The sequence below is a fragment of the Manihot esculenta genome, chromosome 13 (assembly GCF_001659605.2).
Source record: "Manihot esculenta cultivar AM560-2 chromosome 13, M.esculenta_v8, whole genome shotgun sequence".
In the NCBI taxonomy this organism is placed as follows: domain Eukaryota; kingdom Viridiplantae; phylum Streptophyta; class Magnoliopsida; order Malpighiales; family Euphorbiaceae; genus Manihot; species Manihot esculenta.
Window position 1 is genome coordinate 4968628 of NC_035173.2, and position 128196 is coordinate 5096823.

The 128196-nt window shown below is 32.0% G+C and overlaps 14 protein-coding genes across 31 annotated transcripts; 8 read left to right on the top strand and 6 right to left on the bottom strand.

Annotated features, from left to right (window-relative positions):
* The first annotated feature begins 6763 nt into the window (after positions 1-6763).
* On the top strand, positions 6764-8959 carry LOC110629615 (probable indole-3-pyruvate monooxygenase YUCCA8). Its single transcript, XM_021776665.2, has 3 exons — positions 6764-7702; positions 7819-8190; positions 8449-8959. The coding sequence occupies exons 1-3, from the start codon at positions 7031-7033 to the stop codon at positions 8674-8676; spliced, it is 1272 nt and encodes a 423-aa protein (XP_021632357.1). The 5' UTR covers positions 6764-7030; the 3' UTR covers positions 8677-8959.
* A 9932-nt stretch (positions 8960-18891) lies between these two features.
* LOC110630294 (monothiol glutaredoxin-S10) lies at positions 18892-22683 on the top strand. Of its 3 annotated transcripts, none has more exons than XR_006348299.1 (6): positions 18892-19217; positions 19324-19397; positions 19800-19874; positions 21540-21566; positions 21810-22081; positions 22333-22683. XR_006348299.1 is itself a non-coding variant. In XM_021777715.2 (5 exons), exons 1-5 carry the CDS (start codon positions 18952-18954, stop codon positions 22407-22409), a joined length of 519 nt encoding a protein of 172 aa, XP_021633407.1. In that variant the 5' UTR covers positions 18892-18951; the 3' UTR covers positions 22410-22683. The 3 variants fall into 3 exon arrangements, 1 of the variants encoding a protein (XP_021633407.1); XR_006348300.1 differs by having other exon boundaries at positions 21810-21997; XM_021777715.2 differs by lacking the exon at positions 21810-22081.
* A 157-nt stretch (positions 22684-22840) lies between these two features.
* Positions 22841-24187, bottom strand: LOC110630293 (probable glutathione S-transferase). The gene is made up of 2 exons (XM_021777714.2): positions 23807-24187; positions 22841-23314 (listed from the first exon to the last, which is right to left on the bottom strand). The coding sequence occupies exons 1-2, from the start codon at positions 24113-24115 to the stop codon at positions 22946-22948; spliced, it is 678 nt and encodes a 225-aa protein (XP_021633406.1). The 5' UTR covers positions 24116-24187; the 3' UTR covers positions 22841-22945.
* Positions 24188-24986: 799 nt separating this feature from the next.
* On the top strand, positions 24987-33127 carry LOC110629934 (protein LOW PSII ACCUMULATION 1, chloroplastic). Of its 5 annotated transcripts, none has more exons than XM_021777151.2 (5): positions 24987-25344; positions 26432-27004; positions 27084-27134; positions 27343-27519; positions 32909-33127. In XM_021777151.2, exons 1-4 carry the CDS (start codon positions 25112-25114, stop codon positions 27482-27484), a joined length of 999 nt encoding a protein of 332 aa, XP_021632843.1. In that variant the 5' UTR covers positions 24987-25111; the 3' UTR covers positions 27485-27519; positions 32909-33127. The 5 variants fall into 5 exon arrangements, with proteins under 5 accessions (XP_021632843.1, XP_043805639.1, XP_043805637.1 ...); XM_043949704.1 differs by lacking the exon at positions 32909-33127 and adding an exon at positions 28234-28700; XM_043949702.1 differs by lacking the exon at positions 32909-33127 and adding an exon at positions 28240-28699.
* Positions 32001-33365, bottom strand: LOC110629935 (photosystem I reaction center subunit IV A, chloroplastic). Its single transcript, XM_021777152.2, has 3 exons — positions 32975-33365; positions 32296-32361; positions 32001-32216 (listed from the first exon to the last, which is right to left on the bottom strand). Exons 1-3 carry the CDS (start codon positions 33239-33241, stop codon positions 32112-32114), a joined length of 438 nt encoding a protein of 145 aa, XP_021632844.1. The 5' UTR covers positions 33242-33365; the 3' UTR covers positions 32001-32111.
* Positions 33366-34695: 1330 nt separating this feature from the next.
* Positions 34696-39323, top strand: LOC110629647. Of its 3 annotated transcripts, XR_006348197.1 has the most exons (9): positions 34699-35202; positions 35498-35596; positions 35742-35879; positions 36150-36272; positions 36897-36968; positions 37316-37418; positions 37497-37554; positions 37631-38889; positions 38992-39323. XR_006348197.1 is itself a non-coding variant. In XM_043949400.1 (8 exons), exons 1-8 carry the CDS (start codon positions 35073-35075, stop codon positions 38816-38818), a joined length of 1884 nt encoding a protein of 627 aa, XP_043805335.1. In that variant the 5' UTR covers positions 34696-35072; the 3' UTR covers positions 38819-39323. The 3 variants fall into 3 exon arrangements, 2 of the variants coding, with proteins under 2 accessions (XP_043805335.1, XP_043805334.1); XM_043949400.1 differs by having other exon boundaries at positions 34696-35202; positions 37524-37554; positions 37631-39323; XM_043949399.1 differs by having other exon boundaries at positions 37631-39323.
* A 2481-nt stretch (positions 39324-41804) lies between these two features.
* Positions 41805-48590, top strand: LOC110629793. 6 transcript variants are annotated; one of them, XM_043949593.1, is made up of 7 exons: positions 43106-43698; positions 43779-43822; positions 44100-44243; positions 44836-44915; positions 45070-46932; positions 47400-47550; positions 47666-48590. In XM_043949593.1, exons 1-7 carry the CDS (start codon positions 43502-43504, stop codon positions 48376-48378), a joined length of 3192 nt encoding a protein of 1063 aa, XP_043805528.1. In that variant the 5' UTR covers positions 43106-43501; the 3' UTR covers positions 48379-48590. The 6 variants fall into 6 exon arrangements, with proteins under 6 accessions (XP_021632601.1, XP_043805528.1, XP_043805529.1 ...); XM_043949594.1 differs by having other exon boundaries at positions 44103-44243; XM_043949595.1 differs by having other exon boundaries at positions 43593-43698; positions 43779-43875.
* Positions 48591-52145: 3555 nt separating this feature from the next.
* On the bottom strand, positions 52146-56195 carry LOC110630295 (tetraspanin-18). The gene is made up of 6 exons (XM_021777718.2): positions 55648-56195; positions 54882-54981; positions 54151-54231; positions 53955-54059; positions 53129-53314; positions 52146-52519 (listed from the first exon to the last, which is right to left on the bottom strand). Exons 1-6 carry the CDS (start codon positions 55947-55949, stop codon positions 52463-52465), a joined length of 831 nt encoding a protein of 276 aa, XP_021633410.1. The 5' UTR covers positions 55950-56195; the 3' UTR covers positions 52146-52462.
* A 7618-nt stretch (positions 56196-63813) lies between these two features.
* LOC110629117 (CLIP-associated protein) lies at positions 63814-80338 on the top strand. Of its 2 annotated transcripts, XM_021776026.2 has the most exons (21): positions 63818-64505; positions 66532-66687; positions 66795-66857; positions 66965-67033; positions 67266-67431; positions 67913-68074; positions 69947-70044; positions 71678-71752; positions 71849-71917; positions 71990-72075; positions 72171-72288; positions 75027-75125; positions 75235-75589; positions 75756-77557; positions 77693-77788; positions 78713-78817; positions 79225-79299; positions 79380-79448; positions 79555-79623; positions 79791-79892; positions 80021-80338. In XM_021776026.2, exons 1-21 carry the CDS (start codon positions 64173-64175, stop codon positions 80180-80182), a joined length of 4329 nt encoding a protein of 1442 aa, XP_021631718.1. In that variant the 5' UTR covers positions 63818-64172; the 3' UTR covers positions 80183-80338. The 2 variants fall into 2 exon arrangements, 1 of the variants encoding a protein (XP_021631718.1); XR_006348313.1 differs by lacking the exons at positions 79225-79299; positions 79380-79448; positions 79555-79623; positions 79791-79892; positions 80021-80338 and having other exon boundaries at positions 63814-64505; positions 77675-77788.
* Positions 80339-85798: 5460 nt separating this feature from the next.
* LOC110629414 (two-component response regulator 24) lies at positions 85799-87187 on the top strand. Its single transcript, XM_021776378.2, has 2 exons — positions 85799-86250; positions 86330-87187. Exons 1-2 carry the CDS (start codon positions 86026-86028, stop codon positions 86501-86503), a joined length of 399 nt encoding a protein of 132 aa, XP_021632070.1. The 5' UTR covers positions 85799-86025; the 3' UTR covers positions 86504-87187.
* Positions 87188-92664: 5477 nt separating this feature from the next.
* On the top strand, positions 92665-101827 carry LOC110630249 (transcription factor PIF1). 4 transcript variants are annotated; one of them, XM_043949959.1, is made up of 8 exons: positions 92665-93124; positions 93206-94052; positions 97278-97376; positions 97475-97545; positions 97645-97711; positions 99788-100180; positions 100621-100684; positions 101333-101827. In XM_043949959.1, exons 1-8 carry the CDS (start codon positions 93036-93038, stop codon positions 101374-101376), a joined length of 1674 nt encoding a protein of 557 aa, XP_043805894.1. In that variant the 5' UTR covers positions 92665-93035; the 3' UTR covers positions 101377-101827. The 4 variants fall into 4 exon arrangements, with proteins under 4 accessions (XP_043805894.1, XP_043805895.1, XP_043805896.1 ...); XM_043949960.1 differs by having other exon boundaries at positions 92666-93124; positions 101469-101827; XM_043949961.1 differs by having other exon boundaries at positions 92666-93124; positions 101484-101827.
* A 3657-nt stretch (positions 101828-105484) lies between these two features.
* On the bottom strand, positions 105485-110151 carry LOC110630205 (26S proteasome regulatory subunit 4 homolog A). Its single transcript, XM_021777572.2, has 6 exons — positions 109588-110151; positions 107787-108032; positions 107022-107191; positions 106679-106895; positions 106380-106520; positions 105485-105681 (listed from the first exon to the last, which is right to left on the bottom strand). Exons 1-6 carry the CDS (start codon positions 110062-110064, stop codon positions 105598-105600), a joined length of 1335 nt encoding a protein of 444 aa, XP_021633264.1. The 5' UTR covers positions 110065-110151; the 3' UTR covers positions 105485-105597.
* A 10068-nt stretch (positions 110152-120219) lies between these two features.
* On the bottom strand, positions 120220-120781 carry LOC110630105 (glycine-rich protein 5). The gene has a single exon (XM_021777423.2). It carries the CDS (start codon positions 120677-120679, stop codon positions 120398-120400), a length of 282 nt encoding a protein of 93 aa, XP_021633115.2. The 5' UTR covers positions 120680-120781; the 3' UTR covers positions 120220-120397.
* Positions 120782-120934: 153 nt separating this feature from the next.
* Positions 120935-121519, bottom strand: LOC122721548 (glycine-rich protein 5-like). The gene has a single exon (XM_043949468.1). It carries the CDS (start codon positions 121476-121478, stop codon positions 121131-121133), a length of 348 nt encoding a protein of 115 aa, XP_043805403.1. The 5' UTR covers positions 121479-121519; the 3' UTR covers positions 120935-121130.
* Between the last annotated feature and the right edge of the window lie 6677 nt (positions 121520-128196).

The window sequence follows — 128196 nt, forward strand, 5'->3', positions numbered from 1 at the left end:
TTTCCATACAGTTATTATAGTTACAAAGTTAGTTAGACTCAAATATTTATTATTTATACATTGAATTTTTAAAATTTTAAAATTAATTAATAAATTTTTCGATATTATAAAAATTAAATAATAATATTTGTAACAATTATTTAACTCATTTGCAATTTATAGTATTAAAAGTACCTTGATTAATTTAGCAGTAACAACACTAATTAATGCAAAGGAAAAATCTTAATCCCAATGTTGCCACATGGAAGGCTGTGATTCTGCCAAGTAGAAAGATATGATGATGAGATGACTTGCAACTTGAAAAATCAAACCGTCTCACCGACCGAATCAACCCCAATAATTATAGCCGTTGGGAAATGTAAATGTGGTGAAGAAACAAAAGGAAATGAGGTCACCCACATTCTCAACACTCTCAAACCTCAAGGATTTTTTTTTTTTTACCTCTTTGATTAATGGGCTTATTCTCTATTATTGTCCTTCAAGGTCAATAATTATACTTGTGTTTTAATTTCTTAATAAATTTATTATTTTCTTATAGTTCATGTTCTATGCCATGTGATTAACATATAAATATTGCTGGGATCCTTAGTCAATATCAACCTTCTGGGTTTAATCAATATGTTGTATATATTTTCTAAAACATAATGTATGTGTTGGCACAATCATGGCTAAAAGAGTATAGCTCTACACACATATAGATATATTGTCAGAACAAATTTATTTACATTGAATTTATATATTTAAAATATAAATATGATATTTTAATATTTAAAAAATAAATTTACAGTGATTGTGTAAATTTAGATGAAAAAAAAGACGTTATCTCTTTTTATTCGTTTTTCTTTTATCCTCTAGTAACGTCTAACTGTCTTTCTATAAAAACACTACATATCTCTGTCATTAAGATCTGTACGTATAGGCGTGTAAGAGTCTCTCTCTATGCCAGACAGCCATTATACGGATAGGGTTGTGGAGTGACTGGACTAAGTTTTCTCCTTCACATCACATCATCGAGCTGGACAGCCTCTTGTTGGATCTGGATCTTCAATAGACCCGACCTGTCTCATGCGTCTAGACCAAAATTTGAGACGTTGGATCAGTCCGCTTAAAGATGATTTGATGGATTTTGGACCAGTATTTTTCTTTTGGATCTGGTCTCACCCTAGATAGAGAAAATCTGACAGTCATCAAAATATATAAGATTTTATGTGAATTTTATTTTATTTTTTTTCATTTGTTGGGCATGTCAAATGTATATGTGCAATGCAAAGCTTAAAATTCATGGAAAAGAAACTTATTTACCCATCAAAGGAAAATAGAGTAATTAATGCTTAATGGTGGCAGTAACATGCCGTGATTATAGACAAAAACATGTGTAAAATAATGAATCTTATCTTTGACAAGAATCTCATATACATATATAATTGTCATCAATTAATAGTAGGTTTCAATCATGTTGAGTTATTTGGCTAAGATTTTCTGGTCTAATTTCAGAACACACAAATCCAACCATATGCAAAGAAATATTCCAACATTATATTTAATTAACTAATAGTGTTTTAATATTATTTTATTGCATATGAATGAGTCATATTTAGTAGTGATGAGTCACATGAGATAAACAAGAGGAAATTTTTTGAACACAAAGATCTGCTAAATCTTTCTAAGCTTCTAATGTGCCACATATATTCCATCACAAGATTAAAAGAAAAAAAAATCTATGCTTCCATATAGATTTCCCAATATTTTCTCTCTTCTTTCATGTGTTTAGTTAATTATCCTCATAAGTTGGCTTGTTGCCGCGACATGCACCCTTATTCTTTTGTCTTCTTACCGTAGGACTAGCTCCTTAATGTTTGTAATTGACGTTTTCTTCATTTCAAGCCAGACACAAAAATTGAGAATAATCAATAAATTAAGGGAAATTTATATTTTAGTCCCTAAATATTGTCATTATTAATAAGTCAGTCTCTACGTTTTCAGAAATCTATTAAAACGTTCTTAATTTTTCTCTCCGTCAATGAAATAATCATTTTGTCATATTTTCCATTAAAAATAGATAAAGGATGAGAGAGAAAATTTTTAAAATTCGATTTTGTTCTCAAATAAAACCCTTTATTTAGTCCTTGAATATTGCTATTATTAACAAGTCAGTCTCTACATTTTTAAAAATCTATTAAAACGTTCTTATCTTTTCTCATATTTATTAAAACATTCTTATCGTTTCTTTCCGTCAACAAAATAGTCCCTCATTCTCTTCTTAAAAAAGAAGAAAAAGAAGAAGAAAATGATGATGATGAAGGAGAAAAAGAAGAAAAAAAGAAGAATAAAGAGAATAAGAAGATGACGATGATGAAGAAAAAGAAAAATCTCCTCCTACTTAAAAAAGAAGAATAAAAAGAAAAATTGAAAAAGGATCAAAGAAAAAAAAGTAAAAGAAGAACCAAATGAGAAAAAAAAGGAGGAAGAGGAGGAGGAAAATGGGGTAATTTAATTTTTTGCTATATTTTTAACGGCAGAAATAGATGGAATGACTATTTTGTTGACGAATAGAAAAAATAAGTATGTTTTAATAGATTTTTAAAAATACAGGAATCGACTTATTAATAATAATAATACTCAGAGATTAAATTATAATTTTTTCATAAATTAAATAATAGAAGTTGCTCATTTTTCTTTTGGCCATGAAATAGATAAATAGGATAGCTATATGAGGAAACTCTAACTCAAAACTTCATTTATTTCTTAAATTTTTGAAGAATTAAATTTAAATTTTATTGATGCCTTATTATAATTTCTACTATATGTTAATTAATTGATTAGTGAGTAAGTTTATTTCCATCACAATTAATTAATTAATTAATTAGAGTTTAAATTTTAGAACTAAGCTATAAAAGAGCATTTTAAAAGAAAAATATCTGATATAGATATTTGTGTTAAAGTAAATAAAAATAATAATTTTTTTAAAAGTCCTCTTTGGAGAAGTTGCGAGGAAGAAGAGGCGTACGTTGGGTGGCTAGCAAGTGCTTTATTTTGAATAATGAGGGTATTAAATAATAAATTAATATTTAGTGTTGTGGCTGCAATGAGCCATGACTTGGTTTTATATATATATAAATCTAAGACTCTTTGTAATCTGATAAGGCCCTCTCTTAATCATGAACTGAACCCAACCAGACCTGACCTGACCTAACCTAACCCTCATCAATTTTAATTATATTTTCTCATCACCTAAATAAGGGTGTACAATCCCTTCTGGGTTGACCCCAAAAAAATGATGTGGACAGGAGGAGATTCCCAACATCTATGGATTTAGACGCATCAATAATTTACCTGAATTTGTATGATATCTCCTAATAACTAAATTATACTTTTTGTTCATCCTCTAATCTTTCTCATATTACTTTTAGAGGTAAGGTTGGATACCTTCAATAGAGAATCTCACATTCAAAGTATATGAATTTAAAATGGTGAATATAATTCGGAAAAAAAATAAGTGATTCCAATATTAAATCTGCTAGTTATTTTAATATGTAAAATAACTCAATTATTTATATAAATTTATATAAAAATAAATTAAAATATAATATATATTATCAAACACTCTTCAAATTTAACATAATATTAGACTTCGATTCTAATAATAAAATTCAACTACGATTATATTATTAGATATATATTGAGTTAAATAAGTTACTTTCACCGGGCCCGGGATGGGCCCTATCGGATCCACCACTCCCGAGAATTTTTTTCGATGTTGAATCGAGAGGTAAAGGTGGAGAGGGGGCTAACAAGCTTATTTGCAGGCTATACCGATGCCCACGTATAGCCTAGCGCATGCCCAAATCCCGGCCTTGCTGGCCCTCCAGGGGTGACTAACCACACCCCCCTAAAGAGTTTTAAGAACAAATTGAGCTGTGGTAGGAGGAAATATCACAATGTCTGAGGTGACACTCCTTAAAAAATTTAATTTTAGGTATTTTGACTTGAGTGCTAACTTGTGTTTACACTTGAGGATAGGTGGGTGCTGAGAATTTCACAGTGAATGCTGAAAATTTCACATTGGAAATATATGAAAATGAAAGGATAAATATAAATAATTGAATTGTAATATCGTGTAAAGTAATTAATTTAATTATTTATATAAATTTATATATAAATAAACATCTGGTACAATATAATATACATGGTTCTATAAATATATTCTAAAAGTCATTTAGTTATATAAATTATTTTCAAAATTTTTTATTTGTAAGATGAAGATATAAGAGGAAAACGTATATAATTTAAGTAAAATTTTTTAGTAACTTTTTTTTAAAAAAAAAAAAAAAAGGGCAAAGGTGGCACCGCCAATTTATATATTTGAAGACCTAAGAGTTAACTTTCTGCTCCGTACTTGATTAGAGAATGAAGTTGGCAACTGATAGTTTTTCCAGTATATCTAATTAAAAACTAAAAATTTGTGCTAAGTATATATAATAATACATCATTAATAATTAAAGGCTGTGATATGGCAATGATTTCTACCTTTTTCTCCAACTTTTCTTCTACGCGTGACCGATATATATATACACTCAAAACCTTGTGCTATCAAAACTTTCCATTATCAATATCAATAAATAATATTATTAATTAATTAATTAATCAATGGCTCTCCTTCCTAGCAAGTATAGCTAGGCATCGCCGACTCCACACAGAAAGCCGAGAAAAGAAAGGGAAAGCTGTAGGATCTTGCCATAAAAAAAGAGAGAATATATACATAAAATAAAATAAAATTCCATCTCATCATCTAGAAGTAGAAAATAATTACTTGTTTGATCATATTCCTCATCAATTGCTACCAAGCTGGCTGTGGAGCAATGCAAGGCTGGTGGTGATGGTGGAGAAGGTGGCTGCATGCTACAAAATTACACGAAACATATTTATTCTCTGTATCAAATCATGCATGGGAATGGGATCATATCACTAACTCTGCAGATATATCTCTTTTTCATCATATCTCTTTGTTATTTTCCATTTGGTGCTTTTCTTTTTTTTTTCATTTCTGTTTTTCTTTAAAAAAAAGGGTATATAGAAGAATTTCCTGAGCAAAAGTAGAAGAAAGATATAGTACGACTGCTCATTCCAAAGCAAAAAGGGCAAAAAAAAAAAGTAAATATATACATACATAATGCAAAATAGGAGAAACGCCAAACTCATAGCTATGCACCTTTTCATGAAAAGGAGAGAAATTTTTATGGGATTCAAGGTTTCATGCACATGCTGCGATCCCTCGAAATTTTTACTTCACAGTCACAGAGAGCATGCAGCCAGTGGGGTTGGTGGGGGCACTCATCATCCGTCATCATCATCACATCTGATTCTTTTTCGAACTCAATAACTATATAGTATATTCATGCATCGTCACAATTAACGTCTCCAAAGTACACGTAAATGCCCTAAATTTCCCAGTTAAACCTAACTACAATAATTATATATAAAAATATGATTAATCAATTCAATTATTATTAATAATCAACCCACTTGTTTATTTACTGTTCTAAATCTTTCCACTAGGATTCTCTCCCCCTCAGCCTATGTATCACTGCCTTAAAAGAATATATATAATATATACTGGATAAGCTCACACACACTCTCTCTCTATATATATGAATTTAATATTTTACGTTAAATGAAATTAATAAAAAAAAGTATAAATACTTTAACATCATTAAGGTATCAAATTTTCATCAATATAAATAATTACACGATTTATATCTAAGATTTTTTAAAGAAATGTGGGGTATAGAGCCACATGGCAACACTGTGGTGCGAAAGAGTGGTTGGCAGAATGGGCTTTGTAGGTCGAAACAGCCTTTCAGGTCGCAATCCCAATGCTTGGAGCCTTCTGAGGGTCCAAATGTTGACACATGAGGCCCGCATTGTAGCAACTAGGCTGATCCTCTCCACGTGGGCGTATCATGTATATCCTACTCAGTATTTTCCATCTGCCACGTGGATGTCAATTTCTATTAAATTTTTCTAATATATATACTGATATACATTAAGATTAGTCTTTTGGGCACTCAAAACTAGCGCTTCGTGGGTCCGAAAGAATCGAAGATGAGAGAGATGGTCACTTTCATTGCTCCCTAATCTCCCTCTAATTCTCTGCTTGACCTTGTTTAGTAACAGTCACCCCCTGTAACCACAAAACAAAAGCATATCACCTCTTGTCCAAGATTCTCATTGCATTTCTCTCTCGGAGCTCCTAAATTCCATCAAAGCTTCACTTCAATTATGATAAGAATTCAAAAAAGAGAGAGAAACCACTAATTTGTAGAATAACTTAATTTTTATCATTATTATTTACGTAGGAATAATTTGGAATCTTGAGCTTGCATCGAAATCTTTCAGCATATCACATGTTAACATTTGACATCAGAATCATCAGAATTCTATGCCTTGGTCGGTAATGGTAGAGTGCATCTAACATTACTTATTTTTTAGTAAATCAAAAAAGAAAATCAAAAGGTTTTATATTTTAAAAGAGTTTGAAATTTTGGATTAGAGGTGAAATAGACATTCATTTAATAAATATTAATATTATTACAATTTCAAGTCATTTCTCAGCGAATATATATGTAAACGCATTTAAAGCCTCTGGCCCTCTACATCTTATGATAGTGAAAACCAGATAAAAAAAAAAAAGAGACTAAAATCCAATAATATAATACCAAACAATAATAAAATAATAAAATGCAGCTATAGGCTTATGATTTGAGAGGACCCTCACAAACTGTTAAAACTCTCCACTTCCCATCACATAAGTCCCCTCTAGCCTTTCCTATTTAAGGGTACCGCACCTCCCCTCCTCTCCCTCCATACCAAAGCTCAATTCACTTCGCAACAGCAGCAACAACAACAAAACCAGCAATCATTTCTTTCTGCGACTTCTCTTTGATCTTTGAAACCTACTTACTTGTAGAAACTATACTGTTTTCTCTACCAAACCCTTGTGCTAGCTAATCTTCAACACTAGACTTGAATCATGGAGAACTTGTTTCGCCTAGCTGATCATGAAGATTTCTTCTCCCGTCTATGCATTTGGGTTAATGGTCCGGTGATAGTAGGTGCCGGACCATCAGGGCTCGCCACAGCAGCTTGCCTTAGAGAGCAGGGCGTACCCTTCGTTGTCCTCGACAGAGAAGAATGCATAGCCTCTCTGTGGCAAAAACGCACCTATGACAGGCTGAAACTTCACCTACCTAAACAATTCTGCCAGCTCCCTAAACTCCCATTTCCTGAGGACTTCCCTGAGTACCCTACCAAGAAACAGTTCATTGAGTACCTCGAGTCATATGCTAAGCACTTCGAGATCAACCCAAGATTCAATGAGTGCGTACAATCAGCTAGGTACGATGAGACCAGTGGCTTGTGGAGAGTCAAGACCGTTTCCACAAGTGGTTCCACTCGTACTGAGCTTGAGTACATTTGCCGGTGGCTAGTGGTGGCCACCGGCGAGAATGCAGAGTGTGTAATGCCTGATATTGAAGGATTGAACGAGTTCGGAGGTGATGTTATTCATGCTTGTTCTTATAAATCCGGTGAGAAATTTCGTGGCAAGAAAGTGTTAGTTGTGGGATGTGGAAATTCAGGCATGGAAGTTTCTCTTGATCTTTGCAACCACAATGCCTCTCCATCAATGGTGGTTCGAAGCACGGTAGGTTACCAAATTAGTTCTTTTTGCTAATAGTTAAAACAAATGTTAAGGGAAAAAAAATTGGCCTGCAGTGAAGGATTCTAACACGATCTTTTAAAAATGTTTTTGGTTTCCAGGTACATGTTTTGCCTAGAGAAACGTTTGGCAAATCAACCTTTGAATTGGCTATTTTCTTATTGAGATGGCTACCCATTTGGCTGGTTGATAAGCTCTTGTTAATTTTTGCATGGATATTACTTGGGAGCATTGAGAAATACGGGCTGAAGAGACCATCCATGGGTCCGTTGGAGCTGAAGAACACCAGGGGAAAGACCCCTGTATTGGACATTGGTGCATTGGAGAAAATCAGATCCGGAGATATTAAGGTGGTTCCTGGAATCAAGAGGTTTTCACGTGGACATGTTGAACTCGTTAATGGTGAAACCCATGATATTGATTCAGTTGTTTTGGCTACTGGATACCGCAGCAATGTCCCTTATTGGCTTCAGGTGAGAATATGTTCTTATTCCTCTGTTCGTTTTTATTTTCAGAACCTTTTTTTTTTTTTAAAAAAAAGTAAATTTTACATATTTCCCTTCTTTGAAGAAGTTAGATACTCATAATCAGAAAAATGTCAGTCTCTTGTCCTATTTCCCTGACATTTTTTAAGGAGAAAAACAGTTCTAGAAGCTTCTCGTCCATGTTAGTGATTTTCCATTATTATTTGAATAAATAGTCTAATCTTGTTTTGGTTCTATGATGTACAGGAAGGTGAATTCTTCTCCAAGGATGGGTTCCCAAAGGCACCATTCCCTAATGGATGGAAAGGAAATGCTGGGCTCTATGCAGTTGGGTTCACAAGGAGAGGGCTCTCTGGTGCATCCTGTGATGCCATCAGAATTGCACAAGACATTGGCAAGGTCTGGAAGGATGACACTAAGCAGCAAAAGAAGAGGACAACAGCTTGCCATAGACGTTGCATTTCACAGCTCTAATAATCTACCCAAAGAAAAATAAAAAAGGAAAAAAAAAAAAGTTTCTTACCAGACAGGAGTTCACATAGCTGTAAAAAGTAATAAAAATACCAAGTATGATACACAGGAGGAAAAACAAACAGATAGCACAGAGACAGAGCCCTCTCCGAAGGCCCAAGAGTATTGATATTTTTGGGCATTTTGAAAACTGAGGATGACGAGGCTTCTTCCTTTTCTTTTCTTTTTTTTTCTTTTTCCCAATTCCATACAGTTATTGTATTATAGTTTTATAGCAAATTAAATGACACTTTCTTTTGAATCATTTGCTTGGAAAATTTTTAGGCGTACCCGGCTAATCAAAAGTCACCTATACTATTTTATAAATGGACCTACATAATTTTAGCATGTATAATAGTTATGAATTGGCTTCTGGATGTAGGGAAAGAATTACTCCATTTTGCTCTCTTCTTTTCCCCAAAGTCCAAAGCATATACACGGTTCTTTTCCCTAAGGTCCAAAGCATAAACACGGTTTTGTCAGAGATAGGAATTATAATCAGTCAAAATAAAAGCTTAACTCGCCAAGAACAAGATAGCTCTCTCCGCTTCATCCTTTAAGGTGTTTCTTTAAACTTTCTTTCCCTTGCACCTTCCAAGGATCAAATTAAGCCATTGTAATCGGATGGAAAATGGAAATTTCCTATTCTCTTAGTAGTCATGAAGTTTCATATTTTCTCTCTCTAATTACAGGAAACCAGACCTTCCATGTCAATTGAGTCTCCAAATTGAAAAACTGCCTGAAATATAGCTTTTGGAAGGTACATCAAATTTTTACCTACTCTTCCTATAGCAATCACAGTTTTGCTAAGAAAGGCCCATTGATTCAGACGTTCAGATAAGCAAGTTGGCCATGAACTTCTATAATCAAATGAGTAGGGTCCGAGGAGAGCAACCTAGCTCCACCACACCCATCCCCCTGTTTTTACCTCCTTTTGATGATACTGATAGCCAGTTCCAAGACGGCTACACATCACAATTCCGTTTAATATATTATCATTTAGTTTGACCAACTTGCTTAGTAATAATAATATAGCTTTTAAAAATCCCTGATGCCTAGCACATGGGTAGAGCCACAAAGCACTCCTAGAAATATTACAGTTGAGGCCTTTCTGTAAAGCATGATACAAAATCCTGATTACATTTCACTAGAGCAGAAAAACCTAAGCTTATTTATGTGTCAATCAGCTAGTTTAAATGTGTTTAATTTGGTGAAATTATTTTTTTTTTCTTTTGTAAAATGTAACATTTATGAGAAAAAAGAAAATGATAAATGTGACGTGCAAAAGAGAACAGAGAGATAAAACATAATTTGTGAAATGTGAAAATCAGCTCCTTAATTTGTCAAATGTTCGAAAATGTTAGGAAAAATAATGGCGCAGAAGACGGCATTTCCGGACTCGATCCAGAGACATTCAATGTGTTAAGACTGATGTGACAACCAACTTCGACATCTCAACACCTCTTATCTTAATTTTTCTACCAAAATATCTTTTGCTGAAAAAGAGACGTTTAATGTTAATATTTGCAATATAGGATGAACACAACCTGGGCTAGCCCAGTCGCCCCTTGAGCATGATCCAAAAAAGAAAATGCATGCAGCAGCCTCAGGGGGGGGGGGGGGGGGGGAGCATGTTTAGGAATCACTTGCGCATCAGCATGTTCTAATGACCTGGGAGTTTTTTTAATTACAATATTTGGGAATGTTAATGGCTTGATTAGCGCCATATGCCATAACAAAAGCGTCTGCATTAGGAACTGTTAAGGGAGATAGGTGGATCGAGGAGCCAATATTGGACGCAGATTTCATGTTTTAGTTCTAGCCTTCTTGGTGTACCAATAAACCAACCCTGAACTTCTGTTTCATTCAAAGGTAAGTCCAACTTCTCCTCCCGTTAGTCATTCCAGCAATTAGAAAGTTCAATCATAATCATATTTATCTATACAATTTTTTTTTGAAAAATATAAAAAGTAGTTTGTAATTTTATTCATTTTCGGTTCAGATTATATTATGTTAAAATAATTTTTCAAGATATCACATCTTTAATAAATAATGATAAGTTTTAGATAGTTTAGAAATATTAAAAATATATATATATAATTTTAAAAAATATAATATAATTATTAATTAAAAATAAAAAATATAAAAAAGTATTTCGTAATTTCTCTTATTTTCACCTCAGAATTTGTAGTACATGTGAAACAATGATATTTTTAATATCTACGTTAATATTCTTAATAGTGTTTAGAAATTATATTTGTTTGCTAATGATATAATAAAATAAGATACTATTTTGACACAAATTGAACTACAAATTTAAAATAAAAATTAATAAAATTATTGAATATTATTTTGTATTCTCCCCATTTTTATTGGTTTTAGATATATTTTTATGAATCTACTCCATAAGAAAAGTTTCACTTTGTATTCTTTTTCTATATCTTTGTATTGTGATTGTATGCCTATTTTAACGCCCACATCATCTGTAAATACTAGAGTGCTAATTAATTGCATCACGGTGCAATAAAAGGAACGGTCAGGTTGTACTAGCAACTCCAAACAAAAGGCATTACTGAACTAATTCCATAAATGTGTTGTACGAGTGATGACACTTTTCATACTCGAAGAGCCAGCAGATTATCCACCGAAAAAAAAAAAAAAAAAAGCCCTAGCAGGAGCATATGATCCTTGGTGTTTCTAGACTGAAACTAGGAAAGCAACAAAAGACAGAGATCAACATCAAGAGGAGCAAGATCGGGGGTGAATTATTGGTGTTTCTAGACTGAAACTCAAGATCAAAGCATATGGGACTAGGTCCCACTAATTTAGTGAGCAACCAGTCTTCTCTCTCAAATTTCTAGTGAACAAAGTAGCTAGTTTGCAGTTTCCAGTTTTAAGCCACATAGTTAACATCGTATATGATTAATCCCAAAGGATGTGATACTTGCAACAAAGCCTCCAAGAAGTTCCGATTAGCCTCTACCAGGTAGAAACCAGAATTTCAATAGAAGTTCACCAGACACCAATCGTTACCATTATGGTCATATTAGAAAAACAGAACTGCGAAAGATAAGCCCACGGACAGTCCAAAAGTTCGAGCTTGTCAGAGCCTAAAAACAGCGCACATGAGCCCCATGCCAAGATTCAGAAATTACAAAAAGGTTTTTCCACTCAATGGCCCATTCATTCTTTCCACCACCACCCAAATCACCAACTCAGTTTTTTCCAAAACCTGGCTGCCTCCAAAAGCTCCAGTTTCTCCTTGGGAACATGTCCATAACTGCAACTGCTACTTATTTGGACAGTACTGCTAATAAGAGGAAATGTAACACATGGGATGGTCACCATTCTCCCTTACCACAACATCTTCTCCATGGGCCCGTCTCCTTCAGCTTCTATAATAATCGAATTTCTGATTTTACTTAACCTAGGGATAAGTTCCTCCCGACTCCAGGCCCACTTGCCCGAGTCCCTACCAGACACAAACATGTGATCCAACAATCTCGTTATCAGACATTCATGGGTTGATACATTTGTTAATAATTGCAAATGTTGAAGCAGGTATCACATTGACTCAGAAAATACCCATCTAACAATGCACCCATTCATCTCCATCTACATAACAACGAAGAGAACTACATATTTTTATTTATTTATTTTAAAAAAATACTTATCATGTTTCCTGAAGTGCCATTGTACTCAGTACTACTCCGGTACAATATTCTTGTAGTACTTGTAAGCGTAATTGGTTTATCTATTTTAATGATTATGCCATTTGGACACCTTTCCATTACAATATACTCAAAAACCAAACTATAAGTACTGCTTGAAATTTCTTTATTGTCTGTTTTCCAATCACCAATTAATATAAACTTGATTCGTATTATGTCCAGGAGGGGAAGAGTGGAAAGCTTATATGAATCTTCTTGCTAATAAACTATTTATGGACAAAAATTGACCCTAAAATTTAAATGTTTTCAAGCAGTTCTGCCTCGAGAAGAAGGGCGGAAAAAGTCCCATTATCCTTATATAGAATGCCTTCTCTTTCAATTATTAGAAAAATTGATTTCCCATAATTTGACTACAAACTATAAATTAATTGTTGTCTGGCACAGGTATCCACTAACTATAAACTCTAAACTAATTTTCTAAAATTTGCCTTATTAGCAGGATGCCTACTCAAGTATGTACCAAGTACTTAAAGTGTTGTTTTAGGTATTAGGTACAACTCCTCAAAGCAAGAGTTCTCTTCGTGATCTGATTGCATGAACTGTACCACCTTAGTTCTTGACAAATTGTTCTCATTATAAGATTTTTATCTCTTTTTTTTTCCCTTTATATTTAGACTTGGATTTGTTCTTTTGCAATGTTTGTGCCATCACCATTTGAATGAAATAAATAAAAGAAAAATGATGGCATCTCGCCCTATGGTTCTAGTATTTGCGCAATCCTTGTTTTTTCCTTCATGTACATTGTTTTTCACCCCTAGATGCCTTTAGCCATCATGGACAACTTCAGGAGATATTCTAGGTGACTCATCCCTACTCCTAATTCAAGGACCTTGATTTTGTCATCGTGATCTATGATCCTAGTCCTCTGTATCTGAGATGTCATATAATCCAATAGTCTGAAACGCAAATTGCATTGCAAAGTATAAGCAGGCAAAATTGACAAAGTTGAACCCTTAAAACCGGTCCGCCAGAGCCTCTTGACAGGCCAAGTTATTAAAGGCCTCTTCTCGTACAGGTAGGACATAGAAGTTGTATCACACCTGAATCACAAGTTGTGATAAGGTGGACAATATGTACATTTGGAGCATGAAGGTGCTTGCTAAACCCAAACAAGCCAGCTATGAACGAGCAATAAGTCTGACCTCAGAGATTTCTTGTCGTGTCAAATGGGTACATAAGTTCATCATTTCAGGTATCAGATTTAAACTAATAACCAATATAAATTGCAAAGCCATTCAGACATGTCTCAATACTGCATGTACAGGGAAGATAGAAATGAAAGAAAATTTAAATGTATCCCGAAGTAGATACAATAATTTCAGACCATCACATGTCCAAAGAATTCATAGAGCCGGTAGTGAACAGAATCTAGGATGTGACCGTGATACAACAAATATGGAGAAAATAAATAAAAAGGGAAACGTTTACACTAAACTTCACAGGAGGATTTGGGGATGTTCCACTACGACAAGGAAAAAATGTGTGCTGAGCCTGGAGGATAGGGATCATGTGCCTGGCCCATAGTGCACACAGTTAAAGATTCATTCAACCCTGTCCTGTAATCTTTTTAGTTTTTCTCCCCGGTTGAAACAGAACCAATCATTTAGGTTAAAATTTAGAGAAACCACAAAATTTTGAATTAGATGCCAACAAAAACTTTTATGTCAAACTTAAAATTGGACAAAAAAAGAGTTGATAATTTCAGAAATTCCGGTTTATGTAATTGAGCTTAAATTTGCGCTTTTTTTCACGGCATATATCAGCCATACTCGGGGTAGCGCACGAACGAAGCTGACTCCTCAAGAGCTTGAAGTGTTTTGAACTCTCTGTCTGAATGTCGCTTGGGGCGGTAGGGGAAAAACCTAACTAAATTTCCAGAGTTTATTTGTAAAATTTGTCGAAGTTAATAAGTGATGAAATTATATGATAAAAACCAGATTTAAAGATAGCTTGATCTACGAAACCTAATAGATAGAAAAAAAAATTGAATTGAATTGAATTAAATTAAAACCTAATAAGCAATCAAAATATAACAAAATATAATTGAACATGTAATTGAAACCAGATCTAAGAATCGGTTGATCTACAAAACCTGAGAGATCGAAAATAGGACAAACGTAATTAGAGGAAGAAGAATGAGGTGTACCGATGGGTGGATGTACGTCGCCGTAATCTGGTAGCGGAGGCTCTCTCTCTGCGACTGCGAGTGGTGTTGGCGCCAAGACTTGGGCTTCAAACTTTTGCGGGAAACGAAGGTGAGGAATTGGACCGGACTCTTCATTGCCGTTCTTGTTCCGCTTTATCAGCCCAAAATCAGTAGGACTACAAATCTTTCCTTAAAGCCCTACCTATTCCCATAAGCCCAGAATAAATCTTCCACGAGTCAATGAGCTTTTTTCTTTTATTTTCTTTTCTTTTCTTTACAAAAACAAAAAATAATAAAAAAAGTCCTTTATAGTTTATTCAACATAACAACTTGAATTTTTTTTTTCCAATGGATATTATTGAAACTTAATTAACCTCATCGTATAATTTTAAATACGGTTATAATATTATTATGTTAAAACTTTTAGTATTTTTATATTAATAAATAAATATTTTTAATTTTTTATTTAAATATAAAATATTATTATTTTTAACAGTTGATGCTATTCAATGTTTTTTCAATTAATTACAATGTATTTTTATTCGGGTAACATTAATTAACACTTAAATAAATACGATATTCAAATAAAATCATCAATTTTTTTTTTTATTTTAAAAAGTATATTATAAGGCTGCAACAAATAACAAAATTAAGTCAGAAGTAATAAAAAAAATTTTAAAAAATATAAAAAAAATCTCTAATATGGAAAATTTTATTTTGTTATTTTGTTAATTTATATACTATAAATTAATGGATCCATAAATCAAACTGAGAAAAAAAAAGTGTGACAATAAAATTGAAATAGACTAATAAATTGTTACAACAATTTTATTTATAATATATGAGTATAATATTTAGGGTTAAGAAAGACACTGTCGTTTATTTTGTGTCCAATCATTTTGTAACAGCCTGAAAATCGAACTGATACCGGCGTTAGGATCCAGATGGGCTTAAGGCCGCCGGGACCCGTAGCAAGCCTGCTGTGAACTCTGTGTACCTGTGAAATCCCATACATGATCATACATTTTCTGTAAACATTAAAACTTTTCTCTGTTCCAAGGCTTAACCTGTGCATACACTATCTCTGTACTGTAAAACCCCTGCTAGAGCTTTCATCTTTGCTCTAGGCGGGTCCATTCATATACTGTTAAGCCTGGTTTTTCATATACAATAAAATCATTTTCATAACCGACCATGTATATACAAAAGGGATTACAACTCATAAGGTCAAGCATCATCTATACAACATACACTATCTGTACAATTACATGTCCACACTAGCTAGTACATAACTCTTCTATTTATCTGTACCCTGCTGACCTCTCTGGACTCTGTACCTGCAAGACTGGGGTTAAGGGAGAGGGGTGAGCTATACTAGCCCAGTGAGTAGTACATATAAAACATGTTATAAAACATGATCTCATGGAATGCATCACAACACAAGTACATCACATAATCTCAGACGGACTAATTCAAAATTCCCCCACATTGCCCGGCCCGCGAAGGAGCTCCTCAGGTCTTCATTCAGCACCCTATGGTACCATGTGCCCGGCCCTTTCAGGGCTCCTCAGGTCTTCATTTAGGGGGCTAATGAATCCAAGCTACGCCCGATCTGTACATGCACTGATTAATGCAACATCTTCGTGCTCACTAATGCAATACTATAAACATGGCATACATGATGCATGAAACATGTTAAAAATGTTTGAGTTCTCATTAAAAGATTTAGTTCAGTTTCACTCACCTCTGGCTGACTCTGTACTGACTCTGCAGGTTCTGAAGCAGTGCTCACTGCTGAACTCCTTGGTTCCTCTGGTCCGATCCTACACAGGTGGACTGAAATGAGGGACCAAACTAACTCAAGAACATCTCTAAGAAACTCCCCAAAAACCCTCTAAAGCATCCTAGAACAATCACATAAAACATGCAAAAGAAAGCTGGACAGGGCACTTTCGGCGGTAGGTTCGGCGGCTGAAACTCCCCTCCAGAGACGAAACTCATGCATGTTCGGCGGCACCTTCGGCAGCCGAAAGTCTCGTCCAGAGATGAAACTCAACCTTCGGCGGCACTTTCGGCGGCCGAACCTTGCCTCCAGAGACGAAAGTCCACATGTTCGGGGGCAAGCTTTGGCAGCCGAAACTGCCTCCACAAGGGGTTCGGCGACCGAACCTTCCTTCGGCGGCCGAACCTGGTTTTGCCCGTTGGGCAGAAACCTGCTCTGTTTCATGCAAACAGCACCCAAAACCTATCCAACATGCATAGCAACTACTCCCAACTAACATATACCATATAACATGCATAAAGAGGTCTAAACCTCTCCTAACACCTCCAACAAACATCACAAATAACACTTAAGCATGCATATACACCATAGATCATCAAAACCTCACCTAAACCTACTAATGCATACTACCCATACAACTCCCATAAAACCTTCAAAAATAAGAAAGGAAGTTCAGGATCTTCACTTACCTCTTCCAAACAAGAGATTGAACGATCCCTACGTCGAGATATGGAGAAATCCTCTCTCAAACTCTCCAAGCTTCCAAACTTGCTCTTTTGCTCAAAAACTTCAAAACCACATGAAAATCCATCAAAACCATTAAAGATTTGAGAAAACACATGAATCACTCAAGGAAGATCAAGGCTCACCTCAGCTCGTGCAAATGGAAAGAAACTCTTATCCATTTGACCGACCTAGGGTCTTTTATAGTTGGCTGGCCAGACCAACTACGGCGGCCGAATGAGAACCCGAATGCCATGCACGTTCGGCGGCCGAAAGTCACCTTCGGCGGCCGAACCTTGACTTTTCTGCCTTGGTGCTTTTCTTACAAAACCTTACTTCTTTAAACACTTTAAAACATGAAAATGCTTTCAAAATATAGAAAAACATAATCCGTACCCTTCCAGAGGATTCCAACATCAGAAAGTCCACCGGACTACAGGACTTCCGACACCGGACTCTAGCCGGGTATTACACGTTTCTTTTTTAATGTTCTTGACTTTAAACTAATTAAAGTGAATAATTAAATTTTTATTTTAATTGAAAATTTGAATAAATTATTTTCAATAGGTAACAAGTTTATTTATAATGTATAAGTATAATATTTTGAGATAAGAAAGATATTGTTATTTATTTTGCGCCCATCAATTTTTAAATATTTAGGCACTGTCGTTTATTTTATGCTATATTTATTTTTTTTTTGATGTTTTTATCATTAAAATTAATTAAAGTGAATAATTAAAATTTTATTTTAATTGAAAATTTGAATAAATAATTTTTAATGAATAGATGATCGAGAAATAGTATAATTAAAATCACATTATATAAATTTTAACTTATTATCAAGCAAATAATTTTTAAAAATGTGATTACTTTGCCCGCAGGAAAAAAAATTAAAAAAATTAAAAAAATTAACTGTATACATGAATGAATGAAAAATGTAACATCTCATGTTTCGTATTTTGGATATTTTTTATATTTTAAATATCTTTAAAAATATAGCCATCAGTCAGAATTTGACCTGCAATATAGGACAAATGTTTAATTATTGGATCAAATGATTTAATCCTGGATTGATTTTTTCATAATTAATTTTATATATTCACTTTTTCTCTTTAGTTAATTTCTATAATCCATTAATCTTTTAAAAAATTGATATAAAAAAATATAATCTAGCTCAATAAATCTTATTAACCCATGTTTATAATGCGTCTTTACATTTTACTAAATTTTTCTAGGAAAAATGAGTAGGGTTTTCTCTTATGTAATTATATTATTACATTATTTAAAAAAATTATTAATTTACAATGAGATAATTTCGAAATATAAAATTAAAACATTAATAATAAAAAATAGATATACTAAATAACAAATCATGATGATTGTCCAGACGATAAACTATTTTTTCTTTTTTTTTTTACCACAGATAAAAATTATTTAAAGGCCTTAGAAAAAGACTTATGATTCACAGGAACTCAGGGATATCAAGCCCAGATATGCCAAAAAAGAAAAAAAAAATCCACTAATAAATATTTTTAAACCACAACAATAAAATAATAAAAAATTAATAAAAAAAATAATATTTTTTAAAAAATTAAAGAATATTTTAACGTATTTTTTAAAATAAAAAAATAATTAATAATTTTTTCAAGGGATTAAATAATAATTAAAAAAAAAAGAGAATAAAGAAAAAGAAAAGGCAGAGAGGATTCTTCCTGGCCAAAGAATAGTGAGAGAAAATTGGGCCGAAATATTCGCAATGAGTAACTTATAAAGGCAAAAGGCAACCATTAAAAAAACCCAGGCCCAAAAGAAAATAAAAGCTCCAAGAAATCTGTAGAGACGAGACCAAAGCAACTATGGCGCTTGCATCTCATCTCACTTTTCTTGCACCTGCTCCTCTCAAATCTTCTCGCGCACTCCCTCCTCTCTGCAATTTCTCCACTTGCTTATTTCCGGTCGATAATTCCGGTTCAAGAGCGATCCTTTGCATCAATGTCTCAACAAGACGCAGACCTATCTCGGTACGGGCCATGGCTTCTTCCTTCGGGTCCAGGCTCGAAGAGACCATCAAGAAGACTGTGGCTGAGAACCCAGTTGTCGTTTACTCCAAAACATGGTGCTCGTGAGTCGCTAAATTTTTCATATGTTTCCGGTTTTCTATGCAAATTGTAATGATTTGGTATGATCCAAAGGTAATTAAGCTAATGGTTTTGGGGGTTGTGTTCAAGGTATTCCTCTGAGGTGAAAACTTTGTTCAAGAAACTAGGTGCGGAGCCATTGGTTATCGAATTGGACGAACTGGGTACGAGCTGCTACTTATTTTTATATACATAGGTTGCAATTGTTCTTAATTTTTATGTTTTTTTATCATTGGTTTAAGCTAAGTATTGTCTCCCGATCATTGATGTGGATCGAAATCTTTGGCTTTAACCTGAATTTTGTGATCCAATTTATATCAGTGGTTCCTGTTTACAAAACGCAGACTCTATATACTCTTTTTTCCATATTCAATTGCTTGAAAGGTTAAAGTAGAGATAGTCTTTTGCTGTTTAACTAGAAATGAAATTTGATATGATTATCCTTTTTGTTAATTCTGTTACATGTTCTTAATCTCTAAATTGAAAGGCATTGCATAGGCTGAGATTTTATCTCTCTTTTTTTTTAATAATTTTAAAATATTTTTCCTTTCTGATTTCTGTTTCAGGTCCCCAAGGACCTCAGTTACAGAAGGTACTAGAAAGGCTTACTGGCCAGCACACTGTTCCAAATGTGTTCATTGGTAAGTATTGCCTTCAATCTTTGCATCTTGAAGTGTATTTATTTGGAAGTATTCTGTCCATGAAAGGAAGGGAAAAAAGGATATAGGGAAGGTGGTCCTGCAGGAAATTGCTTATGTCTTTTATTTACTTTTATATGTGTGCGCATCAGCATTCTAGCGTGGTTGATTCTCTCTATAATTTTGACTCTTGAATGGGTGAAGTGATTCTGTATTGATGCAATTTGATATGTGTGAAAATAGGAGCATTATCTTTGATAGGAATCAACTTGACAAGCTCTCTAGATGCATCCTGTAATTCATTTATGTTGCAATACAGGGGCTTCATTTCTCATACTTGCATCTTATGGGCTATGGCATAAATGGGTGAGAGGAAGATAAGGACCTGGATTTATGTTTATGGGAATGTTGTGGACCCAGAATTACCTTTTTACCTTTTAAAAATTGTTTCCAAATATCACAATCAGCTCAAGTAACAAGAAGACGCGCTGCTACCCTTAATTGTAGCTCGTTTGTGATTTTCTGCGATTTCAGTTACTTTCATGACACTTTTTTTTTCTTCTGTAAGCATAATGGGTCTAGTGAAAACTTGAGTAGGCATGCAAGAAAGTATCGCATTAGATGTATCAAAAACTATTATCGGGCTTTTACCTACAAGTTTGAGTTTCTAGTGTTAATGGTTTTTTGTGTAATATTAGAGCTTCTTTAACCAAAAGATCTACATTTCAAACTTTAGGCATTTCCCTCTTATTAATTAAATTTCTGCACTGGTTAAGATGCATGATGTGCTTGTCCATGCCCTTTACAACCTTGGGCATTTATACTAAAACTATTCTTGGGATTTACATGCAAGTTTAATTGAGAAGAACTTTAGGTTGAGTGATTTTTAAAGAAATACTCAAGCTCGTTAATTGAGAAGAACTATGGCTAAGTGGCTGAGGTGTTCACAAAAGTTAACAGCTGGGCAGTAATTTTCATCTGTCAGGTTTATATTTTACCAAGAGTATAAAGCGAACAAATGACCACATCTCTGAATCACCTGTGAACTTGACTTGAATGGTTTTGGCTAGGGTAATGCGTTTTTGGTCATTAACGTGCTGAGTTCTCTCTGTTTTTGGGGGTGGTATCAGAGGTTTATTTGCCATTGTGCTGAATGAGCTTGTCATCTGACCTCATGCATTTAGATGATTGTTTCAACTTTCAAGCTTGAAGCACTTGCACTCCATAGTTTAAGCCTTGCAAAAAAAAAAGGTGTTCATTCATTTTGTCAGCAATGAAGTTGATGAGAAAAGAAGTGAATAATGTTCTCTCTATGGAATATAATACATCATATGCAAATTGGCACAACTCTATTTTGCAATGCATGCCGTAATCTGATTATGAGTGTTGGTCTCCAAATTTTTCCTTCCATCTAATAATGGGGCTTTAACCTAAAGAGAGAACTGGCGGCTTCAGGCTTCTTGTTTATATGATACCATCCTTCCAAATAAGAGTAAAGCTTCTATTGTACATAAAGATTAAGATGATCTGTCTTTCATCTCCAAACTCCCCTCCTTGTCTGTCCTTTTTTTAAATGCTTTTAAGATTAATTATTTAATTGTGAAATTTTAATTAGCTTGATTGTATCGCTCTAACAAATAACCTAGTTTCATGACTTTTAATGTTCAGGTGGCCAACATGTTGGAGGTTGCACGGGTATGTTCTTTATAAGTTACCTTTGATCTTATCTTTTGTCTGATCACTGATGTATGATGTAGATATCTGTAATTCTTGGGATAGACTGCATAGTTCCAAAAGCTACATGCACTGATTTCTCTTTTTGTTACTGTGTGCTTATGATTTAAATATCCCTTCTTTTTATCCTGGCATTTTATCTTTCACCAGCTTCTTTTTTTTTTTTTTCATTTTACTTTTTACTTTTTTGCTTGACGTATACAGGTTGAGGGACCACCATACAAATGCTTTTATGATGGGAAATTTAAAGGGTTTTGATTTAAAGAACAAGGGGAGCTAGGATTAAAGAGTTTGAACCAGAGTGTTTCTGAATCTGGAAAAAGTTCCTGAAACATTACTGCAGTAGCATGGGAAAAGAAAAAGAGAAAGAAATGGGAGATAGAGATAGACAAGTAGGCATGAAGCTTTTCAAACCAACTACTTTTATGTTTATATTACTATTATCCAAATCACAAGAAAATTGCCAAGTTACAAAGGTATTTATAGAAGGAATCCCAAGTTACGAAATTCAAACTAATCCTATATAGAAGAAGAAAACTACTTCCTAATCATTCCTAATGGTAATAATTAATAATTAAATAAAAAATATTTTGAAATCTCATTCCCTTAATTGCATTACTCATTACTGAAGCACAAATTGATTCATCATTGATCTTGAACTTACATTAGTTGCGTTTCTTTTTCTTTTTCATAATCTTCTTGATAATTTGCTTATGTTCATATGCAGATACCTTGAAGCTTCACCGGAAAGGAGAACTTGAAACTTTATTGTCAGAAGCTAAGTCTAAGAGCTCACAGGGCTAGAGTCCCTTGTTATTCATTGCTGATATTGAGAAATCCGTTTCTCTTGCAAATTTTGAGCTTGTTAAGAAGATAGACAACATGTCAGCTTTCTTCACACCACCATTTTTAACTTCATAGACGTGGGTTTACGTTCAATTGATCTCTTCTGTTGAATTGTATATTGAACTCATAAGCGTTCGTTGTTACTTAATTGCACTCGAATCTTCTTTAATATTTAAAACTCAACTCTTTATTGTATAAACCTAATAATCTGTATTCCATTTTCTGCCCTCAACACTTCGTTCCCTTTTTTGTTCTGTTAAATTTCTAAGCACTATCTATGTGGTTATCTGTTTCTTGTTTATTTTTTGCATGTAAGTGGTTGTGGATGGGTCGAACTAAACCAAAAAAATAAAAAATGAAAACTAGTTTTCTAAAGGATCGAACCGAACTGATTTGTAAGATCACTTAAATTGAATCAAACCATTAACGGAAGATATGATAAAACATGGGTGTTCCAGTGCAAAAACTCTCCACTTTGTGGTAAAAGAAAGAAATCACAATGTATGTGATGTTGCTGATATGATAAACCACTCTCTTAGACGTTTGAAATAAGCCAGCAGTTCATCATAATCAGGAAGGTTTTCTTTGATGACAGGAACCTCCCTGAAATTCTTGATCCAAGCTTGTAAACGAGGGAATCTGTCAACTTCCAATAGGTCAACGCCAACTGCTTCTTGCATAGCTTCCAGCCAGCCAGCTATCCATCCAAAGACTATATCAGCTAATCCAATTTTGTCACCACCAAAAAATTTCTTATCCCCAAGACCATGCTCTTCTATAATTCCCAGAAGTTCTTTCGCTTCTTTTGTTGCCTTCTCTTGTTGTCTCCCCACAGTTTGAAAGAAAGCAAAGAAAGTTGGGCTCTGCAACACTCCAATTGGTTAAATTTATATCCAATCAGTGCTTCAACTTTTATAAAATTGATTACACAAAATTTAATTAAATCAGAGTTTACATGAATTTATAATATAAATATATAAAATTTCATATGAATGATAAAACAGACTTTTTAAATAAAAAAAATATATATATTATAATTCTAAAAATATGATGAAAAATATAAGGATATGCTATTATTTCTAGAATATGTAAACTAATTTGTATACTCTTACTTTTCTATAAAAGTTAGAAAGTTTTAATTATGTGTCTTTCTCTCTACTTTCTCCCTTCATTTATCCACTCACCCAAAAATAATCTAGCTCTAACTTGAGTGTTGGAAGGCCCCACTGGACCTCCTCGGTGGATCTTTAACCATATCGTGAAGCTACCGCGAAAGGCTTCATCAAGGCTCAAGGATTTTGAGTTTTTGACTATCAGCAGAACTAACAAAAATTTGATATGAATTATATGATTACCTTGTCTTGTTCAAACTTGGCCCAGAATCTAGCCATAGCTCTCTCGTAAGGGTCTGCAGGAAGCAAGGGTTTCTGAGGCCAGGTGTCTTCTATGTATTCAAGAATGACATTGGATTCAGCTATAGGCTTCTCACCATGAACTAACACAGGGATCTTTTTGTGAACTGGGTTATATTGTAGAAGCGACTCACTTTTGTTAGAGAGATTCTCTTCAATGTATTCATAGCTCACTTCCTTGAGTTTCAGAGCCCAGATGACTCTGTAACTAAAGAGACTAGGCCAAGCTCCTAGTAGCTTGACTTGTTTCATTGCTGAAGATGCAGATATGTTTGTTCTTCTGCTCTATCTCTCCCTTTGTCAGGCTCAATTTTTATATTTGATCAATTGGGTATGATTTTGCTTGCGCTCCAAGTTGCTTGCTTTATTAATTAATTTTTTTAAAAAACTTAATTAATTTTACTTTAAAACCTTTTTGCCATATACTAATATTTATTTTAAACAATTTTTTAAAATAAGTATTTTATTTTAATTATAAACATATTATAATTTTTTTTTATAAAAGAGTCATCATTTTCTATTTAGGAAACATTTTTTATTATAAAAAAAAAGTTAAACATATCTGAAATCTGTTTTCCAAATCTTAATTAAATATTGGAAACTGATTTTCTAATTTTTCATTTGAAAAACTAATACTTGTAAATACAAAACTACTCCATTATTCTATAAGTAAACATTTCAGTTTTTAATTTTTTTTCAGTTTAGCTTAATTTTTATTTTTAAAAATTTTTTAATTATTTCAATTTAATTTGATCTTAATAAAAAAATTAATAAAATATTATCGGATTGATTAAAAAGTAATAATATATTAATTTTGATAATATATAAAAATTAACTAATAAATTTTTTTAAAATTATAAAAATTAAATAATAAAATATTTAATGATGAAATTAATAGAAAAATAATTAGTAAAATTTTTAAAATTAATAAATTAATTAATAAATTACTCCATGCAGTAATTTTTCCAGAGTTATCAAGGCTTCACCTCCACATGGAGGGTTGGCAGTCCTGCAACAAAAATGGGCTACTGGCTTGATACCCACCAATTGTTATTTATTCTTTCAGCTCTACGAGATCCAGCCCATGATGGTGTCCTCAAGGCTCTGAGAACAAAAGCCAAGCGTGGCGCTATAACGATCATCCAACAAAGCAAGTCACCAGGCCACCACCTGCATCCTAAATTACATATGCAATTTCACAGATTCTAGCACCACCTTCTTCTGCTTCCAATTTCAAACCTTGCAGCCATGGCGTCTTTCATGGCTCACGTTTCCTACAAGTTTAGCATTAGACCTCCTGATTTCTATCACAACAGCAATTGCAAGTACTTGAGCTTTAGCAGTCAAATCATCAGTCACAAACAAACTTGGTTCACTTGCATGAGTAATAATAGAAATCACACCATGGTCCATACCAAGAAGCAAAACTCTTCCTTCATTACCTGTTCTGCCGCTAATAAGCCTTCCCCTCCTGAAATCAGGTTGGTGGGGTTCCCTTTTTCTCTCTCGTATTCATCTTTGTTTCTTTTATGTTATTCAATCTTGAATGGCAAAGTCAGTCTGTGATATGAAAATAGTGACAGAATTGCAAAAGTCATCAGCTACTGATTAGTTCTTGCTAGGATTATAGAGTTTGTGATGGATGGATGGGGAGAGTTTGTTTCTGTTTTCTGTTTGGTTCTAAACTAAAGTTTGTGATGAGTATTGAGATATTAATAAGCTCGGTGAATGCTAAAATTTATAAAGAAGGAACGTTTGAAATGAAGAAGTTAGAATAATTTAAACCCAGGTGGGACTCTGGGTTGCAAACCCTGGACGCTTTTCTCAGTTACAAAAAGAGATGTTTTGCTAAATAGAGGAAATTGTGCCTCGTGGTTTGGCTCCGGAAAGTAAGTTAGTTGATGAATGATTGCACAACATTTCATTTGAGAGTAATTTTGTGTATTTCAGGTTTTAGAAACACAAGTAATTGGAAATGAAAAGTGAAAAGGAACTCTTAATTTAGCGGATGTGGATCTCGGGCTGTGAAGTTTTAAGTGTCCTTAGAGATTTTACCTTTTTTGTGCCACAGATGGAAAGAACCCTATGAAGCTTTTCTTAACTATATGACCTGAGATGGTGGTCCCTAATCAAATCAGCAATCCTTTCAAGTTTCAAGCACTATATCATTTAAACGTTTGCTGATAACCCATCTTTTGTCTCTGACTGGAGAATTCATGGTTGATGGCCTCAGACGCTCAAATTGATGTGAATAGTTTGTATTAGTAAAGTACGTAGCAATTAATGCTGTATTCTAGATAATGTTGCTATGCAAGAATGATGTGGCAGACTTTATGCTGTTCTCTTTGCTTCTATGTTTATGCACTTAATGCTAGCTCTATATCAAACTTATGCAATTTTTTCATTTTCTTACCTCTTACTCAAATCAGTTAGAAGAAGTAATACAAGATGCAATTTGTGTTTTCTCCAATTTTCTCTTTGACAATGTTTTTTCATTAAATTATTCTGATATCAGGTTCTTTTTTAAAGTGAGGCTTCCTTGTAATCATTCTTTCATTTGTTCTTCAGTTCTGCAGCTAAGATAAGAAGTGAAGTACTCTCTCCATTTCGATCTGTTCGGATGTTTTTTTATCTAGCTTTTATTGCAAGTGGTGCTATGGGCGGACTAATAGCAACCACACAACTGATAGCTGCACTAACAAATCCAGCTAGAGGAGCCCAAGCCTCAGACATATTGAAAGGTCTCGGCATAGACATTGGAGCAGTATCTCTATTTGCATTTCTATATTACAGGGAGAATAATGCCAAGAAAGCACAACTGGCTAGGCTTTCAAGAGAGGAAAGCCTTTCTAACCTTAAGCTCCGAGTGGATGACAAAAGGATTATTTCTGTCAATGCTTTGAGAGGTATTGCACGCCTTGTAATCTGTGCTGGCCCTGGATCCTATATTTTGGAGTCTTTTAGACTTAGTGAACCTTTCACCCAGAGTCTCTTGGATAGAGGGGTGCTTGTGGTGCCATTTGCTACAGATGGGAATTTACCTAGTTTTGAGTTTGATGAGAGTGAGGAAATGAAGGAGGTTACAGCAAAAAGGAAGCGGCTCTGGCAGCTGAATCCAACCTATATTACTGAGTGGTCTAAGTAAGAAATTACATCAGGAACTGTCCTTTTTGTTTGTTCAAATTTCTCTCTCTCAGAAATTATCTATTTGCAATGACAGGTGGTTAGATGAGCAAAAGAAACTGGCTGGTGTCTCCCTTGAATCTCCTGTGTATGTGCCCTTCTACGTTTTTGTCCCTCTAATTATTTTCTTGTAATACACCTATTTCCTGCTGTCACTGTGAATTTATTTAAGGCTATCATCGGAATTGAGTTGCGAGAGTGGAGTTTTATTTAAAACTTTCTTCTTTAATTTATTCTTGGGAAGTATAGGCAACGCTTTTCCCTCCGCAATTTGCTTATCTGTGTATCTTCAATAGGTATTTATCCCTGCGCTTGGATGGTCGTGTCCGTGGCAGTGGTGTTGGTTATCCTCCTTGGAATGCTTTTGTTGCACAGTTGCCACCTGTAAAGGGAATTTGGACAGGTCTTCTAGATGGCATGGATGGAAGAGTTCTTTAGAGAGTTTTATACTGTTTCCAGTTTTTCTTTTTGAGGTTAGTTGCTTCTTTTTGGTTTTAGAGTTACTTTCTTCTTAAAAAGTCATAGTTATCTCCAGTTATTGTATTGTTTATGTTTTTCCAGTAGCATGTGGATTTGAGGGGTCACCTATTCATCCATCATAGTTATCTATATCCACGCTTTTTCCTAATTTCCCACCCCCCTCCTCCCCCAACATATGGAGGATTGCCAATAAGTTCATCCTTATGGCAACATTTAGTCCTTATTCTTTATTTGTTGATTGGACACAAGATATTAGATTGTGTTCTTACTTGGATGATAAACTGGTTATTCATGATAAGCATAATGCTAATGCATATGCATATTTTGTAGTCAACATGATGCAATAATGCCACTTCCAGTCTAATTGAGTTATGTATATTTATCCCATTTCAATGATTTAGAGTTTTGTAGAGCAGTATTCTGATTTTCCTGTGGTCCTTTTTGTGTAGCTTATATGATTTAACCAATTAAAACTGTCATATGAAGATGTTTCTACTGAGAAAACTCTTTATTTCTTAAAAAGTCAAATGTTTTATACAAAAAAAGGTTTTTTGATACTTTGGTGGAAACAAAACAAAGTTTAGGACCTTGTGAAGAATAATAATAGTTCTAGCATCCGAAAGACAGAAACACAATGATTTGTAGCTCTTTTTCCCCTCTCCCAGTTTGGGCTATTGATTAGGTACCACAAACTGATTTTTCTGAAGTAGCAGATATGGACCTGTTGATAGATCGAGCCATGGGTGGTTCAAACTGTGAAACAAACTGAGATCGGCTTGGGTCTATGGTTTCAGTTCATGAACCGGTCCAGAACCAAGGTATGGGGGCTAGTTCCTGTCCCTCCCTCCTTGAACCTTAATTGGAATCGGTCCAATTCAATTCCTTTTCTTTCACAAAAAAGAATATTGACTACCATTATTATTTTAGATTGAAAAAAACTAAATAAATAATGTCTTATAACCTTATATCTTGTAAATTTATATCTTATAATGTAAGAAAATATTAATGTTGTTGTACGGAGTTGTATCGACTTGAAATCATGAAGCCAGCTAAATTAGCGATTCCAACCTAAAATCGGACAGAATTAGCGCGGGTGGGTTTTCATTTTGCATGAGGCATTTGCTTGCATTTTCCGAATAAAGCTAGTGTTGGGTGTGACCTGGTTGAGCAGTAATTTAGGGTTTTTTTTTTTTAAAAAAATCATTCATAATTTTAAAAAAATATTTTCAAATCATGCAAGCTGGAAATTATTTTTCAGATTCAGAGTGTCAAACTTGCTTGCATGTTCGACAGTCATGATGCTGAAAGTGTTGAACAACTAGCTCCCATGCCCCATCATGGGAGCTTACATGGCCGACACACTGGATCCGTCCAGCACCAAAGGTGCCGGACCCGGTACTGGGATGGAAAACTTCCAAGAGAAAATGGAAGGTGCAAGTCTACTAGCAAAATGCGATGAGAGCGTTGTAGAAATAGCTGGGAGAGAATGTCACAGCTCTTACAATCACTCTGGACAACCTTTTGCGAAGAAAGGAGGCCATTAAAGTTAGACGAGGTTTCTGAAGTTGGCGGGGACGAGCTGATGAGCAATTGAGACCTTTAGAAATTGGTAGGTCGACCTGCCAAGACGAGCTGCCGGGTGGGACTAGCTGCTGGGCAGACAAGTGGGATGACCCACTGATAAGCGGTTGTCGAAGCCGTAAAAAATAACCTATTATCAATCAACAAATAAATTTGCAGATAGTGGCAATAGGGTCGAACCACAGGGAATTGACACCAAGTATCTTCCTAATAATGACTAAGGCAAGTAATAACGAATAAGTAAAAGAGGGGGGTTTGTTTTGATGAGTTAAAATCTAAAAGCAAAAGAGAACAATAATTTAATTGAAAAGGTATTTCAATGAGAAAGAGATTCTAGCTGAAGTGTGAGCCTAATTCAGTTTGTTCAGAATTGATCATTGATTATTAAAGACTCCTATTTGATTTCAATAAATCAGTTTTAGTTGTGGAAGACGCTTCTCACAATCCAAATTCCTCCTTAGTTCTAGTTCTATTAGGAAACGTTCGCTAATCAAACACTGATCAACAAGTTGCCAAGGAACGTCCTTGGGGCATTTAGCATCGAACAACCGTTGATCGCATTAAGACTTAGAGAAACCCAATTCTATCCTTGCCAACCGCGTGGTCAAGGCTAGGTTATGCAACTGATTATATTTATGTTCAAACAATTTAAGCAATTACGGACCTAAATCATTCAAACAATTTATCACTTAAGCAATTTAAAAGCAATGGGCCCTTATTGATTCTAAAAGCAAAGTAATAATTATGGAAAAGATCAGATTGCATAAATATTGAAACAAGCAAGAGTTCAACAATGGAGTATTAAACCTCCCAATTCATCACAAATCTGAATATTCTCAACTTCAACTAGAAAACAATGAATTTAGCCACTCATGGTGACTAAAATACAAAAATAAAGAAGAAAAGAAAGAAGGAAAGTTTCTGCTGTGTTGCTGGAGAATTTCCGAGGATGGCAGATGCTGAAAGAGATACCTTTGCTGGTTTGGAGGTTGCTCTTTTATAGTTGGAGAATCTCATCCATCTAGGGTTTTGAAATCCCTTCTTGACTTGGTCTTTGATTCCTCTTTGGATGTGGATTTTAATTGTAAAAGGAATTCCTTGGGTGAGAAATTGTCTCGTGGCTCCTGGAATTATGTTGGTAGTGATTGAGTTAGATTTGGACTTCTGATAATTCGAATTTCTAATTTCTGTACTTTTCCCGCTCTGCTGTCAACTTCTGCCGTCAAGGTGATTTGGGCAGTTTCTGCGAGTGATTTGGGCAAATCACTTGCCCAATTTGCCCCAATCGCTTTCTGGGATTCAGTCCAGTTTCTGTCTCTGTCTCTGCGAGTGATTTGGCCAGTTCCTGCGAGTGATTTGGCCAAATCACTCAGACCCAATCACTTTTTCAGCTTTTTCTTCACTTTTTCTCTAACTTCCCAATTTCTTCCTTTTCTGTAAAAACATAACAAAAACACAAATTAAGCTAGAAAAATGTGTAAATAAACAGTAATAAATATAATAAAAATGTGGCTAAATTATGCTTGATCACCCACAAAGGAGGCGAGTGTTGTGAAGACCACATGCAAAATGCCCAAATGCTCACACTAGAGATGTAGCTCGGACGCTCGTAAGGACTGGAAAACACTCGGAAACCTGCCAGGCACTGGACATGAATTTCGATTGGGCTGATCTGTGGGAAGCGTACGAAGGAAGCACACATAAAATTATCTCTTATTTGTATTTTTTCCAAGATAAAATATTTGCAAGACATGTTCGGCATCTTAGGTGCTGAACATGCCATGTATGCAGCTCCCATGCGCTGATGTGGCACGGGAGCTAGTGAGTGTCTGAGCAACTAGGTGTTCGGCACAATGAGTGTCGAACTTGCTTGTTCGATAATCAAGTTTGACACCCTGAATCTAGAAAATAAGTTCCGGCTCGCATGATTTGAAAATATTTTTTTAAATTATGAATGATTTAAAAAAAAGCTCTGTAATTTAGGATCCAGGTGTATCTCTGCTAGTACAAGAACAAAGGCATTATATTTCTGAATCTGATATTCCAAGCCTAGATAAGGGTTCAAGGCCTTAACAAATATGTATTTGGCTTTTCCCTTCCATTTTCCCAATGAATTTTTAGTTCATCCAGCTGCATTCTGTTCGCTCAGGATAGGCCTTTCTGTTTCTGAATGCTAACAGAAAAATGTTTTGAACTATTCAATCACACAGATTGTTTCGTTTACTTGCATTCTTTCATTTCCTCAGATCCTTAGCCATCCACTGCATGGCCACACTGATTGAGAGAATTAAAGAGCTTCCAGCTGTTGCATTGTTCTTCCTTTACATCCTTCTCCTCAACCAAGTTGATGGAATATTTTGTTTATATCCTCTGTTAGAAGGGTGGCGGGGTTTTATAGAAAAATTTTATTCTAAGCATGCAGGGCTACATAAAGAGAATTTTGGCGAATTATGGCTCTATCATTTCTTGTAAATCCCATCCTAAATGTCATCAGAATTTGGCTATGAGACTTCCTGATAGAAATCTCAAACATTTACTTATAGGGAATCTTTTTGCAGACAACTTGGGCCTTGATTTCTTCAATGAACGTGAGCAAGGCTTCCTTGCAAAACAGAGTTAAGCACAGGTTAAGATATTAACATGGGTTTGGATGCATCAATTTCTGCAGATAAGGACCTTGTACAAAACAAAGTTTGATGTTGGCTGTCTTAAGTTTCGTGATATTCCTACATCCATCCTTTCATCCCAGTTTAAAAGTTGCAAGCACTTTACTCTTCTGAAAGCGTTAAAATGAACTGGTTGCGAGCACATAATCTTGAAATCCTTGTTTAAGTTATAGCCAATTAGGTTCCTACTTGAGCATTTGTTTATCTTATTTGGCAGCAGCAGGAAATGAAATATAATAAGACAGAATCAGTAGGGAGTATGATACACATTCATACAAAGCTTAAGCTAGACAGTGGAGTACTATGAAAATCAAAATTACAATAGGAACATGTCACGCTCATTTAACTTCTTCGATTTCATCCAATGCATAGTTGTTTGTAGATACATTTGCATAATTAACTTTGTCGAATCGAACCACAACTGGGTAGCGGGTTTTGGGGTCCTGTCAAATATAATATCAACAGTAAACAACTACACCAAACTGAATGTAAAACATTTAAAGGAGGGGAAGAGAGATTAACCTGATCAACAGCTACAACAGATCCTATGCCATTGAACCAGTAGGATTCCCTCCTGAGAATCTTCACCTGTATATTGAGAGACATTTAAATATCATATTTTTGTTTGATTGCTAGACTATTTGCTTGTAAGATGCATTCTTTTTGTCCCTTTTCTTATACATTGGTACTCATTCACCAAACAAAACGTTCGAAATGCACTTGAACATGAGTGGACAAGGTCTTCTCCACCTCCTCCTGTTCTTAACAATAAAACTTTACATGAATATTTAGAATGTATGATCTCTATTTAATTTAAAGCTTTATCCCTTACTCTGCTAAGCTAAGATTTCACTTGACTCGTGCCAGGGATTAGGACTTAAAATTCTAACCTCTTTTTACTTGTGATCACTTAGGCAGCTCCCTGGTGCTTAATATATGATTCATGCACTGCTCACTATTTGATCTTATTGCTTCAAGCTTCTCTTTTTCTCTTTTTCTTTTTTTTTCTTTTTTTCTCCATTGATCCAGGAAAATGAAGGCTTTTTGTTCCCTATTATAAGAATTATGTTTGATTTTCTAAATTGAGAAAATCTTTGATTATTGCATGGAATTTACCTATACTTTTAATATGCAGGTATATCACAGTTGGTGGTTAGACTGCATGATTTGCTGTTAACTATTCGTTCAAGGAGGAACATACCTTGGTTCCTCTCTTGGGGCCAATCGGGGGTGGCTTAGGTTTCGGAGCTTCAGCTTGTGCTTCTGCCGTTGCTGTGGTGGTGGCTGGTGTTGCTGCTGCTGCACCCTCCTCAGCTGCCCTCACAACAAGCCTTGAATTGTTGTTATTGTTGCTCTTTGAAGGGAAAAACACCATGTTACTGCTCCTAGAACCTGAATTGGTATTGGCTGCAACATTAGGAGTTAACAAGAACCCAGAAGCAGCAGATGCCATGCTGCAACTAGCCATGTTCTGCCTCGTTTCTCTCTCTTTTCTCTAATGGAAAATAAAAGTGATGAGTTTACTAGAGACAGAGATTGGGAGATTGAGATTTGAGAGGCTTTGAATTAATGAACCCAGAATTTCCCTTTTTCTTTTAGAGAATTATCTGATCTTGGAAAATAATGTCAATCTTTTCCTCCACTAGTCTTCCGACACTTGAGCACCATATCCCTTTTCTTTGGATAATTTGATTCCAAGTCATCCTCTTCTATATCTCTCCCATGATGGGCCCACCGAGTGTCTGTGCACTCGACTCATGGTCCATTCATGAACTTGGACCCTTAATCCAGATTTACCTGTTAATCACCTGTAACTAATTGCCTAGCATATGTGATGTTGGTTGCAATTAAAATAAAAGTTAGTTATTATTTAGGCTGAAGAGAAATATTTTTTATATTTTCTGATATTTATATATTTTTTCTGATATTTAAAAAATTTTAGTTAATAAAAAATATTTTTATAATTAAACAATTTAAAAAAAAAAGACTTTTCCTTTAAAAAAATATATTTTTTTGATTCGAATATCTTATTAAAATTTCTATATAAATTTATTAGTATATTTTGTTGTTTAATTTATGTATTTTTTAATTAAAATTGAATAATAAAAAGTAATTTGTTTTATTGAAAAATATTTTTTTAAATACAAATTGTTTTTTCAAAAATTTTAATTAATTGTGGCGCATCAAGGGTGAGCAGTATTCGGTTCAAATTGAAAAAATTAACCGAATCGAATTGATTTAAAAATTTGGTTTAGTTTTTTATACATTTCGGTTTGGTTCGGTTTTTAATTTCAGAAATTTCAGTTATTTCGGTTCGGTTCGGTTTTGATCAGAAAAAAATCGAAAAAACTGAACCGAATCGATTAGTGATAATAATATGTTTTTTCAATAATATAGAAAGATTAAATCATACTAAAATTAAAATATTTTAATTAAATTTTAAAATATTAAAAATAAAGTGTAAAAAATAAAAAAATTATTAAAAATCGAAATCGATCAAATCGAACCGAATTGAATTGAATCAGACCGGTTCGGTTCGATTCGATTTCTGATCAAAATCAGTTCGATTCGATTTTTATAAATACTAAAAGTTTAGTTTTCGGTTTATTCGGTTCGGTTCGGTTTTGAACTGAACCGACCGAATGCTCACCCCTAGCATCAATAGTTTAAAATAATAATTGGTAAAATTATTATTTGAAAATAAGTTTAATGACCATTAGAATATATACTTTTTATTTAAGTTTATATCTTTGTTATACATATTTTATTTAACTTTACACACGTAAATTTGATTTAATAATTATAAATTTTGATCTTATATAAAATTGAGTTTATCCTAAATAAGTTTTAAAATATTTAATTTTAGATAATGTTGGATTTCTTAATTTTGTTTAACCATTGTGTTTTAAAAAAATCGTACAATTTTTTGGTTTGGATTTTAAAATTTTCAATTTAGAGATTTAATGAAAAATGATTAAAAAAAAATGTGCTAAATTACAAATGGCTTCTGCAGCCTAATGGGCTTGATTGGTGAATTGCACGGGCCCATTTGATTACTCATACGACGTCGGTTAAGCAGTTGGCTAGCTAGCAGTCTGTAGCTGGAAGTGGAAAGTGGCGATGGGGAGTGGCAACAAAAGGAGCGAATCAATCTTTCGCGCCTAAAACAGTTTGATATTTTCTCTTCTCTCCTTGAATCCGATCAACGAAAATCCATCTATGGTCAACTGCACCAGATGCTAGAGGCTAGGGTTTTGAATCAACAGGTCGAGTTTCCAATTCCAAACGCCTAAACTTCGATGAAGAGGAAAAGTTCTCAAATTAACACCGAACATCCATCTCCGATCCGTTCTTCATTTCCAAGAGGTTTCAGTGGTGTTCAGGCTTCTAAAACTCGATTCAAGTCTACAGAATGTCGAAATACCAAAGGCATTTCATTTGCTTCTAATTTCTGCACTTAAACAAGGGATTTTCGCAATTCCATTTCATTCTATACTTATAATTCAATTGAGTTTCTTCTGATTTTACCGCGACTGGTCATTTACGTTTAATGCTTGTTAGTTTCTACGGAAATTTTTTGTCTGGAAAAATAATCTCTGGCATTGTAAGTGAAAATCCTCAAATGGTCAAGTTTATCTGTACCTAAATGTATTGAAAGCTGAAAAATGCCCAGTTATCTATTTGCTTCCGGCTAAATCTCTAAATGTTTTAATTTTTCTTGTAGGGATTGGCTGCAAAGAAAGCGTAAGATTTACAGACCTTGATAATGATGAATTACAGGAATCTACTTCAGTTCCTCTACAAAGAAATTATGCTCCAAGATGTGAGTTTGCATTTCTAAGTACTCATTTTCGACTACAAGTAGTTGTTTAATTCTACCTGTTGAAGTAACATGGGCACGGTTGTATCCGTGCAATTGAGACTAGGAATTGAAGTTTGAGATTCTAATAAATTGATATCAAATGCAGCTGATGATGACCCCAAAACATCAGAATATGCTTTCTTTAAGAAATTAAAGGAAGATGCAAGTCATAGGTTTCACTCCCACGCTCTGCATCAAGATAAAAACCGATCCTCGAATCTCAAACCAAATGACTGTTTTAGAGGTAGGTTAAAGACAGTCAATATGTTAATTATCAGCAAGTATAATCTTTGAAATATATTCATGAGTTAATAGATTCTTCGTTTTGACTTTTGGTTAGTCATTAGTAGACAGCAGTATATGTTAAATAGAACCTTTAGTTGTTGTCTTTATTTCTTCCATTCAGATCGCCACCCCTGTGCAGCATCATTTAACTGCATTCTGAAATAGATCTGTGCTTATATCAATTTGAGACTAGGTAGCCCTATAACTTAGTGTTTTCCATTCTATGCAGAGACAGCTAACATTGTTGAGAACAGCCATAAGGATATCAAGTCCCCAGTGCTCCCTAAAAATGTAACACCTAAGAATTTCGTCTCATTCCTTTCATCACTCAGTAACGCATCAAAGAAGTCAGGTAAGACACCATAAGAAGGACCTCCACACCAATTTCACTTGGTTCTTCCGTTTTCTGTAAAATGAATATTGAGAAAGACAAAAAGAAAGGAAATAAATATACAATAATGGAGCTATTTTTCCAATTAAAATATGATGAAGTTCTCTTCTGGATAAAGCTCATTTCCCTTGGTTTCCAGTGTCTAATGTGTTCATATCAAATCAAATTTGAGTTAATTATTCAAATTCACAACTGTTTTAAGTTTATTCTACCTTGTCCAAATTCAGTGGATGGATGATAGTGTCAAACACTTGATAAAGTAAATAAGTTTTCATGAGTCTGATAATTATTTAAGCACACCTCATTGTTGACTCAGAGAATATGGGCTTAGGGGTATTTCAATATAACTCCAGATAGTGTAGCTCAACTTGATAATAGAATGAACGATTTACTAGCAGCCTGCCACCATTAAAAGTTGACCATAGCTCGTGATTAATGTGCTTCTCTTTGCAATAAATTCAATATGAAGTAACAATCATTATCATCTTCTTCTTCCAATGATAGCTACGCAAATTGTTCAATATGTTGTTTTCCTGTGATTTTAATTTAAAATTACCTGACCATTGCTCGTCTTATCGACGACAGGGCTACACATGATGAAGAGAGATAGGACGACAATGGTGAATATGCGCCTCACACCGGAAAATGAGGAATTTGGTAATATCTTAACACCATGTGTTTATCATGATCTAAAATGTAGTTAATTTTTGTAGCATGTAATTCTTTTAGGTGCTAAACAGATGATCAAACAAAATGTGGAATCTTTGTGTATGGGGTTTCTAGTATGTTTTCCACCGATACTCTCCGTTCCCATCTTCTTGGCTATCATCCACGTTGGAATTGCTGATCTGAATATTATGTTTTATTTTGAAAGTTAAAAATGGTAAAAGCTGGCAGAATTCATTTTCCTTTTTTATTTCAAGATTCTCCCCATGTTGATCTTACTAAACTGAAAAGGTTAAATCACTTGTTTGACTGAATACAATTACTGTTTAAATATTCAGGTGATCAGTGCAAGAATGCTGACATCTTTTCTAGGAAAAGACAGAAACTACGTCAGTTGGTTGCAAATACCTTATTCTCTGAAGTCGATGCACTCTCTAAGGGGTTAGACACATTAGCCTTAGTAAACCCTTTCATTTTCTTTCTTCTGTGATCATGGACTGGATAAGGAATGTTTCACAGGTGTGATTTTGTTTCTGTGCTGCTCAGTAAGCTGTTCCCTGAGAGCAACAAGGATATGGTATGATCTTTTTAGCTTCTGAGAGGACAATTTTTTTGTATGTTAGTAATTAAGCAATTGTACTTTCGGTTTGCAGAGTTTTGAGGATCTAAAGACAGAGAAATTGGAAATTGATTCAAAAACTTGGTCTCTTGCTTCTCCGGAGTCAGATATGCACTTGAAGAAATCTAATTGGATGCCTACGAGGAGTTTTGTGGATCTTGAATGCGAGCCCTCGTTGGTTGGCTTTTCTTCTTGTTGGTCGGAAATGCCAAGCAAGAGGGAGGGCCTAAATTTCCAGTCTCTAAGCTGTCATTCCCGCAGAACATATCTTGACAAGGCAACTATGGAGCTTGACTATGAATTAGGAGAAAGAACTACCCCAATTTTATGCACTGACGGTGATTCAACTATTGACTTTCATATAAGAGAACATGGATCGCTTACATCAAGGCATCTTAAAGGATTGGAGGAATTCCATTGTCCAATTGAACCTTTGCTTGGAAGACAGTGCCGCTCCTTTCTCCTTGGTTATGATTATGATAACATGATAGATAAATGCAAATTATCTATACCTTGTCAAAATACGGAGCTGGCCTTGCATCCCATTCTGTCTAGCTCATATCGTGATCAACAACAGGTGCTAGATAACTGTTTAACTGCAGAAGGTTTAAATTCTCTGTCTTCATATTGTCCTCTGAACCTGCCATCACTTGAGTTCTCCCCTTCAGCTAGCATCAGGAGCCATAAATGTAGAGAATGTCTTCCTGAAGTTAAGGATGATGTAGTTGCAATTATTGACCGATTTTCTTTATCCTTATCACACATGGCAAACCATCTGAATCTAGATGAATGTTCTCCCTGTGACACCACATGCAAAGATAGCATCTTGCTTTCTCCTCAAAATCACCTTTGGTTTCTGGGACAGGTTCTGGATGAGGAGCATCGTTGTCTGGGTACAGAAGCCCTCTTTTCCCCTGGACTTGATTTTTACTTAGTGCCAAAGCACATATCAGTAAGCAGTCCCTCAAGAGAGCATTATTCGCACACTTGGCACACTCCTGAATTTCTCCAAAACAAGGGCATGACTTCGCACTTTCTTATTGGAGATGAGAATGCAAATTGTTTAGATAGTTCAAGTCACAGAAGACTCATGAATCATGAAGATATGATGGATATCCACGACAGAGCTTCCTTTTATTTTCAGGTGTCTGTTGACAAAGAGAAGAAATGTCCCTTACCACTTAGTGGATCTGAATCAGAATTATGTTTTGATGCCCAATAAAGTGGAAGTTTGATGTTTCCCTTGTGTTTTATTGGTCCTTTATTTGATAATGATTTCCTCTGGTGTGACAGGTAGCAAGTTTCTTCCATGGAATTTCAACATTCTTATAAGTTCTAGAGGGACGGCTTAAATGTATACATTCATTGCCAAACCTTCCATCCAATGCCTTGTAGGGATCGTCATGTAACGTTTAGCTACCAATCTAAATCACATTGATTCTTTGGGCGGCAAATTGGAAGGACGAAAGAGGAAGTCTGGAGGCAAGGTCACAACCCTAGAAGCTGAAATGGTTTCTATTCTGCACTAGTATGCACCAAAGCCATAAAGATCAAATCATTCTTGTCGGTTAGTGTGAGCTCGTCTCCATAAAAAAATTTAAGGTAAATTTCAATAGAACTTCTATTTCTTGCGCCTACAAAAGGAAAACTTTGAACTTTGGAGTACCCTCCATAATGTTAACTCCAGTTCCGGTTATTTGAGAAATTTCCAAGGTCCCTGAGCTGCACCCAGTCTTTGTTAACGTTTACACAACTTAACTAAGAAAGTCCGAGGTTATGGTCGCCTAACCATTGACCTCTAAAATGCAAAAACGAAGCCATGATTTGTGCATGCTTAATGCTTTAATACAAAAAAAGGGCCGGTTTGCTTAAGAAAATCATATGATGCCACAATCATGTTCCCAACAATTTCTAACTGTAACTAGAATTATCATCACAAGGACACTAGCCCTACCTCTATGATCTCCTTTTGCCACGTGGACCATATCATAACTTCCACTGTCTGCTGATGTCATTTTGTCTGTTACCTTAACCACTCTTCATTACGTCTCGTTTACTTTTAAAACGGCATACCTCCCTAGGAGTAAAGCGATGTATATGTCGATTATGACTAGGCAATAGTTTTTTTTTTTGGCTATTACTAACTTAGACACCCGTTATATAAATATATGATTTAAATGGACTTATTATTATTATTATTATTATTATTATTATTTTACAATGAAAGATTAATTATATTAAAAGGCCCAACGAATTCAGTACAGCATTAGGAGAAAGAAGCTATAAATAATCCAAAACAAAAAGCTACAAATAGTAAAAAACAAGTCCACATCCCACAAGCACTGAAACCCAATACACCACCAAACGGTCTTCATAGGTAAAAGGTCACCACTTTTAGCTCCAGCATACTGAAACCCTGAAAACGATAACAACATCTAGCAATGCAACAGCCAGACAAACACAATAGAAAAAACCTAGTGTTGCACTGCCTAGCCCATGCAAAGAAAGAAAAAGGAAAGAGATAGCAACGATACAAGAACAATCAATCAAGAAAAAGAATCGCCAAAAGTAGCACTACAAGCTCAAAACACATAAGGACCAAATTCATAAGGAACAAATTCATTATTCACAGTAAATAGTTAGGGCTATTGTCATCCTTCACCAGATAAATGATCAGCTCATAATATTTTCAATTTCAAATAATCATAGAGCAGCCTTAACAAACCTAACCGTACTTTAATATTAAAGAAGTTATCGCCTCATCTAAAACCACTAACAGAAAACACCATCACAACTCTTTAATTATAAATAAAAAATAAAGAAAATAAAGAAACAATATAGACTGAAAAAATAAAAAATAAATAGCTTTACAAACCATAGCCATCGAACTCACTCCATCCGAAAAGCTCAAATAGCCAAAGTTTTAACAGATCTCGCTTTCTCTTTCACTCAAATGTGTTTTGTAGATTAAAAAAAAAATTAATTCCTTTTACTTACTATTTCAAATAAGTTATTAGATATGAAATAACCGTTATATTATATTGTTACACTATGCCGGGAGCTAACCTTCACAATATATATTTTGAGATTATTTATTACTCCTTCGAAAAATGATTTATTATTCAATAAATATAGTTTAAATATTATATACTTTTATATATTATTATCCAGTTATGAAAAAAACTAAAAATGGATAATTATATTTAATAAATTTTAATAAGTTAAAATTTCCCCTGTTAATCCACTAATATTTTGCAACTTTGCAGACATTTGACAGACAATGAAATGCCTTTGAAAATAATATGTAATGAAAATGTATAGCAATTAGTGGAGCAAGTTCCTCCTTTACTGCCAAATGTTGGCTGCATTTGCAATTTCTACAATTTTCTTATGATTAAACAGATACAAGTAATCAAAAGATATTAACTTTACTTCTAATTTCATTCTTAATTTTCCTTGATTAGAAAATTATATATTTTCTATCTCACCAAAAATGTTATTGGTTTAAATCAAAATATACCAAAAAAAAAATGATTATTTTATAAAATTTCACATTCTTTACTGTGAATTCACATGTCAATAGCAATTGAAAGAAACATTTTCTGTGTCCTTTTCACTTGCATGTGCATCCTATCCTATCCTATCCCCCAAGATAATTAATTAGTGGAGTTGTTGAATGGCCCATCCAAGATTTTCTTGCCCACTTAAATTAAAATCTTTTTTAATTTTTTTCTTTTCATAAGGTCAAATTGGTCCATAAATTTATACCAAATAATCTATTAAAGTAATGGAGAGTTTTGAAAAAAAAAATGTTGAAGAGTTAAGTAAACTAAAGGGTGAATTTGATTTTAAAAAAATATTTTAAATTAATGTAATTTGAATTTTTACTAAAATAGATTAATTTGATTTGATTTTCAATCTTAAAAAAATATATTTTTATTCAGATTAGTTCATTTTTATAAGGAAAAATAAATAAATATAATTAAAAAAATATTTTTTTAATATATAAAAAAATAAAATAAATAAAAATTATAAAAAAATAATATTTATAACAATTCAACCCATTTCATTTGAATTGATTTTATCAATTGGTTCACTAACGATAATCTAATCTAATTAGTCATAAAATATAATTTTGTCTCATTAAATTTATGATAATTATTTATAAAATAACAAATCTCCGTCCTCGTCGGTTTAGGGAAATACCAACCCCAAAAGAAATCTCTCCCTCCACAACGCATACCTACACAGACCCGCAGATCTTCAATCGACGCCGGATCACGGCGAATCTCTGTCCACATTCCACCGGAATGTCAGATTCCGGCAACGAGGTCCTTATTTCCCATGCTATTTTTCTGTCTGCACCCTCTCTATTCAATCAGCTGTAACTTCCTTTTCTCTGTTTTCGTTCTGTTCAATATATATTATCCCTTTTTTGGGTCTCAACTTTTTACCTCTTTTCTCCGATGTCGCTCATTGCAAAGCTCGCTCTTTATTTCTTTCTCTCTTTTTTCCCCTTTTCTATTAGTTATTCTTTTTTCCATTTTTAGCTTCCTTGAATTCGCAGTAGAATCTGAATTTTTTTTTCTTTTGTTCTATTTTTTTCTCCTTTTTTCTTTTGCAGAATGGGAAAAGAGCAGCTTGTGTGTTTGCTGTAAATACAATTTTCTTTTGGCTTTTTTATATGTTTTTACTTGTTGATCCTCAACTCTCAATTCAAAGCTTTGATTTTTAGATTTTATGGTTTAAAATATAATTTAACATTTTAATTAAAAAATATTGTAAAATAAAATAATTTTTATGTTAGGAAGAAATATTTTAAATAAATTTTTACGCTAATAACATTAGGTATATTTTTTTTCTTGCTACTTTTCCCTTCAATGTCAAAAAAAGAAATTTAAAATTTTTTCACAGGAAAATTATAAATCATTTTTTTATTATAAAAAATACTATTTTCTTTTATTTTTGTAATATATAAGACAAAACTATAAATATTATCACAAAGTTTTCACTTTTTATTTTCAGTACTTTTCTAAATTTAAAATAATTTTATTATTATTTCTACATCTTTCTTTCTCGTCAATTCAATAATAAAAAAAATATTTTTTACTATTTTTATAAAAAAAATTATTAAATATATTCGATATAATATCTCATTTAAAATCAACCCTAATTACACTATCACAATTTGAAGTTTTTTTTTTAAAATAAAATTATTAATTTATTATAATATTATTAGTTTGGTATATGAGATTATATAAAAAAAATTTTAAAAAAATAAAAAATAAATAAATAAACTTTTTATCTATTTATTTTGAAAAAAAGAGATGACTATCCATTTTATATTCCACTAATTATATTAGGACCATTATTTTTTTAACAGTAAATTGTGTTGCATTACAAATCCTAGAAGGATCTAACAAAATACACCAGAAGGAAATTCTTAGATGATCTGATTTTTTTATAAAAAGTTTTATATTCTATGTATTTTAAATTATATAATTGAGTTTAGATAAAATTTTCCGACTAACAAAGACGAGCTCCGGTGGAGGTTTTGAGTAATTTTAACCTATTTTTAAGGCTTCGGTTAGGATGTTCGTTTTCAGTTATTTTAGGGCTTCTATTTCGCAGATATTGGGGGCATGATGTGGCAATTGGGTAGAATGCGTGCTAGTGCACGGTGAATTTGATCACTGTTTTAAATTTCATTTTTAATAATAAAATCAAAGCAAAAAAATGGATTTTTAAAAAAAAAATTAATTGAGCTAATTAATATTGGGAGGCCTCGGAGCGTCTAAGAGTTGCACATTTGATGTGATTTATCATGAGAGAATATGTTGGAGTCTCACCCTGAATTGCAGCAACAATTCTCTCACATTTATTCTCTTCTATTTCTCTTTAATCAATGCCTTTGTTGCCATCTAATTGGCTTCTTCTACTTTCTCAACAAACCATTTTTTCCCCCAAATATATTCTCTCACTAGATTCCTGTGCCTATTTTTTACCCATTTTTTTCACTCACAAATCAATACCCTTTACCCTCTCAAATTTCTGCATCTTGATTAGGGGGACAAAAGACAAGCAGAAGAAAAGGAGAAAAGGGTACTGGGTCTTATTTGTTTTTCATTAATTGGTTGATTTGAATGTGTTTGAGCTTCAAGTTCTTTTGCTGGATATTGTAGCTCTGGTTTGGATGTCTACAGTGTATTGGGTGATTCAGAGTTAGGTACTTCTCACTCTGATTTCTTCTTCATCCTTCCTTTTGGGGTGTTCTTTGAGGTATCCTTCTGTGAATTTCACTCCTGTTTTAGTCTTCTTGTGAAGCTCCCTTCTGTTTCTCTGCTTTTGTCTCTTGTTGTAATTAGTTTAGCTTTGTTTTTTTTTTTTTTGTAGTTTTTCTGCATTTTTGTTTATGAATATTTCTGTCTTTCAAAGAAAATTTTGCCTTTCCCTTCTGTAATTGAGGTGATAAATTGACTTCAGAATTGTGAATTGTTGGACAGCAGGTGTTAAAATGAATGGGATTCAGGGCAATAAGGCTCAAAATATGGAGAAACAATTTCCAGGATGCTTAGGCAGAATGGTGAATCTTTTAGATTTAAGCAACGGTGCAAGTGGAAACAGGCTGCTTACAGATAAACTACATGGTGATGACGTTTTCTTTGTCTTTCTTAGCTATTTCTTTTCCAGGAAAAGAAATAAACTGTTGGAGCTTTCTGTAGACATGAGAATTGTTGCTTAGCTTTTGTAGTTCCTTTTCAGAATGTAGGCTATTGTCTGCTCTGAAAGACCTTTAACTGTTACTTTGTGATTGGAGAGACTGGATGATGAAATTCGTGATTTGGCATCTGTCAAATTCACTTGTGTGGTTGGTCATTCTTTTCCAATCACCAGGACTATAATATGCCAATTAGGGTTTGTTTAATTCATAGTGAATCTTCAGATTGAATCATATATGCATTTCAAATTTGCTAACGCCCCCCGGGGGCAAGTTCTCTTGGCCTGTAAAATAAAGTCTTCTCCACAAGTAATTACTCTTTCTAGCTAAAATGATGTTCTGAATGATCAGATTTCTCGTATATGGATTCCCTTATAAATTTATCAGAGAAAATAAAAGGAGTATTCATCTTTCTTCCTATTTAGGAATAGTTATGATGATTTTTGTACTGATATTCTTAATTGTGAATTTTTAAAACATTATGGTGGCAGCTTTTTTTTATGTGGATTGGTTGTTGGCAGGTTGTTCACCTTCAAGGAGTCACTCAGATGTGCCAAGGATGCTGAGTTCACCCTTTGTGGATCATATTGAAGATAAAATGGTAAAAAATGATGGAGATTATTTACTGATAATACTAATTATAGAATAGTGGAGAAACACATTGTATGCAGAATTTTGCATGCATTTGACGGTGATACATTTGAATATGCTAAATTATAGTGCCTTAATCTGCATTGAGGTATGTTGGCTTGCAGATTGTGTCCAAGTTAAGGAGAAGCTCCTCAACCAAGGAAGCAAGTGGAACACCCGTGAAGACGCTGATAGCACAAGAAATGTCCAAAGAAGTGGATTCTATACATAATCCACCAAATGTTGTTGCCAAGTTGATGGGGCTTGATACCTTCCCCCATAAGCAGTCTCAATCAGCTTCAGAAAGAAGCCACTCAAAAGGTTATTCAAGACATTCTTTAAGTCACTCAGGGATACTAGTGGGGTGTTGGAAGCAAGATCATGGTTTTCTAGACAAGCGAATGCATCGTGAAGGTCACCAGTGTGAGGAGAAAAATGAGTACAAAGATGTATATGAGATCTGGCAGCAATCCCAAAAGAACAGTGTCGGAGAGAGTTCACCACACAAGGGAAGGAATAATGGAAGTATAAATGAGAAAAGGATGACCCTAGTTCGCCAGAAGTTCATGGAAGCAAAACATTTGGCCCCGGATGAGAAAGGTCGCCAGTCCAAGGAATTCCAAGATGCATTAGAGATTTTAAGCTCCAATAGAGATTTATTCCTCAAGTTTCTGCAAGAACCTAATTCCATGTTCTCTCCTCCTCTGAATGATATGCAGCCTATTTCTCCATCTCCTGTGACAAATCGCATCACTGTCCTTAGACCTTCTAAGGCAATTGATAATGAAAAGTTTGCAGGATCAGGGAAGAAGTTTGATAAGCAGGCAAATAAACCAACCCAGATTAGCCAGGCTACTTGGGACAAAAATAAATCCAAATGTTCTCCTACTTTGCCCAATCAGAGATTTGAAGAATATCCTGCTCAGCCAACACGAATTGTAGTATTGAAGCCTAGCCCTGGGAAGACTCATGACATTAAGGCTATTGTTTCACCACCTACCTCATCACAAACAATATTACAGGGTGAAGAGTTTTATGATGATCCTGAAGAAGATCAGGCACAAGAATCAATAGAGGCCAAGGAGATGGCATTGCAGATGCGTCGTCAAAAGGACGAAACTCTCCTTTCTTCTTCATTTTCCAATGGCTATAATGTTGATGATAGTTCTTTTAAAAAATCAGAAAATGAGTACCCAGTGGGAAATCTCAGCGACTCAGAAAACATGTCACCGAGTTCTAGGCACTCATGGGATTATATTAATAGCTTTGGTAGCCCCTATTCTTATTCCTCTAGCCGTGCATCATGTTCTCCAGAGTCTTTTGTTTGCAGAGAAGCAAAAAAGCGACTTTCTGAAAGATGGGCTATGATGACATCAAATGGGAGTTTTCAGGAAGAAAAAGGTACTTGGAGAAGCTCGAGCACATTGGGTGAGATGCTTGCTCTTTCAGACACAAAGAAATCAGTGAGATCTGGGGAGGAGGCTGCTAAAAAGGAACATGAAGCAAGGGTCTCAATTTCTTGCTTAACTAGTAATTTGAACAAGGAAGAAGGCACAGCTGATTCTCCTAAAAGTCTCCTGAGGTCCAGATCTTTGCCTGTGTCTTCTACGGTAGATGGTGCTGAGCTCAGCATTGAGTTTTCAAATTCACAGGCTGTCAGAACAGAAGTTTCCAAGGAGCTGAGGAAGGCAAAGTGCACAAAATTATCTTTAAAGGAGAAAGTTTCTAGTTTATTTTTCTCAAGGAATAAGAAATCAAACAAAGAAATTTTTGGTGTATCTCAATCTAAAGACGAACATCAATCTCCTATTCTTGCAACACTGGGGTCGCCAATTCTTCTTCCTGGAAAGATTGGTGATGATGATGCATCTACTAATAACATTGTTCTTGAAGGTCGTTTTTATCCTGGTTTACATGGACCATCAGGTAGAACTACTTGTCCAGATTGGACTGAGATGGCAACACAACAAGGTTTTGTTTCCTGTGAGGTACTTATTGCTCATTCTTCTTATTGTTTACCCCACTTTTACCGGCTGTTATTGTTGTTGTTTTATTGGTCTAGATATAGCAATGCTGGTGATTTTTCACTTATGTTCAAATTTTTAGACTTCAGATTAAGGCTTACAAATGTAGTAATCAACACCGTGACCGCCACAATCTGTCCATGATCCATTGTGAAATCCCTCTTCCGTTTTGAGTCCCTTTTGTTTGTAATCCTCTGGAGTGGGTAGAACATGTACTAAGAAAATGGCCTTGTAGGTACCAATGTAATTGAACTGATTCATTTTATCCTGCCCTTTTTTGACCTGGTGTATGAATTCCTGGACCATTTATTGCATCAATTGTATTTTTTGTGGTAACCTTGTTAACATCGGGACTTCTTGAATGTCCCATTTTATCGTGTTAACCAACTGATGAACCTTGAGCCACATGCGACTAAATCAGCTATTTGCAGGCATCTTTATCAGTGGCAAACCCTGCAGTGCCTGGGAATACGAGTGACAATCAGGATCAGCCGAGTCCAATCTCAGTTTTAGAACCCTCATTTGAAGAGGATGACAAGACAGTTCTGGAGCCTTCTGGCATTATCAGGCCTAATCACAAGGGTACATTTCCTTTTTAGAACTCTTAAGAAACTTCTTATGCATTTAATGCATCTGCAGCTAACTTAAACTCATGACTTTTCATTTTATATTTGATTATCATTTATTATAAAAACAGGAGCAGAGGTGCCTCTTAAGTATAATTTGATAGACAAGTCACCACCTATAGAATCAATTGCAAGGACTCTATCGTGGGAAGATTCATGTATTAAGATGGCTAGACCATATTCATTAAAACACTCTTCAATCTATTCCTCTGCTGATGAAGAAGAACAGGACTGGCTTACCTTCATCCAAACTCTGTTATCAGCAGCTGGCCTTGATGGCAACATGCAATTAGATTCATTTTTTGCCGAATGGCATTCAAATGAAAGATCATTAGATCCAGCATCGATAAACAAATATGCCAACATAGATGACAAAGAACTTTTGCACGAGGCAAAGCGAAGGCAAAGGAGATCAAATAGGAAACTTATATTTGACTGTGTCAATGCAGCACTCATGGAAATCACTGGTTGTGGGATGGACCGGAGCACCAAGGGTATGCTGTGTACCGGGGTTCACAACAGGTTTGTACAGGAGACATCACCTATGCTGGTGGAGCACTTGTGGGCCCAAATGAAGGAATGGTTCTATAGTGGAGGGAGGTGTACTTTTGAAGACAGTGGAGACAACTCCAGCCTGATGGTGGAGCGGGTAGTGAAAAAGGAAGTAGTGGGGAAAGTGTGGTCTGATAATGAGAAAGTGGAATTAGATAATTTGGGGAAGGAACTATCAGCTAAATTGTTAACGGAGCTTGTGGAGGATGCTGTGGCTGATTTGACTAGTTGAGTTTGATGGAGCTATCATATCTTTTCTTTTCTTTTTTCCTCTTCTATTTTTTGCAACCCTCATTTGTGCGTTTGATTCTCAAGACTGATGGCCTAGGGCCCACCTCATTTGTTTAATGCTGCAAGTGATCAAACTGATCTGTTTTGTCAATTTGTGTAGTTTTGGAATTCTTATTAATAACTTAATAAAAATCTGCTAACCTGTTTTATTAACTTTTGACTGTCAAGATCTGCTCTCATATATTCTGCAGTGTAATCTGCAAACTTCCTATGCTGAGCCAAAATGCAGAGATGAAGTGCCCTGGTTTTGGTTCCTTTGTCCTTGTGTATTTGGCATTTCTGCAGCGGGGAGATATGACAGTGTCCTCTGCACAGAGGAAGCAACCCACTTGAAGTTAAAGCTCTTTGACCCACAAAGTGTGGGTGAGGCTACTCCTTGTTTTGAATTAAAATGGCAAAGTTCCTCTATTTTCACATTCCCCAAAGCAATTTTAGCTATAATTGAGCAATTTCAATGGTTCCAAAACTGCAGTTCCATAAAAGGTTTAGGTTCCAAAATTTACTATTTAGCATACGGTATATGTAAAATTTCATTAGTTTTAGCATACGTGGTATATGTAAAAATTCATTAATTTGTATGGCATGTAGAAATTTATTATTTATTTTATTAATTTTATATTTTTAAAATTTTAAAAAATTTATTAATTAATTTTACTTGTTAAATATTTTATTATTTAATTTTTATGGTATAAAAAAATTTATTAATTAATAAATTTATTTAATTAGTCTGTGTATTGAGTGCAATTTAGATTTTTTTACTGTACTTAACAGTTAACAGTAATAAAATGATTAATCAATAAATTTTTAAAATTTAAACCTGTTTTAACAGCTAAAAATCAAATAGTAATTTTTTTCATATTTGTTTACGAAGGTCTAAGGGCAGGAGGGAATTTGTAATTTCACCAGGTTTTTGGACGCAATGTTGGTAGAAGAAAAGGAATAATTTTTTTGTAATTAGTCCATAAATTGAAAGCAGTACAGGACAGTTGTTTGATTGTTGCATTAAATATTTTTGTGATGAGATGTTAGTGGCGTATCTAATTTCAGTTGAGCAGAATGACACGTATAAGCTTCTGGGTGGAGGGGCCAATTTCATTTATAAGCTTCAATCACATATACCCAACTCTACATATGATTAGGTAATGGAACCCCCACATCCCCCTCCCCTCTTAGTGATTAAAAAAGGTTATTGTTAATTAAATAGATTCATATATTTTAAAACTCATTAAAATATTTCTAAAATTACTTTGTTATACATTTTAATTAAGAAAATTTATTATTTATTTTCTATTTTATTAAAAAATTCATTTTATTAATTTTTTAATTTTAAAACATATATTAAAGCTTATTAAATTTTTTAAAAATCTACTAATTAATTTTAGCCAAATAGTATGTGATTTAAAAAAATTATTAGTTAAGTTTTAGTATTATAAAAAGTTTATTAATTAATTCTTTTTATTTTAATTTTTTTTATAATAATAATAAAATAATTAATTAATAAATTTTTTAAAATTTTTTAATAATATTTTTATGTATTTTATAAAACTAATGAATTAACTAATTGAATTCTCCTATGCTACGAGAACCAAATAGCAATTAAAAGAAGGAACCAAATAGCAATACTTTCTTTTAATTGTTTAATCAATTTTCTAAGTATGTTTTAACATATTTGATAGCCAATTTTAAGTAAATGTCTATTTAGTCCTTTAATTTTAAAAATTATATTAAAATATTTAATCTTTAAAGCATATTTTAATTTTTTTTCAAAATATTAAATTAATTTTTTGTAAGTATTAAACGGGTAGTGAAATGAAAATACTTAAAAATTACTAATAATAAAATTATTCAAAAATATTTTATAATTTATCATGAGCGGTTGGATAAATATTCAGTCAATTTATTTAAAATTAAATTGAATTAAATAAATTAAAAATTAAAATTTTAGTATTTATAAAAATTTAACTAAATCGATTTTGATAAAAAATTAAATCAAATTTAATCGATCTAATTCATTTTGATTGAATTCAATCTAATTGATTTAAATTTTTAATAAATTTTTTATTTTTTATTCTTTATTTTTAATATTTTAAGATTTAATTAAAGTATTTTAATCTAATCTTTATATTATTAAAAAATATTATTATCATAGTTCGATTCAATTTAATTTTTTAAAATATTTTTAATTAAAATAACCGAATCAAAAAGAATAAAATTTTTAAAATTATAAATTAAACCAAACTGAAATAAATAAAAATCAAACTGAATTTCTAAATTAATTTAATTTATTTAATTTTTTTTATTTGAAGCGAATACCGCTCATTACATAATTTTAATTTTCAATTACACCTATTTTTAATATTTTAAAATTCAATTAAAATATTTTAATTTTAATTAGAATTAAATTTTTTTATATTATTAAAATCATATAATATTATTAACTAATCGGTTAAATTTATTTTTATTAATTTTTTTAAAATTAAATTAAATTAAAATAATTAAATTTTAAAAATTAAAAGTTATATTAAATTAAAAAACTATAAAATTAAATTAAAAATTTAAATTAATTTAAATCAATTAATTATTATGATTTAAATTATCCTAAATAGAACATAAATAGATATGTAGTATCTATCTAAATGGAGCTATTCGTTTTTCATGCTCAGTATTTGATAATCATATTTGCAGCTAAAAAAGATAATAATCTTTAATCAACTCGGTAAAATAGTTCAATAACTTAAGAGGAAGGGGTGCATCCTCGCAAAGCATAGCTCAGGCGACTGGGACTGTATGTTAAAAACACAGCTACCCGCAAAAGTCATAACCAGTGGCAGTAGCTATAACAGTCCCAAGGATTAGATTTACATTTTTATTGGTGATGACAATTATTTCCAACTCAATACCCTTTGTTTCATATTCAATAATCTGTGCTCCATAATTTTTATTCACTTTATTTTATATATATATATTAAAAATATATTTTTTAATTATATTATATTAAATTTTATTAAATATTAAAAAATATTTTTTAAAAAAATAAAATAAAATAGAATCATAATAATTCATTTTTATATTATTATAATTAAAAATAAAAATAGATAATAATTTTAAAATAATTAAAAAAATAAATATTATAAATATTGTTTTTGAGGGACTGCCCAATAGGTCTCCCCATCCCAAATCTCTAAAACGTGCTTGACAATAACAATTTTATTTTCATTTAAAATAAATCATTTTTATGCGTTACAAGTACTTAAATAAAATACCATATTTTGACAATGTATATAATATTTTTTATTATGTTTAGAATTTATATTTTAATTTTTCAATTGATCTTTTATATATAATAATAAAATAAAATCACAAATTAAAAAATTCCTCTGGAAATTTGTCTCATCTTGCTTCTACATGAGAAGGTTTTTACCCAATCTGAACCTCCACACTTTCTCTCAGGCAAGGACTAAGGAATGATCCCAATTGCCATTTATAAATAGTTTCTAAGACTTCGTTTTGCATTAAATATAGTAATTAAAAAATATTTTTCTATTTTAAATATTAAAATAATTTATAATAGCTAGTTTATTATTTTAACGTTTTATAAGGAAAACATATGATCTAAAAACATCAATACCCAGAAATTATTTACATTCATATCCACTAACATAATATTTATATTATAAAATAAAAATATATGTAAAAATAAATAGAAAATGAGAAGAAGAAATGCCTTGATAAATCAAAGGAACACAAAATTTATCTCAGCAAAATGTATATGTCAACATCAAAGCATTGCTAATGACTACAAGAACATGATATTAGAAGCACAGTTTTCAACCTTACAGAAAACGTTACCTGATAAGTAAAAAAAACAACTTAACAAACTTGTGAAGACCTATACACATCACAACCTCCTCCAGGAAACAAGAAGATTAATGCGACTAAAAGCAACAATCTAACGTCGTGTGAGACTCCTTTTCTTAGCCTTATGGGAAGGAGCTTCTCTGACCTTAATTACTTGGATTTCATGCTCATGATCCATTATTCTGATTTAGTGCATTAGTTTTATCACTGATGTTCAATCCGTACTGAAATGCAAATGAATACCATAAGACGTGCAATCCCAAAACAATAAAAAATCAGTTAATTGAGTAAAAAAGATCAAGTGTTGTAAAGTAGTTCATAGGGCTAACCACACAATGGTTATAACTGAAATGATTTCCAAATTCAAAATGGTCACATGACAAGTAGTTTGGCCTGCTACTGTTACCCATTTCTGCCTAGTTTTTGGGTCCAAAAGTTTTATCATTTTTTCCAAACAGTTCAAATCATGAACTGGATAACCAATTCACCAAAAGGGCAAACCTTATCCAGCGCTTTTGTGGACAGTCCAGGCCAGTTGGCGAATTATTTACTAGGTTTGAGCAGAGCCAATTCAAAACTGGCTCTTGGGCATGCTTGGCGGTTGTAACTGACATGGTGTTTGTTGGAATCAAATCAAGAAAGGCATCAAGCGAAGACATGCCCAAGATCATGCTTCAGTAGCCAACCTACACCTTAGGGCATAGTTGTGGGGGTTTTTGAGAGTCATTAAAGAGAATGGCAGGTCTTGAGTTATAGGTCATACTATGATTTATATATGTCTTTAAACAAAGATATCCCAATTTATCGGTCAATATGGCCTAAAATGAAAGTACCTTCTCTCTTATCCGTGCGATCCAGGACTCTGAATGAGTCCCTGAGCCAGATGTTTGACTTGATTGATTTAGGAGTGGCTCCCAAGTTCCACCTCCAACATTCTCAATATGATCCTCACATTCTGAATCTGCTCCGGGGGTAGAGACCAGAGCTCGCAGAATTATTGCAAGCAGTAGAGATAGTACCTGATCAAAAAAAACAGTTGGAAAATTATTCATATAGTTATGTACCATGTCTACTAGAACGGAAAATATAAAGCAAAAGTAATTTATACAGGAAGCAGAAATCGCAGGGTTTCTTCATAATTAATAATGATGAATAGATAGAGGAATTGATTCAGTAGGGAGAAAGTTTTTATCCCTTAAGATAATTAAGGCATACAAGTCCATATATCAAAAACATACTATCACAATCGTATACCCTTCATCATGTTCTAATCACCTCTATTTCATATGCTAGGACAGGTACACAGTTGGATCACTGAATGCATTTTGCTTTTTCATCCATTAAAGTTCAGGTGCACTCGGAATTTGTGGACACTATAGAAAAGTCCTGATAACCTCAATGACTGCATCATAAACATTTACTTTGTTTTGCAGTAGTGCGTAAAAGTAGCAAGAGAAAAAGAATGTTAGGATACTGTTCAAAGTATTTTTTATGATAATGTATACTTCCGAAGCTAACAGTTCATTGGCTCTCCTAGAGATCCACATATAATAACTTTGCTTAAGTTGCTTTAGTGCGTTAAATTTTAGAGAACACATTGACACAACATTGATTGACATAGGAGAAAGAGTATCATATTTTAGGTCACATCACACATACCTGTATTGTGATTATTGTAATGCCAAGCCATTTACAAACATCAACATTTTCTTCAATAAAGGACCGAAGGCTTTGAAGTTCTCCGGTTGGATCAAAAGGAAGATCCTGTTAAGGCACGAGTAAACAGTTAATAGTACAAAACATGTATACAGGATGAAAGCTATAATAAACTTTACTCGAGATAAAACAACATCACCTTCTCCCAGCGATGATCAATTGCAATGTATGCCACCAAGGCTACTTCTAGCAGAATAAGTACAGTCTTGAGTATGGTGTACTAACATAAATACGGTTTAGGAAAAAGATACTGGCAAACAGGAAAAGAAACGGAAAGCTAACCACAGATTCCAAATTAAGCACTAATAATACAACTCAAAAAAGATGCTGAACAATTCAGTACTATGAATTTTCATTTTCTGCGTTTGTCTTGCTGGAAAAGAATTATCAGATAAAGAAACAGAACAGATTATATTACTGTCTTTTGAGTCGATGAAGTAATTGTAGCTCTTTTAATTTAATTCTCCTTTGATAGGTTATTTCAATAGGAAATACGAACTTAACATGAAAACCAATTGCAGCTCAAGCTGCAGCAATACCAAAAGAAAAGACATATGAAGGTAATATAATTCCATTAATTCTAGGCTAACCATGCACAGTGCATTTTTTACCTAGTTTGGTACCATTTTCAAGTAAAGAATGATGTTTTAGAGTTGCAGAGCTAGACTTATTCTGATGCTGTCAAGTTCAATCATTGAGTTCACCAGGTTGAGGGGGAAGCATATGAATTTACATCCTACGTGCTAAAGCATTAACTAACAGCTCCATATGTCAAACAACATTAACTAGCAAATCAAGAAAAGCCACTGGTAATTTCTTAGCCAAAGTAAGCTCAATAAATAGAGATAGAAGCTCATCTGCGCAGGATACAACGCATAGGCAAAAGCCATTAATAGCTTCAGCTGCAATGCAACCAATGAGAGGAATGGTACATAATACAATGCCCACACCCATAAAACAGTAGATGAACCTGCCACCCAAAGCAGAGCTCCGAATCAACAATTCAGCCCCAATGACCACCAAAACCCAACATCACAGCAACATTCAACAAGAAAATTAAAAACTCAATTTCCATTGAAAAATGCACAAGTTACAATCAAATTGCAATATTTGATAGATAATTCATACGGACACCTTCAATCTTCAGAACAAAAATACCATAATTCACTAGCATACGAACAAGTAAACCCAGTACTTGGTGAAAACAAAAGCTGCAAATCATCCCCCTTTTTTTTTGGGTCTGAGAAGGCTGCAAATCATCAATGTGCAATTAGTGTAAAATAACATTTAAAAAGCTGATATCAGCGTATTTAGTGCCTGTTTTGCTTTAAGATTCAAGGATTAAATATATGTATCACTTTAAATGCTATATAAAGAAAAGAAAAACTATTTTATTATTCTAGTATTTTTGAAGTTAAAAAACTATATCAATTCTTTTTAAATTAATTTTAATACTTTTTAATTAATATAAAAATGTTTTTTCTACAGCCCCTTAATTTCTTAATTCTTATAATTTGATGTAATTTTCAAGACCATCTCAAAAACCATAATCCCATTAAATTATGGCACCATGGAATTCAAACCATAATCTGACAAAAAAACTCAAGTCACTGTAACTCCATAATAATAAAAATACCACGGAGCTGGAAGCTTGAAAGAATTCAAACCAAGGTCGAGTCCATCATCATCCATCCCATAAGCCAAATGGGACACGAGGTTAAGAACCCTAAGCGAGTGGGATTGGGAATCGGGCAAAAGGGAAAGAGAAGGATCTGGAGAGGGAGATGCAAAGGGCGGGGGAGAGAAAGGAATGCGGCGGTTCCATTGATTGAGCATCCATACGGAGTCGAGAATTATGGAAACACCTAAGAATGCTTGAACAAAATTGAAGAATTTGAGCAGGAATGCCAATGATATGTGACCGAATTTCCGTCGCATTTGTGGTGAAACTGAAACCCTAACCCCAAATTTCCAGCTGCAACAGCGAGACGAAGAAGGATTGAAGCGCGCACACAGAGATAGAGATAGCAAGAGACAGAGAGAGTTGGAGAGATTCCTGTTGATGACAGTAAAAGACAGAAACTTTTCTGAAAACTGTTGTTCACCTTTTTGGCTTTTTGCCAAAAAATTATTTGTTTTGATGCGGAGATTGGAATTTCTGATCTTTTCAAATATCGTTCTTCTCGATGCAGGAATTTGGATAACAATAATAATAATAATAATAATTAATCTTTAAATATTTATTAATAAACTTTAATTAATTTAATTTAATACCTCCATGGCATAAATTGCTTCTCCTCGCTCAATGTTCTCAATGCTATCTATTAAAAAAATTAAATTTAAAACAGAAATATTTCTAAAATTTATCTTTATCTATTTTCGATTACTCTAGGTATTTTGATTAATAAATTATTTAAAAATTAAAAATTTAATTTAATGATATTTAAAGTATTATAAATATTTAATATTAATTAAAAATTAAAAAAAAAAGATTATAGTATATATGTTTTAAACTTTTTTTTAAAATTAATACTAAATATTTTTGTAAAAAAAATATTTTTTACGCATTACAAAATTTATTAATATTTTATATATTAAATAATTTTAAATATTTAAAATTAAATAAGAAAAAATTTTATTTTATTAAAAATATTAAAAATTATTTTTTTATTCAAAATATTTTTTAAATATAAATTATTTTTTATAAATAAACTAAACTTAAATATTTTAAATATTTAATTCTGATAGGACTTAAGAGTTTGGACCATGGGTTGTTGTTAGGTTCTGAACCAATATTTAATTCTGATAGGACTTAAGAATTTGGACCATAAGTTGTTGTTAGGTTCTAAATTTAAATTAGGGTGGATCAGTATTTAATTTAAATTAAAAGAATTATTAAATTAAATTAGTTTAAATTTTTTATTTATTTTAATTTTTAATTAAAATTTTTTAATTATTTTAATTTAATTTAATTTTAATTAAAAAATTAAATCAGATTGATAATAATATATTATTTTTAATAATATAAAGATTAAATTATAATTAAAATTAAAATATTTTAATTAAATTTTAAAATATTAAAATAAAAAATAAAAAATAAAAAATTTATTAAAAATTTAAATCAATCAAACTAAATTAAATTAAATTATACTGATTTAATTTTATTTATTTTTAATTAAAATTAATTTAATTTAATTTTTATAAATATTAAAATTTTATTTTTAATTTATTTAATTTAATTTAATTTTTTTTTAAATCAAACCCATCAAAGGAATACCGAATTTTAATACATTACCCAGCATGTGAAGCTCGGAAAAGCGCAAGTGCCTTTGACAGGTTTTGCTGCTAGTTTGTCTTTTCTTGTTATAAATCAATAAAAATAATTCAGAAATCAAAATTTTTATAAAAAATTAATTTAATTAACATTTTAACAATTTTTATTTAAAATAAAATGTTTTATTTTTTAATTTAATAATTTTATTTTAAAAAAATTAAAATTTTACTTGATTTTATAAAAATTTATTAAAATTTCTTTTTTACAACACGAGAAATAGCAAATGAATGGTTAAAAAAGCCTAATTAATTAGGTCTCATTCTCATGAAATTGGATTACAAATATAGCATTTATGGGAGTAGATTCCATTGCCATCAATAGAAGCATATTGGTGGAATCTTTGGTAAAGGTTCACTATCAAAGTTAGTTAATTAATTCACTACAGAATGCAGACTCATTGCCCTGAACTCTGTTTCCATGCGGTTGTTGCCAATAAAATGATTGTGTTCTTGCTCATGAGTAAATAATTCAGTTTTTTGTTAACAAAATAATTATTTTATTAAAATTTATTATTAGTGAATTATAAATTAATAAAAATTAATTGAAAAAAATTAAATTATTACAAATATTAAAACTATAATGATTAAATTATTATAAATAATTAAAATTAAATGAATTAAATTATTAGAAAAAATAAAATTCAAATTATTAAATTATCTTAAAAATTTAATAAAACTACTATTTTATTAACAGAATTAAGTTTTAAAGATAAAATTATTTTAAAAATTGTATTATAAATTATCAAAAATAAATACCCCACGGATGAAAGATTGGACTAGTGACAAAAAAAGAAAAAGAAAATCCTGACCCATTTATCAAATTTCTAATCATGACCAAATTTTTCTGGTTTTATCCCTACTTGAAAAAGTTTCAATTTTTTTTCCATCTCACATCATCAACTATGGAGTGTGAATGAAGAATGCTAGAAAACTAAACACCTATCTCATGATTGTGGTACTTTTGTATATAGTTCCTATTGTTCATGTTTGAATTTTAAGTAACCTAGGGCAATTGGTCACTTGCATAGCAACACGATTTTTATTTATATTAAAGACGCCACTTATCCAATTCACAAAAAACCTATAGCATCCAAATGGTTTACATTATCAAATACAAATAGGATGGGTCGGTTGACAGATTTAAAGTCAGGCTAGTAGCTAAATGATTCAATCAATTGGCTGGAATTGACAGAAAGTTTCGTTCCTGTTGCAAAAATGATAATTGTCAGATTGTTTATAGCTATAGCAGCTTCCAAAGGATGGCCAATTCACCAATTGGACATCAACAACGTATACTTGCATAGGTGCATAGATGAAGAATTGTATATGTTGCCCCCTCCTGGCTATAACAAAGTCACACAGAACCAAGTTTGTCAACTCAACAAGTCTTTTGTATGGTTTGAAGCAATCGGGCTGCCAATGGAATAAGGAATTCACAACTAAACTTTTTCAATATGGATTTGCTCAATTTGCAAATGACATTGCCTATTCACTAAAAATTCAAATGTCCAAATTCAAGCATTAATTGTGTATGTTAATAATATACTAATAATAGAAACATGTGAATAAGACATTATTGCCACCAAAAACTTCCTAGATGATCAATTCACCGTTAAAAACCTTAGCCCTGTAAAATTCGTCCTCGGATTGCAGATCGCTCGTTCCTTTTCTAAAATTATACCTAAGCCGATATAAGTACATTCAAGATATTATCAAAGACGCCAAACTTATAGAAGCAAAACCAGCTACTACTCCATTACCAAGGGACACCAAATTGATGTTTGATGATAACAGTCCACTCTTACCAGATCCTAAAAGATATTGCAGACTGATAGGGTGCTTACTCTACCTCAATCTCACAAGACCGAATGTAACTTTCCCTATTCAACAACTCAGTCAGTTCATGCAACATCCCATGCCATCACATTTGGATGTTGCACTTCAAGTTTTAAGTTGTATGAAAGGTTGTCCTGACCTTGGGTTATATTACCCATCACTCAATTCTACCTCCCTTCAAGCATAATGTGATTCTGATTGGACTGCTTATCAAGAGTCATGCAAGTCTGTCACTAACTACTGTGTATTTTTAGGAAGCTCTCTCATCTCATAGAAGTCCAAAAAGCAATCCATAGTAAATAAATCCTCTGTCGAGGCAGAATATTGAAGTATAGCCAAAACCGTATGTGAGTTATAATGGATTTCCTACATACTACAGGACTTCCACATATCTCTCTCAACCCCATTGACTCATACTGCCATAATAAAGCTACCCTCCACATTTCTACCAACTCTGTTTTTCATGAGCTTACCAAGTACATTGATATAGATTGCCACATCATAGGAGATCAATTTGTCAAAGGCTTTGTCAAACCCATACACATCTCTTTGAAACTCCAACTCACTGACGTGTTTACTAAATGCCTCGGAGGTCCCCTTTTTCCCTTTCTCATCTCCAAGCTGGGCATGGTCTCTCCTTCCCATGCTTCAGGTTGTCCGGGGGAGGGGGATGGGAGATGATGAAATATTGAAGAAACAAGGACATGAAGATATGAAGAAGATGGACAAAATGGTGTGCATAATTAATTGAAATGGTGCAGATCGAAAACCAAAAAAAACGACGTTGCTCACGATAAACAAGTCAGTTGCATAACGCGTGAAATTTGTTAAAGACGTTGGAACTGTTGCTTTCTGTTATGAGCAGAACACATGAAAAACCATTCCAATAAAAAATGAGAAAAATTTTCAATCTTCGCTGTTTCAAATCTTTTTTAATTTTATTCATTCTAGTATAAAATAATGGTTTTTTATAATAAAAAATAGAGGTTAAAGCTATTTATAGTATACAGGAAAATTTTGAATTTTATTAATAACAATTTTAAATTGTGGTCAAATTGTTAAATTATAATATTATTTATAAAAATATAATATTATGTATAAAGAAAATTTAAAATTTATTTATAATAATTTTTAATTATTATCAAACTATTATCTTAACAACCTTAGGGCAATAAATACATATAAACACTAAAATGTTAGAAAAGATTTGGATCATCCAATGGTAGGCTTTTTAGAATTTATTTTTATAATTTTCAATGCTATTTTGATAAATTTTACTCTTGTAATTTTTATTTTTTTTTTAATTTTCTTTATTTAAAATTTATAAACACAATTATTGATCAAATATCAAGAATTATTCTGTTTGTCACCCATCATGGTGAATCAAAAGCAAAATTGGACTACTTTCGAAATATTTTACTTATTTTCCTTTATGAGGTTTAATAGATAATGTTAAAAACATGATGGTGGGTTGGCTTTATCACGAAGCATCTTTGAAGCTTATCTCCTCCTAAACTCTTCCATTACTAAGAAAATTTACTATTTAATTTTTATAATATAAAAAATTTATTAATTAATTTATTAATTTTAAAAAATTAAAAATTTACTAATTAAATTTCTATTAATTTTAACTATTAATTATTATAGAAATATCTAAAATTCTCTTAATAGGATTAATAGTAATTTTAACAATACTGAAATAATGATTAATGAGGCTTTTTATAATATAAAAACCAAATAAAATAATAAAAACATTAATTATTAATTTTTATAAAATTTATTAATAAATTTTTCGCATAAATTAAATGAGCAGAAATATAGCGACACGTGAACAAACGATTCTCTTATTACTTTGAGGTATAAGCAACCTTAATTAATCATTTGATGCAGTGTGCAGGTTAATTAGATCACCAACATAAAATGTCAAATAGTTAATGGTGGTCCTCACAAATCTGACCCCAACTATCGTGGACGTAAGGAGGGTAAGGAGTTGCTGTAACTCCTTATTAACCATAACTGGAAAGGTTCTCTCAAACCCTTTTTGGCAACAGTAAAGGGAAGGGACCCTCGAACCTACTAGCTTGCATTGTCTCAATTTGGTGCTTTGTCAAGCGATTTGATATATATGGGCAGTTAAAAATTTATTTAGGTTGGATTTACATATATCTATAATATAAATATATTGAGTATTTCTACGAATTTTATTTTTATTTTATATTATAAATAACAAAATTTTTCGTATGTGCAAATGTATATATGACCACATTTTTTTCATGCATGCTCTACACTGTAACGTTTTGAAAATCGGACCGTTACCGGTGTTAGGACCCAGGTCGATTTAAGGTCGTCGGAACCCGTAGCAAGCCTGCTATATTCTCTGTGTACCTGTACAATCCCATACATTATCATACATTTTCTATCAAAATATTTAGCGGATTTCGACATTTGAGATTCCACCGGAAAGTAGAATTCTGATGCCGGACTCGAATCGGATATTATATACACGGTGGCTTTTGACCTTTTAATAGTATTGAAAAAATTTATCACTGTCTAATGGCAAAAAAAACTTTCATAGTCTTAATTTATGATAAACTCAAAATTTGAATAAATAATAAAATCCACATGAAAATTGATTAATAGAATAGATTAAAATGTTACTGAAATTTTAAAACATATATTAATCAGTTAATTTATTAATTTTAATTATTAAATATTATAAAAAATTTAAAATATTTTCGATTCAAATAAATTAATTAAGAAAATATTTACAAAATTAAAGAATTAATTAATAAATTTTCTTATATCTTATAAATTAAGTAATAAAACACTTAGATTAAAATAAATAAAAATAATTAAAATTTTAAATTTTAAAATATAAAAAATATATTTTTCATAATTTAAACATCAACCAATAATTTTTTTCAGAAAATTAAATAATACTCTCTGTGAAATATAATTTTTATCCACTTTATTTTTTATATATAGAAAAAAATATAATTTTTTTATTAACTTTTCAACTATATTCATTTTAATATATTAAATTTATTAAATATTAAGAGATTTTAAAAAATAAAAAAATAAAAAATTAAAATAAGCAATTTATATATTATTATAATTTAAAAAAATAGATAATAATTTTAAAATAATTAAAAATAAAGATGGAGAGTTTTTTTTTTTTTTTCAGGCAAAAGACCTCTTTAATTTTCTGATAAATTTTAAAAATATTAACTTAAATTCTGATAAAATTTTTTATCCATCAAACTCTTACCTAAATAATATTGATTAATTAAGTAAAAAAAATTAACTCTCATCCACCCTTATGTTGAATGGACAAATATCTCTCATTTCTATCCCAAATTATTTTCATTTTGAAAAGTTCATCACCTTTGCGTAGAGAACTAAGTAAGGATTCGTTAAGTTATCATAACTCCATATTATTCCCTGCTTCCATCAATATTCTCATAATGAAGTCTTATTTTCAAAATTTTTATCGACCTAATCAAATTTAAGTCTACAAGAGAAAAATAAAAAAGATTCTAATGACTTATAAAACATACCATCAAGAATTAAATAAATTCTTAAGAAAATCAACTAACTCTAAATATTATAAAAGATAAATCTCAAAATAAAATTTTTCACAAAAATCAAAATAATTAAAAGTGAAATACCATAAATATGTTACAAAGATTAGGATTTCAATTATGTAATGTGATAATTCAAGATTCACAAATTTTATAACTATTCATTATTCGATACCAAAAATTATTTATGTATACGAATATATAAAATATAAAATGAAAAAATTTAAAACACGAAAAAAAAGACACACCAAATATGAAAATAGAATTGATGTGAGCGGATTCATCAGAAAATAAAAAACCTTCCATATTTAGGGGTGAGCAGTATTCTGTTTAAACCGAAAAAATTGATCGAATCGAATCGATTTAAAAATTTAATTCGATTTTTTATATATTTCGGTTCGGTTCGGTTTTTAATTTCAAAAATTTCAGTTATTTCGGTTCGATTTGATTTTAATTAAAAAAAATCAAAAAAATCGAACCGAACCGATTAGTGATAATAATATATTTTTTCAATAATATAGAGAAATTAAATCATATTAAAATTAAAATATTTTAATTAAATTTTAAAATATTAAAAATAAAGTGTAAAAAAATTATTAAAAATAGAAACCGATCAAACTGAACCGAATCGAACCGAATCAGACCGGTTCGGTTCGATTCAGTTTCTGACCAAAATCTGTTCGGGTTGATTTTTATAAATACTAAAATTTCGGTTTTCAGTTTATTCGGTTCGGTTTGATTTTAAATCGAACCGACCGAATGCTCACCCCTATCCATATTAAAGAATTGAAAAAAAAAATAAAGGAAAATGAAGATTGTGGTTGAGGGGAAGAGATATTAAATTATTTGAGCTTGGAGCAATTTTTGTGAGTGAGAGAAACATTATAATGGCTAAATTAATTTAATTTATCAATAATTATAGTTTAATTTCACTTTACTATTTAATTGGATTTTTTGAATTAAAAAATTTATATAGTTATTTCGAAATTTATTATTTTTTTAAATTAAAACTTACTTAGATTTTTTGCCCCCAGTAAATTTACCCATAACGCGGCGGCGAAATTCCCATCTACCCCAATCTCAGCAACACGGGTGCCTCTCTCTCTCTTTCACATCATCGTCTCCGTCAATCTCTTGTCACCTTTGCTCTCCCTTTCTTTCTCTCCTTCTCTGAACCACTTGTTTATCTCCCCTAAGTTTAGATGTAGCGGCACTCATCCGCAAAATATCTCTTGCTCTCACTTCACTTCACTCTTACTTAATCCAAATTATCACCTAATCTTGATTAAGCCGCTCGCATTTCGCTTCTCTATGCTCTAATTCATCACAATCTCAGCCCGTCGGTGTCAGATCCGAGCCCCGTCCCCTCCAGATCCAAGCGCAAAAGCCTCTGTTCAATTTTGTTTCTCCAATGGAGGAGGCGCTGGAACTGGCGCGTGCCAAGGACACCAAGGAGCGAATGGCTGCAGTTGAGAGGTTGCACCAGCTTCTAGAAGCTTCCACGAAGAGTTTGAGTTCCTCCGAAACCACTTCTCTAGTCGATTGCTGCTTGGATCTTTTGAAAGATAATAATTTCAAGGTATCTCAAGGTGCTTTACAGGCTTTGGCTTCGGCTGCCGTGTTGTCCGGTGAGCATTTGAAGTTGCATTTTAATGCGCTTGTCCCCGCCGCCGTTGAGCGGTTAGGCGATGCTAAACAACCAGTTAGAGACGCTGCCAGACGGCTCTTGCTCACTCTCATGGAGGTACTTACCTATTAATTGTATTATGTGCTTATCGTTATAATGTTTGAGGGCCGACTATAATTTTTACTTTTTGTTATTTTTTCCTACATTGTTTTTTGTTCTATTAGTTTACTTTATTTCAACACACTGTGTTGGATTTATAGTTCTAATTGGAGGAAATGCTGATGAGTAATTACCTGTGGGTCTCTTTAGTTTAAGTTGTCATTATTGCGTGCAATTTGTGGAGAACTGACGAAGAGGGGAAAGAGCTAAGCATGCCTTAGTTCAACAGAGTGAGCTAAAATTACTTCACAATCGAGCAGTTACCGACCTGAACGATCTTCCTTTGAGTTGCCCTTATTCACTATACAATCTCGGAATTATAATGGCACTTGATAATCTGGGAATTGAAATCCACTATATTCCAGCGATACTGAATTTCTATAAGGAAATAAGTATAATTCTGCACGTGATAAAGTTAATGTCTTCAAGTCAAGTCCGCAAGTTGGTATTTCACTGCTGAAGCCTGAAATATAAATTCTTTCTAGGAAATGCAAATATGTCGTCTGTGAATTGTTAGGGCTGCATCTCAGTTGAGTTGAGCCTAGCAAACTATCTCAGTTCTTATATTCTAAATAGAATTTGAGCTTGAACCAAGTTTGAGCTTCATATCAAGCTAAGCAAATTGTTCAGGTTTGGCTTACTATATTCTTGACTTTCTAGTGCGCTCTAGCTTGTCCATAAGCTTAATCAGTGATGGATGCAGCATTTTATATTTAGAGGGTGTCTAAATATATACTTAACAATTAAAATCAACCTTTCAAGTTTCTATTAAAACTCTAGGGGGCTAAACATGGTAATTTATTAAAAATGAACAATAAATTCATACTTAATCTACTTACATTTAAAAATTAAAATTTGAGGGGGCGGCAGCCCCTGCTAACCCCTCCTGTGGTCAATCATTGAGCTTAATAAACTAGTTTATAGTATTAATTTTGATATACTTCCATCCAATACATTATTCTATCTCAACAATGCATATTAATAGTAATTTTATTTGCTCAAAATTCATTTACTACACGTTTCTTGTTTATTTTATTTTATTTTATGTAATCATGTATGAGAAGTATATCATAATCACAGCCAAGGCATGCTGATCAATATTAAATGTGAGAACATTTTAGAACTATTATTTGTGGATGCAGGCATGAGTGTTGAGCACAAAGTTTTTCAATATTTCAATACTTCAGGACATGGGTACACCTCTATCATCGAATAGTTGGGGATTAAGGTGTAGTTGTTTGTTAAATTTAGGTCAGGCCTAACTCAGCAAAAAACTAGCACAAGGGGCGTATCTAAGACTCTAAGACTCTAATAAGGAGCACATAGCCAAATCAATATGGAATTCAACACATACCCATGCACAGGGCTACACTGGAGTGTGAAGTATGGGAGGTCTAACATTAGTGGGAGGTTATGATGCCATGCTAAATTTGGGTCAGGCCTAACTCACCCCAAAAGTTAGTTCAAGTGGAGAGAAGTGTTCAAAACCATTATAAGGGGCACATAACTCCTATTTCAAACTGATGTAGGATTTAATATTGTTGTTGTTGTTGTTGTGAATACTCTCTATAATCTAGATATGATAAATACATAGTTGATGTTTGGTTAATGTATTTAGGTATGAGTAATTTTCTCTTTTTGTATATCTTGTTCTTGCTCAATGCCTCAGTCGTTACTTTTTGGATTATGTAGTTTTATCAAAGAAGTGATTGACGTCGTATTGGTGTTGTGCTTAAATGGAAGCTTGTGCATGTTTGTATGTGTGAGTTTTTGGGTTTCATAAATTGCCAACTCATACAAAAGTTTGAGCGCAAGCGTTTCATGATGTTGCTTATTAGATATGGCAATTCATATAATTTATGTGCTACTTTACTTAAAATTATGTTTCTTTATTCTTTGTGTTTAATATACTTAGATATCATTGAATCTAGAAAAAAAAAAAGAGCACATGGGATTTGAATTAATATGTCTTTGTTTTTTGTAGGTTTCTTCGCCAACAATCATTGTTGAGAGAGCAGGCTCTTATGCCTGGACGCATAGAAGCTGGAGGGTTCGTGAAGAATTTGCAAGGACAGTCACATCAGCAATTGGCCTTTTTGCAGCTACTGAGCTTCCTCTTCAACGGGTTATCCTCCCACCGGTATGATCAATATCATTTCTTTATGCTTAACAGTCTTTTTTTTTGTATGATTGTTCAGATATCAAGAAAAATTGACTTTTTTTTCTTTTTTCCCCCCTTCCCCCCAGATTTTGCAGATGTTGAGTGATCCAAATCCTGGTGTGAGGGAAGCTGCTATATTGTGTATTGAGGTTAGTGGCACTTGCAGCATGGTTGTTCTGTATTAGCTTAACTATTTAAGCATTTGTTAATTTTGATATGAATTCTGGTCAGATTAATCCTACTATTTATCTTTCAGGAGATGTATACACAGGCAGGGCCTCAATTCCGTGATGAACTTCACCGTTATCATCTTCCTATGTCTATGGTGAATGTCTAACTGATATTGTCCTTGTTCCTACTTGGTGTTTTCTTTTCCATATTTCATTGGATATGCTAACATGGGCTAGTCAGTGTTGGTTGGGTCTGACATGGTGTTAGATGAATGTTGCATTTTTTAAATTCCATCTCTAGATCAGTTAGTATTCTACTATTTCTTAACAAATGAGAAGTTAAAATCACTTTATTTCTAATTTTTATAGTTCACTATATGAGTGCAGATGAAAGATATTAATGCTAGACTAGAGAAGATTGAACCACAAGTACGCTCTTCAGATGGACCAACAGGTAATTTTGCTACTGGTGAGATGAAGCCTATGACCCTTAACCCCAAGAAAAGTAGTCCAAAGGCCAAGAATTCTGCAAGGGAGATGTCTCTTTTTGGAGGTTAGCATCATTTTATCAAGAATTTTGTGGATATTAGAGATTGCTTGGTCAATGTCTACAAAATTTACAAATTCCAGCTATTGGTTTGATCCATTGGTGCTAGTTTCCTGCATGCTTGCATGTATGCATCTATTAGAAACAATAATCCTTCAGCATCTTGTATTATTCTTTTATCCTGTTTAATGTGCCTTTTGTCTTCCTCAAGTTCTGGTTTTGGAAGTTTAATTGATTTTATGTGCTCAAAGAGTAGCATGTTGTTGGGAACTTTTGATATGTGGAGTCTGGTCATTCTCTATTTCTTTCTGAAAGATGAAAACCTGTACTTAAGCTTACATTTGTAAATTTCAGTTTCCATGTTGCAGAAGCATTTGTTGATTGGTATGAAACTTTGTTCAAGAGATATTTCCATTTTCTGCTGAAATAAGAAAAACTGTGATAGATTGCATAAATTGGTGTTGATTTCAATTTCAATTTTATGCAGGAGAAAGTGATGTCACAGAGAAGCCCATTGAGCCAATTAAGGTCTACTCAGAAAAGGAGCTAATTAGGGAAATTGAGAAGATTGCTTCTACATTTGTTCCAGAAAAGGATTGGTCCATACGAATAGCTGCCATGCAGAGAGTTGAAGGTCTTGTTTTAGGAGGTCTGTATTTTTTTTCCTCTCCTTCTTGGTCTCTCCTAATCTCTGACATTCCCCCCTGTTGAACTATTATTTGATTTAGAATCAATGATTGTTAGTTTCATCCATGATGCATGAGTGAATTCTGCTTATTAATGTGTTTGGCAAAACATTGAAGCAAAATTCTGATTAAAGGAAGCTCACATGTGGCTTATTAAAGAGGGGTTTTTATGGAAAAAAGGTGTTGGAAAAAATTTTATTTGTGAGGGAGGGGTCAGAAGAAATTATTTGTAAGGTGGGGTGGAAGTTGCCATGTCAGCAATGGGACGAATTTAGGTTGTGCCAGATATCAGACAGGTGGAAGAACTTAAAATTAAAAAAATTCTCTCGCTTGACAGAGAATTCTCTACGCAAAGGAATCTCTTCTAGGCAGGGACTTCTCATCTAGAAGAGATTCCTTTGGTAGATAATTCTTTGCCAGACGAGAGAATTTTTTTTTTAAACTGCCTGTTTGGCAGGCAGCGTAACCTGCTGCCTGTTAGATAGTTGCCGCGTTGTTGACATGACAACTTTCACTCCTATCTCACACATAATTCTTCTGCCCCCTCCATGACAAATAATTTTTTTTAACACCTTTTTCATAAAAAAGCCCTACTAAAGAAGGAAAAAGGGACACGAGAGCTTCCAGATGCAATGATTGTCAACTTAAAAGATGTGAATCAAGATGGACTTCTTGAACAATAGTGGTTTAAGAGTAACAGCTCCCAAAATTGAGGTTCTGGAAAAGCGAACATTATCTAATTTAAGCTGGTTACAAGCTGAAAATTAGTTAATCAAATTATGTTAAAAGGGTTTTTAAATTTATTTTGGTGTTTGCTTTGCCTAACATTTAAGAAATTTTCTTCATTTAGTTAGCGCACAGGATTATGCTAATTTTTTTTAAAAATATGTTTCTCCAATAAATGCACTTTTTCTTTGCTTTTTATTTCGACATAATTGATAGATAATGATTATAAATATACTTTTCTTACTATTTTGTGCTAAATATGGTAGTTGATTGTGTAATTTCTAGTCAACTCTTGCAAATAGATGCATTTGGTGCACTTTCTGTTCTTAAAGTAAAATGGTGCCATAATTGACACAATTGTTGCGTTATGTATATACAATCATGATTCATGACTGCAATTGCATTTGTGACTGTTATTCAGTTGACGGATAGACTGTAGTTATTGGTCACGATTAATGCTACTATTTTTTTCATTATGTGATGGCATTACACGAGTTTTCTTTTCTTCCTCCCTTGTGTAGATCTGCTAGTGCAGTTGTGATACTTGTGAATTGTTTCCCAAATGATTCTGATGGTGTTGTTGAATATTGCAGATAGTAAAATAGATCATGTGGGTTAGCAGGGGTTGTGGGGCCACTTGAATATGGGTTGTAAATTCTGTTTTTATTGGTGCCTGAGGGTATTAATTCTCTGTTATATGTCATGCAGCTGGCTATTCTATATGTTTTTGCAGCACTGTTCATTCATTCCACTTGGTAGAGAACCTTGATGTCTTCCCCTTCTTCATGTTCCTTTTGCATGCATTCGATGCATTGTTTCTTTAGTGCACAACATCATCCCTATAGCAATATGTTGACAGGAAACTATTTAAAAGCTCCTATTTTGCCAGTGATTGCTTTTCTTTGTCTTGGAGGCTTGGAGCTGTAAATGATGCTGATTCACTATTCTATGCAATGCTTTTGCTGATGTTCTTTTTTACTTCCCTTTTCTTTTGTTCTTTAACCTGTTTCGCATGCTTAGAGGAATCTATTGTAGGCTGTCTCATGCATTGTCATTTCTTTAAATTTTTTTTTCTCCACGAACAAATATTGATGATATCTGCACATCAGGTGCTGCTGATTACTCATGTTTTCGTGGACTTCTAAAGCAACTTGTTGGCCCTCTAAGCACACAGTTATCTGATCGAAGGTCCAGCATAGTAAAGCAGGTGATCATGATTCTCTTTTGTTGCAGATAGTGAGTCATAGATTTGTCCTTTTGAGAGATAGCCCATAATTGCTATAGTTTGATGTTGTACTCTGCCTTAACTTGCAAAAGACTAACATTGTGGAAGTCATTTTTTATATGATGAAATGATGGCATTAGGAATAAATGTTGAAGAGTAAGCGTCCATAAATTGTCTACTACTACAACAGCAACAACTAAGCCTTAACCTTAAACTAGTTTGGGTTGGCTATATGGATATTTTCCGTCGTTCCGCCTATTTGAGACTAATTTCGCACCAATACATTGTCCAATAGAGAAGCAAAAATCGAATCGCCAAAATTGACCTATGCATATCCATCATATTGATGAGTTTGGACCTTTCAGATGTTTTATTACTGAACTCAACCTACAATTTTTCATAATGGAGCTCAGTTGTTGGCATATAGGAGTTTAGGAACTTCTCTTGTGAATTTAATAATAATGTACCATGTTCTCACCTTGTTTACTGTTTTTTGCTTGCGGTTCTTTCAATTTGAATTTTTTTGTAGTGCTGATATAGAGGTTGTATGCATTGAATAATTTAGTACTCAAGGTAGCAATTGAACCTCCAACTGCATTGCTTTAGGCTCTGTAGTTTTAAAGGTAAGAAGGCAGATGGTCAATAGACCTCCCTTGAAAGAATTAGGGACAGTCTTAGCACACCAAGGCTATCGTGCTTAACTTCTTTTGAAATAATAAGAATCTTTTTGACTATTCAAAGAAAAGCACATTCCTCCTGATCTCCTTGTAGTTGTTGCTGTTCAGAGATGTTCCTGCCAATCACCAGTTCTGCAAATGTTAAAAGGTGTTTTGGAAATTAAATATGCTTTGATGATGGATTGATCTTGATTCTGGACATTAACTTGAGCAAGCACCGAAATGCAGTATCAGAAGATGAGGATCCTAATACAATTTAGGAATTATATTTCTTGTAGAATTAGGAAATTTAGGGTTTTATTATCTAGGAAGTTTATTTTGTTTAGCCTTTATTATTATTATTATTATTATTATTATTTCCTAGTTTATGTTATTTAATATTCCTAATTAGAGTTGAATTGTGGTTTCTATTCCAAATTGATTATGGTTGCAAGCTTTATAAATATGGCTAATTTTCTATTATTTTAGTAGCTTTTGATTATGATAATTATTTGAGAATAATACCAATGAGAATGAGTTCTCTTTTTCTCTAAGGATTTGTTTATTGTTTTGTTTTTGTTCGCCTTTGTTCTACAACACTCTGGATGCACAGTAGTTGTCAACTAACATTTTTCATTTGTTAGAACCTTATGGGAGGGTGTACTAAAAATGCAAGACTGCCCCCTTCTATAGAACCTTGTTTGGTTTCAATTTCTTTCCACAGGCTATTTGAAAATGCTACAAAATGCTATTAAAAAAAAGAGCAGTGGCAAAAATAGTTGCTGCCATCTTTTGTACTTTGTAGCTTGAACTAGTTGGATAGGGTGCTTTCAAGCTTTGGCCCTAAAAACTGTGTAATTAGTGGTGTTGAACTCAATGGCTCATGTTTATTTTTTCAGTTTCCATAAGATATATGAGGCAATTTATTATTATTTCTAAGACAAATTTTCATTTCCAAGGCTTGCCATCTGTTATGCTTTTTATCAAAGGAACTCTTGGGAGATTTTGAGGCGTGTGCTGAGATGTTCATTCCTGTAAGTTCTTCTTCTTCTTCTTCTTCTTCTTCTTCTTCTTCTTACACACTGTATAATATACTTAAAAACTTCTTTTTTTTATGTGATGATAATCAGGCTCTTTTCAAGCTGGTTGTGATTACTGTACTTGTAATTGCAGAGTCTGCAGATAACTGCATAAAAACGGTAATTCCCCCCTCCCTCCTCTGTCTTTCTCTCTCTCTCTATATATGCTATTAAATCCTTCTCTGATTTCAGATGTTGCGCAACTGCAAAGTTTCCCGTATGCTTCCTCGCATAGCTGATTGTGCAAAGAATGATAAAAATGCAGTACTTCGTGCAAGGTAGGGCCACATGGTTTGTTCTCTTTGGGAAGTATTGCCTTTGTTGTTATTATCTAGTTTGAACTTTTCATCATTTGTCTCTATTTGCATTGCAGGTGTTGTGAATATGCATTACTGATACTAGAATATTGGGCTGATGCTCCAGAAATACACCGCTCAGCTGATCTTTATGAAGATCTGATTAGGTGTTGTGTTGCAGATGCAATGAGCGAGGTATTTTTTTTCAGAATTCTGCAACTGTTGTGCTAGCAGTGAAACTTTATTAAAATCAGCTTAATATGCAGTTAGCTTCAGGGAGATACCCTGTAAAGGGACTGCAGTCCCAAAACGTTGTGGCTTAATTATTGTGGAAATATAATTTTTGTTGTTATATTTCATAATAAAGATTACAACTTATTTATATATAAAAGACGGTATCTAAACAGAAAGGAAAATCAAGTCTATGATTATACAATTCTAAAATTAAGCAACTAACCCATCTATCAATATTTACTTCCTATATTAATATATTTACTTCCTATAATCTATAACACTCCCCCTCAAGTTGGAGCATAAATGTTAATCATGTCCAACTTGTTACATATATAATCAACTCGTCCCATACAACTTAGCAGACACCAAATTTGTGAACCCAACTTCTTCCAATAATTGACGTACTCACAAAACTTCACAAAAGGTTTTTGCCATGACTCGACATTCAGGTTCAGCACTAGAACGGGAGACCACATTTTCTTAGCTTGTAAAACGCCTTACACACATCATAAATACGAGAAATATTCCCTTTGGCAGAATATAGAAATTCCAAATGCTCCATTAATTCTTTAACAAATTCAGAATGATTAATAAGATTAATTACTTTACTGTGAATAACATTTCGAATCCGTGAACAATACTCAAACAGTACTCGTGACTCGTGAATAGTACCCTATGAACAGTACTCGTGAACAGTATCCGATGAACAGTACTCGTGAACGGTACCCGATGAGTAATTCCTGTGAACAATACCTGATGAGCAGAGCCCTAAGTCTTGAAATGTTACCCTTTATGGATAACCCAAATGAATAGAGCTCTAAATCTCTAAATGTTAGCCTTATGAGTAACCCAAATGAACAGAGCCCTAAGTCTCCAAATGTTACCCTTTATGAGTAATCCAAATAAACAGAGCCCTAAGTCTCCAAATGTTACTCTTTATGAGTAATCCAAATGAACTGAGCCCTAAGTCTCCAAATGTCACCCTTTTATGGGTAACCCAAATAAACAGAGCCCTAAGTCTCCAAATGTTACCCTTTTATGGGTAACCCAAATAATCAGAGTCTTGAGTCTCCAAAAGTTACTCTTTATGGGTAATCCAAATGAATAGTATCAAAAAAAGCCTCCACCCAACACCCAAACGAACCGCAAATCTAACAAAGGAGCTGTAAGGCCGTAAGGTGAACAGTGACAAACAAATATTATCCTAGATGGATAACACAAAAAAACAAGAGTCCTAAGTCTCCAAAAATTTAAGACTTGACGAGAGAAAAAAAAATAAATCTCTACGAACCTAGCTCTGATGCCATGTAGAAATATAATATTTGTTGTTATATTTCGTAATAAAGATTACAACCTATTTATATATAAAAGGAAAATCAAGTTTATAATTATACAATCCCTAAAATTAAGCAACTAACCCATCTATCAATATTTACTTCCTATATTAATATATTTACTTCCTATAATCTATAATAACGTGCTACAGGTTTTTTATGGATTTAGTAGGTGAAATTATAAAGTTTGGAGGCTGTAATACAATTACTTGTAGAGCTTAATTTCAGTAACTGTACCTGTTGTGGTTTGTAAGGAGCATGTATGGCCTTGTTGGACTTCAGAAAAGTCTTAGGAGCATTTCTTTTCCTTCTTTATCGTCTCAAAAAAAAAACAAAAAAATGCAAGGTTATCTTGGAGGTGTGACTAGAAGGACATGAAGATGCTAGATGTAGGTCAAGCCCCACAAGGGAACATTGAACTAAACTTGTTGACTGGATATTGTTGGCCAGGAGAGAAGAGCTTTCTTATGTACTTCATTCACTCAAATAATGAGAAGGCCTGGAAATCACAGAACTCTGTTATCTGGTTATGTTATATCTTAAGTGGAGCATTTTATCTTAGAGGACTAACCATTATGCATTTCCTTTTTGCTAGCTCTTTTGGTTCTTAAATAGCATTATATTATGCAGCGTACCAGGTTCTTCATTTGCTTTTACCTTTCCTGCAAAGGAGCACCACTTACCCATCCTGCAAAGGAGCATCACTTGTTCATTATTGTGTTATCAGTTGCTTTTTTTTTCCTAAACTTTTTTTATTATTTGGTGTTATTGCTGTATTTTCTTTAGTATAAGAATGTTTGAATACTTCTGAAGGTACTATTTCTGACAGCTAATTAAACTGTAGAAAACTGTTGAGAGCTTCTTCGTATTGTCAGGACTAGATCTAGAATAGTTTATGATAATTTACTGTGAAGGTACTATTGTCATTTTTCATGTGGTGTCGTTGAAGGAACTGACTCTGAGTTGGTAGTTCTTGAGATGTTGCCTATTTTCCATTATTCTTCATTATTCTCCTTCCTTTTAAGGGGTTCCTTAATGGGCTTTCCTTGTATATATTCCTTGTTCTCTGATGACATTGTCTGTGATGCTCCAACAATTAGGAATTGGAAAAAGAGACTTTCTTTAGTTGAATGCATATGATTTGCTTTGATGAATTTGGTCAGTTATAAACAATGAGAATTCTCGATATAGTTCCTTAAATTCTTCTGTAACTCTTTAAATATTCTAGATGTGAAAATCTATAATGTATCAATTGAAACCCCTGTTACATTTTTTAACCTTAAAAGTTATTGTTGCCACAACGTCTATTGTTGGATATCATCTTCAAAGGAGTGATAAATATTTTTAATGTATGTAACTTGACAGGTGCGATCAATTGCAAGAATGTGCTATAGAATGTTTGCAAAAACTTGGCCAGAGCGTTCCCGCCGCTTATTTTCATGTTTTGATCCTGTAATTCAGCGGGTATATCTTTTTTCTTTTCTTTTCTTTAAAATCCTAATGGATATATCTACACCACTTTATTGCTAGTATTTTTTCCCTTATTTGACTATGTAATAATTTCCATGTGCAGATTATTAATGAAGAGGATGGGGGCTTGCATAAGCGACATGCTTCTCCTTCCCTCCGAGACAGAAGTGCACAGTTATCATTTACCTCTCAAGCATCTATTCCTTCAAATTTACCTGGATATGGAACGTCTGCAATTGTTGCAATGGATAGAACCTCAAGCTTGTCCTCTGGAACATCTCTCTCTTCTGGCTTGATGTCTCAAGCAAAGACCCTAGGTAAAGGTGCTGAACGTAGTCTGGAGAGTGTACTGAATGCAAGTAAACAGAAGGTCAATGCAATTGAAAGCATGCTTAGAGGTTTGGAAGTATCAGACAAACAGAATCCTTCAGCTCTTCGGTCATCTAGTTTGGATCTAGGTATTGCATGACTTTGCCTATGAAAATTTACCCTTTCATTAGATAAATCAATTTATGATCTCCAGTATATGTAAAATTTTCAATAATGTGGCCACCATACCCCTAGTAAGTTAAATTTTGAATCATTTGGTGAGCGGTGGAATTTCTCTTATTGTCACTAGTGCAGGAGTTGACCCTCCATCATCTCGTGATCCACCATTCCCTGCTACTGTTCCAGCTTCTTATCATCTCACAAACTCTCTGACTTCAGAATCAACTGCCACTAGCATCAGTAAAAGTGGTAACCGCAATGGTGGCCTGGTTTTGTCTGATATTATCACTCAAATTCAAGCTTCCAAAGATTCTGCTAAATTATCATATCAAAGTAGCATGGCAACTGAGACTTCCTCTGCATTTTCATCATACTCAGCTAAGAGGGCTTCTGAGAGACTCCAAGAAAGAGGTTCCATTGAAGAGAACAATGACATTAGGGAAGCTAGGAGATTTGCAAATCCACATGTTGACAGACACTATTTAGATATGCCTTACAAAGATGTAAACATCAGGGATTCGCAGAACAGTCACATTCCCAACTTTCAGAGGCCACTTCTAAGAAAGCATGTAACTGGACGAATGTCTGCTGGGAGGAGAAGTTATGACGACAGCCAACTCTCATTTGGGGAGATGTCAAATTATGTAGAAGGCCCTTCATCACTCACTGATGCACTGAGTGAGGGACTCAGTCCAAGTTCTGACTGGAATGCAAGAGTTGCTGCTTTTAATTATGTCCGGTCTTTGCTGCAGCAAGGGCCTAAAAGTATTCAAGAAGTGATCCAGAACTTTGAGAAGGTAATGAAATTGTTTTTCCAGCACTTGGATGATCCCCACCATAAAGTTGCACAAGCAGGTCTTTCAACACTTGCAGATATCATTCCCGCCTGCCGAAAGCCCTTTGAGAGTTACATGGAAAGGATCTTACCTCATGTTTTTTCTCGATTAATTGACCCCAAGGAACTAGTTAGGCAACCTTGCTCAACAACTCTGGAAATAGTCAGCAAAACTTACAGTGTGGATACTCTCTTACCAGCTTTGCTCCGTTCACTAGATGAACAGAGATCACCGAAAGCAAAATTGGCTGTTATTGAGTTCGCTATCAATTCCTTTAACAAACATGCAATAAATTCTGAAGGTTCTGGTAACACAGGCATTCTAAAACTGTGGTTGGCTAAGCTGACGCCGCTAGCCCATGATAAAAATACTAAGCTCAAGGAGGCAGCTATCACATGCATTATATCAGTTTATTCCCACTATGATCCAACAGCTGTCCTTAATTTTATTCTTAGTTTGTCAGTTGAAGAACAGAATTCACTGAGACGAGCCCTTAAACAGTACACTCCTCGTATTGATGTGGACCTAATGAATTTTTTACAGAACAAGAAAGAGCGACAGCGTCCTAAGTCCTCTTATGACCCATCTGATGTTGGAACATCTTCAGAGGACGGATATATTGGCGTGCCAAAGAAAAGTCAGTTCTTTGGAAGGTATTCTGCTGTTTCCATTGATGGTGATGGTGGCAGGAAGTGGAGTTCTACCCAAGAATCAACCCTGATCACTGGAAGTATTGGCCAAGCAGATCCTGATGAAACTTTGGAGAACTTGTGTCAGAATTTTGAGAATAGTTCTAGTGTTGATATTCATAGTTCAAAAACTACGGATTTTTCTTACATGGTCAATTCTAACCTACAGAATGTGGAACCCCAGGCTTGCCTTCTTGAAAATGTGGACAAAAGCCTAAATTTGGAGAGTTTCTCTACTCGTCATCTGGATGTTAATGGATTGATGAATTCTGAAGCTTTGGTGGGTGCTGAAGGCATTCAGCATGAAAATGATGACTCGTTGGACTTGGACCTTAATCATCATAAGCCTGGAGCTGTAAAGATCAACTTTTTTTCAGATTCAGGTCCTAGCATTCCTCAAATTCTTTACCTGGTGAGAACTGCAACCGCAATGATTTATTTTCTTAGTAATCAATTTTCCACTAAAATAGAGTGAAATTTGTTTATTTGGAGAAATTTTAATGCTGTATAAAAAACGGACATTTTGAAGATCTTGCACCTTTTGTAGATTTGTAATAATAATGATGAAAGTCCTGCAAAGCGTGGTGCTCTTCAGCAGTTAATTGAAGCATCTATCGCTAATGATCACTCTGTTTGGTCCAAGGTATGCTCATTTTTATATTTCCTCTCCATCTCGCTCTAATGCCCCCCTTCCCCTCAACACCAACACATTTTTCATTCCTACTTTATCTAATGTTTCTTAACGATCTTTGTTAAGCAGTTATATTCTGATTTTGAATAATTATGTTGTAAAAAAAATTTGATGTAAGTTAAGCAAGTCTTATGCATGAAAACACAGTGAGAGTTTCAGCACATACACAATGACAATCGTTATCTATAATTAACGAGATTATAATTTATAACATAAAACTCTATAACATAATAAGATTATTTTGTTCTATTATAAAACGTGTTCTAATTAGCTAAACAATAATTCTATATTTTTCAAAACATGTATTACGATTCAATTTTAATCTCGATTTTCAAAATGAATATTTCATTTTTTGATTCTGAGTATCGACTTGTCAACTATGCTGTTTTATGCTATCATGTAATATATAAGGCTTTGGATAATTATTGTTTCGTGTCTAGAAAGAAAAGGTACAGCAACATTTTGAATACTTGACATTCTCATTGCCTATGAACTTGCATGCCAATTGAATTTTGTTTAGCCAATTATCATGTTTGAAAAGTACACTAGTGTGAGAAGATTTTTTTTCCCCTTTTTAAATGTTAGTTTGAAAGAAATAAAAGTCAAGCCACAAGGTGGTGGTATTTCTCTATAATTCAATTCTACTGTCAAATTATCGAAATACCTTGATAGTCCATCTTACTATCTCATTCAAGATAAGAATGATAAAGAAGATAAGATATTTTTACATTATGATTTATTTCAAGGAAGAATTCAGTTGAATTGATCACTTGAACATTTATTCCAAACATCAGAATTCTATTACAAGTTGAAATGAACTCTTGGATATGATATGTTCCAATAGCTGTATGCTGATGGTAGTTCTATCATTTGCAGTACTTCAATCAAATTTTGACAGCTGTCCTTGAGGTGTTGGACGATACAGAGTCCTCAATCCGGGAACTTGCTCTTTCACTGATTGTTGAAATGCTCAAAAACCAGGCATGGTTATTAGTTTTTAGAACCAAACCTTTGCATGTTTTGCAATTTTGTTTTGATTTCAAAAGATAGTTACAATTCTGTCCAACCAGTCAAAATGAGAATAAAAGATAGTATTTTATCAACAATTTGATTAAATTAGTAGTCAACATTTATTGCAAGTCATTCCCCATTCTATAATCAAGTTTTTTTTTTAATTAAAATTTATGATAAATTATTATTTTTGTTCCCTTTTGACTGAAGTTCTGAAACTAGAATAAAATTGCTAAAATCAAAAGGTTTTTAGAAAATTGCAAAAGCAAAACAAAGGTTTGGAGCTTTTCACATTTAAGCCTCATCTTTTGTTAATTTTCCAAGGGTTATAATAATCGTTACCAAGAGCTTTATTTTTTCTGTTGCCATGTTTACAGAAAAGTGCCATGGAAGATTCAGTTGAGATTGTGATCGAGAAGCTGCTTCATTTTATGAAGGATGCTGTTCCAAAAGTAACTTTTTTTTTACTACTTTTGTAACTCTTATTGTGCATTGCTTTCTCATCTAAAGCTTTCTGTTTAATCATATTCAGGTTTCTAATGAAGCTGAGCACTGCCTGAGCATCTTGTTATCACAGTACGACCCATTCAGATGTTTAAGTGTATGTGATGGCACCTATTTCTGAAATATCTTTGAAGAAAGCTGTGTTTCCTTGTCAACTGGTTTAAACTATATATTGAAGCAACGCATTCAATAACTGATTGCAGGTCATTGTCCCTTTGTTGGTTACTGAGGATGAGAAAACTCTGATTACATGCATAAACTGTTTGACAAAGGTAAATATTGCCTTTGGACACATTAATCGAATTTGGAATCTCCAAGTTTCAACATGTCATACTATTTTATGCCTGATGGTTTGCATGCACATTGTCACTGTTCTGTAAATTGCAATTATAATGATATAAAGAATTAGAAACATTTGAGCCCTTTGTTTCCTCTTCAGCTCGTGGGCCGGCTGTCACAAGAGGAGCTAATGACTCAGTTGCCATCATTTTTGCCTGCTGTTTTTGAAGCTTTTGGAAATCAGAGTGCAGATGTTCGCAAGGTATAGTCATATGGACTAGTTTTTGTTTGCATGAAAGTCATTCTTACTTAACAAACTGATAGTTGATAAGAAAATACCTGATTAAACGATTCTTTGGCAATAACATTGTCCTTTGTTGTGTGGTACAGACTGTTGTTTTTTGCCTGGTAGACATTTATATTATGCTTGGGAAAGTATTTTTGCCATACTTGGAGGGGCTTAACAGCACACAGCTGCGTTTGGTGACTATATATGCTAACCGGATATCACAAGCGAGAACAGGTACCTCTGTAGATGGTAGCCATGATTAGTTTTGGTTTGTTGAGGTTGTAATTGTTGGTTGTACCTGTAGATGGTAGCCATGATTAGTTTTGGTTTGTTGAGGTTGTAATTGTTGGTTTCGGGTATCGGCTTATTCATTGTGTATTTTGTATATTTGTGTGAATGCATGTTCTTTTTCTTTGATATTTAATTTCTTATTCTTTTATTTTCATACATCCCTTGTGTTTGTCATTGGTTTTTGAGGGAAGAGTGGTTTGAGTGGGGAACAGATTCTTTTGTACTATTCTGCAAATATCGTAACCAATATTTCAAAAACAGCCTTAGTAATATGAGAGATGGAAATGTTCTGTTTGCCCCATCCCTTGAGAAAGACTTTGTCCTTCATAAATGTTGGTGGAATGTGGTCATGCTTGGATCGATATCAAAGTAGAGACATTTTTATTGGAAGATATTTTGTTTCAGGGATAAGAGTAAGGACAATGGGCTTTAGCTCATTAGCACTGGAATCATTTTTTTAGAGCTGAGATCTGATTCAGAACAATTGGAAAAAAAAAAAAAAATACACGAGCACTTCTCCAGAACATTTATCCTCTTGTCGCAGTATGATATGTTACTGTCATAACAAGCTGTACATTTGAATTCAGATGAAAGTCTTGAAATGTACACGCAGCTCGGAAACGGAGCAAGGGCCATGTTGGTAAGTCGATTGATCTCAATTATCATAAGAAAGTTGGTATTACCTAAAAAGCTGTCGACTATGGATGTTAACCAAATGAATCGATTGCCTATTTTCACGTGAAGCCGTTTACTGAAATCAGATCTGCGGGCTGTTTAGGCCGGTTGGAACTATGAGAGGGTTTTATTTTAATTATTTTAAAATGGTTTTTCTACGTTCAAGAGCATATACTAAATAAAGGATATTGCCTGTCAAAAAAATTATCACGAGAAAAGGGAGGGAGATCACTTAAATTTTTAAGATAAAAATTATTTTTTTACTTCACTTTCTCTTAAATATGGTTTTGGTCTTCTTATTACATGGGTCAGGACCAATCTATCTGGTCTTTTAGTTTTGACAAAAATATCTGGTCATGTTGGATGCATCAAAAGACTCGGTGAGTCAAAGGAGCCGAGTCAAAGGAGATACAAGCTCGAAGGGTAATCAAATCAATCCAAACTCAACAGAGAAGTCAGTCCAATCCAGAAGATGATCAAACGGTCTAACTAATCGATCCACTGTGATACTTCGATTACAATTGAAATACTTGGATTGAAAAAAAAAAAAAAAAGAGAAAATCGATTACAATTAAAAAAAAAGAGAAAAGGAAGAGATCAATAGTAACAAAGTGAAAAAAAGCTTGATGCATGTCCAGAAAGAAGGAAGAGCATTACAATCACAAAAACAAAACTAAGTCGGGACAATAGAAAACACACACTAAAATCAGATTCAATTACGATCAATTATCTATTAACAACCAACAAGCCATAAGCACAATAAAAGAAGTTGGAATCATCTATTAACAACCAACAAGCCATAAAGCACAACAAAAGAAGTCGGAATCTTCACCAACAGGACGACCACATTAAAAGAGAGAACACGAGCCTTCTTTGGACAGTGAAATATGAAAATTATTTTTATTTCTATTTACCTTTTTATTTTTTTATTTTATTTTTTTGATATCGACTTTATTCTCTTCAAATAGTATAAATTTGACCAACCATGCATAAATCTATCGATTATTATTATAAAATATATGACCTTTAAAAGTTTTAATACGAAAGAATTTATGAGCTAATTTAAAAAAAAATTATCGGTTCTTCTGCCTTTTTTTGAGCTCTGAAAAATAATGTGATATTTTTTCTGAAGTTTTTTTTTATAAGCCATACTAGAATAGTCCACGTCACTTTGCAATACGTATCTTTTTTGAAAGTACAATTAATTTTTTAAAAATAAATTTAACTACATTTTTATACCTTTATTTAAAAACCAAATAAATTCAATTCAAATTTTTTAGCTAATTAAACTCAATATAATATTATTTTTTAATAATAAATATTATCTTTTAGTAATTTAAAATATAAAAAATTTAGTAATTTAATTAACATAAAAATCAAAAAATACATCAAAATAGTAAATAATTTTTAAAATTATAAAAATTTATTATTAAAAATAATATTTTTATTATTAAAATAATTTACTATTAAAAAAATAATATTATATTAAATTAGATACTTATTTGTTCTTAAATAAAAGTATAAGGGTTTAATTAGAAAAAAAAAAAGTTGTGTTTATTTATTCCTTGAGTAGAAATTTCATGGCAGGGATGCTGAAAATCTAAAACATTACTGAAACTCTCTCATTCTCAGATCTTCTTGTCATTTCCTCCATATTAGCCCCCTGAATTTCTATAGTGAGAGGCAATTTGCAGGAACTTGCATTGTCAAACAATGAGCTGTGGAAGACTTTGGTAAGTCTCAGTGCTGGTTAATGCTTTCTAAGCTGCATTCAAATAGTACTATTTTCTTTTTCCATAGAACTATTTATTGAAAATTTGTAGAAAAAGATATAGAAAATAAATAATAGATGAATAGAATATTGCTTGAGGCGTAATAATAATCACTGTTCTTAAGGATAATTTGCCTATGATTGCGTATCCTCCAGAATTCAACAAGCCTTCTGAATTACAAGTAACCCAGGAGCAAGAACAACAATAATTAATTACCCAAAAATAGAGAAGAAGCAGTATAGAGATTGTGTGTACCCATACACTCCTATTTATAGTGTTTATCATTATTCAAATCCACAATATCAGATAAAAATATTATTCAGTTAAGATAAAAATTTAAGATATCCACAATATCAGATAAAAAATTTGGTTTAGTTAGGATAAAGATTAAAATAATTTAAAGTGAAAAAAATTTTTTTAACCAACTTAAAATCTATAACTTATTATAAAATATTTTTATGATTCGTTTGAAATAATTTGTTAAATATCCAACACTATTGTCATGATCATGTTTCAGCGCAGTGCTTATTGCTCATTTTTTGGATCTTGATCATATTTCTTTAGGACAGGGACATGTGATTGATCTTAGATTGGCTTTCACTTTAAACTTGTCTATTTCTTACATTCTGCTCATGTTTGTTCCTTAATCATTATCAATGAGCAATGGCCTCGACCGAGTTGCAGATAAAGGTTTTGTTTAAATGCACTTCTTGTAGATGGTGATCGGATTTACAGGATGGCGCAGAAGGGAATTCTTCAACGCTATGGTGTCGACACCCAAGATGTGGACAATGGCAGGGCTGCATTAAACTTGCTTATTGGCAATACTTTCAATCTTATTATCATTGATATTAGCCCTCCTGCCATTGATGGACGACCTGAGGTAATAACTGTTCAAAAGAAAACAGTCTCATTCTAATCTTCTTCTACTTGTCATCAGTTAAAGTTTCTGTGAATTTTACTTGTGCTATGTTATCCAAGTCCAAGCTAGGATAATTCAATTGGGTAGTAGTATCATTAAATTTTATTTTTACAAATAATACAAGTATTATTAAATTAATATTTTATAGTAAACTTTAAATATATGTTATATTAATTTTTAAAATGCAATTATAGCAAAAATTATTTATTATAATATATTATTATTATAAGAAAATAATTTTAAGATTAAGAGTTCACTATATATTTATATGATTTTGTTTTTGCTAATTATACGTTATATTTGCCTTTAAAAATCTATCTCACCTTCCATTTCAAAAAAAAAAAAATCTATCTCACCTTGAATATTTGATTTGTGCAGCACAAATCTTCCTCACATATATTTCCATTATGTGAAATTGTTGTGTTACCCACCATTTTCAAATTGTATATGTGAATTTGTTGAGAATAATGATCGTTTAACTAGTTTTGAATTTTACGATAAATTTAAATCGAATTTAATTTTTATGGTTGATATTCAATAAAATTCACGATAATTTTTTGAAAAAACAAATTTCAAGACACATGACTTTTAAAAGTATGATGAAACCGCAGATTTATCAGAACGCTAGATATAAAAATTGTACTATTTAAAGGTAAATTTTATATTTTAATTATTTTTTAAGATATTTTTATAATTTACATATTAAGATTTTTTTTATTATAAATAGTTTTTTCTTAACTATTTAAAATTCACTTTTTAATTTTTAAAGAATTTTAATAAGATTTTTTAATTTTTAATTTATTATTTTCTTTTATATAGTCCTAATTAGACGATATTAATTAAAATTTCTGATAAAATTTAATATAATTAAACGATATTGATTAAAATTCCTACGAAAGTTAATCATTATTTTATGATATAAATAATCTATTTTCCATATTCATTTACTGCCAAATTGAGTAAATTGCAAGATTTTAGCTAATTGTGGAATAATAAAATTAACTTATTACAACTATATTATTAAATTATAACTTGATAATTTAAATCAAATAAATAATTGAAAATTAGTTAATAAAAATATCCTGAAAATTTGTATAGTTTTTCAATTTTAAAATAAAATAAAACAATTAGTAAATTAACTATATAACAAAAAATTTGTGATTATAACCAAAAAAAATCTTCATATTGATATTATTTAAAAAAATATTGCACACAATTATTATATATATAATAATTAAATATTATGCGAAATTTATCATGATAAATGGTTATAATAAAACTTCTGTACAATAAAAATTCTTTATTTATTGGTAGCTAGATATCTATTAAGGAAGGAAATTTGACATGGAAAATAGAAATGGAAATTTCATAAAATCCATTTGCAATTGGTATTCATTTAATATCTTGTAGACTTGTAGCCAAGCTACAGCAGATATAACATGCTAGATTATGTCTTCTTTTTTTTTTTTTTTAATATAAATTTGGACAATAAAAGGCAACAGATTCTTCTTTAGATTTTTGACAAGTAAGAAGCTAGCTAATAGATTTTTCTTAATATAGTTGAAAATCTCTCCCACCTTTTTCTTTTCAAAAAAAAAAAAAAGGATTTTAGCTCAAGATTTAAAAGAAGTTTAGACGACTCTAATATTATTAAGTTTAAATTTATTGGCAAAAAATAAATTATTCTGTAAGTAATAAATAAAAATAAAAAAAGGAAAAAAGAAAAGAAAAGCGGAACCACGCAGCCATTAACTGCATTGCCAATCCTTTTCTCTGAAACAATTTCAAAGATTTTATAGAAATTTATTGATCATGGCAATCTCAAATAAGGAAAGAAATCAAATCTGGTAGATCTTGTGATTTTTAAGCACAATCCAACTCATACTTTTCATCATATCTATACAACTATTAGCTAGCCAATAGCTCATTTATATCTGAAAATTCAGCCATGGCTAAATCACTCCATTCTATTTTATCATCCTAGAATCCTTTCTTCTCCAAGAACCCATTTGTGGATCATACATACACCATTCAGGTAATTAAGTATAAAAACTCTCACAATTTGATTAGTCTATTTCTTTAAATTTTCGATATGGATAGGATCATTTGAGATAAATGCATGCACTTGGTACCAATTAGTTATATTCGTCATCTTCTCCTTCGCGATCCTTTTTATTTCATTCCATATCTAATTCGGACTGTACATACCTATTAAAACTCTTTTTCTTAAATTTTAAGGTGATATGTATTTAAGACTCGAATTCGAGACACTACGGCCATTTCATTTCTTGGGTATCTTTTTGCTTCATGATCATGATCCTTATATGTACCTAACACAAATGCACACACATTTTGAGTGGAAAAAGATGTTAAAATCAAGTGATTAATAGTCATCTTGTTTATCTTTTTCTTCTGCTTCTTCTTTAGGTGAGCTTATAATTAGTTGATGGAGTTTGCAGAAGCTGCAGGTGGGAAGCGAAACATAAGAGCATTAGTAGTGGATGATGACACCACCATTCGAACCATTCACTGCAGGCTCTTGCAAAATCTTGGCATACAAGATCTTGATGTGGCCATCAATGGCAAGGAAGCTATTGATATCCATTGCTCTGGCAGAAACTTTCACCTCATTCTCATGGACTTGGAGATGCCTATCATCAACGGAATTGAGGTACAATATATATATAAGCTTTAGAATTGATTCTTTTATTAAATAAATAAATAATCTCTTTGGCAATGTATATGTGAAGGCAACCAAGCAGCTACGTGCCATGGGCGTACGCAGCACCATTGCTGGTGTATCAACTTGGTCCAGTGAACAACGAGTGCAAGAATTCATGCAAGCTGGTTTGGATGATTACCAAGCGAAGCCTTTGACAAGTGCTAAGCTCATTTCCATACTCAACAAGATCAACATAAAATGATTCAATAGTTTCATAGATTAGGACAATAATTAAGGATTAATAAACTTTACCCTTTAGTTGTCTTTCAATAATTTTAATTTGCATAGAAACAGCTCTGCGATTAATGATATCGCTTGTAGTCCTTTGACAGATGCAAAAGCTTTAGCATATATGATCAACAGCCAGCAAAAACAGAGTCGCACAACGATTCCGTCTAACTATTTTGGCTGACAATACAACTTCACTAGCTGAGAGATTCGTAATGCAAATGCAAGTGCAGCCAAAGGTTTGGCATTTCTTGTCTATATAAGCCAATGCAAATGCTTGCTTGTAGCATTTCTTCAGGCAGGAAACATAGATCCATTACAAGTCATTAGAACAGCATTGGTAGATGCTGCAAGGTAAAATACAAGTAATCACACACGAGAAGTGTCTCTTCACTGATGACAACTGGGGCCGTTGTGGCTCAACTTCGGCCCAAAGATGAGCCCGGGCCTGCAATAGAATGGGTTTTTTTAAACTCTTTTTAGTGCACTAGAAAATTCTGTCACAACTGAAACAATTTAAACAAAAACTCAATTTCTCCTCAAATCTTGTTCTATCAAGTTGAAATCTTACAAACTTTTGTCTTGTGTGCTCCATAAGCTTCTGGGTTTATAATGTACAACAATAATTACTCAAAGTAGCAATAAGTTATCACAATAAAATAAAACTCTAATTAGGTAATATATGATCCCATTCATGAAAAAAAGATCTATTTCGTTTTTTTGTTAAAACTCGCCCTTTTTTTAGCACAATAAGACTTCATGAAAGTTACCATTATAAACCAATCTAACATATCCCATCACATGTAATGGTAAAATTCTTTATCCACTAACTGTTACTATTCGGATTTCCAGAACATTTATAACTATCTTTATTTTTCTACAGTATAAAAATTGATGAATACAGAAAAGTAGGCGTTCTTATATAACTATTTTTAAATTCAAAATATTCTATTATACTCGTTTTATCATTTTTTTCTTTTCCAGTTTAATAATTTCAGCGTATAGTTGCTATAAATTCCCATTAGTTCGTTTTTCTTTTTATGTAAATTGACCAATTGTAGTAGTCTCGTTTCAGTCACATTAGTTTACATATATATATATATAAAGTTTGAAATTTTGTGTTTAAATAAGGGAGGGGTCAAATGAAAGGGGACAGGGGAGGATTGAGGTTGCTGGGCGACGTTTGTGTCGAATGATTGAGCAACCATTCACTGACAGTTTGGCATTAAAAACAAGATTATCCTGTTTGCAACTTGCAGCTATCATTTCATCTGGAAGGAGGAAAGAAAGAAACAATCCCTCCTCATGTTCTTCCTAAGAAACTTTGTTGGACTTTTTCTCTTTTTACACCAGCGATCCGATTATTTTACTTACCATTTGAATGAAAGAAATATAAGAGGAAAGGAAATGGAAGGAAAAAGACTGGCTGATTTGGAAGGAAAGAAAGGGAAATTAAGAGGAATAACATTTCCTTTCACTTTTTTCACCATTTTTCACTTTTTTTTCTCGTTTCACGTGAAGAACAAAAGAGGTTGCTGAAACTTCACAAATAGAGGCTCTTTGGGTATAGATTATCAATATTTGAAAAGTTCTTCATTTAGATTTTTCTTTTCTTTTATTAATTTTATGTTTTCTTTATTTTATTTAAAAATTTTTCTTGTAAATACAGTGCCTAGTAAGTAAATTTTTAAATTTTAGAGATTGTATATGTAATACTCTATTTTAATTTTAGATTTAAATTAATTTCTATCAATGAATTTATACTAATTTTTAATTTTGAGTTTGGTATTTAATTTTGATTTTTTTCTTGTGTTATTATCTCTTACTTTGGCCAACTAAATAGTATTTTTGCTTTGATTAATTCATAATGTGAAAAAAGAAATTATAATGATTGAGAATGTAATTAGTTTAATATTTTTTTTAATATACTTGAGAATATTCAGTTACTTTCTTTCTTTCTTATTTTTTTAAGTCGAGGATTAGACATAAATTAATTGAATTTTGCGTCCTAAAGCACCAAATCAGTTTACCGTTAATTGTCATTATCTACTTAAAAAGCAAAACCCAGTTGCCAAAAATGATAAATAATTAAAAAAGAGTGGCGTGGGTGTGGGATTTCTTCCAATCCTTAATATATATATATATATATTAAACAGCCATCATTATCCAGATTTTGCAACATTACACAAACTTGATAATAGTTAATTAATTAATTAGAAGCAACTTATTAATTATATTTAATTTGGATTAATATATAATTTATTGTCTATATATAATGTATATATAATTAATTATAATAATGTGTTCGAAAAAAATTAAAAAATAATATGTAACTCTATAAAAAAAGAAAAATAGTTGGTTTCATTCTAAAATTCAAGTAATTAATTTATAAAAGAGACCGAATGTAAATAAATTGCTTTAAAAAGAGTATGTAAGATTATGTATCTTTAATTTTGTGTATTTTATTTTTATACTAAAAATAATATTAGCCAGTGATTTTCTTAAAAATTCAATTAATATCAAATAAAATTTTTATACATTTATAGACGTAATAAATATTTACTGTTTAACATCATTTAACGATAATTTAAACAGAAGATTCAATCGAATATAAAAAATAATTATTTTATCATTTTGAATACTGATTATCACGATAATTAATTTTTTCTTTTATATTTGAGACTTATAGAATTGAATTTCACGAATTATTAGAGAATTATTAGAATTTTATCATGTGTTTTTATCGTATAATAATTATAATATGATATATTTTAAGTGAGTATTATATTATAATCAATTTTTTTTATCAATTTGATAAATGATATTATTAAATGAAAACATATTATTAAAATGAATATAATTAATTAATACTATTTTTATCGCTTAAAAATAAATTTACTCTTATTTTACATAAATTGAAAAAAATACAGTTAATTGTATTTTAATTTTTTTAATTTTCTAATATATCATTCATTGTTTTTATTATTAAAGGATCATGGAAACATGAATAGCTAGAAATGTAAATGAATAAAATATTTATAAAAGTTAAAATTTATATTAGTAATATTTAAATTTATTTTAAATTTAATTATTATTATTTGAATAAAATTCTAAACCATTTAGCCTCATATATTTTAATTAATAATTTATATAAAAAATAATTTTCATTTAAAAATTTAATATTTTTAAAAAATTTTAATTTTTAAATAAAAATATATAAAAAATTTATAAATATTAATATAAAATCTTTATTTTTATAATTTGAATCTGATCTGAATTTGTGATAAATATTATTTTTTAAATTTAAATTTGAGTTTAGGACAAATTTATTAAAATTTATTAAAATTCGATATTAAAAAATATTCAACTCGTAAATACTAAATATACTCGATTCATTGTCCATTGAACTTATTAATTAATTTTCTTTTTATTTTCTTGAGCTTCTCCCTCGAGCTCATAGGTATTCCTTGTTGATTTTTGCTTAGAAATTGGGCCTTTCGTTTGAATTCTCTGTGATGGCAAAAAAAAAAAAAAGGTAAATTTAAACATAAAAGATGCTAATTCAATGGATCTAAGAGGGAGGCCATTAGCTGTTGAGCATTGATTGAAATGAAATGGTCCATCTCTCCATAGCTGTCAAGCTTCATCAATTCATTAAACACATTATTTAATAAGGGGTGTTCAATTTAGCTATTAGATGAAATCAACGATCGATAAAGTGTTTAAACAATTAAATGGAAGTGTTTGATAATTATTTTTTTAAATAGTTAATAATTGATACACTAAAATTTCTATCGTCTACAATATTTTATATCAGCTAAAAAATTGAAGCTGATTTTTATCTTTATTTTTTAAAAAATATTATAATCAAGTCCTTAGATATTTATAAAATTTTTTAATTTATTTATATTTTAAAATTTTTTAATTAAAAGTTTTTATATTTTATAAGATCAAATAAGTTATAAAAAAGACTATTAATAAACTTGTTTAACTTAATTAAAGAAATTAAATAATATAAAATTTAAAATTATAAAAAATAATATATATATATATATTTAATATTAAAAAAGCTAAATAATATAAATATTTTAGAGAATTACACGGCTAAAATGTTTGCCGGTAAATTTATATTGATAAATAAGTGATTAGACTCTATTAAAAGTTTTAATCAATATAATTTGATTAAAATTATATAAAATAAATGATAGGTTAGGAGTCAAAAAATTTTATTGAAATTTTTTAAAAATTAAAATATGAGTTTCAAATAATCTAAAAAATACTATTTATAATAAAAAATAAAAAATAAATCATGTGAAATTATAAAAATATTTAAAAAAATAATTAAAATATAAAATTAATTTTTCGAATAGTGAAATTTTCACTTTAAATTTTATAACAGTTTAAGCGCTCATCACACCTTTAAAAATCATATATTTCAAAATTTTTTTTTAAAAAAATTATTATAAATTATCGTATTCAAAATTAGCTGATACATGCCGTAGAGCAGCAGGTACTGTGACGAAGTGAGTTGCATTCATGGTTTTAGGAAGAAAAAAGGGAGGAGGAGGTGGGCTCTTGAATTTTAGGGAAGAGAGTACAGCAGAGGATAGAGAACGGCATAGAGAAAGAAATGAAGGAGAAATTTTGGTATAAATTTTGTATATATAATAACTTTATTACTATTGTGTATTTTTCTATTTGTTGTTAGATTTTTCATACATGAATAGAGAAGTAATAAATATATTTAATTTAATAAAAATAAAGATAAAAATATTAATATTGTCTTTCATTTAAAATACATTAGTATAAATATAATAACTAATTAATACTTTAGAAATACTCTAGTTATTAGATCCTAAATCATGAAATAAAATATTTAATGTAGCTTTAAAATCATAAATTGTTATTTATTTAGAAAAAATTCTAAAATTAGAGATAAAAATAGATAAAATACAATAATTAATTATAATAAATTATATGTAAGTTTATTATAACTAATATTCTGAAATCCAAAGAAAATAGAATTTTTGAGAGTGTATATAAATTTAATCTTCATGGATTTTCTTTGTCCTTTTTTTTTTCGCTTTTTCTTATTTTTTAGAGACGCATAACCGCCTCTGCTACATTGACACATATCGCTATCATACAAAACAGTACGTATGAGTATATCTGTATGTCTCTATTAGCGATTATTTAATTCTTTTTTGATGTTTATGCTGAAAAGGTCATGGCTTAATTAGGACTGTTCTCTTGCTCCCCACTATGTTACTATGTTAGAGAGGCTGAATTCTTCTTGATGAGTCTGAATCTGGTTAGTTTGATCTACTTTAATTATGGATTGAGTTATGTGTTAATAGATCGATTTGTACAGTAAATTCTGATGAATTCAGAACTCGACTATGACTCGAATATCATTATCAGCCATCATTAATAATTTACGTAAATATTTAATAATTATACATATAAAATGGCCGTATTAAATAATTTTTGAAAATTGAAAGGAAAAAAATATATATATAATTAAAGGAGGGACGTTGACTAATGTTTTCCCTCAATGAAGATTAACAAGAATGAGAAAATTAAGTATTATAAAATTGACAAATATTTTAACTATATTTAAAAATTATGGAATTAAAAGTAAAATAAAAATCAATTGTAGCTTTTCCTAAATATGGAGTCAAATTATAATTAATCCCATTAGCAACGGAAGACTTGAGCAAATGATAAAGTAAAATCACTTTAAAAATGGAAACGACAACCAAATTTTACTAACGCTAAAGTACTCCTCTACATTCATAATCAAACATGTTCAACCATTTATCATCAAACACGCTCCCTCATTTATTGCTTACATGCCTATCCCAGTTATGGCCACATACCATATATATAAAGAAAAACATGTTAAAAAATATAAAAAATTATAATAATTATTAGCTATTTTAATCGTAAATAATTATTTAGATAATAATTAATTAAACGGTAGAAAAAATGATAATTAATAGAGTTGGTATATGGAAAAAATGAATAATAATAATTAATAGATTTAGTTTATGTAAATTCGAATTAATAGAGTCGGTATATGAAAAAAAAATGTATAAAGAAAAGAGGGTGCATTGCATTGGAATTGAGTGCTGTCAAATATCCAGTTCGTCCGTTTCCTTCACATTATTCGGAGAGAGAGAGGGACCTTATCCTTGGGGTTGTTTTACAAGTTGACATTAATTCAAAAGACCAAAGCAGAGGGGAACACAAACAAGCAAAATTTCTCCATTTCCAACTCATTTTTAACTCACTTCGGCTTTTTTTGGTTGAGAACATCAAGCCCAAGCTAATCTGCTTCGTCTGTTGTTCCTTTGGCATGGTTAATTATCTCTTGAGCTTAGGTCGGTTCAGCTATGTTTTATAATTCACAACTTCTCAACCTGCTCTGCCCCAGCAGCTCCACAGCTCTTAAGCTCTAACTCGTCTCCTATTTTGATACTTTCTAGTTTGGATTTTTTGCTAAAATGAATCGCTACGTTCCCGATTTCGAAATCGGTGACGACTGCGCAATACCCACTTCTTCGACCTTCAGTCGCCCTAAGAAATCAATCACGTACACCCTCTTTGTTTCTCTGTTTCTATTTTCCTCCCCTGTATTATACGTTTCTGATTACTGATTATCTGAAATTGATAGGTCGGAGGACGATATCATGGAGCTGCTATGGCAGAATGGACAGGTGGTCGTCCAGAGCCAAACCCAAATGTCTGTCAAGAAAGCGCAGCACCACAAATACGACGACGCTGTGCTTCCCGTTGAGCAATCAACACCCAGAGAGATCCGATCAAGTTCAAATGAACAACAGCAGCATCTGTTTATGCAAGAGGACGAGATGGCCTCTTGGCTTCATTACCCTCTCAACGACACTAATTTCGACCAAGATTTCTGCGCTGATCTCCTCTATCCTTCCACTGGTTATGTCAGTTCCACTACCACAAATACCAGCGCCGTTCCCCAACGTTCAACTCACAATCCAGAGGCTCGCCTGCATCCGACGGTTTCTGCTGCTAGCGCTATGCCAACAGCCACCGCCACGGCTTCCAGACCTCCGATACCACCAACGAGGAGAGCGGAGGTGGTGCAGAACTTTGGCCACTTCTCCAGACATAGAGCGAAGGGCGGCAAGTCCGAATCAGGGCCGTCAAATTTAAAAAACGTGGTGAGGGAATCGACAGTTGTGGACTCCACTGATACATCGGCGACGGGTTCCGAGTCTAGAACTTCGGAGGCGGCGTTCGCGAGGAGTGCTGCCGGTGTATCGAGTGTCAATATTAATGCTAGCGGGACAGGGAGCGGCGCCGCTGTAGCGGGTACCTCTTCCCGGGAAGGTGGGAGTAATAATAAGGATATGACGACGCGCGAGATGACTGTGACTTCGTCCCCCGGTGGCTCCAGCGCCAGCGCCGAACCGCCGGCTCTGAAGCTGGCGACGGATGACAGGAAGCGCAAGGGAAGGGAGGAGGACACAGAGTATCACAGCGAGGTGAGTCCCGACTCTCGACATAATTACACAGTTAATGCATCGTATTAACCATTATGTTTAGCATGATGCATTAATATTAAAATAAATTGTTTAATATATTTTATTAAAATTTACCCTAAAATATACATTCTCCGTCTTTTATTATTATTTTAAAATTATTGTTGATTTTTTTTAATTATAATAATATATAAATTAATTATTATAATTTTATTTTATTTTTTAAAATTTGTTTAAAATATTTCTATTTAATATATTTATAATATATAATTAAAAAATTATTTAAAAAAATTATATTTTTTAATATGTTTAAAAAAAATAAAATGAACAGATGAGATAAAATAAATATAAATGTTCAGTTTTCCCATTACTCCTTCCATACTATATAAATATATACTTAATTTTTAAAAATTTTTATTTCATTAATTTTTTAAAACATATTAAGAGTACATTTAAATATAAAATTTAATTTTAGCATGGTTGAGGTTTATTGTTTCTCGACTATGGGGCGCAGCCATACTGACGTTGGTAAATGTGAGCACCATTTTCCTGGGCAATTCTTCTTTTTATATTTTTGTAATTTTATATCTAAAGAAGGAAAAAAAAAAAAAAAGAAAAGGCTTCGGTGTATGTTAACAGAATTTTGGGGGTGTACGCAAAATGCGACGGGAGAAGCGTCGCTTTCAGTCCTGTGTCCGTACACGTGGTTTCAATGTTTATGGTGGAGAATAGTTTCAGATCAGATTGATCTGACGGGAGATGATGTAGTATTGCAGTGAATGTGTCGCAGAGAATCTAAATTCCTACAATTTTTTTTTTGGATGTCCGATTGACGGCGCGTGTCGTGGGGACTGCGTTTTCTTTGCTCATTTCCCGGTTGTCCGGGTGTTTTCTCCGCTCAATTCGTGCGATTTTTTTTCTTTGGCCGCCTTATGCTACTGTTTTTCGTTTTTCGTTTTTCGTTTTTCTTTATTTAAATTACTGTTTCCGTTTTTTTTTCCCAAAATAATAAAAAAAAAGAATTACTATCCCCGTTTTATACTACTTTCTTTTTCATTTTTTTAAAAATTATAAGATATTTCTGTTTTAAAATAATAATTTTTATCATCTCATTTCATTTAATAGACTTAAAAAATAAAATATATTAATTTTAAGAATAATTTAATAATACAAGTTATTTAACTTGTATTAAAACAATAAAAATAAATGGCACATTAGAAAAGGAGTAAATATTTTTTTTTTTTTTAAGAGGGTGTAAAATCAAGAGATGATTATTGAAAAGCCAAGGAGTTTCATTCCAAACACGTTCAAAATCAACAGGGGTATAGAACTGAAATAAAAATTTTTTAGCACCAAGATCAGTAATACTAACTCCCCCAAGAGGATGCCAAAACTTAGCAAGAACGTCCCGCATTGAATTAAAATTGATTCTACTATATGTCAAAAACATACCTACAAAGTACATATTATAGGAGAAAGAGGAAGTATCCATTAAGGGTACAACCTCCAGAGCTTGATCCTCCTCATCACATAAGGAAAGATGCTCCTCATCAGATAAGGAAAGATGCTGTAAATTATTCGCCATGGGAGAAGAAAAATGCAGAAACCCTAGGAAAATCCTAGATTTTGAACGAAAAATATGAAGTACAAGACTTACAAGCGAGAGCTGGGAGATAAATAAAATTTATTATTTGTACTATATTAACTGGATTTTTTTTTTCTTAAAGAGCAGTAGACTAATTTTTGCGGGACACATAGAATTGTATTTTTCTTTTGAAAGTTATAGTGCTTGCAGGCCTTTTTTTTTTTTTTTTTTTTTGAATTATATTTGGATTCAATTAGATTCAAACTTGAAACTTTACATTCCCGAAGAAAATCATAATCCCACTAAAGCTAAAGCTCATATTGGACTAATTTTGTAGTTTCAGCATGTTAATGGTTCAATTTTTGATAGAATCATTAGACTGTCTTATGTTGATAAAAGAAACTTATGAAGGTTGTTATTAATAAAGTAAAATTTCCTTAGGTTCTATTTTTGTAAAAATTGTCTCTCACAAATATTCTCTAATTGTGAATTTACTGGGTTTGTGTAGTTCACGTCGGTCCGTAAAACATCACTGAATTAGTAAAATTATTAATTTCTCAATGCATGAAGATTAAGAAGTGAGAATTTGTATGGACTGGGCCTTACTGTAAATTATAGTGAAAGGTGTATATCCCCTTTGGTACAATTTAGGCTTGGGAAAATTCCAAGGTTCTAAATTCTAATGCAAATGACCTGTGAGGTTGTGCTAAATATGAGTTTATACCACCTGTGAGTTATTGTAGAAAAATTCATGTTCTTCAGTTGTATAGTAATTTCTTAATAACATGGATAACTAGTATAGCTAGTATTTTTAGTTTCTTGATAGAGATTAGGAGGTTAGATTTTCTCATGGGTATGGGGAGGGAATCAGCATTCTGCAGATTGGTTAGCTAATGCTTCTCTTGCTCATGCTTTAGTGTTTCAGATTCGTTGGAGAGATTTCAGAGAAGTAAAATTACTCATTCTATGATTTTTTTTGTCAATTATAAAGTAATTTTCTGTGAGAATTCTCAAACGAAGGGTTGAGCAGTTCAGTTCTTTAGGATTTGTTTTTCATTTATATCTCCATATTCACTTGACCCTATTTTAATGACAGGTTTCAAGACTCTCTTTCAGTATAATGGAAGCTTTTGTCTAATTAAAGTTTTTTTTTTTTTAATAAAAAAAGGCACTAAGATTGATATTAATATGCTCAAATTTAAAACTCAAAAAGCATTCGCTTTTTGTGAAGAATTACGGAATGGTGAGCAATTGTGAACTTTAAAAAATAGCTAGAGAGGGACCAATTTACAACATTTATGAGGGAGAAAGATGTATTATTTGTTAAATGAAACAATAACAGCAGGTGGAAATACCGCTGCAGTGCAGGACTCAAATTGCACTGATTAAAGGCTATTGATTTTGTGTTAATTAATCCAAGTAGCTCAGACCATAATCAGTCAAAAAATCCCAAATGTGCAGATACTAGAAGAGGTGTCAAAGAGAATTAAGTAATGTTAGACAAAAGACAGCTTGCATGCAGATGCACAGAGATATTACATTGCTGTTATTGAGGTGCAAAAATCCTGTATCTTATCATTGTTCCTGAATCAAGGGGTCTAACTATATTTACTTAATGTCCTATTTCTTTCTTATTGCCAAAGGATGTTGAGTTTGAATCTGCTGATGCAAAGAGACAAGTTCGTGGATCAACATCTACAAAGAGATCTCGTGCTGCAGAAGTTCACAACCTGTCAGAGAGGGTTTGTACTTTTACTTGTTTTTGTAAATTTTTTCATAAATTAGTTGATTCTGTATATGGTCAGCACCCTAAGAAATGATGCTTGTTATACTCTCTCAGAGACGGCGAGACCGGATAAATGAGAAGATGAAGGCTTTGCAAGAGCTTATACCTCGATGCAACAAGGTGATGTATATTTCTAGTTTTTGTAGGCGCTGCAAGATCTGTGTGTCATCTTCTTCTTCTATCTTTTCTTCTGCTCCATAAATTTTTGGTTTGCTTGATTTGCAGTCTGACAAAGCTTCCATGTTGGATGAAGCAATCGAGTACCTGAAATCACTTCAGTTGCAAGTACAGGTAAATATTTCCTATTTAATTTTTTGATGTGGTTTTAATGGATAGGGTTTGACATACTTCCACCTTCAATACAAGACTCACTATGTTTGATTCAATTTCAATTCTTAAAATTTTGTGGAATTCAATTGAGTTTCATATTTTGTGTGTTTGGTTTGAAGAGAAATTAAAATTCAATTTTCCATGAAACTAATTCCTTTAAGTTTTGATGGACTTTTACTTTCATTTATCATTTATTTTATTAGTTAATTAAATAAATAATTGCAAATTAATGAATAATAAAAAAAATAATGATTACAAAATAAATGATTAAAAATTATTTTAATAAATAATTATACTTTTTAATTTTTATACTATTATATAAAATATTAAATAAAAATAATAGATGCTACCAAACAACCGGCCATTTATTTTAAACTTTCAAAGTCTCTTGAATTGGTTGAATGGAATGGAAAATGTACTAATATCAACTCTCATGTTAATTTATTTTGAATTTAATAATATAGTGTTAGTGGATTTATATTTTATTAATTGTGATTATGATAATTATTATTAGTTACTATTCATGTACTGTGAAAAATATTTTTTCTATAATAGAAAATTTTATATATAATTATATATACATATGTATATATATACAACACTTTACTCTTAAGGGTAATTTAGGAATTAAGAGCAAGTGAATTTCAATTAAACCAAACAGAAATTACATGGAATTCAATTGAGTTCTGCATTTTAAGTTATATCAAACCAAACAGTGAAATTCATTTCAAATGAATTTTATTTGGAATTCAATTGAATTCCACATAATTTTAATAGTAGAATTGAACCAAACAGTAACCTTCTGGAATGTGGAATCTTAAATTCTTAAAACATTTGCACTGAGCTCCAGTATTTATCATGCTTTAAAGAGCGATAGCAGCTACATTCATTGGTATCGGAAATAGGCCTGTAACAGCGCCCCAACATAATGGTAACGAGTAGGTGCTTTTAAGAATGAGAAATTTTGGTGAAATTGAGAGAACGTGATAGAAACAATAGGTGTGGAAGACTTAAACATGCAAGGAATTAGAATCTATGAAGAAGACACTGCCATTGCATGTAATCTTTTAGCAAATTCATTATTTGAGCCAACAACTGTTACTGTTAACTGTAAATAACAATCACTTCTGCTACATAACATGGTGACAACCGTTAACCATACAACTCAGAAATACCTATAAATAATGGGGTAACAAGTATCAGGGTTTTGAAAAACCTATAAATAACAGCAATTACATTATATAATGGCTGTTATTTAAAACTGTGGGTTTATCACTTTTTTTAAATTTTTAGTTATAATCGTCTAAGTTTTATTAAAAAGATGATGAGTTTAGCTAGCTACATTAAAGATGCTTCTATTTCCTAATTTCAAGCGGGTCATACTTTTTCTAAACCTCAATCTAAAGGTTGGGGCCATATTTTAGCCTATGTCGTAATTCCAAATGTTTCTGTTAAGGACTGGGTTGAATCTTCTGGTTATTGCGGGATGAATGTAAATCCTCCGTATGTAGCACTAGGCAGCACGCCAGCCAATCTAAAGGAGTCTTTGCATGAATGAGATAAAATTTTGATACATAGTGCAACTTGATGAAAGTTCAAAGAGTTTCGTCAAATAATAAAAACTTTGGGGCAGGCTTGAGGGAGGCCATTTAGTGCAAAATCACTGAAAGAGGACTGTCCCAAATTGTTCCTCTATGACCCATGCTTGTATGGCTACAATTGGATACTGACCTTTAGAGTTGTACTTCTGTATTATAGAATAAGTGAAATCCTTGCCAACAGTGACTAACCTTTCAACATGCTCCCTCGAGCTGTTGTTAACAAAGTATAGTTTTCAAAGGTATTTATCAAGCCTGCTCTAACCATGACACTTCCCTTGGTTTGAACTTTAAATTGTCTTCACTATGATTATATGAAAGATTAGCAGTCTAGGTTATGAGAATATGAGCATGGCATTCTTTTATATCTTTATGAAAGGACAATTATGAGGTCATGTATTATCTTTTACAAAATTAATCTTTTCATTGATTTCCACAGATGATGTCCATGGGATGTAGCATGGTCCCAATGATGTTCTCAGGCATTCAGCAGTATATGCCACCATTGAGAATGGGAATGGGGATTGGCATGGGCATGGAAATGGGCATGAATCGGCCTATGATGCCATTTCCCAATGTTCTAGCTGCTGCACCTATGCCTACACCAGTTGCAGCAGCTCATTTGGGTCCAAGGTTCCCTAAGCCAGCTTTTCATATGCCCCCTGTCCCTGCACCACCCCCTGATCCATCCAGAACACAAGCAACAAACCAGTCAGATCCCATGCTAAGTGCAGTAAGCGCACAGAATCCAAACCAGCCACGACCACCAATTTTTTCTGATCCTTACCAGCAATACCTTGGTCTGCAGCAGATGCAAAAACCAGTATCACAGGTAGTAAATTGTTTTACCTTCAAAGCTCCTCAATTGTCATCTATGCAAAAGCATCATCTGTTGTCTTTATGACACTTGCCAGTGTCGCGTTGTATCCTATTATTATTTGCAAGGAATTTACACTTGTGTGTGCAAGTGTAGTAGTGTGCACACGTGCGCATGCATGTGCAGTGCATACAGATTAATTTACCATTTTGTTTTGCGTGGCTATCGCCTTTAATATATTTTCTATATTGGTTTAGGATTTGCTAATTTTCTGGATTTAGCTAAGCACATTTCTAGGCTGCGCTGATTTAGAACTTCCCGTATTCCATTTTTCTTGATCTGTTATATTTTGGATATAAATACATATTCCTGCAGAATTTTTTTAATCCATCTCATCAGCTATCATTTAAAGAGCAATATTAGTTGATACTAACTACACCTGCTCATATATACAGAACCAAGAAATGACTCGGCCAGGTACCAGTCAAGCAGCTGAGAATCTTGATAATAGCCCGTCTGGTAGGTGCTCCATCTTGTCTATCTGTTTAATTACAGGTTTTTATTGGGCAAAGAGTGTGTTGATTTAATAATGAAAGATAGTTTCATGGAACTTATCAGTTGTTGTCTTGTTGACACAGCATATACTGTTCTTTGCTTGTGACCATTCATAGATTGCTTTTCTACTATGACTGTGTCCTATACCCTATACTTGAAACATATGAAATTTAACTAATTTGAAAATATGTGTTGATCATGAGTCAGTGTTTGATAGCATGTCAAAGTCATACAGCATGGGTAAAAACAGTGGGAAAAGTTGTTTGTGGTTTTATTTTTCATGTAATGGCACAAAATTAAAGCTAGGTTCTTGATTTGTCTAATCTCTTTTTCCCCAAAATTTAACTGAAAAATAGAGTAGAAAACAAGTAAATGATTCCTTATTTGTTGTATGCTATATGCCCCTTTCTATCTCGACAATGCTTTTTCTGCTTTGTGGATTTCCCCCCTCATTTCTGCAGTTCACTTCATGTCCATTACGGTAACTGATTGAATATCATTTTTCATTTGTTCTAGTCCATTCCCTTACCTCTACTTTTTATATTTTCATTTCCCTACTCAATTAGCATGAAAATTACTTGATGTTACATTTACAAATTTCACCTGTCACAGGAAGTGGAACGCAATATTCTTCTAAAACTCCACTTGCACTTTGATTGATCGAAAAATAGTATTCTTAAAGACATGCTAGATCCATTTAACCTCCATGTTGCATCTCTAAACTTTTTCTCTGGATGGTTGTCTCTAGGGACATGACATGCAGATAACTAGAATCTCCACTTGACAAAATATTTACAAGTCGCAGCACTAAGTTGTATAGTTGTGCTGGCCTCTCAGAATAGTGGTGTATTCTGGTATCACCGTTCTATCCAAGTATTGCTTGTAGACTGCCTCTGCTCAAGAAGATATTACAAATGCCTTTCCTGTGCTTTTAGGTTGAAGTTTTGGGTAGATCTCTTATGGAAGACCCTGCAAGTTTTGTAGTTATAAGAGGTGATGAACATCCCAGAGCAACATTTTACGACTGTAATACAACAATAACACAGCTAACTTGTAATTATAATACCACTCATAGAATTAAAATTTTCTGTGTATTCTGGTTGCTTCCATCTGCCTCTATTTTCTTTATTAACATTCTTTATTATTATTATTATTATTGTTATTATTCAATGGATGGACAAATATTTAAAATAGGCTTGGGTCCACTAGGATGCTGATAAATGGGTTTCCCCATTAATTGTGCTTCTATTGTTGAGTTGTAATTCTGAAAGAAACAATAGATAAGACTCTTGATATTCTTATTATTGTCCTTTTCAAACTGAACCTTTTCTGTCCACTTATTGGAGTAGTGAGCTGTGTCTTTCAACTAAAATCAGCACCGGGAATCTGTGGAAGCACATTGTGCGGCTATTCCAAGCAGATGTGACGAAAAGGTATTTATTAGATTACCAGTTAATCCTGGTCCACTGCTTGTGTTCTCTTACAATCCTAACCATTCTGCATGTTTATCCACAAAATTAGCAATGCATGAACATTAGAAAAGATCGTGTGAACCAATATTCTTAGCAACAGTTGTTGCCACTCAAATCACAAACTTCCATCTGGGTATATTCATACAGAATTGTGAAGAAATTCTGTTCTTTATGTTGTGGTCTGCATACAAGGCTATTCATCATGAGCATGACCCTGCACCATCTTCTATTGTGTGTTGTTGACTGGCTAAAGAGCACTCGATCTAAAAGTTGAAAGTTATATGAAGTTGTAGATGGCACAAAGTCTACGCATACACTTGCTACAGTATTAAGTGAAACCAGCATGGTCTCCATCTGTCTATCTATGGCTGATAAAATCTGAGAACAGAGGAAATCTAAAGATTTTCATCTGAAGCACAATCGATGCCATGTATAATTTTCTGCAGATTTTCATCCAATTGTTAATTTCACAGGAAGAAGCTGCATCAAATCTGGAAGTACATATGAGCAATAATTACCCATTTAGGCTTCATTTTAGTTTGTTTGTTTATTGATTCTTTGCTCCCTAAAAATACTCTTCAATTCTATTTCAATCACATAAACACCTTCACAAACTTCTTAATATATCCGATTTATTCTCATTTATTATTCATAAATCAATTAACGTGTAAAATAAATTAAAATATAAAAATTTCTATATAAGATTATTTATTAATTTTAAATCAAAAGACCATCTACACCGCTATTACAAAAATAATACATAAACAGTATTATTTTCTATATGAATTTTTCAAAAAATTAATAATTTTAAATATTTCATATATCTCAACTTGTAAAATAAATTACTTTCTATATAAAAAGAAAAAATATAATATATACTAGTCTCAACAGACCTTATTTAAATACAATAAAAATCTACAATTATAACTACATTAAAATTTTTTTACATATAAATTTTATCTTTACTCAATATTTAATTAAATTAACACTAAACATAAATAAATGTATTATTATATTTAAATACTTAAATAATAATATCCACCAACAATTAAGATATTAAGATATTAGTAGAGCATATTACTAACATTTTAGGCCATCAAATAATTATTATGGGACAGGAACTTTGATTAAGAGTAAGGCTCTTACCGAAAAATAATTTCCAGAAAATATTTTTTAATAAAATAATTTATTTTATATTATTTAATTTAAATTTAAATTAATAAATTTATATATAAAGGAGGTATGAATGAAATATTCAAAATATAAAAAATCGACTTTGATAAAAAAAAATATTGCTTAATTAAAATTTTTTTAAGTGTTATAAACATTAAAAATGTAAAAAAATATGAAAAATATGTTTTATAGAGCTGTAAATTAGAGCAATAGGAAGTAGATGAAATGCTCAATCATGATATAATAGGTTATCTAAACTTGAAAAATATATTTAAAATAAATTCAAATTGAACCTATTTTTCAACTAAAATATAAAAGAATAATGATATCTCAGCATTATTCTGCACATATCTAAGAACAAACAATTAAAAAATCTTGATCTTCATAAGAACACAAGTCAAGCAATGTATCAAAAAGAATTCTTACTTTGATTTTTTCTCTGCAGATACTGGTTTAGCACAATTTCTGCATCATTCATTGACACTGAAATCACTCTATACGCCTATATTCTTATTGTGATTTTATTTGTATGATTTATAATCTATTATCTATCTATACTATTTATAATTAAAAGTAGTTTTCAGAATTGAAAGGTCTTTAATTTATAAAAAGTAAATGGTTGAATTTAATAATCACAAATTATCATATATTTTAAACTAAATTAATATTTAAAAAAATTATTTAATCTAATAAATATAAAAATTTAATATTTTAGCTGGCCTTCGTGCCTCTTAGTATAAAAAAAGACTTTTAAAAAATAAACATATTATCCATTATTAAAATAGGAAGAATAAAAAAGTCTTGTACCATATTTTAGTGAAAGATTGCTTTCCACTTTCACTAATTCTCTTATAACACTACTATACTATATAGTAAAAATAAATTCATAAAATGTAGAAATTTCTGTATATAAGGGGTTTAAATAAGGAAAAATTATAAACTAGTATTAGATAATAATTATAAAAATATTAATTTTCAATAATTTAATTAATTAATTTTATAAATTAAGCTCAAACTAATAAACAAACAAAATGTAATCCGAGTTTGAATCAGTAAAATTTAAATGAATTAAGCTGGAGTTTCAAATTCAAAGTCAAATTTAAAATTTTAGCCTCAATCAAGCTTAAGTTTAAATTGAATAAAAATTTGACAAATTAAAATTATTTTTTTATATATATAACTTGGCTTGATTTGACTGACCTAATGATAAGTTAGATTTGAACTAGAGAAACATTTCAAAACATAATATTAAAGCATTCTATTTGTTAGATTGAATTTTTTATTTATGTCATATATATATTAATAGCTTAATCTCTGTATTTAGTTCTATCAAATTGAAATTCTTTTCATTTATTTTTTTTGTTATTGTTCCATTAATTATTTATAAAATAATCAAAATACCTTCTAAATTAATTTTTTTAAAGTATATAAAATTAACATATATATATATATATACACTCCACCTCTCAAAAATCAATGATTAAGTTCATATATTTAAAAAATCAATGATTAAGTTCATACATTTTTATTAAATTTAAAGGCTACATTGTTTTCAAAATATAAACAAGAACAATTTGAACTATCAACTTTCAAAATTCAGATACATTTATTAATATTGATATACGACAAAGAAAAAAAAAAGTAATTTACTAAAAAAAAATGACAAATTATGAAGAGTAAAATTATGATAAATAAAATACAAGCTTAAGAATATATCTATAATTTCAACGGTTTCCTTTCAATTTAGAAAGAAAATAAAAGTTTCAGATTTTCCTTTCCACATTTTTTTCCTTTTCCCAAAAGATAAAAAGAAGGGATTGCGTTTGGACCATATTTTCCGTCTATTGTAGGGGATATCAATCATCTTAAGCTCAATCTTTCTGATACCACTATCTGCCATGTAGAACGAACATGAACAATGCAACACATTCCTTAGTTTGCAGAGCCAAGAGCGATCCTAGTTTCATCTCTAATGTTTTGGCTCAATTTCACTTTGTTTTAGGCTCCTTACCTAATTCAGTTTGCTGGTTTTGGTCATCCATCAAAAATTTAAAAAGTAAAAGAAAAGTAGAACCCAATATTGAGTTGGCTACTTGAAATACAAATACACAACAAGACGCACAGATAAAAATCTTCAGCATTGAAATCTTAAAACCCAACAAAAGAAACAAGATTTTGGATAGAAGACGTTAAAAAAGACTAGTAAAAACAACAGAATTTTCCAAGTAATTTTCACATATAAAGTCCTTCTGGTACGCCTTCCTTCTTCTTGAACATAACCTTCTCCTTTGCCTTTTTGAAGTCTCCATGTGTCACCTAAAACACAGAATTTGAACCAAAATAAATAGACTTGGATAGCTACGTCACAAACGATCATGAACACCATGGAAGCACTCAAATTTAGGTGTCTGGCTGCATGCTTAATTCTACCGAGCAAGTATTTTCTATACCTGCATGTGTATACCTAGCCAATCTATATATGCCATGTAAGTTTAAAATATAGTATGTCCCACCTCTAAATGCATATTGGCAACTTCCTCTTAGCTAGGTGTACAAACTCCATGGTGCGGATAAAAATTTTCCAATTCTTATTTACCAAGTTCCAAGGCACTCAAAAGGGATACTGCACCAACATCCAACACTAGTAGTACTGTACTAACTAGTGTGCCATTTTCCATCCAAATTAAAATAGGAACCAAAATTTAGAGATAAAAGAGACATAATGACACTTTAAATTTGGATAGGAATTGAGCCTTCAGCTCTCTGCATCCACTACTTAAGGGCCCAAATAATGGCACATACACTTTGTTAGTCAAACTTCATTCTTAACATAGTATTTAAAAATGGCCATGATGATGAAGTGAAGTCTTATTTTCTGGTATCCAAAAACATGACAGGCATCCATGAGTCTCATGTTATAGAATCTAAGTCTAATACTTCCACACAAAGAGCAATATCATAATCAATAATATGAGATTTCTAAAGACAAAAAGAAAATTAAAATTCAGCCTCACCTTCATTCGTCTTTCTCTTAAAGCAAGCAAACCAGCTTCAGTACATATAGCTTTTATATCAGCTCCAGAGAACTCATCTTTAGTCATAACAAATTCTTCCAAGTTGACATCATCAGCCAATGTCATCCTTGATGTGTGTATCTACAGTCATCAGATATCAGATTACTATGATCAGATAAAGAAGCAAATTTTTTAGAAGGTTCACTAATCACTAAAGCATGGGAACAAAATACAATATCACAACCACTGAGAGTTAGAAGGAAGATCTTCAATGTACTTCTAAACAATCAGTCACAAACCTGGAAAATACGCCGCCTTGTCTTGATATCAGGAAGTGGGAATTCAATCTTCCTATCTATTCGACCAGGTCGAAGCAAAGCTGGATCAAGACTTTCAATTCGGTTGGTTGCAAGAATTACTTTGACATCTCCTCTTGAGTCAAAACCATCCAATTGGTTCAATAATTCCAACATGGTTCTCTGTATTTCACGTTCACCACCAGAGTGGGCATCATACCTGTAACAAGAACCATATTAGAAAGAACCTAGAAATTACATTTATTAACCATAAATGTTCCCTGATCCATTTCTTCTTTATTTATAGTTTTATTTAGGTGAGAACCATAACTAATCAATTGCTCACCTCTTTGTACCAACTGCATCAATTTCATCAATGAAGACAATTGATGGCGAGAGATCATCAGCAACTCTGAAAAGTTCCCTCACTAATTTTGGGCCATCTCCCAAGTACTTTTGAATTAATTCACTACCAACAACACGTAAGAAAGTTGCTGATGTTGAATTTGCCACTGCCTGAAAGAATTTTAAAGCTTAAAAACTTGGTATAAATCCCTCTCAATGAAGGAAAACGTGATGCCAGCAGAAAGCAGAGGGAAAAGAAAAAATATTGTCTAAAAAAGAGGCTCTAGGTGTTGCTTTTGTTTGTTAAATAGGAAATGAGGAAATGCCGAACACAGATCATATAAATGCTCAGCACTATAGAAAGCAGCCCAACCAGGGTGCAGAAATCATTTAAACCTTTACAAGCACACTATGAAAGCAAACAATAAGAAACTACCTTACATGTTAAAACTATTGGGTAAATCTAGATTAATGTTGAAAGGTGTTCTTTTACAAATTTAGGCATAAATCTAAGAGAAATATAGTTGAAACAAAGCCAAAATTCAATATTGGCAAGGTTTCAGGTTGAAACAGGATGAATTTATGCCTAGTTAGTTAGTATGATCACAAGATCATTACTTTTAGATGAGTAATTGCAATTAGCATCTCTTATCTCAAAAGAGTATAAGCCAGTGACTCAAGTAAAATGCATTTTACAGGTAACAATAATGAGAAAAAGTGTCATATTTAAGCACAAAACTAATAGGAACAACATTCAAGCACCCACCTTTGCGAGCAAGGTTTTTCCAGTCCCAGGTTCTCCATATAGTATGACTCCCTTTGGAGGCTTAATACCAATATCTTCATACAGTTCAGGATGAGTCAGAGGGAGCTCAACTGCTTCTTTAATTTCTTGTATTTGGGCATCTAAACCACCTATGTCAGCATAAGACTCTAATGGAGCCTTCTCCACCTTCATTACAGACACCATCGGATCAACTTCATCCTGAAGAAGCCCAACAACAGATAGGACCTGTAGAGAAGCCAAAACAAGTTATCCAAACAGAAACTCTCTTCAATAAGATAACAAAAGAAAATCAACTAACATTAAAATTATGTTTTATGAAAGGCAGCAAGTTCACTAACAACGCTTTAAGATAATATGCATTGAGCAAAAAGAGTACTTGTAGAACCCCTACAAAGGTAGCTAGGTTGCATCTAGCCAGTTAGCCTATTATAGCATAATCCACAAAACATTTAAATGCCTACACATACATGACAAAACTTCTATTGTTTTGAACACAGTAATCAAAGGCTCAGTTAGTTATACAAAAAACAATTGTTGGTCAAAGAAATGTTAATTTTATTTCAATTTATAAAAAAGTAATTTTTCTTTTACTGCTTTATTGCTGAATAAGATGAAAAATACATAAAATTGTAAGTTTATGGCACCAACAGCAGTTGCCAATGATTTGTTGTGACTAGGAAGCTAATTGATATGTAATTATATCATGCACCCAAAAGGGTTTTCACATGTAAATTATCAAATTTCAGAAAGTGGCTCATTTTCCATAAAAATGGCTTAAATTTTACTGAATAGAAAAACATATTACATTAACCAATTATCCAGGTGTCCAGATTCCAAAAAAATGCAAACGAAGTTGTCCATGAAAATATTTCCTGTGAAACGAATAAAGCCTAAGTATTAAACAACAGTAAACAGTCAAAACATATATTGTTTGGAATCAAATGATTCTCTAAACTCCATGTTGTATCCAGAGTGACCTTGACCATTACATTATTCAATAGTAAAAACACTAAAGAAACCACAAACAATTACCAATTATGGTTACCTTAGTGCTATATTTGGATATCAAAATTTGAAAGAAGGGATTTTGATTTAACTTGATTTTAATATAAATTATTGATAAAATATGAAATTCAAATAATACCATTGTACTTATTGACAACATTTTAGAATGAATTCCAAATAAGATATTCTCTATACATATGAGTCTTGTATATATTCATGACAATAATCAATTAAAGACAATCAATAATTTATCAAATTCAAATCTCATATTTCAAATTCCCCCATGCAACACAAGGTCAAAGTTTTTTTTTACCATAACCTTCTATCAATGCAGCAGCAAACAGAAATCTAGCTGCTCATGATAGAAACATAAATTAGCAATCTAATAATAGGTAGTGCCATATTAAACAGCATACTGAACTCAAGTAACTATTTATTATTGTATCTATTTTAAAAATGCTGTGGTTTCACATTACAGAAGGCACCCGATTTAGTAAAATCAAGAAAAGAAAATCTAATTTTGTAAAACCTAAAGAGAAAAATATTCTAGTTGTCTAAGCAATTGATCAATCAGATATCACTTTCCCAATCTCCACATAATCTCTCTATTTCAAGCCAAGAGAACTCATTTCTCCTCAGTTCAATACATCAAACAAAATCAAACTTAGCAACATATTCAGGTATCATTCAGACATCTCAGTATCCAAGCTAAATACGCCCAAAGCGGAAAAGAATATAAAAAAGAAATACCCAGAGGGCAAGAAAAAACCATTACCTTATTATGCATCAAGATAGCACATCCAGGCTCCAGCTGATCCTTGTCAACGAAAGACAAAATTCCAACATAATACTCAGGCCCAACCGACGAAGAAACAATGGCGTGATTTTCATCAATCAACTCTTCCAAGTTCCCCACGCTCATAGGGGATCCCCTCAAATCATCAACTTTGGATCGGTCCTCCTCCGCTTTCTCTTCCTGAGGTTTCAACCTTTCCTGGTTGGCCACGAACTCCTCCTCCATCAGCAGATAATCCTTAATCCTCTCCAATTTTAAGAGCCTCAGCTTGCACTTTGTCAATGGCGTGACAGTCGGCAGCCGGGCAGCAGCCTCCGGACCCTTCTGTTTGCGCTGTTTTCGGCCGACACGGGCCGGTGGAGCAGCCGGCTCGAATTTCTTGTCTTTCTTATCACCTCCGTCGGGCTTCCGGTCTCCCGGGAGACCTGACCGGTGACCAGATGGTCCCTGACCCATGGCTTGGTTTGGGTTTTGCGCGAGAGATTTGAGTTCGGCTTTGAGGAGAAGTTTAGCTAGTGTTAGCTTCTGAATAGCTAACGTGCGCTTTGTTGATTTTCACTTATATAGAGAATTAAAAAATCCACCTTTGGGCCACGACCAACCTTGTTTGGGCTCAATTTGGGCCTCACTTGTATTTTACTTATTTTTATGTATTTGAATTTATGATTTTTTTTAATAACTCTAATATTCGTATTATTTAAATTTACACTTAAAATAATGACATTTATTTCTGTATTTTAGCTTTTTTCTGATCATCAATTTATTTATTGATTTTTTTTTCAAATATATATCTAAAAAAATCTAAAAACAATTAGAAAAATTTACTATATATAATATAAAAAAATTTATTAATTAATCACTCAATTTTAAAAAATATATTAAAATATTTATAAATTTTTAAAAATTTTAATATTAATTTTTTATTAATTTTAATCGTTAAAAATTTTATTATTTAATTTGTATTATCTAAAAAATTTATTAATTAATCATTTAATTTTATACAAATTTATATTGTTTAATATTTTTATGTTGAAAGTATTTTATATTTTTATATAATATTTAACAATTAAAATTAAAAAATAAATAATTAATAAAATTTTTAAAATTTTATAAATATTTTAATATATTTTTTAAAATTAAAATACTAACCGATGGGATTTTCTATAATATAAAAATTAAATAATAATTCTTTTTAAAGAAATTAATCGATTTGTAAGAGTTATGTACCAATTAGCTAGATTTAAAATAATTTTTCTATAAAAAAAGGCTAGGCTCAAAAGAAAAGCACCAATTAATTTTTTTTCAATGTAAAACTACTTATTATATTAATAAAATTTTATTAAATAAAAAGATATATCATTCCAAAACGATTATACCTAATATATTCTCTAGTCAAAATACGAGCAACTAAAATAATATTACGACGAACCCATCTAACAGAAATATTAGAGTCTAACAAAGATTTACAATTATTTAAAATCAAACCCCTACATAAGATAATTTGGCAAAAATACCCCTCCTTCTTTCTCATCTATCGAGCATAAATCATTAAAATCTCCCGAACAAAACCACAGAAGAGAACTTCTACGAGATAAAACTCGAATAAAGTTTTAAGACTGACGTCATCGTTGCGATTCCGGAAACCCATAATAAGTAGTAAATCTTTATTGAATATTACCTTCCGAAACAACCGAATTAATAAAATTTGAAGAAAAGTCAATCACATAATAGACTCATAACTCTTCCACATTAACGAAAGGCCTTCTCCCAATCCTAGTCTATTGACTGAGAAGCAACAATCAAAATGTAAAAAATTACGAAAAAATTTCATATGAGAACAAAAAGCTTTTGTTTCCATTAAAAATAAAATATCTGGCTTGTAACTAGAAACCAAATCCTTCAATGCCGTCATAAATCTGCCAAATAGGTATATATATTCTGAAAATTGATTAGATTGTATGTGAGAAACATTCCCTATCATATGAAAAATCATAAGTGACGATTAGAATATTTTTGGAGTTCTTAATAGGGACAACAACATTTTCTACTTCATCGATAGTCAATTGACGAAAATCGTCTTTTATGGGGAAGAAAAAAAAAAGTTTAAGGAAGATAAAAAAAATGAGAATATCAAGTCACAAATGGACTATAAAGGAAAACTTGCGTCGAAAGTTGTATATTTCTCTAAAAGTACCGATCAGCTAATTGATTAAGTCAAACGTTTTTTTAATATTTGATTTTATGTAAACTTGATTTCACACTTCATACGATATTACTTCTATTCACCTCTTATTTACTTGTACTATTTAATTTAAAATTAGAATAACATCTAATATTATTGGCTAACCATAAATTGTAATGTCAATTTATATAAAATATACAACCTTTATTATATATAACGATTTTATTATAATTATTTATTGTATAATTTTTATTTAAATATTTTATAAATAATATTAAATGTCTTGAATTTATGTGAATCTAGATTATTTAAATTTTACTCAAAGCAAATTCTTGCATAACTGCGAGATTATGGAAACTAAGATCATTCTCTAAATCACTTGCAGTCACAAGCAAGAATAAGATCTTGTTATTGATCATACGTTTAAAATTGTAATACATTAATGCTAAATACTAAAATAAGTAAAAATTTTTAGTACAAAATATAAGGTAAACGAATAGGGTATTCACGAAAATTAAATTACTCGAATTTAAATTCAATTTATATAATAAAATAGTAATATTTGAAATTATTTTTATATGTATTTATATTTATTTTAATTCTATAATTAATCTGTCTGTAAAAAGTTTTAATTTAATTTTTTCATTTGAATAAAACCATTAATTATAATTCTATTTTGATTTGTAAAATAATATGTTTATGAAAATAGTTGGTTGTACTAATTTTATGATTTATTAATATTATTGCTCTGAAGATTTATTTTTATTAAAGGTGACAGCCGCAGAGACTTCAATCAAGTATTCAATTAAAAATAAATCATTAGATGTTGCAATGGGAGCTCCTCAATTCGTTTGCTTACTTTTTTCAATGTGAAGAAAACCCATCGGTCAGCTCTGTGTGTCACGTTTCATGTTTTATGTCTTTTCTAAAACCCTAACTTTTTCGTTCTCTCCCAGTTTTCTTACTATGGAATCTGATTTTGATCATCTTGCAATTACGGCTGATTTGTGGCATCCTATAGCGATGTGAATGTTTCAGATATTGGAGCTAAACGGTATTTGTTTTGTTTTTTCAATAATATTGATCTGAACAATGTTCTTATCGGTTATCCATCGACTTTTAACGTCATTTGTTGGTGTGGAGTAAAATTGAGAAGGAGATGGATCCTTTGCATGTTCCTCTACTTTCAAGCAGATTTTTGGGTCCAAGTTCATGACCTAAAGATTGGTTATATGTCAGAACAGATGGCTATTTGTTAGGCAACTCTGTGGGCAGCTTTATTTCTTATGATGCAAAAAGTATAGCTCATCAAGAAATTGATTACATGAGAGTTCGAGTTCGATTAGATGTTCGTAAACCATTGATGAGGCGGAAAAAACTTATTAATGATGAGGGTGAAGCCTTTTTTGTAAGGTTTAAGTATGAGAGGCTCATTTTGTTCTGTTTTCTTTGTGGTCGTTTGAGCCACCATGATTCCTATTGTGATGTGCGTCTTCATCGGAAGGGGAGGAATTAGTTCTTACTTGGGATAATAGTATTAGAGCTGCTGGCCAGAGAATAATTCCAGTGAAAAGTCCTTGGTTGCGTGATGAAGGAACGTCAAACGTATCCAGATTTTCGCCTTCAATTTCGGGTGTGATTCCTACGAGTTTAAATTTGAAATCCCAAGATTTTAGGGCTTCCTTTTGTGGATTGCATGGAAATCAGAAGGAACGAAAGATATGGAGACGGATAATTTTATTGCGGGCCGTGATTCTAATATGGGCCTAGGAGAGGAGGAGGAGGCCTCAAGACATGAAGATTTTAAAAAACGACAACGTTACACTAAACAAAGAGCTTAGGTGTTTCTACTGCTCAGGATCCATCTGTCAGCACTAATTCGACCAATGTTTCGGCGAATTCTAAGATATCAGGCGATCTAGTTCAACGGGATGGCCGGAAGCCATGAAACTCAAAAGTTGGAACTGTCGAGGTCTCGGCGAACCTCGAGCAGTAAGAGTGCTTAAAGATATCATTTTGAGTTATAGGCCTGCAATTCTCTTCCTTTCCGAGACTTTAGTTTATGGGTCTCGTATGGAAGAGATTCATATTCTTCTTAGTTTTGATTATTGTTTTTCTGTTGATAGGCTGGGTAGGAGTGGTGGGTTGTCTATTTTATGGATGTGTAACGTTAAGCTATCTATCTCTGGTTATTCTCAAAGCTTCATAGATATTGTTATTAAGGACCAAACTAATAAATGGAGATTTACTGGGTACTATGGACTCCCTGAACGGCACCGTAGGCGTGCTGCTTGGAATTTGTTGCGAGCTTTGGCCCTTAAAAGTGACTTGCCATGGCTTTATATGGGAGATTATAATGATCTTGCTTCAGATGATGAGAAAGTTGGTGGTTGCTCGCATTCTAATTTCCTTTTCAATGGCTTCAGGGATTGCTTAAATGACTATGGTTTATGCGATTTGCCCTCGGTAGGTTCAAAATTCACTTGGGTGTGCTTAAAAAATAGGCTGGTTTGGTTCAAGGAAAAACTTGACAGGGCAATGGCTAATAGGGAGTGGTCTGATATTTTTCCTAATGCTTTATTATCGGTTCGTACATCACCCAAGTCCGATCACAAACCTCTTCTTATTAATATGGTTGCTCAAAATGACAGGAGGCCTTTTAGAACTTTTCGCTTTGATAATGCTTAGTTAGTTGATGGTGAGATGGAACAGGTGGTTAAAGAAGGTTGGGGTTATGATTGTCCGGATATTGATGTCATGAATAGACTGACTAGTTGTGTTGATCGACTTTCCCAATGGGCGTAATAAGTTTTTTTGGAAAAAGAAATCTCATCTCTCGAGAACCTTAAAAAACTGTCAAGTTAGTAGAAGTGATTTGGAGTTCAATGTTGTTCGTGATGAATTTTCAAATTTACTAGCTTAGGAAGATCTTCGACGGCACCAACTAGCTAAACAATTTTGGTTCAAGCATGGAGATAGAAATTCAAAGTTTTTCCAGAGTCAAGTTAAAGGTAGAAGACGTCGTAATACGATACTGGTTCTTGGGTAACTGATGCTACAGGTCTTCAACAGCTGGCCTTTGATTATTTTTCTCGAGTTCTTCAAGTAGAACCTACCAATGGTGATCGTTTGTTGGGGTTAGTTCCTGGTCGGGTTTCTAGTGTTGATAATGAGATGTTAACAACTCTTGTTTCCAAAAGTGCAGCTTTTAGCATGCATTCTGACAAAGCTCCAGGCCCAAATCCGGCTTTCTTTCAGAAGTTTTGGCATATAATTGGGAAAGATGTTGTTACTGGTTGCAAAAATTGACTTAAGCCTTAAGGATTTTAGGCCCATTGCTTTATGCAATGTCCTTTATAATATTTGCTCTAAAATTTTGGCTAATCAACTCAAAAAAATCCTCCCTCATATTATTTTTGAGAGACAACCAGCTTTTGTCCCGGGTAGGTTAATCATATATAATTTTCTTGTGACTTTCGAAACTATTCATTACATGAAAAATAAAAAGCGTGGTCAGACAAGTTTTTGTGCTTTGAAATTGGACATTACTAAAGGATATGATAGAGTGAGTTGGGAGTTTCTGGAGGCTATGATGTTGCGTTTGGGCTTTTCGACAAAATGGGTGGGTTTGGATGATGATGTGTGTTAAGGAAGTGCAGTACTCTATTCTGATTAATGGTAGAAGTGTTGGACCAATTGTCCCAGGTAGAGGTTTAAGACAGGGAGGTCCAATCTCTCCTTATTTATTTTTACTTTATGCGGAAGGTTTATCTGTTTTGTTATTGAAAGCTGAGAGGAGGGGTTGGGTTCATGGCTCTCGTGCTGACGTTAGATGCCCAAGGGTCTTGCATTTGCTTTTTGCCAATGATTCTTTATTCTTCTTTAATGCTAGCAGGATGGAGTTTGAAAGAATAAAGAACCTCTTAAGAGAGTATGAGCAGATTTCGGGTCAATATGTGAATTTTAATAAATCGGGTTTATTCTTCTTTAATGCTAGCAGGATGGAGTCTGAAAGAATAAAGAATATCTTAAAAGAGTATGAGCAGACTTCAGGTCAATATGTGAATTTTAATAAATCGGGCATTTTCTTCAGTCTTAATGTCAAATGAGAAGATAAAGATGTGGTTTCTTCGATCTTGAGAGTTAGTAATTCTCTTATTGGTAGTAACTATTTGGGTTTGCCCTCATTGGTCGAGCGTAACACTAAACAAATTTTTAGTTTTTTAAAGGATAAGTTGTGGAAGAGATTAAATATTTGGGCGAATAGATTTCTTTCACGAGCAGGTAAGGAGATTCTTATCAAATATGTTTGTCAAACTATTCCCTCTTATTGTATGAGTATGTTCTTATTGCCTACTTCCTTATGTGATGGTCTTCATAATGAATAGATTTTGGTGGGGTGCTAAGAAGAATCGGGGTAGAGGTTTGCATTGGTTGTCTTGAGAGAGAATGTGTGGTATGAAAGGAGAAGGGTGGTGGTTGCTTACCGAGCCTCATATTCTTCTTTTTAAAGACTTTAAAGCTAAATATTTTCAACAGAGGTATTTTCTTGATGCTCAACTAGGTAATAATCCTTTTCTTATTTGGAAGAGTATTGTGTTTTCTATTAGAGTTCTAAAGCAAGGAGTTCTTTGGCGCGTTGGGAATGGAGAAAATATTAGAGTTGCTCATGACCCATGCCTTTTTAAAGTTGACTCTTTTTTAGTAGATGATGGTTTGATGTTTATTAATGAGGATATGCGGGTCAAGGACCTGATTATTGAGGAATGAAGAGCGTGGAATATGGCAAAGATTATAGAGCTTTTCTCGGTTCATGATATTAGCATTATCTCTAGCATTCCCCTTAATTTATATGATAGAAAGGATGCTCTTGTGTGGTTTTTTGAGAAAAGAGATTTTTATAGTGTTAAATCAGCTTATTGGGTTTGTATGAGGTTGTTAAATAAAAGGCCTTAGATTTTAGATGGAGACTTTTGGAGAGGTATTTGGAAGGTGGATGTGGCGCCTAAGCTTCGAGATTTTTATTAGAGAGCTCTTCGCAATGTTTTACCGTCTATAGAGAGATTGAGAAGCAGAGGTGTACCTCTTGATGTTAAGTGTCCTTTTTGTGATATGGATGAGACGGTGGTCCATAATCTTGTTCATCATGTTCGGGCTACAGAGGTTTGGAGGCTTGAAAATTTTATTTTTATGCCTAATCTTTCTTTTCAATATTGCTTTATGCAGGTTCTTCAATTTAATTCGAAGGAACTAGTTTCTCTCTTCACTGTGATTGTTTGGAAAATTTGGAACTCTCATAATGATTTTATTTGATAAAATAAGTGGTATCGTCCATCTGATATTTATAGTAACACGGGTAGATATTTACATAAGTAGTCTTCTTCTTATGTTGGGGTCACCTATGTGCATGTGGCCGTGTCTCCAACGGTGACCGATTTTACTATTACTCCTGGGTAAGTTCAAAGAAATTTTTCTTCAAGCTCTCAATCAATCTTTTCATTGTCAAATAATCATTATCGTCACCCATTGGTTATTAATGATTTTCAAGATTGGCAAGCGTATGTGGATGGAGCTATTTTTGAATTTTCTCATATGGTGGGTTTTGGTTTGCTTATTGAAGATGGAGAGGATAGTTTCTTGCCTACAGTTTCTAGTTTTTCTGCAGACAACTTGGATGCATCGATTGTTGAAACTCTTACTCTTCATGATGGCTTTCTCTTTATCAAAGATAATCTTTCTGATAGATAGAGGCGGCATTTTTATTGATTCTCAAATTTTATTTTTCTCATTAAAATTTTTTAATTTGGGTAATTCTATATTTAGTTTAATTATTTTGGATTGTAAAATTATTTTCGGAGATATTTGCATTAATAGATTAAAAGTCAGATTGTCGAAGGTCCTCATCTCCTGGCTAGAGCATCTTTCCATTTTACTAACTTTCATGTATGGAACACTGTCCCATTTTCTTTGTCTTCTTTATTTAGTTGAGAAATGAAACACGTTCTTTCCCTTTAAAAAAATATTAATGTGTATATATATAAAATAAAAAATTTATAAATAAATAAGAATTTTAATAATACACTAATTAGATACAATTTTCATTAAATTTTAAATTACAAAAAGAATGCTTCTTTTTAAGAAATTACTCATTTATTATTGATTTACTAAAAAGATCTAGAAGATCAACTGGCCTGAAAAATAAAGGAGGAGAAGCAAAGTAATTTCCAAACTTATAGTTATTGTTTTAAACATTTCTAAATACTATTTTTGTAGATTTTTATACAGTAAGTTTAAGTTAGCAATACATTTTTTTTTTTAAATAATTACAGGAGCACAATGTCCTCCCTTGCTCTAGGACAGTCAATATTATTTTTTTATATAATTTTTATTTATTATTTTTTAAATATTTTAAAATTATTATCCAATTTTATTTTTTACACTATATTGAATATTTATATTTTTAATTCATGTAATTTTAAATATATATTATTTAGTACTCATTAATGTGGACTCTGAAATTTTTTAAATTATTAAGATGTATTTAGGTAATTTTTCTTGAATTCTAAATTAAAAAGAAAAAATTATTATTAAGTCCTTAAATCTTTAAAAAATTTATTAGTTTATCCCTATTTGAAAATTATACCATTAATTTGTATTGAAATTTTATATTTTTAATCTATATAATTTTAAATATATATATTATTTAGTATTTATTAATATGGTTTCCTAAAATTTTTTAAATTATCTAGGTATGTTTAGGTAATTTTTTTAAACTCTAAATAAATGAGAGAAAATTATTATTAAGTTTCTAAATTTTTTTAAAATTTATTAGTTTATTACCAATAACCTTTATTGAATATTTATATTTTTAATCTATATAGTTTTAAATACACATATTATTTATTTAATACATACAAATTTAAATATCTATACTATTTAGTTTTTTTTATTAAAATTTAAATAAATTTACTAATAATTTTTTAATAAATTACTAAATAACTTAATTTTATAAAATATATAGATATTTCTACTTCACTACTCGTATAATTTTAATATAGAAATAAACAAGTAAATTTTATTATTTACAATCACTTTTTAATAATAATTAATAATAGCTATTTTTATTTATACGATTGAAATTATATATTAAATTATTTAAATTTATAAAAAAATAAATTTTAAATTTTTTTTAAAACATAATATAAGTAACAATTAGATTATTTAATATTTTCATAAATTATTTAGATATAGAAAAAAATAAATTTAATAAGTTATTGGATTAACTTTATTTAAAAAATAAATTATAAATATGGATAAAATTAAATAGTATTTATGTGGATAATATGTTAAACTATTTAAATTTAAAATAATTAAATGAAAAAATTCATTTAATTTATAAAATTTTATAAATATAAATTTTTTTCGATTATTTTGACTTCCAACTTGAAAATTTTATTTTTAATATCTATATCAATAAAAAAAATTATAAAATGAATAAATTTAAAAATTTTACAAATAAATTAAATTGAGCTCTATAATTTAAATTTTTAAATCTGTCACTTATTATAAATATAATAACAAAATATGATTATTGCATGGTGTTATTATAAAATTATGACTATAAATATTTTAAATAAAATTATTATTACCATTAAAAAAATTATTAGCAACAACAAATATTGCTTTTAAAAGTAATTTTTTACTAATATCTATAATTTTTGTATGCATCAATAATAATAATATTTAATATTATTATTATATATTAGTTTATATAATAGTAAAATTAATATTTCTGTAAAATATTTTGCTATTAATTTAATGTTCGTCATGGTGATTTATATTTTTATATTATTTATGAAAAATATAAGCCTATTTAATTAATTGAAATTAAAATTCTAATCATTTTTAAATTTAATTCTACATATATCAAAAGTTAATTTTCATAATTTTACAATCCTAATACGACAATCAAAAAGTACATATTCAATTTTTGTATTTATAAAAATACCTAAAATTGTTACTATTTTCATTATTCACATCTCCTTCTTCGTTACATTTAATTTAACTTTCATTCCTGATTACTATTTTCCATTTCTATTGAATATTTTACAATTATATTTATTTTATTCTATTTTGATTTGGATTCAACCAATGTGTTTTTACAAAAGAGTTCTATTCCATTTCTACTTTTCTTTTTGCTAATCATATTTTAATATGACTTTAACTATTAATCTAATTGAATGGTTTTGATTTAATTCAGTTTAGTGCGATTAAATTTTTTTATTTTTAATTTTACTTTTAATATTTTAAAATTTAATTAAAATATTTAAAAATAAATTAAAATATATTTAAATAAATATAAGATATCATTCATCTGTTCTTAATTCTCGTTTTAAAAAAAAAATTGAGAAGAAAAGACGAATACATAATAAATTGGCCAATCAAAGTTTTGTAAATATTATCCACTCAAACACGACGCTTACAAGACAAACATGAATATAATAAGACCAATTACCAAACACTCCAACAACGAACTTAACAGCCATAAACTACAACTCTTTCTTCAACAAATACTGGTCTTTTAAAGATCAAAGATGAACCGATGCTTCAGGGGCATGGAATAACGCCTGATCCACCCCGAACTCCACCGCCTACACCACCACCAAGGCAACCCAGACCACGATCGCCACCACCCAAGCCTCCAGGTTCACCTAGTCCAGTTGCACCACCTAATCCACTTCCACCACCAACTCCACCAAACCCTCCAAGGCCAGCAAAGCCACCAACATCACCGAAAGTGACGAAGTTCTTTTGATCATTTAGACCAGAATCTTTGGGCGTGGAAACAGTAGTTTTTACGCTAGGTACGTCTCTAGCATTGATTTGCATCTCTCTCACGTAATCTTATTGTGGCGTATTCAACGTGGTCAAAGAGACTCTGTGACTTCTAAAGGGTCGTTGGGGAGTCGTGGCGGCAGTAAATGGAGTTAAATGCAGTTCAGGGTGCTGCTCTCTTAAATTTTCCTAGTTTTTTTTTTTACCTCAATCTTTTATATCATTCTCTCAATCCCTTTTGTTATTTATTTTTATATTATATAAAATTTTTATCTAAAAAAATTCAAATTAATTAAGAAAACGACATTATGAAAAAAAAAAAAACTCACAGAATAATTAGATACGTTATTTTTTAGGAAGTAATAACATCATATTGCGGTTAACTAAAAAATATAGAACACCTAACTCTTTAACATGGAAGACAACCGCAAATAACTAACATAAGTACATTACTGTTCCACCCAATAACGTAAGAAGCACAGCCAACATAAACACCGTGAAGAAATCAAGGATGAAGAAGACCAGAACCACCATCACCACAATCTCCTTTACCACCGCCAATTCCTCCACCAATGCCGCCACCTAGACCTCCACCGCTACCTGGGAAGCCACCCAAGCCACCTCCTCCACCGAGCCCAGATCCACCACCCAGTCCTCCAATTCCACCATCACCACCGCCGAGACTGGGAAACCCACCACCTCCAATACCGGAACCAACCCCAGCAAAGCCACCTACGCCACCAAATGCGAAGAAATTCTTCTGGCCTTGGAGACCGGCGTCTTTAGGGACATTTCTAGCACTTGCAAGAGCAAATACTAGAAAAACAAGAAGCATGCAGAACCATCTCGCCATCTCTCTGTCTTCCTCAGTGGATGCTGCTACATAGACTAGAGCCATGGATTGGTGCTCCTTTTATAAGGGAGATACAGTTGTGGGGGACAGTTCTTTGTATTAAATGCATTGAATGAACCCACATGTAGCTTGCTTCTGCAAGAATGGAGGTAGATGAATTTTGTCTGAACAATTTATGATGGAGATCTTAACACACCCTGAAAGAAAAGGAAGACTAAAAAAATATTTCTTATAGTGATTGTGGAAGAAACAGAATTAGGGCAAATATGTCCACCGTAGATTTAAATTTAATTTTCATCTTTAAATTTGTTTGATTAATCTTAACGCATATTTCAGTGTTTACTAGATATATAAGTGTAATTTTTCATTTTTTATATTGCCCTTTTATTTATTTTACTAATTAATTATAAAAATAATTTCTATAAACTATAATAATTTAGTGATATTGGAAAATAAAAAGGGGAAGAGGTATCTCTCGATAACCCTATACGTTCGCGGAACTTGAGCTGTCCCATGGCCATGTTTTATCACATGCAGAGACCCGAGAGAGAGAGAGGCTGTAGTAAAACGATGACAGCTTGCTTTCTGACATGAGAGAGAGGTTATGGCCGTGAAGTCGCTGTGAGGGTGGCCGGACCGGAGTTAAATGTTTTGTCAGAAAGTTTGCTGAGCTTTTAACTGCTGTCTCAACTACTCAAACTCCTTATTCGTCTTACCACACAATTGCTTACTATGATCTCCACCACATGAAAAATTTTCTCCTAGGTTAAAGCTAGCAGGTTCAGTTATCAGTTCACAACTACCCACCGTTACTTTGGAAGGAAATAGATTAAGCGACAACTTGCTCTACATTAAATATGAAGTAATAAATTTTACCTAATTTACTTGGTGTTACCACCAGTGATTTGATATTTTTATTTTAAATTTTATATATAGCAAACATTCATTGAAAGTATTTTAATATTTAAAATCTATTTAGTTTAATTATTAAATATAATAAATAATCATTATAAATAGTTGATAGCTGTTTGCAGTTAGCTGATTATCATTGCTAACGGCTAATATAATATATTTAAGTGTTTAATAAAAGTGTACATCAAAATTATTAATTTATTATACAATGCATGTAATAATTAAAATATAATTATTTTTTATTCACATATATAATTTTTACAATATAACAATGAATATTATAATTAGTTTAGTTATTATTTATAATATTTTTAATTTATATATTATACATTTTAATTTTAAATAATTTATTGATGTAAAAATTTTAATTTTAAATAATTTATTGATGTAAAAATTTTAATTTTAAAAATTTATAATTAATAAATTATAAAATGGTAATATGTCCTATAAAAAATAAAATCAAAACAGCTGATTGGAAACATTTTTAAAATTAGAATTTATCCAAAATGTATTTGTTAAGTTTCATTTGATTAATTTAATTTATTAAAAATTTGCATTTTTATACTATTTCCGTTATTAATTTTCTAATATAACTTTCTATGTGTAAAAAAAAATTACAAAAAAAAAAATTATATTACTGTTTAAGGCGTTTATGTTGGGGAAATACCCTTATGGCATAAATGTGAATTTACTTAATCCTCTATTTAATATAATTCTTGGCTTAAGCAGTCGTTACTAATTAATAAACGATGTCGTTTACGTGAGTATTGCTTTAGGTTACCAATTCCAACCATAGCCTCTGAGAATTTATTCAAGTTAATTTTATTTAAACTGAATTTGTTTTGACAGAAAAATATACTGTGAGCAAAGTAATCACTACTTTTAACAATCTGATTGTTAAATGCTGAATCATTTGTGAAAAAACAGAACTATATTTATCTTACAAGTTTTTTTAAATGAAAAAACAAATTAAAATTTCTATTTTCTGTCAGATATTTTGATGCACTCTATCTTCTATTGATTAGAGAAATGGGACAACTCGTCTTTCTTAATCCAGAAACCATTGAATTCTGCAATTTTGGATTTGTTGGATTATATTGTGAAGGTTGGAAGTAGATTTAGTCATGGTGATGTACAAGCTTAAGTTGCAAAATGAATTTTATCACCTAGTAGAGATTTTTGTTGTTGCTTTAAGTGTTCTAGCCTTCAAAGAATATCGAGTTGTGAGACTATGATCTTTTGTTTTTTAAATTCATCAAAAATAAATTGTAAAGATATTACGGTCAAAATCTTGCAATTTTGATTTTCCATCTTTACTTTCTTTCCCAGTAGGGTGCCAAATGCAAATTAGAGATGATATTCAATTTAGGGGGAGCAGTATTCGGTTCAAATCGAAAAAACCGATCGAACCGAATCGATTTGAAAATTTGGTTCGGTTTTTATATATTTTGGTTCGGTTCGGTTTTTAATTTTAGAAATTTTAGTTATTTTGGTTCGGTTCGGTTTTGATCAGAAAAAAACCGAAAAAATTGAACCGAACTGATTAGTATAATAATATGTTTTTTTAATAATATAGAGAAATTAAATCATATTAAAATTAAAAAATTTTAATTAAATTTTAAAATACTAAAAATAAAGTGTAAAAAATAAAAAAAAATTATTAAAAATCGAAAGCGAACAAACCGAACCGAACCGAATCGAATCGAATCGAATCAGACCGGTTCGGTTCGATTCGGTTTCTGACCAAAATCGGTTCGGTTCGATTTTCATAAACACTAAAATTTTGGTTTTCGGTTTATTCGGTTCGGTTCGGTTTTGAACCGAACCGACCGAATGCTCATCCCTTTTCAATTAGCAATTTCCGATTCTGATTTATTCAAGTTTCTTTTATTAAAAATTGCATAAAATTTTAATTTAAAGGTCAACTTGAATCAAACAAAAGCTTTCTTTCCTTATTTGGTATTTATACTTTAACATTATTTGGTAAAAAATACAAATGTCGCGACAAGAGAATGTTGTAGCAATAATGAGAAAAGTAAAGAGTCTCTTATATGTATAGTTGATGTCCAAACTAAATTTAGTTTCAAGATGTAATCATACTTTATTTTTTTTATAAACATTAGATGTTTTATATGGACTATTGGATTTTAATAATAGCTATAATTTATTTGTGTTCATCAAAATTATTATAATTGATATATCATAATTATTTATGTATTATCTTTAGATTATATGAATAATAAAATATATTTGAGAATAAATAAATAAATTTAGTTATAAATTTTATTGAAAAAATTGATTTTTTCCGATGGATTTGCCATAAGCCGTCGCTATTTTTTTGCGATAAATTTTCAACGAAATCATAATTAAAAGCGTCTTATTTTTTCGATAGAATTAGTGATGGAAGAGTTGTCGCTAAATTTTCCAACGAATTGTCCCATATGAAATCCGTTAGAAAAATTTCACATGGCGGATCAAATCCGTTGGAAATGTTAGCAATAAAATTTTAAGCGATGGATGGATTTTGATCAATCGAAAATTTATTGCTGATATTTTCTGTGACAGATTTTACACTATCAGCAACGAAAATTCTCGTCACTGTCTTTTTTTATAGTAATATTTAATAAAATTTAAGATATTTAAAATGAGAATAATTAAAAAATTAATAAAAAGAATTATCTTTTCTTAATATATATATAAAAAAGTAAAATAGATAAAAATTATAGAATGAAAAAATAATAATAATCATGACTAGTTATAATAGTCTATAGGATTAATAATGCAATTATCAACTGCTACAAATTGGTTAGATGAATTAATGAGAGTATATATATATATGTCATCTGGCTACAATTCACTGTTCTACTTAATTATTGGGTGGTAATTATATGATCAGCAATAAGTATTTTTTGATATCCGATTCAATGGTAAATTGTGATAGTTATAATCAAATTTGAAATAAATTTGATTTTAAAAATAATATTTATAATGGGTTTGAGTCGGATTTGAGTTTTATTTATAGGATTATCCACTACTCGAACCCATTTATATAAATAATTAATTTAATATAAAACTATATATTTTATAATAATATTTATAAAATTTTTTATATATTTTTATTTATAAATTAAAATTTAAATATTTTTTTAAAAATATTAAATTATTAAACGAAAGTTATTAATGAAAAATATTTCTTATATAAATTATTAATTAAAATATATGAGTTTAAATGGATTTGGATTGTATTCGGTTAATACCAATCGATCGATTTTATGATGGGTTTAGATCATTTATATTAATTTTTAATTAAATTTAAGATGAATTCGATATTGATATTATTAATGTAAATTGAATTTGAATTCAAATAATTTAATTTTTAGAGATATTTTATCCATTTATATCTCTAATTATGACTATATATTAATACTAACTATTAATTGAATCAGTAATTAGGGTTTTGTGGTTTTAGGGCTTGGGCTTCATTTGGTTCCTGAGCCAATCATGGGGTATAATTGCATCAATTTTCTGATCGATGAAATATTTCTCTGAAAAGGTTAAATTAATTAATATTGACAAAGGTGAGCTAAGAGGGGGAATGGAAACAGCAGCAGAGAGAGCAAGCAATTGCATTCGTCATGTGGGTTTCCTTTGGAGTCATCAAATTAAGCTGACGAATCAAAGAATCCAGCTGTTACCATTTACAACCTTCGGCCTTAAAATTTAAAGCCATGATAGCAACTGATGCTAAATATTTTCTTGCCCACACTGGCCCAGTCAGATAGAAGGACAAACATACGTACAAACAATGATAGCGTGTTTGGTTTGCCCTAAGTAAACTGAGGAAATATTACTTTAAGAAAGTGCAAATATGTCTCTTGTTTGATTTACACTTTTAATTTTTTTTTTTAATGAAAAATAAGCTTCTGACAGACCCAAATACAATCTTAATAAACATCAAGGTCCATAGAGAAAAGCTAAAAACCATGGTAAAAAAACTAGTTAAAAAAACAGGCCTAATGGCTCAAAATTGAAACCCTAGCTAGAGAATGTACAGGGAACGATGTTGCCGTTGCCAGCCCAATTGTTACCTCAATTGTCAAGGAAATTTAATAGAATCTTGAAGAGCACAAAATAACCCGAAAAATAGTAGATTCCATAGTGGGTGATCATGAAAAGAGATCTAAAGCGAGTGGTAGGTTTCACGTTGTTGAAGGTAGACAGTAAAATAACTCGCACAATATTAATGAACTGTTGAACAATTGATGTTTGTATTGAGTATTTACTGCTATATTTATACAACAGAGAGTGGTTACAAATGATAAGATTTACAGATACAAAATACTACATGTATATCAAAATACAACAGAATAACAAACTATGACTTATCTGTATTTTATGCTTCAACACTCCCCCGCAAGATGGAGGGTCCTCGACACACTCCAATCTTGAATCGATTAGCACTGAAAGCAGTTTTAGCCAATGGTTTAGTAAGAAGATCAGCAAGTTGATCCTTGGTAGACACATGAGCAACCCGTAGCTTATGCTACAGTATGAGCTCTCGAACAAAATGTATATCGATCTCGATATGCTTCATTTTTTAATGATAAATTGGGTTCTTGCAGGCATATGTCGCAGAAATATTGTCGCAGTAAATAACTGGTGAGGAAACTGTCACACCAAGTTCTTGGAGTAAAGAACCTATCCACACAACTTCAGCCGCAGTGGTAGCCACCGCTCTGTACTCAGCTTCGGTGGAAGACCGAGCAATTGTCTTCTGTTTCTTCGAAGCCCACGAGATTGGGATATCTCCAAAATACACAACATACCCAGTAGTTGAATGTCTATCAGTCGGGTCTCCAGCCCAATCTGCATCCGAATACGCATGGAAAACAAATCGAGATTGCGGTTTGATCATAACGCCATAATCATACGTAGACTTGAGATAATGCAGAAGACGTTTTAGAGCATCCCAATGTTGAGCCGTGGGACTCTGCATAAACTGAGAAAGCTTATTAATAGAAAAACTTATATCTGGTCTAGTCCATGTAAGATATTGCAAAGCACCAACCAACCGTCTATATAACGTTGAATCAACCTCATGGTTGTGAACAGTATTTTTAGACAACACTATGGTAGTAGCAAAAGGTGTGGAAACTAGTTTTGCACCATCCATCCCAGATTGTTCCAAAATTTTCCGAACATAATGGTGCTGAGATAAGAATAAACCGTCACTAAAATGATGAACATCAATGCCCAAGAACAAACTTAACTGTTGTGGTTCTTTCAATGAAAATCGGGCTGCTAGCTCTGCAATAAACCGCTGAATAAAATCTGAACTACTGCCAGTAAGCAATAAATCATCCACATAAACAAGAAAATAGCACACAACATCATCTTTGCGAAAAATAAACAGAGAGTGACCACTCCTTGACTGTTTAAAACCAAATTCAAGAGCACATGTTGTCAACGCCTGATACCAGGCTCTGGGTGCCTGACGTAGCCCATATAGTGCTTTAACCAGCTTACAAACATATGTTGGTTGTTCAGAATCAACAAAACCAGGAGGTTGGAGCATATAAACATGTTCTTGCAAAGGCCCATGCAAAAAAGCATTGTTTACATCTAGCTGATAAATTCTCCAGCGATTTGAAACCGCTAGTGCCAAAACCAAACCAATAGTAGCAGGCTTCAAAACCGGACTAAACGTCTCTCCAAAATCAACTCCAGGCCGTTGATTGTAACCCTTGGCAACCAACCGTGCTTTATATTTGGCTATAGTCCCATCTGCATTCCTTTTGACCCTGAA

Bases quoted from the DNA above. Each gene is read 5' to 3' on its own strand.
- LOC110630105 (XM_021777423.2), bottom strand. From the start codon at position 120,679: ATGCAAATCAATGCTAGAGACGTACCTAGCGTAAAAACTACTGTTTCC.
- LOC110629117 (XM_021776026.2), top strand. From the start codon at position 64,173: ATGGAGGAGGCGCTGGAACTGGCGCGTGCCAAGGACACCAAGGAGCGA. The intron at 72,076-72,170 runs GTAGGGCCACAT...TTTGCATTGCAG, and splicing joins AATGCAGTACTTCGTGCAAG to GTGTTGTGAATATGCATTAC. The intron at 75,590-75,755 runs GTATTGCATGAC...TCACTAGTGCAG, and splicing joins GTCATCTAGTTTGGATCTAG to GAGTTGACCCTCCATCATCT.
- LOC110630249 (XM_043949959.1), top strand. From the start codon at position 93,036: ATGAATCGCTACGTTCCCGATTTCGAAATCGGTGACGACTGCGCAATA. The intron at 97,377-97,474 runs GTTTGTACTTTT...ATACTCTCTCAG, and splicing joins TTCACAACCTGTCAGAGAGG to AGACGGCGAGACCGGATAAA. The intron at 100,685-101,332 runs GTAGGTGCTCCA...CACCTGTCACAG, and splicing joins TCTTGATAATAGCCCGTCTG to GAAGTGGAACGCAATATTCT.
- LOC110629615 (XM_021776665.2), top strand. From the start codon at position 7,031: ATGGAGAACTTGTTTCGCCTAGCTGATCATGAAGATTTCTTCTCCCGT. The intron at 7,703-7,818 runs GTAGGTTACCAA...TTTGGTTTCCAG, and splicing joins CAATGGTGGTTCGAAGCACG to GTACATGTTTTGCCTAGAGA. The intron at 8,191-8,448 runs GTGAGAATATGT...TATGATGTACAG, and splicing joins ATGTCCCTTATTGGCTTCAG to GAAGGTGAATTCTTCTCCAA.
- LOC110630205 (XM_021777572.2), bottom strand. From the start codon at position 110,064: ATGGGTCAGGGACCATCTGGTCACCGGTCAGGTCTCCCGGGAGACCGG. The intron at 108,033-109,587 runs GTAATGGTTTTT...GCTTCTCTACAG, and splicing joins CTATCTTGATGCATAATAAG to GTCCTATCTGTTGTTGGGCT. The intron at 105,682-106,379 runs GTGAGGCTGAAT...TCTGTGTTTTAG, and splicing joins TAAGAGAAAGACGAATGAAG to GTGACACATGGAGACTTCAA.
- LOC110629793 (XM_043949593.1), top strand. From the start codon at position 43,502: ATGCCTTTGTTGCCATCTAATTGGCTTCTTCTACTTTCTCAACAAACC. The intron at 43,823-44,099 runs GTACTTCTCACT...ATTGTTGGACAG, and splicing joins ATTGGGTGATTCAGAGTTAG to CAGGTGTTAAAATGAATGGG. The intron at 44,244-44,835 runs GTGATGACGTTT...GGTTGTTGGCAG, and splicing joins GCTTACAGATAAACTACATG to GTTGTTCACCTTCAAGGAGT.
- LOC110630294 (XM_021777715.2), top strand. From the start codon at position 18,952: ATGGCGCTTGCATCTCATCTCACTTTTCTTGCACCTGCTCCTCTCAAA. The intron at 19,398-19,799 runs GTACGAGCTGCT...TTTCTGTTTCAG, and splicing joins TATCGAATTGGACGAACTGG to GTCCCCAAGGACCTCAGTTA. The intron at 19,875-21,539 runs GTAAGTATTGCC...TTTAATGTTCAG, and splicing joins TGTTCCAAATGTGTTCATTG to GTGGCCAACATGTTGGAGGT.
- LOC110630295 (XM_021777718.2), bottom strand. From the start codon at position 55,949: ATGCGACGGAAATTCGGTCACATATCATTGGCATTCCTGCTCAAATTC. The intron at 54,982-55,647 runs GTATTTTTATTA...TTTGGGTGGCAG, and splicing joins TTCAAGCTTCCAGCTCCGTG to GTTCATCTACTGTTTTATGG. The intron at 53,315-53,954 runs GTATGTGTGATG...TTTTTTGATCAG, and splicing joins TTACAATAATCACAATACAG to GTACTATCTCTACTGCTTGC.
- LOC122721548 (XM_043949468.1), bottom strand. From the start codon at position 121,478: ATGGCGAGATGGTTCTGCATGCTTCTTGTTTTTCTAGTATTTGCTCTT.
- LOC110629414 (XM_021776378.2), top strand. From the start codon at position 86,026: ATGGAGTTTGCAGAAGCTGCAGGTGGGAAGCGAAACATAAGAGCATTA. The intron at 86,251-86,329 runs GTACAATATATA...GTATATGTGAAG, and splicing joins CTATCATCAACGGAATTGAG to GCAACCAAGCAGCTACGTGC.
- LOC110629935 (XM_021777152.2), bottom strand. From the start codon at position 33,241: ATGGCTAGTTGCAGCATGGCATCTGCTGCTTCTGGGTTCTTGTTAACT. The intron at 32,362-32,974 runs GTATGTTCCTCC...CTCAATATACAG, and splicing joins GCCCCAAGAGAGGAACCAAG to GTGAAGATTCTCAGGAGGGA. The intron at 32,217-32,295 runs GTTAATCTCTCT...TATATTTGACAG, and splicing joins CTGTTGTAGCTGTTGATCAG to GACCCCAAAACCCGCTACCC.
- LOC110630293 (XM_021777714.2), bottom strand. From the start codon at position 24,115: ATGAAACAAGTCAAGCTACTAGGAGCTTGGCCTAGTCTCTTTAGTTAC. The intron at 23,315-23,806 runs GTAATCATATAA...GGAGTGTTGCAG, and splicing joins CCAAGTTTGAACAAGACAAG to AGCCCAACTTTCTTTGCTTT.
- LOC110629647 (XM_043949399.1), top strand. From the start codon at position 35,073: ATGAAGAGGAAAAGTTCTCAAATTAACACCGAACATCCATCTCCGATC. The intron at 35,880-36,149 runs GTAGGTTAAAGA...CATTCTATGCAG, and splicing joins ACCAAATGACTGTTTTAGAG to AGACAGCTAACATTGTTGAG. The intron at 37,555-37,630 runs GTATGATCTTTT...TTCGGTTTGCAG, and splicing joins CTGAGAGCAACAAGGATATG to AGTTTTGAGGATCTAAAGAC.
- LOC110629934 (XM_021777151.2), top strand. From the start codon at position 25,112: ATGGCGTCTTTCATGGCTCACGTTTCCTACAAGTTTAGCATTAGACCT. The intron at 27,005-27,083 runs GTAAGAAATTAC...TTGCAATGACAG, and splicing joins TATATTACTGAGTGGTCTAA to GTGGTTAGATGAGCAAAAGA. The intron at 27,135-27,342 runs GTATGTGCCCTT...TATCTTCAATAG, and splicing joins GTCTCCCTTGAATCTCCTGT to GTATTTATCCCTGCGCTTGG.